This window comes from Megalops cyprinoides, chromosome 19 (genome assembly GCF_013368585.1).
Source record: "Megalops cyprinoides isolate fMegCyp1 chromosome 19, fMegCyp1.pri, whole genome shotgun sequence".
Classification (NCBI taxonomy): Eukaryota; Metazoa; Chordata; class Actinopteri; order Elopiformes; family Megalopidae; genus Megalops; species Megalops cyprinoides.
This window is the reverse complement of record NC_050601.1, coordinates 19,078,237-19,221,771: the sequence shown is the minus strand read 5'-3', so window position 1 is coordinate 19,221,771 and position 143,535 is coordinate 19,078,237. Positions and strand designations below refer to the sequence as shown.

The 143,535-nt window shown below is 46.3% G+C and overlaps 4 protein-coding genes across 5 annotated transcripts; 2 read left to right on the top strand and 2 right to left on the bottom strand.

Annotated features, from left to right (window-relative positions):
• Positions 1-23,170: 23,170 nt before the first annotated feature.
• On the bottom strand, positions 23,171-26,098 carry LOC118795131 (cyclin-dependent kinase 5 activator 1-like). The gene is made up of 2 exons (XM_036553498.1): positions 25,897-26,098; positions 23,171-24,308 (listed from the first exon to the last, which is right to left on the bottom strand). Exon 2 carries the CDS (start codon positions 24,080-24,082, stop codon positions 23,171-23,173), a length of 912 nt encoding a protein of 303 aa, XP_036409391.1. The 5' UTR covers positions 24,083-24,308; positions 25,897-26,098.
• A 6,955-nt stretch (positions 26,099-33,053) lies between these two features.
• LOC118794618 (26S proteasome non-ATPase regulatory subunit 11A) lies at positions 33,054-46,002 on the top strand. The gene is made up of 13 exons (XM_036552873.1): positions 33,054-33,172; positions 35,314-35,415; positions 35,879-36,075; positions 36,992-37,049; positions 38,931-39,125; positions 39,767-39,911; positions 40,976-41,036; positions 41,573-41,635; positions 41,835-41,960; positions 42,075-42,110; positions 42,252-42,303; positions 42,575-42,717; positions 43,816-46,002. The coding sequence occupies exons 1-12, from the start codon at positions 33,082-33,084 to the stop codon at positions 42,715-42,717; spliced, it is 1,269 nt and encodes a 422-aa protein (XP_036408766.1). The 5' UTR covers positions 33,054-33,081; the 3' UTR covers positions 43,816-46,002.
• A 4,767-nt stretch (positions 46,003-50,769) lies between these two features.
• LOC118794730 (vesicle-fusing ATPase-like) lies at positions 50,770-111,754 on the top strand. Of its 2 annotated transcripts, XM_036552991.1 has the most exons (22): positions 50,792-50,843; positions 68,114-68,131; positions 71,928-72,013; positions 75,561-75,660; positions 76,759-76,798; positions 85,475-85,641; positions 86,456-86,563; positions 87,295-87,370; positions 88,048-88,203; positions 89,909-90,108; positions 91,969-92,134; positions 92,492-92,566; positions 92,813-93,000; positions 95,721-95,816; positions 96,340-96,496; positions 97,146-97,279; positions 98,412-98,478; positions 100,832-100,911; positions 104,854-104,988; positions 105,187-105,300; positions 108,758-108,813; positions 110,872-111,754. In XM_036552991.1, exons 1-22 carry the CDS (start codon positions 50,832-50,834, stop codon positions 110,891-110,893), a joined length of 2,253 nt encoding a protein of 750 aa, XP_036408884.1. In that variant the 5' UTR covers positions 50,792-50,831; the 3' UTR covers positions 110,894-111,754. The 2 variants fall into 2 exon arrangements, with proteins under 2 accessions (XP_036408885.1, XP_036408884.1); XM_036552992.1 differs by lacking the exon at positions 68,114-68,131 and having other exon boundaries at positions 50,770-50,843.
• A 3,953-nt stretch (positions 111,755-115,707) lies between these two features.
• wnt3 (wingless-type MMTV integration site family, member 3) lies at positions 115,708-136,310 on the bottom strand. The gene is made up of 4 exons (XM_036552688.1): positions 136,227-136,310; positions 121,264-121,505; positions 117,956-118,221; positions 115,708-116,257 (listed from the first exon to the last, which is right to left on the bottom strand). Exons 1-4 carry the CDS (start codon positions 136,304-136,306, stop codon positions 115,778-115,780), a joined length of 1,068 nt encoding a protein of 355 aa, XP_036408581.1. The 5' UTR covers positions 136,307-136,310; the 3' UTR covers positions 115,708-115,777.
• Between the last annotated feature and the right edge of the window lie 7,225 nt (positions 136,311-143,535).

The window sequence follows — 143,535 nt, the reverse complement described above, 5'->3', positions numbered from 1 at the left end:
GGGGTGTCAGGCTGTCACCATGGCCACTCATCTCCAGGACCCAAGAGAAGATTTTAACTTTCTTAAGCAGGCTGTGGTCGCCAATTATTTATTGACTCTTTAATCGTTATTCTCTGTTTCTTTTTTCTGTTTGCCCTCTTTTCTCTTCCCTACCCCCTCACTTCTCTCTGTTTATCTCTCTCTCTCTCTCTCTCCCTCTGATGTTCAGTTCTGAATTCTTAAGAGATAACTCTGAACTTCTGCCCCTCTCCACCCCGCCCTCTGCCCCATTTCCACTCCTTCCGTCTTCACAGTCCCTACCCCATGGATTTCACCTTCCAATCAAATGCGCCACCTGTACTCTATTTCCTGTTGTCTGCCTCAGAGGGAGGCTGACCTTCAGCGATGTACTGCTTGCCTTGGTTTCTCTGGCAATTAACTGATGTGGGTCATACCAGCATCAGAGATGGACATGAGTACCCCTCCACACACACACACGCACACACACAGACACAAACACACACACACACACACAGACACAGAATTACATGCACGCACACACACACACACACACACACACACACTTTCTGGCCCCACTTCCTCCCACTTTTTCCCTCCCTCCTCTTCCTGCCATCAAATGCATTTTATTGTACTTTATTATGCATCCTGTCAAGTAAAAGAGTGAACGGATTTCTGCTTACTGTACTCCCAATTCCCCTGCTCAGTCCCTTGGCCATAATGTGCTATGGGAATTATACCCCTACCTTACAACTTGCACACGATGCTTTCAGAGTGCTACAGAAACACTGCAGCAGTGTTAGAGGAACCTTATGGGTCAACTGCACTGCTGCCCCTCACTAAAGTGACAGCCTGCAAACTGCGCCAGTGAGCCGGCGTGGCCGTTAATGGGCGTGCAAGTGCCTGCCGGAGAGGTCATACATCTGTATGAGCTAAAAGCATTGGCCGTCACGGAGCCTCTGTGAAAGAAGAAAAAGGTGTGGAAAAGGCAAATATGAAGTCTGTCTTCTGCTGGGATTCATTAGGCTGGTTCTATTCTGTGTTTCCTCTGAGGGGAAGAGTGGGCTATTCTAGTCCTGCTGCCTCTAATGAGAGGAAGAGGATCTAATGTTGGAGCTCAGGGGAGGGTGGGATTGTTTCGTAGTAATTGGATGTGGTACGTGCTTCATTCCTTTTCCTTTTCTCGACTTCTCTCTCTCTCTCTCTCTCTCTCTCTCTCCCTCTCTCTCTCTCTCTTCCTCCCACTTTCTTTTCTCTTTCTCTCTCTCTCAGTTTTTTTCCATTTGTGTCAAATGAATCAGTGAAATTCCTTTGTACTCATGTTGGCTCAGCAACCTGTAACAGTGATCCTGTGATTTGCATTTTGGCTGGTTTGTATTGTGCAGTGCTCCTACACAGCAGTCTGCTTAGTGCTGCTGCCCTGGTCCAGTTAAAGCCACCATCCTTTTGCTCACACATACAGAGGAGGGAACCCATGCAGGAAGGCTCTCCCACGTGGCTCTGAAACGGGATCAGCCTCAATGTCAGTAGACAGCGCTGGTTACCAGCACTTCTCTCCAATGAGAAAGCAGCCCCTGAACACAATTTGAGTGAAGACGTCTGCAGGTTTACAAGCCGATCTCAGACAATACAGACGGAAAAGCAGAGTGCAGCAGGCGTCCCTGGACAGGGCAGGCAGAAGATCCCAGATGTAATTGATGACAAGTGATTTATAGTCTTTACAACCCTCCTCAGGCTGGTCTCTCTCCATCCAGGGCAGTGGCAGGGCCACTGGCCGGCCATGTTTTTTCTCCCCCGTACACAAGGTGGCGCTGGAGGTGGTCGCGGGGGGCAGTGAGGGTCTTTCTCTTCTCCAACGCTCACCCCTTCCCTTCACCGGCGCAGCCAGCCCCTACACACCATCCACAGCTTTCCTTAAAGCCCCACTTTAGAATGTGGAGATTAGGCCTGTCATCTCTGCTGGGGTTTGAGCAGTGCTCAGCGCGCGCGGCTGCCGTGAGGGCAGCCAAGTGGCGCATGAGACGTAAATTCGACTCAGTCTCGCACAGTTCTATTCAACCACTGCTGCACTGCGAAATTTGTTCTCCTCTTATTTTTACCCATGGCAGACATCGAATTTCTTCGCAAAAGGACGCCTTTTGGAATTTCACGATCTGCTAATAATGTCTAGTATGGGTCTCAGTGAGCCTTTTGTGCTTTTCAACCTAAAAAAGACTAAATTCTGGCATAATACTCTGGGGCCAGATTTCAAGGCTTAAACCCATCAGCTTGACTGCAATGTCTATATTAGTTTGCTAGGCAAATCTGTCTATGTTTGAAAAAAAGCTTAACCCAAATGCAGCTGCAATTGTTGCAGATATTTGCAGTGACCTTCCTTACATTGATGCACCAGCAGGAATTCCTAGTATTTAAAAACTCGTATGCTATCTCTACTGCCAGTGAATCAGTGCCATGCCCTTTACAGCCTCTGTACAACATTTATTAATGGGATAGATCTGTGGACAAGACTCTTCTAATGTATAGTATGAAAACGTTCTCGATTTCTTTCTCTCCACTGAGCAGCAGCAGAAGTGTTAGTGTGTGATAGGGAATGACTGGCAGACTGTGTGTGCACGTGGGGCCCATGTGTTTGGGTGCTCCCATAAGGATTGGTGCAGGCAGGGGGCAACAGCTGAGCCACATATGCTAGTGAAAGGGTTTTTTTTTTTTAGTCGTAGGGCCACAGGGCAGAGACTCAGCACTGATGAACACCACAGAGCCATCCTCGTCCTCTGAGCGATGAGGATGATCAGCGGAGATGGTGTGAATAAACAGCACGGCTGATGCGACGTGTGTGTGTGTGTGTGCGTGCGTGTGCGACGCAGCGTCTCTCCACGGGCGGGTGGCTTTGTCTCCCTCTCCCAAGGTCACCCTTTGTGCTGAATCGGAATTTCAGGCTTGAAGGAGTCACGGTTCCAGACATCATTCTCGTTTTCTCCCCCTCCCTCTGCTGCTTTGCTCGCTCCCTCCCTCCCTCCCTCCCCCCCCCCTCTGTTTTTCTCCATCTCAATTCCTCTCTCTCTCTCTCTCCTAGCCCCTCCCTCTATGTCTGGTGGTCCTCTCTCCCTCCCACCCTGTTTTCCAAGCCTCCAATACCGCTTGGTCTCTCTCTCTGTCTCTCTCTCTCTATCTCTGTCTATTCTCTTCCCTCTCCCTCCCTCCCCCTCCCGCTCCACACTGGCTGCAGATGCAGTTCCCATAGCAACCAGCTGGTCCATGCTTGTGTGATATTTAGCCTGTTATTAACCTCTCTGGATAGAAGGACTAATGACAGAGAGCCTGTCATTGAAGGACAAAGAGAGCGAGAGCGTATGTGTGTGTGTTTGATAGAAAATTCATGCCCTCTGACTCCATTTATGCTCCTGTTTTTGTACAGTGAAGACATGTGAGGGTGTACACTGAGGGAATATCACTGCTTGCCAGCCCATGTAAATTGGTCGTACTGACTAGTCACCTCTAAAAATATTTTCTAACATGTGTTTTAGTGTCAAAAGGTTGTCGCAGTTGCTTGTTGAGGCAGAGCTCTTTCTCTGCGCTTTCCTTGGACGCGTTTGATCATTTTCTCCTTGGACCAGCTCTACTGTGACAATCAGCCATACATCCTTGTCGCATGGGCTCCAGGCGGATGCTCAGCGCGCGGGACCACGTGGCCACCGAGCCAGGCCCTGTCGTTTCCCCCTCCAGGGACGGAACCACTCTCTCTATCAACCGCAGGATCAAAGAAAATACCCTTGTATTTATACCTGCCGTCTCCCGGGATACCGGCGGACCATATACGCGCGATTCCAGCAGGGGGATCATAGGGAGATGCACGTGTCAGGTGTACCGCTGCTGGTTTTCTCAGCCTCCCCCACCTCGCGCCTTAATGAGCTGTCAGACACCCCCGGCTCCGCTGCCCTCTTTGCCGTTCCGTGGGCGGACCTCTGCAGCTCGGGGGGCGGGGCTGTGTGGCAGCGGGGCAGGGCGGTGGCGGGTGGTGTGATGGAGTGGGAGCGGCGTGTAGGGTGTGTGTGTGTGTGTGTGTGTGTATGTGAGAGACTAGATCTCTGCCGCTCATCCTGACCTACTTTCCTCCTCTGGCCCTGTGCTGGGTTGCGGTTGCAGCTGCAGTGGGGCTGGGCCCGTGAGGCGTTCCTCACACACACGCCTGCTTCTCCACACACCTCACCCTTCATATACCTCACCCACAGCAAACACCACACACCCCACTCTTCATATACCTCACCTCCAGTCAACTCCACACATCACCCTTCACATACCTCACCCACAGCAAACACCACACACCCCGCCCTTCATATACCTCACCCCCAGTCAACACCACTTACCCTGCCTTTCATACCTCACCCCATTTCCCCCCACATAACCCACTCGCAGTCCCATCCCCAGTCAGCTCTGTGTACTGCGCCCTTTACATACTTCATCCCCAGTCACCCTGGTCAAACCTAACCCCCTGTACCCCTCTCCCCTCCTCCTCAGCTCACAGTCCTCCTACATACTCCTTCCCTTCTCAGTTCCAGCCTGCTCAACCCAGCACCATTAACAATCAGCTTCCTGCATCATAATCAGTGTGCTGTAAACTGTAAAACAGTTAAAGCACTGCAATTCCAATTACAAGGTTGCCCTGTTTATTGATGTTCTGTAGTCATTTGAACCTGGGGGCACACTTGGTACTTTATCACCTTGACACCTTTAAATGGAATAAACTAAAGACACATTAAACTAAACTTAAAAGAAAATAGCTAACAGGATGCTCCTCTTTGTAATCCACCATCTATTCCAATTATCTTTATTGACTGTGCTCGCATGATAGGAGGGGAGCCCTTTCTTTGAATGGACTTCCGCTTAAGCCCGACAATGGAAATAGAACAAGATTTGAGAAAATAAGATTCCACTGTAAAAAGAGGAAGCTTGCTGTTCGTTCATTGTTATTATTGGCATGTAATAATGTAAAAGACCTGTTTTTTCATGAGTATTTATCCTTAACCTGTCTGTTTATCTTCTCATTCTAATGGTAGTTGGCGGTGTTCCTTTCTGGATGTAGGTGTGCTCTTTGTGCAGATTGACCACCAGCCCACTCAGCAGCACACATGTTGCCAGACATTTTGAACCTACCCACAATCCCGTGCTACGCCCTGTAGCTGTGGCATTGCAGGGGCAGTGATGACACGCTGGTCACGATGCGATTGCTATACACTGGCCCGTAGGAACTCATCTGGATGGTTGCAAGTTTGAATCCTGTCTCCACCAACGTACACCCTGTCCACACCCTTAATCCAGCTATGTAAAGGGGTGGGAGGAAAAATGATGCGTACCTCAATGGGGGCGCCGTCCAAGGCAGCTGCTGCACCACCTCCCTCCCTGGACCCCTCCAACTGAACCGAGCAGAGCCTGATGATCACTCGGCAAGGACACGACACTGCTGGCAAGCTTCCCACTCTGATACTTGGCAGCCCCTACAGCCAGGCTCTCTGCCGCTCCCATCGATCCCAGCATACCGAGCCACGGCTTTGATCAATACTTTTTTTGCTGCCGAGCTTTTTCCCCCCTTTCCCTTTTTCGAAGTGACCTACTTAATCTTCTTCTCGAAAATATAGTTCTCTTTATTTAAAAAAAAAAAAAAACAGGATGAGGCAGAAAAAGAGGCAATCCGCAATGGATTTGCCGCACTCCTGTGGCTTAGTAAATATTGGATATGAGGGCTATTTCTGTAGCGTTTGGTGAATAATAGCTCTTTTTTTGCTTTTTTTTTTATCCCGGCATTGAGCCTTTGTTGATGGCAAATTTAAAGTGGGTCCTGTTTTTTTTAGAGTGATATTTTAAACCACAGAGGGGAATCTGTTTACAAGCGCTTGTTAAGCTTTTACACTACCGAGTTAAATTTACTGAAATTGGGCGTACTATTAAATGCGACAGACCTTAACCTGGTGCTCTTGGAGGGAGAAACGTTTGCCCCTCTGCAGTGACAAAAACACAGCGTACATAAGTGTTGCTAATGAGATTCAATGTGTGGGAGGCATGATGGGGCTTATGCCCACAGTGACTTCAACAGCACTGGTGGATGGGCTTACAAGAATGGCACTGCTTTTCTCTCCGGCTGAAAATTTCTCCAGGGTGGCAGTTTTGGGGCTGGGAACAGTACTGGAGTAATCCTCAGCTAGCTGCAAAACAAAAGTCAAGAGTCAGAGGGAGATTTTCCTTAGGGAATGATGCACATGATTCTAACCTCATGTGCTCGCATGAACGAGTGAACTCTGAATGTTCCCTCAGCATCTCCTTCCAGTTGTGTATCTGAGAGTGAAATAATGAAATGCAAGCTCCCCTTTTCAATTCTCTGTTGGGGATAAAAGAGGACAGGAAAGAAAGAGCGAGAGCAAACCAGCCAAAGGAAAGACAGTGATATGAACAAGCTATTTTAGTGAAAAGGCTGCTGTGCTGAACTCAGACATGCAGCCAGGGGACACTTGGAAAGCTTGGATCTGCTGTGCACTCTCTCTGCAGATCAAATGGTTATACCTGGGAGGAGGCGGACTGCTGCAATACTGCATGATAGTGTGCCCACACCTTTCATCTCTTAAACTACAGTTAAGTGAATGAGTCCAGTCTGCTGATTTCACTGCTTTTAATATTTTTTTATGTAACAGGTGAATTCAGTTCAGATACTGCAAGGAGAACAACAAGGGCCCTTTTTATTCTTCTCTTGTTAACACGGAGGAGCCTGAAGTGAAGGATGTTGGGACACGTGTCATCTTTCACCTGCGGTTTGTTTGTTTGCTGTGTTTGACGTGTGGTTGGGGGAAGCTTTCAGTCAGACAGAGTCTCTAAAGGGCCGTACTCAATCTCCCAGCACATCTGCCCCCCATTGCACTGCCCCCACACCCTCGCCCAAACCCACTGCACCCTTTGCTTTTCTCAGAACACACTTGGAGGCGAGCAGATGACGACTAACACAGAAACTATTGATCATGATGGTCTGGACTTTTTATAGCACCCTGACTCCTGGGAGGTAGCATCTGGTGTGTTGCCCAGGGAAACGGAAGCAAGGAGCCCAGACTTGTCTGTGGAGCTGGGGAGGGAGCATTCCCTTTGTAAGATCTGTAAGATCCTCCTGTAAGACCTGACCAGCATCCTGTCGTTTCTTTGCAGCTCAGATACGGCATGGCCTTCCTAAGATTGCTGAGAAGTGAAGTGTGGGGGGAGTGTGGGGGAGGTTGAGAACATGGCTCTTATCTCATGAGGAATCGGTTTGCGCTGCTGTTGAGCTGAACATCTGCCCGGGTGCTTTCAACACTGGCTGTTGATATCTGTCATCAGTAGCGGCTACAGTCAAGTCATATGAACCTTATCACATTTTTTATTCTTCATTCATTTTTTAAACAGTGGCAGACATTCTTATTTATACCAGAAACACATCCCAAGGCTGGCAAATATGAAATCAGGCAGTATACCCTGGTTACTGTGTTTCTCGAATTATCAACACGGATGTGGAATTATTCCAAATCGACATTGCATTGATTGATCCATAACTTGGAAAGGAATCTCTAAAGTGTTGGCGATGCTTTCTGAGCGGCTGCTTCAGTATTTGCCTGTGCCCGTGCTCATTCATACACTCATTTGTAGACACAGACATTTTCACATGCATGTTCTTTCTGGACACCAGCCACACAGTTTCGCTGGACCACATTCATAGTGTCTACCTAAACAGCTGGCTGTGTTTGCCATAGATGCTGATCGCTACTATCCCGGCCCTGTTTTCCTACAACCACTCAGAGACACATGCCTAATGCACCCAGATTTCTATGAATGGCACCGAGGGGGGCGGCAGCCCTGGGTCCCCCACGAGCTGCAGCTGCTGCAATCACCAGCCACGTCCTGAGGTGGATACCAAAATAGCCGTCCTCAGACGCGCCCACAGGACCCTCAGGGAAAGGGAGCAGCTAATGACACTGCCCCGGTGGAATATTCAATCAGCAGAGGGCTCGCAGCGCACACGCATGGATCGGCTCTCTGTGCTCGTGATTCAGGACTGTGTCACCGGGCCAATATCAGCCCCACCACCGGCGGGGGAGGTGGGACCGCAGAGAGGAGGTGGCTAGCCCTGCGGGAGCCGCGCGCACCCCCCTCCCATCCTCGAGGAAAATGCGATGTAGGGCAGCGAGGGGAATGGCGAGTCACCGAGCGTGAAGGGCGCGAGAGGCGGGGCGGGGCGGGGGCCGCTGGAAAGAATCGATTTCCCTGTCCAGGGAGCGTGGCACCGTGCGCACCGGCCCGAGGGGCGGGCTGCCGCAGAGAGCCCGGCCCTGCCGAGAGGGGCGTGGAAACGAGGGAAAAAAAACACGTCACAAAAAAGACACACGCCGGGTGACTTTGACAGGAGCCAGGAAGGGGAATAAAACAAGGAGGGCATATTGAGTTATAGCAGGGGAATGAAAAGAGCTAACTCGATCAGATGCCTCGCACACAAACTGCATGGGTTATTCATATGATTGTGCCGGATCTCCTTCAAGGTGACAGAGTGACACTGTCACTACCGTTTTTTAAAGCACTGTTTTTCAAGTTGCACATGCCAATAGGTGTCTTTTTATGTCTCTGTCCTACCCTCTTTCTTGCCTTGATGTTTTAATCCGTAAGACCCACAGGAAATGAAATGGATGCCTGTATGTACAGATAGATCTGAAGAGTGGGCAATACTTAGCAGGAGAGGGGATTGTGGGTAAGATGAGGCCCTGGGTGCCTGCCTGTCATCACCCTTTCCTCTCTGTCTTGTCCCTCTGTGTTTGTTTATTTTGTATTTTTTGGGGACGGAGGAGACAGAAGAAGCGCCGTGACGAAAGGGCCGGCTCAAATCATTGCTGCCGCCTCATTGGCTGGCAGGGGCGGCTGTGACAGATGGGAGAGTTCAGGGGGTTGCCGTGGTAACCAGGAGCACCGTGGCGTGGATTTGTGTATGATACACATAGACAAGCTCACTGAGCGTGTATGTGTGTGTCTATGTGTGTGTGTCCGTGTGTGTGTAGGAAGGTTGGCCAGCTGCATTTAAAAAAATTCTTTGTTGTTGTCTCGTTTTCTCAGATTGTTTCCATAACAAGTGGTGTCAAGGTAATTACTCCCTCCTACGCTGGATGGTTCTGTCACGGGATATTAGCCTAGTTTCCCCATCCCTTTTATTCTGCCTTTACAAAGGCCTCACAGATAGTCTGGAGGGGCCCTTTTTCAACAATCACAACAGCAATAAAAAACTTTCTCTGTCAGTCATGCTGTGAGCTAAATGCAGAATTGAACAACAGTACAGCAGTCAGTGGCGCAGAGTTATCGCAGTCTTAAGCAAGCACTCCCATTAATTTTATTCAGCAGGATCCCACATGCATACACAATTTTGCCATTGCCTTTTCAATGGACTTTTAGCTGAAAGAGACATCTCTCTTTCACTCTTTCTCTCACTCACCTGCTTCTTTACCTTGCATTTGGGATCCCTGGTCAGTCCTTCTGTCCAGGCCAACAAATTCAATGCATTCCAGGACAGCATGCTTTCTTGTGGTTGCTGTGGCTTTCCTGCACCAAGGTGGTCCAACCCAAGACTGGAAGCTTGATGCTGCGTTGATTTACCTGATTTTTTAAAATCAAAGTGCCCCAGGTTGGCCTGCACAAGAGAACAAAACAGGGATCTGACAACAGAGACCGCTGTTTGATGAAACTCAGGGACCAAAACACTTGGATGGAATACAGAGTTCTGGGGTTTGATTAAAGAAAACGAGTGTGTCGCGAAAACACTCATTAAGCTCAGAAAAGCGTGTGAGGATAGAGGCAAGCCTAATCCAGGGAAGGTTAACCTTTTTCCTAAAATATGAACACAGACCGCAATCTACATATGATAAACTGCATCACAGTCACTGAAATCAAATTAGCGATTATAACCCTTTCATTTGTTTGTCAGTTAATCAAAAGGCAGGTTTATGGTACGTTAAGGCAATACACATCTGTGTGTTGTCTGCATAGGAGAGGTTTATTACAGTACATTACATTACATTCATTTAGCAGACTCTCTTATCCAGAGTGACCTCCAGCACAAAAGAACCTACAGAACATTACAAGTTACGAAATAAACACCTACCCAACTACAAACCATCTGACAGTGTGCACCTTCTGGAGTTGTAGGGCAACTGTGGAAACAAAGTGATGGTGACAAAATGACAAGTGAGAGAACAGTGGAATGACTTTGCCACAGCCAGAGAGGAGATGTGTCAGCTCAGATGAGATCCTGGCCGAACAAGACTCAAGGAGGGGGCCTATAGATGAACCCTGGCTGACTCACATGAGCAGATGAACTGGGTATTTTTATCTGGCAATGGTGAGCAGGCGCAAGTAGGAGATGACGCTTTTATAAGACGTGTGGACATACAGTGACTAACTGGTACAGCACAGTACAGTACATAACAGTTACCTACAAATGGTCTCATTTACTACTACTTACGTACTTCTTAATCCCCCCCTTATTGTTATGAAATTAATCATGACACCCACAGGACCAACAGGAAACTAGTTAATTAATATTTTGTTACTAGATAAAATTGTTATGTAGATACTTTGGTAGCCACTCACTATTTGATGACACCACTCTGCGAATAAACTAGAAAGATGAAGGTGTCTGCAAAGCTAGCTTGCGAAGGTAGTTTAAGAGACAGGAGCTGTGGAGTCCCTAACAGGGGCCCTGCAAATACTACGTCATGGGTGGAAACTAGAGTGTTAAAAAAGCCTCTCTTCCATGCTGAAAGGGGAGAAACAGAACATTGAGTCAAAGCGTCTATCTCTAAATCTCACAACCAAAGTCCATACTTGCATACATTGTACAGCATACAAACTTTGACACGGCTTGAGGTGACTTCTATCTTGTTATTACTAAATGTATTCCAGTGTAGGTGATTGTAATCACTGAAAAAATATCCTTCAACGTAGCTATCTATAATTACAGCAGTGACTGTGTGATTAAAATAGTTCAGGCAAAAATTAGGACCTTTGCTGTCTCTTTCTCTTGCTCCAGTTAGTGCACAGGGGTCATGCTTTGCCGAGATTCCTGCGAGGGAGAGCTGCCTGTCTAAGTTCAAGTCAATGTCATTGTCTTCCACACAGGCGGGCTGACACACCACCTCTTTCTCTGCAGACGCGTGCACTGCACCTAAAGAATAAACGCTTTTACAGCAATGACAAAATATTGTAATGTAAAAGAGTTTATAAACTTTAAAGAACGACAGGGTGGGAATGGATACCCGGTCTTCCCCAGAGCTCCCCAAGCGGGCACCACATGGTGTGCAGATACAGCAGCCTTCTCCCTGGAGAGCCCCAATTAAGTGACTGGTGACACGGCTGGGGTCCATTAATTAGGCATCCAGTATTACAGCGCGAGGGGCTGGCATGTTCGGTAATCTGTACACACACGAAAAACCTGCCATCTGGCTTCCTTTTTTTTTTTCTTGCACAACAACAACAACAAGTTCCCTAACCGGTGCACTTGATTAATGCCTCTGTTTTACAACAGGGCACTTAAGCGCTAAATGGCACCGGATCTCTCCGAAGGCCCGCATCCAGCAGTGTGTTTGTGGGTCAGCGCTGCCCCCGAGGCGACGCAGCAGCCGTGACATTTCTGTTCACGGCTGAGCAACCCCCCCCCCCCCACCACCCTCCCCACAAACTGCTGACCCCAGCATGGGAGCGGCACGGCCCGAGAACATCGCCGCAACGTAACGGGAACGTTAGGCCCTGCTAGAATGCAATGAGGCGGTGGTGAGCGCTGTTTGTGTGTTAACCAATGGTGCCGTTATGGATCGCTGTCAGATACTATGCCAGTGCTATGATGGAGGGTGATGCTGATTTTAGGATGTTTTGAGCACCGTTGGAATGCTGAAACAGTTGCAGCTGCATGTTCACCTCGGCTTTGTTTTTCAGCTTTTCCCCCTGATGTGTTACCTGCTATTACACGCTGTGCCCCTTTGCTCTCGAGTCAAACACTTTAATACACTTTACACCTCTTGCACTGACGGCCCCGGTAAGTCACTTTGGATAAGAGCTTCTGCAAAATAAAAATAAATAAATAATAAATAATAAATGCTACTTCCATCTCTCTTCCTCTCTCTCTCTCTCAGTCACTCTCTCTCTCTCTCTCTCTCCTCTCTGTCGCTCTCTTGCTCTCACACTTTGCAGTGAGGCACAGAACACTTTGGGTCAAGGTTGTCAGCCTCGTCCGATGCAGCATGCATTGTCATCGTGAAGCCAAAGATAGGCCAATCACGGCCAAACCTCACCAAAAACCACTTGGGCTAGATATTGGCAGCGCCTGGCTGCTATGGAGGGGTGGAGTCTGGATGTCTGTTGCCAGGGCAATGAAGGCAGAACACCTCTACGTGACTGACAGGATCTGGCATTGGGTATGGCAAAGGGCAGCTAAAAGTCAGTCCCTCATATTACGATGAAAAACGAGGCAGGGTGACATGGGAAGAGATGAACAAAAATCTCAACATAGGCCGTGTCATCTGTAGCAATATCCAGAGACTAAGTGTAATGCATACGTAATGTAAACGCGCTCACAGAACCGCAGTGGTGCCCTCTCATTGCCAGGCTCTGGTAAGCGTGGAAGTATGATCGTGCAGAATTGCCCGAGCTTGTGAAATGGAGGCGGCGCCTCGCGGGAGATGGCGAGGAGCGATCGGCTCCACGGCAGCACGCGCGGAGTTAATAAGGATGAATTGTGCCCCTCGTGTCATCCAAATTTAGAAACGTTGCTTAATTCTACGCTCGTCCCAGATCAAAGGGAAACAGCCGCGCCGCGTTAATGGAAAATGGGACAGGCAATTATTCAGTAAAATTTGAATCTCGGGGACTTATTATTACATGATCTGCTGCTGTCTGGGGCTGTGGTGCGACTGAGAGCGCAGAGGATTAAGCTTTGTAAGTGAAGAGTGTTAGAATACAGCGTGCGGATCTTGCGAGGACCGTTTTCTTTTAATTCGGTTGCCCTTGTTTATAGGTTAAATTGGACTAAAGTTTTCTCAGCATACCTTTTTGGTGGGAATCAATATAAACAAATCTCAAGAGTGGTCAATATTTTTGATGAGACTCCGTAACCCTTAAACCAGTTTTACAATAAAAAAGATAGGAGATGCCACACTAATGCCATTGTCATGGTTAATAGAGGTTAATAGATATGGAGTAAAATTGTGTGTGTGCGTGTGTGTGTGTGTGTGTGTGTGTGTGTGTGTGTGTGTGTGTGTGTGTGAGCATGTGTTTGTGTGTGTCTTATTTATCTTCCTCTCTGTGGTACTCATGAACTTGTGCATCCCATGTGTTTCATCCACTGCTCTTTGTCTTTACCAGAAGTACCCCAAATCACCTCTCCATTATGACTTCTGACAGACATAGTGCTTTAAAGATCAAGGATAAACTCAGTATTTTCTGACACCAACAAACTGCTTCTAACAAGAATATGTGGTATTAAAGTTAGATATGTAAAGTTTAATGGCAGAAAATACAGCTTCTCTATTAGACCCTCTCCCCCTGCGAGGGTGGAAGTGGATTATAGTATACATGTGAGCAGGAGGCAATGGAGTCTGGCACCTATCTGTGTCTGCCTCTGAACATAATGGCCTTCTCCGGGCTCCACTGATTGATTCTAATTAGCAGCCTTCATTCGTAATGTCAGCAGTACTTGAGCACCACATCCAGTCCTTCAGCAGACAAAGGGCGGCCGCGTGAGAGGGTGTTTAGCGCCCATTAGAGCACTCTAGCCTCCCCCCCGGCTTCCGCTCCATGGGGCCAGGTCAGCACGTGGTGTTTGAAGGACTGCCGAGCCAGGCATCGCTTGGGAGACCGGGCGCCGGCAGAAAGCCCACGAGACCCCTTCCGCACGTCGGGCGGGGACACCGGTCGATGGTCGCGCGGTGGCGGTGGAAACCGTCGGGCGCGTGGACGCTGTTGGCTGTGGGCCAACGCCAGCCTCACAACTTCCCGAGGATTGAATTCACATAGCGTGATCGATAAACATTATGTTTAATTTGTATGAATTTATACTTAATTGGCAGGAAGCTATCTGACTGGAGCATGCACAAATATGTAAACAGGTCATGATAAAGCTGACTTCCTGGACCAAAGATATTTTCTCTGCCAGTCTTCTAAATTTAAAGCGATGTATTGAGTGCTTGTATAGGCAGCAGTTTCAACATTACTGAAATTGTGATATATGTAATGTGGCATTTGCTTCTATATCACAAACCATGAAACCCCTCACATAGTGTCATTGTTATGATAAAATATTCTGCTTTATGGCAAGTACAAGAATATCCCCTTGAGAAAAAAGAAATTATAGAACACTCTGCCTAGCCCCAGTCATTGAATTAGAATTCTAGAATGGGAGATCAGAGACAGATATAAAACAATGAAGTGAAATACTCTTCTCCCTCTTTCCTTCTTAAACATTGATCTGTCAAACATATTATATTATAATGACAGTACCACCGCATTTGCTATATAATGTAAAAGAATCCAAGAGAACCCTGATGCTCCAAAACTCATTAGGACCTTTGCTGTAATGTTTAATTCCCTCTGCAAATCTTAAAATCTAATACTGGACACCTCATTTTACCTGGCATAAAATGAAAGATGGATTTGTTAGATAAATATACCACTGTGGCAAATAGAAAACTGAACATTTCGAAGAGGAAAAATGTTTTTTTTTTTTTTTGCTATTTAAATCAAATAATGGAAGTGTCGAATTTCAGCCGGCTCTGGAATGAATTGCCTTGCATGGATGACCCTGAAGACACGTATCTGTGCCAAAGAGGATGCCGAGGCTCCTGGGAAATCTCCTTCCATTTACCAGTATGGGGCAGGGAAAGCACTTTTGGGTTGGCTAGTTATTTTAATAGCCTTCCTGGTGGAGGATTATGTGAAATATGTCTGCACTGCCTCTACAACCATGCAAATGGGTGAGCGTATTGCTTTTCCATCAAGCCAATTACCCCATACACATTTGTGAGGTGAATACTGAACGCTCCGCCATGAAACAGCTGACAGGCATACATGCAAAGCAGAAATAATCAGCATATGGATCTAACATGTTTCCTACAGCTCCTTTTCAGGGGGGCTGGGGCAGGTTACCTCCTGTGGCTTCCTTGTGGCCTCTCAAAAGTCACAACGGGACCTGGGATCACCTGCAAAACAGCACCTTTTTAGCCACCAGCCCTGTGTTAGCATTTGTTCGCTGTCTCATTGTGGGGTAATTTAAAGGTAATGCCTTGAGCTGGAGAGGACATCCTCGATGCCAGTATGTTGATACCTGAGCAGACGCTTCCCGTTTTCCTCCTTAATCGAGCGTTGCTTTCCAGGCCATTGGATTTCATGCACATTACGCCCGTAAGCCGCAATAGGCGTTTCAGTTGGTCTGAAAGCGAGATGTGATTGGCCTCTCAAGCCGGGCTGATGACTGTGGTGATGTCGTCTTGAGCTGAAACGAGTGGAAAAGCAGCTAAAGCCACTTCTCTATCAGTACAACATGATTACCATACCACTCTAAGACGGGGCTGGCGTGAATCTCCACCGGGGAGCCCATATGTTGAATAAATATGTTGCATTCTGGGGGGTTGCAGAAACCTTTATTAGCACTTAATCCCAAATTGAGCCCAGTCAGCACATGACGTCATCACAATGTAGCAGCAACGCTGTGAGAACATTGCATCATAACTGTGCTCAAGGTTGACAAAAACGGCCAAAATAAGCCAAATCTCCAAGCAGATCAGAGAGACAGATATTAGCTAATATTTCAGCTTTTCTTCAAAAAAAAAAAGTCCTGATGAAGCACCAGACGGATCATCAAGAGCTGATCCCAGATTTTTCTTATCTTGCATCATATTTTTGCAGTCTCCCTCCAGTCCTTCAAGTCCTGCAACTCTGTCTGCTTTTGAAATGTCTGTTCTGTTCAATCAGTTCTGCACTGCTGTAAGTGAGCTTGCATGTGTCCCCGGAATTAGCTCAATCTGACAGAGACAGCATCATTCAGCTTTGAGAAGGAGCTCCCGGAGTGAACGGCTTAATTTGCATAGATCCAATTGAGGAGGAGAATGTCCCAAGTCAAGTGGTTTCAAAACAGTCATAACCGTAACTGGTCCCTGGTCAGGCTGATGGATATTTCACGTCCCTGATCTTGCCGCTGTCTTCATAGCTTACAGGAGATTTTGTCTTCATATTCAAGGTGCTTGTCACAAGCACCCCCTTGGTAGACAGCAAGGTACAAAGCAAGGTTCGACCAATTGTGAATGATGGGTTTGGGGAACGAAGCCTTCTGCTCCCCAACATGTTTGTGACTCGTACCCAGCTCAAAATTAATATTCCTGTGCTGTTTGATGACATGAGTTTGCAACCTGTTAGCTGGGCATTTCGTCATTTCAATGATCTCACCCTCCACACCAGCTTGAGCTAACATTCCTCCTGTGGCTCTGCAGCTTTTTCCAGCATGGTGATTGCACTGTAACAATATCAAGGCTTCCTCGCGAAAATGTACTGCCCAGGCTTTGGATTTCCTTGCTTGACAGGTTATTCTCCTTGCATGCCTGTCTGTAGGGAGGGATACCATTGTCCGCAGACAAAGCCGAGCCCTTTCTCCCTCTCCTCTCTGAGGATCGCCTGGCCCTCCGCCCGGCCCGGCAAACCGTGCTGTCCAGCAAACAGGGCATCGGTCCCAGGACCCCAGGCCCCGAGAGGGTAGAAACAACTGACATCTGAAGAGAGAGAAGCAGATGATGGGCCTGCACAAATCTCAGATCTGCTATCTAATGGTAGCACTGACAGGCTTGGTCTCTAGATATGGCCCCAGATCATTACTGTAACACAAACATGGGGTAGACAGTGGCTTAGGAGTATGGCCGTTCACCTTTTCCGTCATTCATTTCTTTGCAGCACTGAATTTTATCAATAGCATTTTATTTATGATTTTGACCTGGTTTGATCCAGGCTAAATATGCTGTCCTTCTATGTAATGTCATTTCAGTGACTGATTTCTGAGGGGGGGGGGGAGTGGGTTGTTCGCTTTACAGCATCCCTTTATTAATACAGGTTGAAACGTTCTATTTCACAGCTCTCGCTCCTAACAGCTCCCGGTATAACAGGTTGATAAATGACCGAGGCGGTGCTTGCATTGATCACAGCTTAATGAAATCGGAGGTAAAGTTCACACGTGCCCTGCTGTGAGCGAAAGCAACCGCGGTATTAGATTTTCGTCTGCGTCGATATCGAAGGGAGGGCCGGGCCCATTTCCTAACGAGGAAGCCGGGGAAGGAAGGAGGCGTTCGGAATCCCATTCTCATCGATCTGTAACCCGGGCAGCGGGCCGCCCCTCACGGCTGCCCCTTGATTCCAGCTCTGCGGGGCGAATCTGAGAAGCTCTCCTCTGCCTCCTAATTGCTTCACTTCCTGCCTAATTCCTCGTCCGCCGGCCTTGGAAATGGATGGCGGTGCTCTGAGGAGGAGCAGAAGCTGCTTGTTTTGGAGCAGAGAGGCTGACAGGCCCTGGGTGTTGTTAAACAACGGCTGTCGATCCGCGCAGATTTCACAGCGCCGCGGTTTGAAATGTTTTCGTTTATTTAAGAAGAAAAACAGAACGATCGCACGCAGATGGGCAGGCGGGTGGATGGAGGGATAGACTGGCAGACAGACAGATCCATGATAAGACATTAATACAGATGCTTTTTGATGCTCTCAAAAGTCACATTCCTGTATATTCCTGTTCTTTGCTTCATTCAGTCCCCCTGACACTGAATCTTTTTACTATTGCTGCTTTGTTACTAAAGGTCTGTGTTAATTGGACTGAGCTCCATCCTTTTGGTGCATCTTGCATTTTAATGTCCTTGTTGCTATTTTTGATTTTGCAGGACGGACGTAAAAGAAGCAAATCCACTCAGCCGCTGCAGCTGGACCCCACCCCCGGCATCCTGCCCGATGACGTTTGGCCTTAAACTGTTTAATCCTCTAAGTCTGGATGACGACAGCATTTTACCCCTGGAAAACACTGGACTTTCCCTCTTCCTAGTTAGAACGATATTTTTTCTCTATTTTCAGACTCAAAGTCCTCCAAAAAGAGAGATCTCCAATGTTTGTACGGTTCGACCAATAACAGCCGGACAAATGAAAACAGGCGCTCAACTGAGGTGCCTTCAGCTACAGGAAATTCATGAATAATTACAGCCTACCTTCGGCTTATTTTTGGTCCTGTTCACTTGCTATAAATGTTTGCCAACAGAGGTGCGCAGCTTTAAAAGGTTGAGTGAGGTGCGCGCCGGCGTAGCTAGACTGTGAGGAGATTTTTTTGACAAGTGCTGTCAGCCGCTGTTGTTTCAAGCCAGCCCAGCCTGTGCCGACCATTTGTCCGGCTGAGCGACCTCTGGAGCCACTGTGGCCGGAATCCTCTCATGGATTACGCATGCTCTGCCGAGAAAGCTGAATTGGGTCTACAGGTAGATGTTGCTGCATCGCTGTATTTAAAACCATGCAGTGAACACAGTGTCATTGGAAGAGTATTTATGATGCTGTGTACCATCCATGTTAGTAGGGTATGCATCACGCATCCAATCCTTTCTCAATTCTGTGACTCTGCTTGTCACAGCACAGAAGCTGTTAACAGCTCTGACAGCTAAATGTTCCTCATATATATACGTCATACCTGATACTTCAAACAGAGACTTTTGAATGTGAAAAAACCCCAACCATTGTTGCCTGATTTTTGGTTTTGAAGATCTTCAGACCATCCTCAAAACATTGCTTTTGTCATAGGAATAGTTATCAACCTATCAATTCAGAAATGCTAAGATTTGCTAGCAGGAATTATGTATTCATATCACAGATAAATTATGGATAAGGTCCCAGCATAGGCCATCACTCCATATCACTCACTATTCGGGCATTTTGTCCACCATTTACCATTGATTATTTTTCAACTAAGCAATCTGTGGGTGTTGCCAAAATGTCAGAGAACAGCAGTTGAGTTTAGGGAAAGCAAATCAATTATACTTAGAAAGGGATGTTGCTGTTGAGCATACACAGGACCAGCGAAATGATGGCTGCATTTGTCGATAGTTGCTTTCAGCAAGGATGGTCACAAGGTCAGCTGTCATTGTCCCTAGATTTGGGGACAGAGCCGCTGTGTATGCAACAGCAACAACACCCAACCTCTTTGTTGATAGGTACAACCGCACATTGTACGAATGTGATCAGAGGAAGTAAATTATTGCCTTCAAGACTGCAGTTCAATTTCATTATTAGAGCAGAGGCGATGATTCATGACTTTGAACGACTGGCAATGTATTACACGGCTTTGCTTACTGCTATTGGCCTTGTAAGGCATCAAACTCCTCAATGGTATAAAGACAGAAAAAGACTCACAAGCAGAAACTGGAGACATAGAGACAGACACTCTTTTGTGCGTCATGAACAATCAGTGCAATTTATTTTCCATCACAGTACAAAAATAAATAAAAATAAGCAGAAACAAACAAACCGGAAAAAAAGTTGAATTACAGCAATTGTTTTTTTTTTTTTTTACACAGACACCTTCCACCAATCAGACTCCACCCCCCCAAACTCCTCCCACCCCACCTCAACATTCTATCCAAAAATCCCCAAAAAGATAACACACACATTCCTTTGTACAGACAAACAGTCGCTTTCTCTCTCACACACATGCAGTCAAGGAGAGCGCCTCTCCTTTTGAAGTTGTAGTAACACTGTTTCTCTTTTTTTTTTGTTCAACAAAGATGTATACAACAGGATACACAAAAGAAGAGAAAAATTTGCAATTTTATATTTTTTTTCCTTTTCTATGCATTTTGAAAGCATTTTTTGAAACCACTTAGTGTTGCAGGTGAAAAAAATGGCACATTATAATGAATCTGGGTAATTACACCTTAAGGATGGGGGAGAGCCCAAGACCCCCCTCCCCCTCATTACCCTAAGACCTCCGCGCTCTGCATTCCCTGTGGAACATGTATCTTAGCATGGTGCATTTCCACACTGCACTACCCAACAGAAAATCTGTCATCTGTAGCATTTAGTGTCCGTCTCCACATGTCGTAGCGCAGGGTCACTTGTATACTACCCTGGCAGCACACAGTTCTACTGTATACAGCACGATTCTAACGTTTAAGCTTTCTTGTCCTTATTTTACAGTACGAGCCAGTGTCAAACAATAAAAGTATAAAAGCACAGACAATGCATCAAAAGTTTTTTTTTTTGCATGGTACAGCAGAGAAAAAATCTAATAAAGTGTGCATGTATTTGTAGCTGTTTTTCATTCCTGGAAAGAAAACTGAAAGACAAGTGTCTCAGATAAGCATGCAGAACTGATCACAATTGATAATTTATTTTGTTTAAGTCAAAATATCACTTTTTGTAAACAGAATTTGTCTTTTGTTTCCCTATGTGATTTACTCATATTTCTGAACTCCTCTGGTGTTTTGTCAAAGGGCGTGTGCAGGTGTGGACATAAGGTCTACATTTAGGCCTGGTTACTTTTTCACTGATTTTCAGTCTGGATAGGAAGAGAGTTTCACTAGGTTGTACTCTACAGAGAGGTGAGCCCCACATTCTACCATGTTCTCCCGTGATGTGATTGTATTTGCTTGAGCTGCTGCTATGCTCCTCCAATTGTCAGACCTGATTCAAATGGATTTGGACCTTGCTTATGTGTCAAAACTGTCCCCTATCTCCTAACATCCTTGAATACAATGTTTCCAAAGGGTCATAGAACTATCTGTCTAATAAATTTAGCTTTTGTTGGCAATGACTTAAGATTGTTTGCAGGAAGGCTATGTACCAGAGTGAAAATAAATGGCTTCCTGCTCGGTGCAGCTTTTGAGGCCTGTCTGATATGCTGACTGCTTTTCTTGACAAATGTCTATTGGTGAAATGCACAGTAGCAGTTTTCTTTTGATTGGCCCCCACAGGGTTCCCTGTATACTGTTCTCATAACACACGAGTTGTTGGTTTTCCTCTGAATTTTCATCTAAACGTTGCCCAGATATATTGCATCAGCCACTATCCTCATTCCTGTCAAACACCAGCTTCAACCAAAACCTCAGCATTTAAATCTGGTTCATCAGGCTTTGACAAGTTCCGATGTGTACTGTCTAATAAAATATCCCACTGTTCTATCATATCAAGTCTCGGGCTAAAAGGGACTTTACTAATAATATCAATTTGTTTGAGACCGATGGGATTTTTGTCAAAGTGGGTCACTTCTCAGCAAGCAATGTGGAAACCTCTGTTCAAACTAGATTGTGAGGAGAAAAAAAAAAAAATCCGCAAGATCATCAAGCATAACTCAAACACACTGTGACATTTTGTGCAGAGTGACAGTGTTCTCTCAACACTGAGGCGTTGGCGTACCGATGAAGAGAAGCATGCGAGGTGACCGTCACCCTCCAAGACATCCACAGTGACTGCAAATGGCACACATGCAGTAGCATATTATTCTAAAAAGACGTCAATAAAAGAGTCCATCAATAAATAAATAAATAGACCTCTATGGGCATAGACCTGTTAAGGGTACTGAAAGTCCTTTTTTACAGTTCCAGCTGAAAGCAAAGCAGGTCACCCTGAACACTTGGGAGGGAAGGAAGGAACGGAGCCCCCCCCCCCCAACTCCCTTTGTCTTGACACTTCAGAATCCCTTCGGATCCAGGTAGCTTGAAGGAGACTAACACGTGTCGGTTGCTAGTCCTCTTCCACGTCAGTGGTAGTGTCTTGCATTTACATACACAGGACTAGCCGCGAGTGACAGTCAAGCCGGACCAATGCGTGGCACTGCAGTGGCAAAGAAAACACCCCATCCTCTCATCAAGGATACCAGAGGGGCCTTGCCAGCACAGTGGCTGACCAGGCCCGGTCACAGGCATGTACACCACAGCCCAAAACTGTCAGTCAGTTTGGCCAGAGAGATGGCAGCATCGCCTGTCTTTTAAGCAGAGGTCGTAGACCTTCTGTCGTGGATGTCGACTGCATTTCTCTTTTATTTTTCTTCCCCTTAGTCTTCTTTCTTTTTCTATTTATATACATGTAATAAGCAGAAAATACACTCTAGTCTGGCATTTCTCTCCAACTCAAAACCTCTCATTCCACATTCAGATTCGTCCACCCATCCCGAAAATAGGATTTGCCTTGTTTCGATATGAGTTTGAAATAGTTTTTGTGGTGCCATCTTTTTGCTGCTTTGATTTTTGTTTACCCCTGATGACATCATGTGGCGTCACACCAAGGTGAGGTCTCTGAGGTAATAAACAGGACGGATCGACCCCCATGTCAGCGTTTCTCAGTCCTACTCCTGGAGGCCCACTGTCCTGCATATCTTCTATCTATCCTTGCTCCAAACACACCTGATTAGTGTGATTAACGTGCTCTTGATTAAATCAGGTGTGCTCAGCTAATCAAAAGTGTCACTGGTGAGTTCAGTCAGGTAGGTAGAGCAAGGATAGATAGAAGATATGCAGGACAGCGGGCCCCCAGGACCAGGACTGAGAATCAGTGCCCTATGTTACTCAGCAGTGATTCTCAGATTCACAGATCATCATGTAATCGTTCTAGCATTCTATGCTGAGCCATTTTTCTTACGTTTATATCGTATTGGGGTGATTTACAGCAACAAAGAAATGTCTTATATCTGTCTAGACTTCAGCCATTATAGCTTCTGATATGTAAAACGGGAACAGTGCTAATGCACAGACCACCCAACTATCACACCTCCTCACATTAATTTAACCATTCCTGAAATTTGCTTTTACATCTACAGAAAAAATGTGACAATTGGAATAAAACTTCTAGTTCGCCAAGTCAGTTGGATTGTTTGATGGAGATAAATAATATAGCGATTATTGCCAAATCATTTCCGGGAATTTGGAGCCCCGGGAAGACTTGGTGAATATCATTCCGTGCAAAACTCGTGGTTTAAACCTTGTGTCCATTCTGAGACCAGTAACACGGCCCTCATCTTAGTGCAGCAGGTCAGATCTGATCCCATACGAAGAGAAATGCCGGACGAGAGTGCACCGCTGCTCCCCTTTTGCCCCCTGCTTCCCCACCCTGCCCCACCCCGCCCCACCCCCCCAGGCCCTCACCGGTCCAGCCCGATGAGCAGCCGACTCCTCTCCTCCTCCTTCTGGCTCTCGTTCTTGAGGTCGGCGAAGACCTGGGTGAAGTAATGCGGGTCGGAGTTGATCTGCAGCATCTTGGCGCTCATCAGGTTGATGATGGACAGGCAGCGGTCCCAGAAGGCCTCCTTGGAGCTCTCCACCAGGAAGGGCTTGAGCGGGTAGGAGATCTCGTTGCCCATGTAGGAGTAGGACAGGTAGAGGCAGGTGAGCAGGGCCGCCTGCAGCTCGTGCTCGGTGGCCACCTCAGAGGAGACCACGTCCCGGCACAGCATGTAGACGAAGACCACGTTGGCCGGGGTGATGAAGCCCTGGTCCTGCCAGCCCTGGAGGAGCAGGGAGCGGTCCACGCTGCGGAGCCACAGGACCGGGTCGGTGGGCGACAGGTGCTTGAGCCGGTAGCAGCGGCGGCACAGGAACTCGCCAAGGCAGCGCAGGAGCTCGCTGGTGGAGGCCTGCACAATGACACGCTTGGGCGTGCCGGCGGCGCCGTTGGAGCTGCCCAGGGGCGCCTTCTTGACGGACGAGGCCACATTGCCGGAGGTCTTGGAGCCAGGGAGGGCGGCGGCGGGGTCCTGGGCGAAGGTGGAGAGGTTGGCGCAGGACTGCGACTTCTTCAGGTTCTCGTTGTTGAGGTGGGTGACATTGCTCTGGTAGGCGCAGTTGGGCTGCACCTTCTTGGAGCCTTTTTTCTTGGCTGAGACGGCCACAATGCGCTTCCATGGCAGCACGTTGATCAGCGGGTGGCGCTTCAGGTTCTTGTCCTTGGCGTTCTTGCTGTTCTGCACGGCCGTGTAGTGGCCCACGGTGGCCGGCCCATCGTCAAACAGGGCGGCCTTCCGGTAGCTGGGGGAGATTGACAGCACGGTGCCCATGGTGCCCGGAGGAGGGGGGGGGGGTTCTAGCCTTGACGGGTCAGGGAGGCCACAAGGGAGTACCTGGGGCGAGGTGAGAGTCTACCTCACTGCGTCAGAGCTGGGAGAACCTGGCTACAACGGCCTGCCGTTCTCCTGCATGTGAACCTGGGTTGATTGCCTGGTGAGTAAACTGTGAAAGACTTGATGTCTTTTTTTCGTCCTGGACCAACTGGGGAAACTCCACCTATAGGGAAGAAAAATGAGGCATCATTACCAACCTGAAGACAATGGGAAGTACCTTCTTGTCAAATGCAGCTTTCCCCTGATATCCCAACATCCCCGATGTTTTTCCAACACTGTAACAATCTTGAGGATTACATTTCAAATGAAAATAACAGTGAATACATTATTGGAGCAAGATATCATTTTAAAACACACACATACAGCTACATACACCTACATATATTAAATCTAATGTAATTTGTAACTGTAATGTAAAGTAATAAATATATAGATTAAGAATGTATGTTATGTAAAAGCGGATGCGTGTCACGGTATTATTATTTTGTTTCATTCCAACAATGCTATCATTTAATTAATAAAGACTACCCAAAATTTATATAAATGACATCGAATTGCGGGCCAATTGTATATTTCTTCAACCTCTACGGACTATATCATTTGTCATGAGCCTTGTTTAGCATATCTCTACGACATAATGGAGACGGCGGCCAAGGAAAGAGTTTTTATAGTGTCGCACAAACAGGCTGTCTGCAAATGTCTTTCTTTCTTAAAACAAATATAGTACTTCGTGGACAGCGGTCGTATCAATTCGTTCCTACATTCACAATAAATGGTTTATGAAACGTGGGAGAAGAAGGAAGACTATACAAATACTATAATAAATTTCGAAATAACATCGCAGATATGTAACATCTGCTTTATTAAATGTTAAATGTTTTCTTGTCAGTTATTTTGGAGATTGGCGACTTAGACATTTAACACGGACGGCGATACGGAAATTGAGGATGCATTTACTGAGATATGTTGCATGATATATATTCACCTCGGCCTTTCCTTAACCATCCAGCATCTGTAATGAATATTTACAGACCTCGGCCATTCTAAATCATCCGCTTAAACCTCAGCTACGATATTTTAACCGTACCAAAAATCTCCAACGGAATTTAGGGGAATGGATACATTTCCCAGATTTTAAAAACGTTTCTGCAAAAAAACAAAACAAAACAAACAAAAAAACTGTTGAGTTTAGGCTAAATTTAAGAACCGCATTTAAGCGCAGTAAAGAAATAAGCGTAGGCATCCATCTTAGCTATAAAATGGAAGCCAAAAACGTAAACAGTAGCCTATGACTTAAGGTCGCCTTCGTTTTACCGTCATGTATATCGTACAGATCCCCCCTTTCTAAGAATATGCAAAATCAAAGTCAGTTCATTATTGAAGAACGAATACACCATATTTGTATTACTTCAACATATATGATAAAATAAAGTAAAGATACAGGCGATGACACACAAAAGACGCTAACGGCACATTAAGGAGGATATAATAACCTTATTTATAGCTCAGACTGCATGCTTGACACACTTGATATCCTCGGCATCAAAAACCTATATGGAATAACTCCAAAAAGCAACATAGTCCAGAGAAATATGGATTTTAGGGGAAAAAACTAAACATGAAAGAAATAAAAGGAGAACATAGAGATAAAAGCAATATGCAGCTATTCAGTCCGTTGTACATAGGTAAAGACCTACGTAAAACCAGGACGCAAAGAAAACACATGCAAAAATAGAATAGAATATACTCACTTGATTCCACGGGGACGAGATTTAAAATCTCATCCAAAATGTATCCCAAAAACCCCTTTTTCTTGAACTTTGAAATCCAGTTGCGTTGATTCTGAAGCTGTTGCCGCGATCACAGGCGAATAGATTAGCTAGCTAGCTACTGTCCAAGGTCCTGGAATCAAACGTCTCAGATACTACCTTTAACTGATATTGTTGTCTCTAAGAATATCATATGCTCATCATTTGTCCACTGTAAATATATTTCTTTCCTTTTTACAGTAGTTTATCTTGAGTAAAACGCGTTCACTTTCCATTGAAATTCTATATCTAGACGTCTATAAGAAAACATAGCCCTATTATTTTGACCCAGGATAAAACGGTTTTCCCTTCAAAGGATAAAAGCGAACTATTGAGACAGCTGTTCTTGTGACTGTCTATAGCCTCCTTTGATGAACATCAAACTGAATGTATCTCAACCATCTCACGGAGAGGAGCTTAAAAAACAGAAAAAAAAAACAAAAAGAGCACAATCAAAAAATTCCAAAAGAAAGGGGAAACAGTCCTTAAACAAGCAAGCAAAAAACTCCACGCCTCGATGCAGGCATCTGCAAGTCCGGCAATAACAGACAGACTGGGAGAGAGGATATGATGCTGCGCTATTGGCCACGGGAGACACAGCTCTGTCAAGGGCTGGATCGCTGTTTGGCGATTGTGAAGCGCTCGGCAGTGGTCGGGCGCCGCTGTGCGCTCTGTCCGTGGTGCTGTATCCGACACTCCATTCCACAACCGACAACAACAATCACATAGCCATAAAAGGGGCCGGACTATCTCTGCCGCCCCGCCCTCGTCGCAGCCAGGCGGCGTATAACGTCTTTTTTTTCTGTAATTCGTGAACAAAACAGTGAAACAGCATGTTGTTATTGAATGGCTAGGTTAAACATCTCGTGGTTGTTTTGTTTGGTCTCCATGACGCGTAAACATGTCCAGATCATAAGGTATCTCTGCAAATCTTTATGCAATGTTTATTTTTTATTGAATTAGGGATGATCATATACCCTGCTGACAATAAAGGTGTAGAACGAGATGATAACGATATACAGTGCCCTGCATGTTTATTTATACTCCAGACAAAATTGGAACAAAAATATGAAATGATAAAACACATTTTTTCTGCTTCCATTTAAAAATGTAGAATGTTATTCTTTAATATTTTAGCATTCCACAGAAAAGAGGCATATTGTTCACAAGGAGCTCTGCTTCATAAAATGCAAGAGCCAGATTTATATTTGGTTATGAACTGAAATGACAATCTTTGGCATTACTCCTTACCCCTGTTTTTATCTTTCCTCCAGACACTCTAGCACTCTAGGACCTTGATATCTTTTTGTTTCAATTTCTGAATGATTATCTTGAGTCTTGATTGAACCACAGAATTGTCTTGAGATTGACTTGGCCAGTTGAGGACATTTTGTGATCACGTAGCCATTTCTTTATAGGCTAGTTTTAGGTGGATGATTAGGATCACTTTCATGATGGAACATCCATTGTCTGCCAATATTGAGCTTCTCAGCAAGGGGAACCAGGATTTCGGTTAAAATGCCCTCGTACATATTTTTATTCATGTCTCCCTCTGTCTTAAGGGCATTTTTACAAAAGCTGTATCTTTGATCCGGCTTTGATCCTGCTACGTTTAATCACATTACAACGCTATAGCCATCAGGTTTTGGTTTAGTTTCCATAAAATGCTTACAATCATTTTTCAAATAAGGAAAAATGGCCAACATGACTTTGTAAGATGACAAACATATGGGTCACTTTGAGTGAGTGGAATATGATGAACCACATTTAAACCATGTTTCGTATGTGATTTCCACTTCCACTGCAGACTGAAACAGGGTGGTACTTAGTTTGAACCGAAACTACCAGTTATGTATTTGTTGCTTAAAAGGTCTGTGCCTTTTTAAATTATGTGTGATGAGCAGCATTACATTCTGTGTAGCTTGAAGTGGTGCAAGGCCAAGAGAGGGCTCACACTCAGTGCATCTGGTCCTCCTAGAACAAACACTGAGCTTTTTCTTTTAACAGTACGTGAGATCATTTCTAAATCAATATGTTTAAAAAAAAGAAAGAAATTCGTGTCTCCCCGCTGAAAACGATGCGTGGTAAGTGTCCTAGTGAAAAATAGCTATCATGCATTAAGTAAATGCTTCAGGATGGTGGTAAATGACAGCTACCTCTTTCATTGCCGAGCACTTTGAGGTCAGTGAGTGAAAATTGTTTTGACATTGCCCAATCATGTTATCAACAGAAAAGGTGTAAAAAGCAATAGTGATAGTGATACTATACACTTTGATGTCCTGATCACCCTTCACAAAGCATAGCCTCTTAAACAAAAGATGTTGACAGGACAAAAATGTGAATTTTCTGACAATTGCCCACAATAAAAAGAATAATGCCACTGAACTCAGTGCTGCTTAGGTTTTTTGATTACATCTTTAAATAGTGTGAGAGCCAAAATGCTCATTTAATCAGTATCAGTCTCCCACTGGGAAAATTACAGGGGTACCTAGTCAAGGGTTTTAAAGGACCAGGACTAGCTTTTCTTTTAGCATCAGTGGGTGGGTCTTCTCAAGTGGTGCTCGTACTCAGACCAGATCTGGGCAGTAAGTGGTTTAAAGCACAATCAGAGTGGCAGAGTTCATTCTGATGTTAAATTTGCACAGCATGAGAGTGTGATCCATTCCCCATGGAAGAGAGATTGGTTTGTAAACACTTGAAAGACAGATAAACAGAGGTCACCTCGCTTATTTAAAACAGTGCAGTGCACTGGTTTTCAAAAATATTTTTTTCTAGCTATCATATATTAAAAGCAGTCTTTAGAATGAATTTAGTAAACATTCATGAGTGTGGTGCACCTTGGTGACAAGTTTCAGATTTTTTTTTTGTTTTTTTAACTTTGGCTCACTATTTTTAGCCATTGTGCATATTAAATAAGTTTGTAGTTTCTGTGGATGCGATAGATTTTATTTTTTGTTTAGAAATAATATGTGAACAGTGTTTAAATAAATTGATAAATTGTGATATTTGTTCTATTTTATTTATTTATTTGTTTGTTGATTTATTAGGTAGATGGGGGATTTCTGGGTATCTGAAATAATGATTTCAACATAACTTCATCAGTATTGCCATTTGTTCTATAGATTATTGCTTTTCTCATATATAACGACCATCTTTTTCAAATATTGTTGGTGAATAGCCATTTTGATAAACTGAATTGCTATGATATTAATATAGCAATATTTGAATGTTTGAATATTGAGTTATTAATTGGTTATTAAAGCATTCTAAAATAAAGTCCCCGCACCAAAAAAAAAAATCACCTGACAAAATGATTAATTTGGCATGATATTAAAAGAAGTGAAACAATGTAGATATCACATTCAGATCCCCCTGGAACACTCCAGATGATGTCATCTTTTGTTGGCAGGCCTATCACATATGATCTTGAAATAGTGGCCTTAATTTATAAAGTGTCCATTGGACCTGGAGCAAATCATTATTCCATGGCTTCTTCTGAGCTCTTGGAATAGTGTACCAGTACACATTCGCTTCGAACGGTCCCCTCCCCCTCCCCTCCCCTCCACCACAACGACCCTCCTTATATCGGAGAGGGACGTTAACATGATGCTTAAGTGTCAGAACCCCTTCAAAGCAGGTGGCCCGGACTCTGTCTCCCCCTCCACACTGAAGCATTGTGCTGACCAGCTGTCTCTGGTGCTCACAGGCAACACCTCACTGGAGACATGCCATGTGCCAGCCTGCTTGAAAACTTCTACCATCATTCCCATCTCCAAGAAGCCTAGGATCACAGGACTGAATGACTACAGACCTGTCGCCATGACCTCTGTAGTAATGAAGTCATTTGAGCACCTTGTACTGTCCCATCTCAAATATATCACTGACCCTCTCCTGGACCCAATGCAGTTCGCCTACAGAGCCAACAGGTCTGCAGTCGATGCTGACAACATGGCCCTTCAGTTCATCCTCCAGCACCTGGATTCTCCTGGATCCTACACCAGGATCCTGTTTGTAGATTTCAGTTCTGCACTCAATACGATCATCCCAGCTCTGCTCCAGGACAACCTCTCCCAGCTGGGCGTGCCAAACTCCATCTGCAGGTGGATCACTGACTTTCTGTCTAACAGGAAGCAGCACGTAAAGCTGGGGAAGCACGTGCACGACCCACTGATCATAATCACTGGTTCCCCTCAATCCCATCCTGTCCCCCCTACTCTTCTCCCTGTACACTAACAGCTGCACCTCCAGTCACGATTCTGTCAAGCTCCTGAAGTTTGCAGATGACACCACCCTCATTGGACTCATCTCTGGTGGGGATGAGTCCATCTACAGGTGGGAAATTGATCAGCTGGTGACCTGGTGTAGCCAGAACAATCTGGAGCTCAACGCTCCAAAGACAGTAGAGATGGTAGTGGACTTCAGGCGTTACCCAGCTCCACCCCCACCCCCCCATCACTTTGCATGACTCCCCAGTCAACACTGTGGAGTCCTTCCGCTTCCTGGGCATCACATTTCCCAGGACCTCAAGTGGGAGCTGAACATCCAGCTGTATAAATCCAGCTGTATAAATGGATAACATTGTAAAGAACTGCAACCTATGTAAGTCGCTTTGGATAAAAGCGTCTGCCAAATGAATAAATGTAAATGTAAACATCAGCTCCCTCATCAAAAAAGCCCAACAGAGGATGTACTTCCTACGGCAGCTGAAGATGTTCAACATGCTAAGGACAATGATGGTGCACTTCTACACTGCCATCGTCGAGTCCATCCTCACCTGCTCCATCACCGTCTAGTACACTGCTGCCACTGCCAGGGACAAGGGCAGACTGCAGCGTATCATCCGCTCTGCAGAGAAGGTGATTGGCTGTAATCTGCCATCCCTCCAGGATCTACATGCTTCCAGGGCCCTGAGGCGGGCAGTAAAGATTGTGGCTGACCCCTCCCATCCCGGACACGGACTGTTCAAAACACTACCCTCCAGCAAGAGAATGAGGTCTATCAAGACCAGAACCACACATCACAAATACAGATTTCTTCCCTTGAGCAGTTGAACTCATCAACAAGCCCCCTGACCCCCGCTGACACAGACTCTGCCCCTAACCCCTCCTTCCCCCCACTGACTCTGGACACATACAAACCCATCTTTGCACATCTGTTACACTATGTATGCATTATTTAAAATGTTCAGTCATCTATTCTACTTTACACATCTTATATTTTATATTTCAATACACAGTATATTTTCCTGCTCTCTTAATATATTTTATATTATATTCATAGTACTGCTGTACGTAGTATAGCGTTTGCACTGTTTTTTTATCTTTGTCTGTTTTTCAGTACTTGTTGCTTTTATTACTCATTGCACTTAGTCTTGTATTTGTATGGAACACCATTATACCAAAAAAAATTCCTTGTAGGGGCAACCTTCTTGGCGATAAGCTAAATTCTGATTCTGATTCTGTGCTGTGGGTTTCTGATGTATGAGCAATTATAATGCAGTATTGCTCTGCATAAGAAAAGAGTAACAGTGAGCCATGACTGATATTAGAAGACAGTATTTGACAGGGATTGTATGACTGAAACTTCTTGGTAACTGCATTATGTAACTTTAACATGTTAGAAATAAAAATGTCCAATGATCTAAAGTTTCCATGTCTCTGTACATTCCTACTGGGTTGATAAATTCAGCTAACATGACAAAGCCAGCTAGATGACATGCCCATGTAGCAAGCAATTTGAGGAAGCTTTGAAATGACCTTACCACTGACCTCTTTCAGATATTCAGGTAACATAAATGATGTAGCAGTGAAGCTGGAGATGGGTGCAGCTCCCAAACAGTGGAATTGTCTGAATTGTTGGTATTCTTAAATGTAATCCTTGCAAACCTCACTGTGTGATATACTCACAGTATACATACTGAGCAAAAAGTTTTATGAATAACTGGTGCAGTTTTACAGTTTCACCTTTCTTTGTGTAATACCTTGTTGAACTTCTTTCAAAGACTGTCAAGACTAAATGAAAGACTTTGTGAAAGACTAAAGGAAGTTACAGAGCTGCAGCAGGAAGCTTACTGACAACCAGTGCTACTTAACTCTGGTCCTGGTGCATAGCCCTGTCAGGCTTTTACGTTCTTTCCTCTGGGCCTGTATAGAAAATGAATTAGTTCATACATTTGTTCAACACAAATGTATTAACACTTAACATTGTATCCTCTTGGGTAATGCTGTTCAGATATTTTACAATAGAAGGCTAAGCACACACATTGATTGATTGTTGTAGCAAGGAAGTCTTTATTAAATTAGACTGTATATGATCAAATTATCAGATTGAGAGAGGCAGGTTGGAAATTTACCTTGGATACCCAACTGATACCTACTCTTTGCTCATTGTTCATGCTGAAACAAGACTTCTCATTGAAGAGATGGCATCTCATTCAGCACAATGTCCCCATTATGGTCCTCAGGGTAGGGGACCTTGTCATTTGGTTCATATTACCAGAGAGTGACTCAAATGGACAGGTCAGGCCCAGCTCAGATGCATCTTGCAATTTACTCCAAAAGATTACATTAATGATTATTGTAAAATGATTAAGGACATAAGCTGTCAATCTTAATATGCATATGATGTTACCAATGTTACCTTGCTAATAATTTTATCTCTATGTATAGTATTTTCTTAGGTAAAATATTCTCATATGCTTTTATTCTATTACCCTGAACCAACATGCTCTTAATCTACTGTCCTAAGATATAGCAGTACCCTACTTGTGTGTGAATACTATGTGTCTGCTAAAAAAGGTGGTTAGTTATGGCCTAAAATGTTGTTGCTAGGACTTTGGTTATGTCACCAGTGTTTACACAGATAAGAGAATGAAAGGATGGCTTTTGTGGCAAGCCAGAAAGTGGAGCAAGGCTTTTTTAAAATTTAGACCCAGGCCTTGAGTTGAACTGATCTTTTGGAGTCGTAGCGGAGTTCATCCAGAAGATGCGGGAACATTGCCATACATACGTAACACAACCTACTACTGCCAAAAAATGTGACTCAATGTCCCAGCATGCCGTGCGGATGGTATTTCCTGTGCTGCTGTCGGGATTGCTATGTGAGCCTGGCAGTCTGTGAATAGGTAAGATGGCGGCCGCGGCGGTGGTCGAGTTCCAGAGAGCGCAGTCTCTCCTCAGCACGGACCGTAACGCGTCCATCGACATTTTACATTCAATAGGTAAGTGTCTCGGGCACGGGCTGCTATCGGGTCAGTGTGTTCTGTAACCCGGGTGAGGTGGCCTCTGCTGGGGGCCGGGTTGGACACTCCGGTGTGGGGCAGTTTGTCAGCATGAGCCGGTTCGGTTGCTGCTGACTCACTGTGAGCGACGTGAAGTAGGCCGAATATAGGGGACCTTGGACAATAAAGTTACATTTGTCTTAGTATAACGCATTTTTCACAATAAAACCTCATACTGAATCGTGAAACTGCACTGTTATATGCACGTTTTAAGACGTAATATACAGGTGGATGTTCAGTAATTCTGTATAGCTAACAAACTAGTAGCAAGAGCCTTTTGGGGTTGAGCGTGAGGTACCGTTAACATGACGGGCAGCACTGCAGAATGATGTTTGGTATAGTAACTCGGTAATTTGTCATTCGTAACGTATCCTAGCGAAGGTGATGTTAGCCAGCAAACTACCAAATTGTAGTTGTACGCTAACATTAGATAGCTAGACTAAATATCCACACATTACCTACCTCATACGAAAAAAACTTTAGCCAGCTAGCTGTGATGGCTGTGTCATATGCATAGATGGCTGGTTACCCAAGTGTATGCCATTGCCCTTTAAGTAGCTAGACTAGGTAAGTTTCAGATGGCTATATCTGTTTTAATATTGCTAATATAAAAGCCTAGCTGGTGATTATATGTAGATAGCTAGTTAGCCAAGTTTCCTTTAAAGGTAGGGGTGTCCCTGCTCGACCTGAACGGTTGCACAGCCTTCGCTCGATAGCTGTCATCTGCAGCTTGAGTAAGTAAATTGCTAACAAGTTACCCCTTTTTCACAGGACTACTGAAATTATAGTGGGGTATCAAGGCAGTTAGTCACTTTATGTAGTAACTGGCTAATACTCCAGTCACATCTTGCATCTAAAAACACATTGCTAACTAGCTAGCTCGATTATTCAGTGAAATTCCTGTGTCAGGTAGCTTGGGGGCTTGCTAGCTTTTGAGGGGGCGACTTGTTGCTGTTTGGTATTAATGCTAAAAAAAATGCTAGTCAGGCAGTGTTGAATTGACAGCGTTTTGAAGTGTCACAGTTAGTTAGCCATGTACTGGTGTGTTCAGAGAGGTGAGATCGCAAGGTTTTTTTCCAAAGTAACGTTGTCCGTTATATTAGGGTAACAAAGCCATCTAGCTTCTGACTAATAAAAAGGCATCATACCAAAACACTGGAGAAAAATAGGAATCATTCCACTATGATTGAAAGTGTGAGTCATGCACTTGCCAGTGCACTTGGGGTGGGGGTGGAGGAGGTGGAAAGGGGGGGGGGGTACATGGGCAGCACCAAATCAAAGATGTGTTTACCGGTATTGATGCAAGCTGTGTGTGCAGTGCTGCTTTCTAATTTTGGTGTCTTGTGTTGAAACTGACGGATGATGCGCGAAAGGTTTAGAATTTCTGTTTTGATAGGCCAGCACCCCATTCAGTCTGACTAGCGTGGACTTGTAGGTATGACTGGGCAGGTTTAGGTGCTGTTGACAAGCTCAGCATGGCTCAACATTGGCTCAACATGCATGGCTTCAGCCATTTCAGATGTTCTTATGGATACACTGCTGTTACATTTGGGAGTTGTGTTTCTAGGAAACACATTCGCACATGACACAAGTACTTTGTGAACTAACGTGACTGACACAAGGTAATAAGTGGTGTTTACTTTACCTCATTTGATAATGAGCAGAAAGTCAGATGTAGTTATGGACCAATGTGGCAGGGTTCTTGGACCTTTCGGTTTTACCAAAGACAGGTGTTGGCAACCATGAAAGTCTGCTCTTTAGGGTGCATGTTAAATACTTTCTGTTGAAATGGTTGTTCACTTTCTATTAAAAAAATCCTTGTATGTGGTGGAATTCTATCCTTCAGTTTAGAATAAATACACACAGGGCAATAAAGTGTAATGACAGCAGGTATGTTCAGCTTTCATTTGTCTGTAAATTGATGTTAGAGTAAAACTATGTATGGAAGTTTTTATGCTAGACTCCTTGTAGTGCCATTTTCACGTGTGAGTGTGTGTGTGTGTGTGTGTGTGTCTGTGTCTGGGGTAAGGTGGAGGGATTGTCCCAGCGTTAATCTTGAAATGGGCCACTTTTGTCCACAGTGAAGCGGGATGTCCAAGAGAGTGATGAAGAGGCAGTGCGTGTCAAAGAGCAGAGCATCCTGGAGCTGGGGGGTCTGCTCGCCAAGACGGGGCAGGCCGCGGGTAAGCCCCCGCAGCCCGTGACTCCCCGCAGTATGGGCAGTGTTCAAGGGGAAAGCAAGGTCCATGTGACTACATGAAAGAGGATTTCAGCTTTTTACCAGCCCGTGAAACACAGTGTCCGCATATCAACGCTGATCATTTTCTACAAGTCACACTGTGTCCACAGAGCGGCTGTCTATTTTTAATTAAGTGAACATCTGTGATCCGTAAATGTTGGTCAGATGACATGTTCTAGGAAGGAAGTTTTACATGACCTTCATTTAGCAGATGCTCTTATCCAGAGCAACTTCCAGCACAGAAGAACAGAAGTGTATCTGTTCAAGTTGAATGAGCAACAGTTTTAACAGTGGCACTGTTCGTCATTAGCACGTGGAGGAGACTCAGTGTGTGTTGGAGAGGAGAGGGTTAAGAAAGGATGTGCGCCAAAACGCATTTGATAACATTGCTGTGGACTCTCCTTCAGAGCTCGGGGGCCTGCTGAAATACGTGCGGCCGTTCCTGAACTCCATCAGCAAGGCCAAGGCAGCGCGCCTGGTACGCTCGCTGCTGGACCTCTTCCTGGACATGGAGGCAGCCACGGGCCAGGAAGTGGAGCTGTGCCTGGAGTGCATCGAGTGGGCCAAGTCCGAGAAGAGAACCTTCCTGCGCCAGGCCTTGGAGGTAACTGGGTCCCACACACTGGCACACCCCCCTCTTCCTGACTTAGTAGGGCAGCTCTGTGTGTAGGGCATGGTTGCTGTGTGTCTTGTGTTAGATGCTGCCCAGTAGTGGTTTTGTTGGGGAGAGCTGGAGGATCGGTCTCTTCTCTTTTAGATGCTGGCTCTCCGAGCTGGTTGTTTGTCTGACTTTTGTTCAGAGTTTTAAAATATTTGTTGTGGATAAGTCTTCTTAAAAAAAAAAAATTCTGTGTGAAGTTTGTGCCAGTAGTTTGGTTGCTGAAGAGGGAATTTTCCTTGCAGCAGGTACAAGGAACACTAACAACTCAATTAACCACACAGGTCTGAATTCTTACAGTGATTGCCTATTCTTTATTAACTTTAAGTACTATGTTTACAGAATAAAAAACTCATTTTTCAAATTTGAGTGGTGTGCAACAATTGATTTAAAGGAGAGGTACACTCAAAATCTGTAATTTGACTGACAGTATTGTGGGACAACTTATTGTTGATGACTGTGAGACTGGTCTATTCCTCTGCACAGCTTATCAGAATGTGGGGGCCTGTGTGCCTTTCATGTGGTGTGTATGTGACTTGTAATATGAGCAATGCAAGCATATTTCATTATATACCATAGCCAGACAAAACGTGTACTGTTCCTTCTTGTGACCATTTTGATACTGTGACAAAGAGTTAGTCATAATATTGATTGAAGTATTAAAGGCAATAATTAAACTGTTTTACTGTATAGTGTGAATCATACACAAAAGAATCGAAAGGTTTATTTCCATCCCTGAGTGCTCTGGTGGAACCTTTCAATGTAATAAAATAAGATTTCTCAGTCCAGCACAGTCAGCATTATGGGACAGTAGCCTAAGTGTTGAAATGGTGCTGACATATTTCTCCATTTTTTTTCCCAGGCACGCTTGGTCTCTCTCTACTTTGATACCAAGAGGTACCAGGAGGCATTGCTTCTTGGTGAGTCACAGCCTTTTCTGTGCACAGACCAGCTGAAACTGTTCTTTGTGATTCTGTTGAGGACTAACGGGGGAAAACATCTGAAATGCCTGATTTTTTTTTTCCCGAGCTTAAATGGATTTGCAGAGAGTCTATAGAGCAGCTGGGCTGATGAGCGACGAGTCCATGTCCACCTTGACCCAAAGCTGCTAGGACTGAGGGCCAGAGGTGCCAGAACTCCTTTAACTGACAAACCCATATGTAACCACCCACCCCCTTTCCTAAAGGACCCGGCTTAGTTAGCTTTTACTGAGGAAAGATTTGTCATGTTTAGTAATGAATCTAATTTGTTTGTTCGGGAGTTATTTATTGGTCGTGTGAAAGCATTTTTTAAATAAATGAAATAAAAAAAAAAAAAAACAATAATTACTAACTCTAGCTCACTGGCTTTCTCTCCATATTATCTATGCCAAACTCTCTGCTTGCAGTTTGGCAGCATCTTTAGTTACATTTGTCAGGGCATGTTGGGAGTTGTAGTGCAAAGAGTCATTGTAAGCAGGTATTCTTACATTTAACTGTGGGTGGCACTGCAAGCGAATGCGTCAAAATGTCAGTACGATGAGAGCGAAATGTCTGAATATATTTGGCGGGTATTTCATGGAAGTAACTGAATAGTAAAATTCAGACAACGTAGTTAAGTCTGTGTAGGCTTGGTTCAATTATTTGTTCTGCTGTCAGAATTACTGCAAATTCAGTTAATTGCATGCCATCAAAAACCTTGCAAATAGGTTCACATACCTGGCAACAATCATTTGCTATCTTGGGCTATCACTTCATTTTAATTATAATGTAGTAATTTTGCGCTGCTCTCCAGTAATCCAGCAATGTAGATTGTGATTTTCATAAGTTATTTGTTAAAATTATTGGCAGTAGCAACACGTCGAGAATACCTCACATTGTCTTGGCCAATGACTGGTGCAAAATGAGCCTTATAAATTTAAGTCTCCTGTACCATCTGCATGCATTTACATTCTGCCTCATTCTGCTTCGATTATATCCTGGCTACAATAGGAGAAGAAATTATACAGATGGTAGAATGTGTATGAATAGCAGAGAATGGAAATGCCTCAAGCCACATTATTAGTTGTTTTATGGTGAGGTAGTCAGTTGATTGAGTTTTGTTTTTGAGCAGGTTTTTTGGCACCTCAGGATGCTAGCTCTTGAAAGAGAGCAACATTGTATGGGTTATTTTGCTGTGTTGCCTTGCTGGTGGAGCCAAATACAGTGGGTATATACTAGTTACAAGAGAGGTGCAATGTAAATCTATGTGATTACCTCAGACATCTTAAATACATGCTTTTAATGTTCACCACCAGTGTGGAACAGGTGTAACACAGAGGCCATTTGCTTGAGAATCTGGGGTTAACATTCACCTTCTTTTTTATTAACCAAGCGCAGCATAAAAACGCTTCCCCCCTAACCTGTTCATGAAGCAGATAAGAAAATGTCTTACAGATTTATTACATAAACAGCAGCATAGTTTTGGAAAAATATGATAAACCTGGTAGGCTTGGCAGTCACAAGTGACACTTGCCTCTGGGGAAAAATAACTCCTCTTGGAGTAAGTGGGCAAGCAGTATTTCCGAGGGTGTGAACTTAGGAATGGCGTGCCCCAACATCTTTTATCCTGAGGTGGAAAGTTTAAATCTCCAAATTGTTGGACTCCATTCAAAGCTGAATTAATGCAGTGAGCGCCGTGAAAGTAGAAGCTTCAAGAAGCTTTGCTTTGCCTTTCGCTCATCCAAGCGAGCAATTATCCTGATGATCGCTGTGGCGATTCCAGCAGTTATGTAACGGTGTAACTCACCCCCCCCCCCCCCACCCCCCCGCGGGAACGCACAGGCTCTCAGCTGCTGCAGGAGCTGAAGAAGATGGATGACAAGGCGCTGCTGGTGGAGGTGCAGCTGCTGGAGAGCAAGACCTACCACGCGCTCAGCAACCTGCCCAAGGCCCGCGCCGCCCTCACGTCCGCCAGGACCACGGCCAACGCCATCTACTGCCCGCCCAAGCTGCAGGCCGCCCTGGACATGCAGTCAGGTGAGTCCCCAGGCTGCGGCCCGTCCTGCCAGGCCGTCGCGATGAAGCGCATTTCGGAGCGAGTACCTGCATGCACAGGCAGCGTGTAGCCCTTTCGCACCTCGAAGAAAGGGAGCTGAAGGGCGTAGTGGCCTTTGATGCCCTCACAGCACTTCCACCTGTCCCCTCACATGTAAAATTGGAGTACATTGGGCCTGTTAGCTTGTTCTCATGCAGAAAATAATGGGCTTTTGAAGTAAAACGCTTGGCTAAGGCGTAAGCTAATGTTTGTTGAAGGTGTTTTTTGCTGTTGCATATTTTGCCATTGGCACAAAAAGGCCATGAAATTCCACTTTCCTCTGTGCATACATACAATATTCCACTTTTTGTGCATGGCTCTGTCACGGAGTTCAAATTTTGTTGTTTAATATTGCCGTCAGTGCTGGACGTGTTCTGCAGTGGTGAGCGTGGAACAGGAAGGCACTGACAAGGCTGCGAACCCAAGCGGTCAGACCAAGTGTGCTGTTGAGCAGATGCATTTGACCATACAGCAGTCAAAGAAGCCTGTGCGAAGATTTCACGCCCTGCGAAATGAAAAGGGGCAGTCTTTGCCCCTCGCTCAGATGCCCTCCCATAACGCCCAGCGCGGTTCTGCTCGGCAGGTATCATCCACGCGGCTGAGGAGAAGGACTGGAAGACGGCCTACTCTTACTTCTACGAGGCGTTTGAGGGTTACGACTCCATCGACAGCCCCCGGGCCATCACAGCACTCAAGTACATGCTTCTGTGCAAGATCATGCTCAACTCGTAAGTAATGCAGGAAGGCTCTGTGCTCCCTATCTACAAATGTAGCCCTGGGAAGTACTGAAGAAAAAAAAAAACTGGATAGTTCCTTCCATATTTCGCTGGTTATGTAATAGCGTTTATCATTTTATGGCAATTCCACGCTAGGAAATGGGGGTTGGAAAATTTATGGGTCAATTTCAGGGTCACGCTCTCAACGTTGGGCCTTCCGCGCTTATATCGCTGGACGTGTCTGATTTATTATTCTAATATCAGGCGTGCACACTTCAGGGCAGGGGTTGTGAAAGGCAGGAAAGGGTAAAATTTAGCTCTTGTGATTGGACCATGGCTCACAAAGGTAAGCGTATCGCAAGTAAATGACACCTCGAGGCTGGACTGCGAACATCTAATTAGTGTCGTCATAGGCCAAATTGAAATACGCTGACCTTTTAGAGACTGAGAAGTATCAATATAGCCGCCTATACTGTCTGCTGTGGAGGCTAATGTACGCCTGGTTTTTGAATTTTGGACCTGAGGTCCAAGGGGTTTTGCGTAAAAGGCCTGACAGCTTTAGTTATAGTTTTCATTGAGTAAAAAATGCAATAATGACACATCCACAGTAGTCAAGGCGAGGGCCACACTGTGTCTGAGCTAAAGAAGTGCATGTGGCGCAGCAGTGTGGCACTGACATCTGCTTTAATCTTAATCTTTGCTATTCATCTGTAAATCTTCAGTATTACCTTAGCAGTTACCCCCGTCCTCTCACAATTTGACAATTTGAGTGCCGCTTTTTATTTGTGAGCCGAGGTAGCGAATAAGTAAACACAACACTTTCTCAATTTTCAGGCAAGCGGTCAAACCTGCTGTGTGTGCAGCTGAATTATGATTGATTTATTTTGTCCACCACTGCTCTATCCAGATACTTCATTTAGAGCACCGGTGATGGTACCTGGTGGAGCTTTGTGTGTCATTTTCTTTGCACCCCTATTATATGCTGTAACCAGCGGAATCCCTGTGTTCGGCCTCCTGTTTACGAGGCTTTCACTGCACTGACTGTCGCTGTTCTGTGCTGCTCCTCTTCCCTGCAGGCCAGAAGATGTGCAGGCACTGATAAGTGGGAAACTGGCTCTGCGGTACGCAGGGCGGCAGGTACGTGTGCTGCTGACTGTGGACTGGGCCTCCCCTGTGGGGATTCCTGAGGACCCTGTCAATCCCCCTCCCCTCCCGCTCTAGCTGTGACTGACCAGAATAATGTGGCAATGTCGCGGCCAATAGTAGTTCAAACCACTCACGTCAAACCCACCCCCCCCAGCCAATGAGGTTAATTCTGTCCTATTACATCAACCAGTGAGGTGAGGGAAAGTGAATGAAACAGCTGGGTAGAATTGGGGCTTCTCTTGCTGACACTGAGCTATTGAGCACTCTAGTTCCAGAAAGCATTATTAACAGCTGTAATGACAGTGGAACTAAGGAGATTATGGGTATATGTGTGAATGAAGTTGAAGACTTTTTTTTTTCCTCCACTCAGTGAGAGGTTTAATGTCTGTGGGTGGCTGCTTGTTTGTGAAAGGCTCACAAACAAAACATGATGCTCAGGGCACAATCCTGTCTGATGGCACTTATTTTGTGTCAGCACTAGGGGGTGCTGTGGTGTGGGTCTGTGACTCCTCTCCCTCTCTCTACAGACAGATGCACTGAAATGTGTTGCGCAGGCCAGTAAGAACCGGTCGCTGGCAGACTTCGAAAAGGTGAGAGTCGCATACACATCCCGACACCTCAGGCTTGCAGGTGCCGTGGAAGGAGCCGCGGAGCTGTCCATGCGCGATTGGCTGTTCTCGTAGCGGTACAGGACGGTGTGCTCAGCGGGCCGTATGGCTGCGTGCCTGAGGCCCGGGGCTGATGGGGGGGGCTTCTCTCACCCTTCTCCCCCCTCACGCTGCTTCACAGGCACTGACGGAATACAAAGGGGAGCTGAGGGACGACCCCATCATCAGCACCCACCTGGCCAAGCTCTACGACAACCTGCTGGAGCAGAACCTCATCCGCGTCATCGAGCCCTTCTCCCGGGTGCAGGTGGGTGGGGCCCTGTCCTCCCGTTTGCCCCCTGCTTCATTCTGAGTCGTCCTGCAGCTGTCGGAACGCTTGATTTCCCGCCGCTAACATCTGCCGTTTTTCTGTTTCACCCAGATAGAACACATATCGACGCTCATCAAGCTCTCGAAGGTGCGGTCTTGATTCCTGTTTCGATATGGACTGTTACAGCTTTGGGACACTGGGTTTTGTATCGCTTGTATCTTTGAAAATAAAATTGCAGGCGTGGCCTGATTTGCGTCATGACCTGACCGTGTGTTTGTTCTTTCTTAGGGAGATGTTGAGAGGAAACTGTCACAGATGATTCTGGACAAGAAATTCCATGGTAAATGAGATTCTTGTTTGCTTTTTTCAGGTGGCTTAGTTGTTTGTCTGTTATTAAGCGCTGACTTTCTGTTTTCACTCTCCCAACCCTTCCAGCAGCACAAAATTGCCAATCCACACTTTTAATCCCAAATGACCTTTCTTGTCGTCCCAGTCTGTTTCTGTTAGATATTTGGTGTCGTACGGTGGTCTAGACACACTGTCATTGAATTGAAGTGTCACCTCTTCTTGAGGGACTGCTACCCATGAGTGTGGCTCCTCCTCCCCTTTAGGAATACTGGACCAGGGTGAAGGTGTCCTGATCATTTTCGATGAGCCCCCAGTAGATAAGACGTACGAAGCAGCTCTTGAAACCATCCAGAACATGAGCAAAGTCGTGGATTCGCTCTACAACAAAGCAAAGAAGCTAACATAGGTGAGCTCTCTGCCTGCTGCACTTTCCCATTGTCCCCTGTATCCGAGTTGGTGGTCAGCTCAACTTGTCGGTTACTTTGACCCTTAGTATCGGGTCATGAATCACAGAATGCAGCCAATGCTGCATGCATATTCTTTATTCAAATTGCAAATGGTGCATATTTGATCTATACTCATGATTATATTTTAGTATTCTTAGTACTTTAGTACTTTAACTCTTAAAAGTTCATTTTTCAAAATGTTCAGTTTTTATCAACTGATAAAACTCCCTTTGAAATCAGATGTTGAATGATATTATAAAGAAACCTAAATTTATACAAATGTATATTTTAAGACTGTATGCTAGTTAAGGTTAAGTTAAGGTTAAAAAGCAAGGCAGTTTTTTTTTTTCCTTCATTTTACAAGCCAAGGAGTCTAATCAGATATCATCAAAGCACCGTCCAAAGAGTACCGACCGTTTATTCACTTTGAATGGAAAGGTGGCTTTGTGTGTTTTTTGATATGCAGTTTCGTGTTCTTGATGTGCTCCCTTTTAGATGGCAACATGTAAGAGCATGGATGTAAAACATGTCACATTAAAAAAGTGAGGTTAAATGGCTGTCACTTATTAGGCTGGAAATTTTTAAGTAAAGAGTCAGGTTTTGTTTGTCATAAATTCATTAAGTGTAATTGGCTATAGTGATTGTAACTAGTGGGCCAGCTATTCTAAAAGGTGCTATAAAAATTCTGATTGTTTCATCAGCCAGAGGCATTGGTCCATGCAAATGTGTGATATATTAGAAATGCCTCTTGTGTTGAGCTCATACAGTAAAGTCAAAATCAAAACACAGCGCAGTATGTTGTATTGCCCGAATTCAGCATCTGGAACTTACTGTCAGTATTACAGAAAATGTCATACAGCTATTTTAGCTATCCCCTTATATATCTACTGCACTTTTATTCCTTTGTAGTTTGATATGCATCAGTATTACATTTTTGTTCTCTGGCTCTGCAGTGTGTAGTTTCTTCAGTAGCTGCAATGGTGTCCCAGTTTGTGAACGTTGGTGTTTGGGGTGTGACGTGTGTGAGGCCAGACTGACCCTTTGTGTATCTTCCACAGAGCTGAAGACCTGCGGCACAGTGGAGAATGTGTGTAACCGGCGTGTGGAACAGTTGGGGGAAGGGGAGGGGGGACCAAAAACAAAGAAGAAGAAAAAATGCGACAAAAAAACCCATAAACTGCGACGGGATTCCTCGGTCCCCTTCTGCTTTCACCTGGAAAGTTTTTAACGTCTCCCTCAATGGACGAAACTTCATTACATTATCATCACTTTTTTTTGGTTCGTTTTTTCTTGTTTTCTTTACAGGTTTCTGTGTAACACTCAGCGGCCTCAGCTGGCCATCAGGGAATATTGTAAAATAACATAAACATATACATTATAAATATATATATAAATATATAAATCTCTCGCAGAATAAAATAGGTAGGCTTACACTGCCCAAGAGTACCTTTTGCCAGCCCTTGGTGCAACATTGCCTGTTTGCCCTGAAAATTCAACTTACCAGAGGAACATGGGTTGTTCCGGAAGATTCCTCAACTGAGAGTACCTCCTCCCTCTCCTCCATACATTTTTTTTTTCCTTACCTCCAGCCGAAGCTTACTGACTTCTCTGTCTTCAGGGTTGATGGCAAAGATCAGAAAGTATTAAGGGAAAACCCCAGTAGGTCAGTGTGGTCACCTGACATGCACACTGTTCCTTCCTGTCCTGTCATTTTTTTGTTTGTACATACCATTGCCATGCATTTGTCTACCCCTCGTGTGTCCTCTTTTTTTATAATGATAAAAAGAATAAAGTCACGGAAAGCCCTGTAGAAATGAGTGCTTTTGTAAAGGACACAAAACTCAAATGGAATTGGAGTCGTTTTTTTTCACCCCCAGAACAATCAATAAAAGGTCTTCATATTCCATGCCGAGGGCCCTTGACGATCCTGTTCTTGTCTTGAAGGGAATGGAAAGGCTATATTTTGGGGATGCAGGAATGGGGGTTAGAGCTTCAACATCTTGGTTACCTTTCTTATACCTCTGTGGGCTTTCATTCTGTTCCCAAAATTCAGTGTCATGCTTCAAATTCGCTTTTATGATTTGTCCTCCTTAAAAGGAGCCATTTTGAAATATAACATATTTTTTTATAATGAACATTGCTCTTGGTCAAAACAATTGCATTTCAGTGGCACCTCTTAGGTTTCCTTAAGAAGGTGATGGTGGATGTCGGACCTGTGTCCTTTAGGTGTAAACAGCTGCATTTCTTACAGTTGGCAAGGATGTATGCTGTCAGAGAGGCGGCACCCTGTCCAGCAAGTTCGTGGGACAATCACGGCAAATGTGAGGCAGGAGTAGTTGTGGGTTGGGGGTATTCAAGGGAAGAGAATTGTTCAGGCTAGGGGCAGGCTAGATTCTGGTGGACCTAGATTGCCTCAAGTTTGAGTTAGAGATACTTTGCCCAAGATCACAATACACATCTTGAAAAAATTGGAATTTTTCCAGCTGTTACAAAATTGGAGTGGTCATTAAAGATGTGACAATGTCTCCTGGAGTAACAACTCGATGCACTGTGCATGTGTTTGAGGTTGGAGCTTTAGCTTCCAAGGGATTCTTAATTATAAAAAACATGTGGTCTCCTATATCTGTCACAAATGGAGTTCACCATGGTGGAGACAAGACAGTATGATTGGTTGCATGCAGGCTTAGGTATGGATCTTTGTTCTGGAAGGATATTGCTTTGGTTTTATTCTCAATAGACCGATGTATATGTAAACTGTGATCTACCATGGCCTGGAAAAACATATATCTAGAAAATTCCTTGCTTTCTGTGCGTTTCACTAGAAGGTATAGATTAGTGGAGTGATTTGTTACTTTTAATAGATTACACGGTTGAATTTTGCCTGGTTCATCCACGTTGCCTTTTTTTCTTCAAACCTTATTTTAATAACCCTGATTCTCCAACTAGAAACTTTTGAGTTTATTGACAGTCATGGTGTTTCACTGTAAAGGTATGACACATATGAAATACTATAAGTTCTGGAAGCCATCCCCCTTATGAAGCTATGTGCCTCTGAATTATGTTATATCACAGCAATATAAGTGTATGTTGATAAGAACTACAGCCACTCAACTAGTTTTTAACTGATCAACCTTAAAGAAGAAGCAACTGTTGCACAGTGGAGTTTCTGAATGTTTTCAATATGAAGACTATTGCATATAAATGATGTCCTCGATGGATTTTTTTTTTTTACTAAGGCAAAGGTTTTTATTTTTAAACAAACTAGTATTTATGGCTTGCCACAGGTTTTTTGGCATCTTTACACAACATTGTGTCTAGTGAAGCATTTAATCTTTTGCGCAGCTTTTTCTAATAACTGATCCACTCAATTTCCACAGGTCCATCTCAGGGTTATGTGGAGACATTTGCGATCAAATGGCTGGGTGATTCATTTTTTTTTCCTTCTTGACTTGCTTTTCTGAAATGGACAACCCTTTGCTTCTTGAAGGCCATAGCATTAGTCAGGGCAAATCATGATCATATTTATAATACTTTGTTCTCAGCAAATTCACCTGGCTAAATGATGTCTGTGTAAAAAACATGTAGTAATATTTTCAGACATAGGGTTGTTACTAGCACATGGAAACCATCTATTGATCAAAGTCTATTTTATTTCAGAGGTGTGTTGTTAATCATATTGTGGAGTGCAGCAGTCACCTGCTTGTTCATCTTTTTGGCCAGACTCTTGTGAAAATGGGTGTCCATCCACTTGTTGGAAGCAGTTTGGCTATTTTGTGATACTTTGCCTTGAGCTTTAGATGTACTAGAACGTGAAATGGGGTAAACACAGTACAGGTACAGTACACGGTGTCACGCTTTCCTCCAGCCTGGGTGATGAACTTTTGGGCAGTGTAAGCCTCTAAGGTGTATCTGGTTTCTACTGTCGCCTTTCTTTTGTACGCCGCTTCCTCCGTCTTTGCAGGGTAACTGTCGTTTCAAATGTGGCCAGATGATTTCCCATGGCATTGGTTAATCTGGCCATTGAGACCTCTTGGTTTGTGTCTCTCCTACCCTCTCGGAATTCACTTCAGGATTCCTCAGTACAAGGTTTGTATTATAGCCCCCAATTAAACCCCAACACAGCTTCCCAACCCCCACCAAACCAAAAAAAGGAAAAAAGGAAGAAAAAAAAGATGCTTGTTTTGGGTTTCTACGTCAACAATATCAAATGTACAAACGGTTCTTGCTGACCAACAATTACCGAGTATATCTGATGTTCAGATAAGTTCGAATAAAAAAAAATGAATTTTTTTTTCCAAAAGTCTCTGGCTTTTTTTCTTAGAGAAAACTGTTGGCTGTTAAGTGTTCTTGGAATCAAATTTTGTTTGAATAAATTTGTATTTAAAAATTACTGAGCGACTTTTAATTGAAAACAGCCTTGTCTCGGTTAGAATATTGTAGGTGGTATGGGGATGAATGGGTACTCTGTGGAGTGTTTAGATCTTTCCTCCGTTGCTAACAGAAGATGAACAAATGTTAAGTGTTTCTTACCATAACCATATGGTAAAGTTATACCTCTTACCATAACCATAACCTTTTTGCCATAACAACTGAATCAAAAGCGGTGAACACTTTCATGAATCATATGGGTCGATCACTTATTAGAATTTTTATAATTGCTGAATGAAAGGAAATTTTTTCCACTTATGACACGATTCAAAACCTTTGTTTTATTACTCTGTAACGTTGAAGTGGAAAAGATAACCCATTTTTGTTCTGAGTTTCCTGAATTTTGATTTTTCCCATCATGCTGTGCGTGCAGTCTATTTTGGGGCCTTTCAAGTTTCAGCCAGTTGAAGCTGTCAGTATTACAGATCCCACTCATTTCACATTGCTTGCTTGCTGTGAGTCGGCTTATGGAGCAAAGGGCAACATACAGTACAGACAAGATTACCTGAGGGTAAAGTGCTAGAAATAGAATGAATTGATGATGAAATAGTTCCTTCAAAACCTGAGGCAAACATCTGGGTTTCTGTGTTTCTCTTTAATGTGCATTTATCACAGTTAAGGGGCCAGCATTCATCACACAGCGATCAACCATGTTTGATTAAAATGAATACAGTGAATAGGGACCAACTGCCCCACCACAGTCCTCCATCCTAAAAACCAATGCGCGTATTGATTTTATTAAGTGCTCAATTGAAATCAGGACATTTATGGAGTATGCTAATATAATTACATAAGCAAATCGAATTACATGCACTGTTTGTAATGCACATTTATGGACCTGATTAAAAGGTCAAGGGTTTTGAAATTTGCCAGAATGATATTCATTTGGCACTGATGTGCTCTGCGACTTGGGAAACCTGAATGCAATTCCACATTTTGACCACACGGTGGTACTCCCATCCACTGTGTACCATTTCACACTCAAAACTGGAGCTATCAGTTGCAGGTACTACTCTAGCAGAATATGAGGTATAGTTGTTAAGATGTCTGTATTTTGGTTGGTTTAAATTGGTTTCCCATTCAAAATATGCTGTATTATGTATGTTTTCATACGCAACATAAATATTTCTTGAACTTACCCATGAACAGAACGCAGTAATGGTACACTTACAGAGGGACAGTCTGGGTGGCAAACAATAGGCTTGCAACAGGAGAAGGTGAGTTAACATGTAAAACAAACAAAATAACTGCATGTATGTGTACTATACCACAGTAAGATGTAAGGTACAAATGATGGAATCTAACCAAGTTTTTGGCACAAGTACCTCTCAGAGTTGGAACCCACTGGTTTGGATGCCAGAACAGAATGTGTACTTGTACAAGCATACTCTTGGGAAAGTGGCAAGGATGCCCCACCGTGTAGCACCCTCAGATGTGTAACCCAGGCCTGTGCAGCCAGTCTGTGGACACAGGCAGTACCCTCATGTTCAACTCCCTGCTCTTCAAAGGGATGACAACGGGGGTGACAGGACAAGGTGGGAAGGCATAAAACTGTACTAGAATTTATTGGAGTATTCAGGCATCCAACCCCCCTCCATCATTACATCAATGAGATCTCTCAGCTCATTGGATGATCCCATGGAGATGGAGAGCACGCAAAGAAACAGCATGGGTATGTGCCCAATGTACATGTTTCTAGTTGTCATGCTTTACATGAAAGGAGACTGATCTCAAAGCATCTCGGTGGTTGATATGCGGTAACAACATGCCTCCCTCAGATTTCTGGGAGGAAATGCTTCAAAGATGGAAAGACTGCTTCTTCCATCTCTGGGGGTAAATGTGATGCCAACAGGGAGGACCTCCCCTCCTAGACAGTGCCTAAACCCAGTGCCTCTGTCAGCAAGGTGTCTGTAGTCATAATCACTCTTAAACTGGCCCCTGGCAACAAGAAGTCAAAAATAATGTGCTCTGACTTGGATAAGGTCTCGCAGGGCACAGCCTTCTACACCGCAAACCGGCATTGCATTGGGTGCACAACAGTCCCAATAGGGCAGCCTGGGTGACCACTGCAGCCTCTGATGCCACATCACTGTCACCTGCACCATCAAGATGAAGAAACAGGACCAAGTCAAGATAATCTGTCTGTCCCATAGGGTACAGGTGACTCTTCCTCTCGTTCAACATCAGACCCAGCTTTGTGAGGCATGTCGATACCATCTTTGGCATTGTTGGCTTGTGCGTCCCCCTAAGCACATAGCGAATTGGCCAGTCATGATGTCATTCACCTAGAAACCTGGAACCTAGAGGAATTACCAAGGCCACACCACCATGTAGTCCTGCTGGGAAAGAGTGAAATGAGAGAGCGACACAGACACAGCTGATTGGCTGAGAGCGTGGATCGGCATGAACTGGCAGAGCGCTTGAGGGACTGGGGTCTGACTCCACAAGACAGTGTTATTCCACACAGATTTAGTCTCAAATGGTGCCTAAGTGGTGCACGGCAAACTCGGGAGGTAGGGGATGGGGAATGAAGCAACTCTCACTTGTGAGGATCCTGTTGGTCTGGCATCTCAACATGGAGTACTGCAGGGACACAAGGGGTGCAGAAGCCTGCAGCAGCACTGAGTAGGACGGGCTCCACCTCCCCTAACTGTGCGGTCCTCATGAGTGAAGGGTCTGCTGTGAATTCTGATTTTTTTCACAAACAGAAACAAGGTGATGGGCAAGCTGACACAAGCTAAAACATGGCCAAGAAGACAGACGTTAACAAGCAGCAGCGCACCTCCTAATGACCAGGGCCCTGACTGCCCTCATTTTTTTCAGGCTAAGTTAGCTAGCTGAAAAGCTCAGATAGCAAAGCATTGGGTATGTTTCAGAATGCCCATAAGATCCACGTCAGAGCAGCCAGGTATCTGCCAAACAAAGCTAATTGCAGACACAAACAGGTGGCTGCTTTGACACTTCAGCGATAAAACCGGTCAAAATGCAGAGCAGATTACATCAGTGGTACCAAAAAGCAACGTGGATTTAAGTCATGATGGTCACACTACGGTGCATCCTGACAATTTCTTTTTAACCTGCTGGAGAGTACAGAGGGTTAATGAAAGATCTCACCCTGTCTGGCGGGAGTGAAAAATAGGATGAAAAGATGACATTTGGAGGAAATCTCGTGATCAAATCATCCATGGGTGCTGCCCTGCGTCATGTAATGGTTAATTTGCTATAATTATAACAATAACAAAATATGAATAAAAAGAACATTATGGTTACTATTTTTAAATACTACGTTGTCTCATAGGAAACGCATCCTCAAAGCGAAGCTGACACATCGTGTGGCACGCCGACTGAAATGAAATTATAATAATAAAAACATATTTTATTATGTCTATTATAATAAATGCGCTAGAGCACGGTCCAGACATTTTATACAACGCATACTAAACGCAGTTGACTTTGTTTGGCTCAGGTGCGTTAAATCCAGCCTCTCTGCCAATTAAAATCGAGTGCGTTAAATAAAAAAACTGACGCGGTGTGGCGTGCTGTGTGTGTGCGCATGCGCAGCTCCAGTGTGGTGCTGGTGCTGTCAGTGCGGCTGTGTTTGACTTTTCATTCTGAGCTGCATCTCTGAGCAACAGCAAACAGGAAGATGGCGGCCCGGGTGAGTTATTTGATAATTCATAAACAGAAGGGCAAAAAAAATGACTTTTCACTAGTAGCAATAACAGGAGGTCCCTGTCAGAAACGTAGCTAGCTAACGTTTGCCAGATATTTCAATAGGGTGTAAGAGTTCCGAGGGTATCCCGATACACTAGCTAGCTGGCTAGCCAGTGCAACACCGCGATAGCTAGCTGCAGCCCATTCAAACATCTGTGATGCCCTGGGCACCGGAGGAGATGCTCGCTGGCCTGACAGTCAGATTTTACCAATCTGTGGGTAACCCGGCTTCACTTCAGCATAGCCGTTAAATGAGTCGTACTGAAAGTCGAGCGAATACCGTGCTTTTCCGACCCTTGCCACAGACCTCTGTGCACGTATCTTGTCATTTGCCTTTTTCAGCTGACACTGACAGTCTGTGACATTTACGTGAATCAGCAAGCTTAGCCCGTCAGGTTATAACTAGCCAGGACTAGCCAGCAAGCAATAATATGGCAAGGTAGCTATGCAGTCCTCTGCATATAACACAGCGCCAGTAGCTTGTTAGCTGGCTAAAGATAACACAATGGTTATCTAGAGTAGCTAGCTGGCTGACTGAATCTGACCTGAATTAGGCTGCAGGGTATCTTGCGGATAAAAAAAAAACGAAGGGATGAATATTTAACTGACCTTGTCCTTTAAGCCTATGAGTTGCACATAACAATAAAAGAGAGGGATAGTTCCATCGGGGATATCACCAGATAGCCACTGTCAACTTTCCCTTCAAATGCATCACGTAATGCAGTTTTCAGTTTTTTATATGAAAACTGCTATTTCAGGAAATAAAATGGCACAAATTGCCAACGTTTCAGCATTTACCCTTCGAGTCAGCGAAGCCCACTGCATCAAAACGACACGGCGCAGCAAGGCGCTCAAGAAAGTAACTGCCTGCTAGGCTAGCTACACTTTTAACCTTGGAACGGCGCAAGTACTGCGGAGATAAGCTCATCGCAATGAAACGACGCTAACACTGCCTGCCTAAGCTCAGTAATGTCCCGTCAACGGGAGTAACACATAGCGTCGATCCCAAGTACACCAAATCAGCCACAACCAACGCCGTTAACTTCCAGTAGTTTCAGCACCAGTAAAAACGACATCCTTCACAACAGCGCGCTTGTCAAAATTTGCAAAAAAAAGGTGAAGGTCACCGCTGGACATCAACTGAAAAGCACCTACTGTCAAGGGATTATGGGGTTTACGATATATACGTTGTAGCAGGCCAGTTAGCTAGTAGCTGGTTGTTTGTGTTTTGTAGCTTGACATTAACTGGTTTGGGCGGCTTGATTAGATCGTGTACTTAATAAAGCCAACGATTTTGTGAAACGTAGCAAATAATCCTAGGAACCCAACAGCCGTGAGCGGTATTGAACCCTAGTTCTATGTCCGAAGAGAGCAGAAACCACACCGTGCTGGAGATGGTACCTTATGTCTCTGACGCGCATACTCAGCGGCGCAGCTGAGGAGAGGGCATGTCTGTCACATACCCAGCAGGGAGACTCCGTGAGGAGGAGAGGTCTGTGTTGCCACTGTGTCCTGACGCTCAGAGTTAGGAGAACGTCATGTGTTAGAGCAAGGCTGTCCCTGCATATTGTACTACCTTATTTCAGTAGCAAATGCTACTGCACCTGTGATATCCTCCAATTTATCTACAGTATTAAAAATGAATTTACTTAGACTTCTTCAAGCTCATCTGGAATGAAGACTTTCAGACAGCATACAGGGTGGATAGTCTTATGCAAGTTTCTATTCTGATAGCCTATCCTGTGAAACAGTATTTTGTAGCATGGTAATTGATTAAGTTCTGGCAAAACTTGGGTATTTGGAGATGGCACAGGTGACACATTGGATCAAGTTAGCTTTTTTCACATTTTTTTTGGTTAAGCAGATCTTGGTTGAGTTTGGCAGCGGGTGGGGGGTGCTGAATTTTTTTCATTAACACCTGGTTCACACCTGGGTATTCTGTGAACCTGACATGTTAGAAATATATGAAATAGCCTACCTTTTTGGGCATTGCAAGCCTTCTGAAAACAGTGCGTGTTGCCTTTCTCCACTTGCAGAAAGCCTGCTATACAGCAGAAAATTGCTACTGTGTGTCTGAATTTATATTTTTTCTGGGTAGCTGTTGTCTTCCATGGCAGATAGATTAAATCTACTCCCAATGTAGCTGTTTCAGTTACTCTTCAGTTTCTGAAGGGGCTGAATAAATGTGATAAGCACCATGTTAATGCACATTATGATTCAAGTGTGTATGTTTTGTTTCGTTCATTCTTCCAGTGAATTCTCCCACCATCCCCTGTGGTTACTGACTTGTCTCTAGTGACACTGTCAGTAGCCAAAGATCAGGACCTGCAAACAGTAGCTTGTCTTCTGTACACCTGGAGCACGTTGAGATTCCTGCATGCTGCTTTAGTGACTGGAGAATGAATACTGTGAAGACAATAGTTTCTTTGCGGCTGAAGTTAGATTCGAAGCCATTATTTATGTGACAATGTAAAGGAAGCCTGTGTATGGTTCTCTTTCCCAGGAAAGTGCAGCTGAGTGCCTTTTGAGAAGATGACTGTTGAGTTCATCACGAGAGTACATGGGTGATAATAATTACTGTAAACAGGGCTGTCAGGCATCATGTTGCTGTTGATGTGTGCACACAGAAGGGTATGCACAGAGACACACAGATGTATGCGCACACACCGAGATACATGAATGCATGCACACACAAACACTGTAGACAAGGGTCTCTACTTCCGTTATAAATCCTGGTAAACTGTTACAAGCATTAATAACCCTTTGAGTGGAAAAAGATGTCCTAGCATCATTTTCAAACTTACCTTTAGGCCTAATTCCATCTTTGTTCTCTTTTACGGTTTGAACTCATGAAATAGATACTTCTGTGGTTCCATTAAAATTTGGAGTTTTCTTGTGCTCCGGTTAAGTGTCTTAATTTTTCATACTTTATTTTCATAAATTTCAGTAAATAACCACCTGTGTTGCCCCTCCCTCGCTTTTTCAATAGCTTCTCTGTTGTTCTCATTGTACAGTGCCCAGAGCTGGACATAGTGCTCTCATGTGTTCTGAAAAAGGAATTGAAAAACATGTATATTATCTTCTTTGATTTGTATTCAATACATTCTTTCTGTATAACCACACCCCCCAAGCCAAGTCCCTAGTCTAATTAATCCTCAACTACACAGCATACTCTGTCCTAATGCACCTATGCCACCCTGGTCCAGTATATCCTGCAATGTTTGAGCGGGTGCTGTAAAAAGCCAGCAAATCACTACACAGGCATTATAATGTTAACATTGAGAAATGTATGCTATTTGCAGCCCTGAAAATGTATAATTTGCACCCAGGTTTTGTGTAATGACTATAATAACAGAAGATATCCTGTTCTTGTACAGCAGCACAGTATTTCCATGGGAATGTTAGTGGTTCACTGTTTTTTTATCTTTGTATACTACTGCCCAGACCGTTAGCTGAAAATGCAGCAAGCACTGAAATATGGCTAGAAAATAAATATGTTAATTGCTCATTTATTAAGCCTTCACATTATTTATGTGATGAACTTGGCTTTAATGGCGCAGTCTCTTTGAAATTTAATTTATGCCTGACAACAAAGGCAGCAGATTCTGTGCTGTGCGGAGGTTCACGCTTCCTCCTAATTATAGTACGTTATGGCACCCAGGATTATTCCTGTTTGTGATGAAGAGCCTGAAGTTTGCCTTTAATTGAAATGCGAAGTGTAGAAACGATAAAATTTGCTTCGCTCGTCTAATACACTGGACTCCCTGCTGCACACTGGCTCACCCCACTGTGGTAATCCATTTTAGAAACAAGTGGCAAAGCACAGACCTCTTAACCAACGATGGTAGGGCCACAACCGTGCAATCCATGTATCCCTTTGCATTGCACTGGATTATGTCATTCCATCACTGATTAATCAACCATTTTATATGTTAATAAGTTATTCAGCATTCATTGTTTAGTGTATTTAGTAGTAATCATTATTTGCTTATTTGAGCTCGTGAAGGAGCAGTCCTTCACCTCACCCCAACAGGTTAAATGTAAATGTTTATTGTTTAATTGTTAAATTGAGGATCCTCATTTTCTACTTTCCATCTTGTAAAATAAGCGCTTTGATCAATCAATTACAATTGAAACAGGTTTAATGTTTGTCTTAGTTGATTATTTAATAATTGTTTAATTGTTTTGTTAATTGTCTTGTCTTTCTGAGAACCAGTTAACTGGTCACACCTGCACTAATTAGGCTTGTTATATACAGGTGTGTGGCCAGGTTCAGTTGGTGGGAAGCCATTTTGTGTGCTGGTAGCTGTAGACTGGTTCTCCTGTGTTTGTGAGTGGGTTTTTAAATAGATTATTGTTTTGATAAGTTTTTACTCCTTCTGCTAATTTATGTGCAGAGCATCGGCCAGCTCTGTCACAGAGCTCCTCTTTTTTAATCTAGCTAACAAAGTGTATTGCTGTGTGTATAGCAATGTATATAGTTATATTGCTATATCAAGTACAGAGGAAAAGGGTAGCATAAACTGTACATCTTTACAGCTTTTTCAGATATTGTGTGCATACTCTCTGCAAGCTGTGCAAGGACTTCATAAGGTTCACAGTATTTCATAGTAGCTCCTAGTTAATATAGTGACTCTAAATTATCCATGGAAATTAACAAAAGGAATGTCAACAGGTTACAACCGCAGTGTCTAAAATTTTAACGCTGATCATTGCCAGTGCCTGGGAAATGTCTGGCTGCTTGTTAGATACAGATAAGCATGGTGGAATTCTGGACCACTCACCTTTCATTTCCCCCTATAGCTGCGTAGGGAATAACCAGACACTGAAACTATCAGTGGGACAGCGGAGGAGTACCACATTATTAAATTATCGTAAATAATCGTATTGTGGCTCATGTTAGAAAGGGATTTATTCCAGTAGAGTGCTTGGCCTGTGTTGTGCAGGTGTCTTTCTGTGGTTTGTACAGCTAAAACATTTTTTTAGGATTTGGATTTTAAAGGGAAACTTGGGTATTTCCTACCCAATTTCAAAACTCACTTTTTGGTATTCAATTGTGTATGTGAGAGATGGTTATGGTGTTGCTGTAGCCTTACTTATTATGTGTTAATAATTTAAAAAAGAATAATTATGAGAGGACATTGAAAGTCCTTGGTTTGGTAAAGCAAGAGACAGTTTGCAATTTACTGAAACATTCACATGTGCATCACATAGAATTCTTCATTGTGTGACCACATTATGACTAATGCTGTTCAAATTAAAAGGTATTTCTGTCTAAGCCTGGACAGCTCACTAAATTGGAGGTAATCCTAAGTGTTGTGGCATGAGAATGTTTCAGATATGAGCTATTGTTCTAGCCAGTGTTAAGCAGTTTCTTATTCATCAGAGCCCTGAATTCATATCAAATTAGCAGAGTTAAAAGAGCTGCTTTTTCTGACTTTCTTTGAGATGAATTTTATGGCATAACAAACCTTAGTTATTCAGCGGACTAGCGTGGGGAAGAAATTCTAATGAGCTTGATCCATGTTCTCTCTGCTGGGTATTAGCAGTGTGGTAGGTAACAAGGATGTTGCTGATTTAACGCAAATGGTGAACTGGCGTAGTGTAGGCGATTCCGGGGGTAAATGGCTGTGGTGTTGTAAGGGGATGCCTATAGGGCGTGGGCATGTGTGTGTATGTGTCTGTGTGTGGTCGTGTTCGCTTGCATGTATGCAGGTCTGCTTATAGTGTGTGAATGTGTGCACTCAAATGGTGAGAGTAATGGAATCATTAAAATGAAAAATCTGTTGCTAAATGTCATTCTTTCCATTGGCTGGTGCCCTTGTTTGTCTCCTGACCTGTTTGTTATGCCTCCTGCAATGCAGACTCTCCCCCAGATGTAAACCACCAGCGCTGTTGCATTTAGATTGTAGTCTGATGACCCAGTGCAGTGATCAGACAAACCTGTTTTTCGTGGTGTTATGACAGCACTGTTTTACCAAGCCTGCATGGCAAACACTGTAAGCTGTTATTTCTTCTCTCCCTCTGGCAAAGGCTTTAGTGATCGATATCAGTGCTGGAGCTGATGCAAGGTGTTAAATGTAAAGCTGATCATTCAGCTCAGTTGTGCCAATAGCTCAGAAATGCAAGACTGATGTTACATTATGCATACAGAATCATGCTCTGGGCCCTAGCTTCAAGCCTAAATTAGACTGAAACCCAACAATCGATCTGTTACCATAGACCCTGGGGGCATTATTCAGTTCCGGGAAGGCCTCATGTGCATGCTGTCTTCTGACCAGACTTCAAGGACTGATATCTGTGTACATTTACATCGGAGCATTTCCTAGTATAAAATATTTCTTGTGTCCAACAATGAAGTCCAAAGATAGAATTACTGTAGTTTAGTAATTTAGGGCCACGCTTAAAGCCAAAATTACCAGAAACATAGACTTACACCCCAATTGTAGACCTTCCTAATCCAATAACTACATGCCTGCTCTGATGGAGTTGGCAGCCACACCTTTACAGTGTGGTCGTGATTCAAAATGACCGTGGTGAAGCACCACAAAGGGTCAACAGGTGTGCCTGTACTACATATGTGCTAATCTTGGCGACCCTTGTGCGGTATGTAAGAATGTTGCAGCCATATTTTTCTGCAGCACGGATGGAATGGTGGCATGACATAGTCTGGATGATTAAAAAGAAGCATTTGTTATTTCAAAAGGATATTAAGAGATTGCAGCAGTGGTGTCATGCTTTGTCACAGCGCAGCGCACAATGGCCCATCATTGGACCAGATTGTAACTCTCTGAGTGGCAAGTACGCTGCAACTGTGTCTGTGACCATGTCAGAGCCCGGAGCTCATTCATTAAACCTGCACTGTGAAGGTGTCGTGGCTGTTGCAACCAGGCAAGAATGTGATTGATGTATTGAAACTGCGGATTCGCGTGATTTGCTGTTCAGCCCCTGCCGGTTAATGTAAAGCAACACGAGGAAATGCATTGGAAGAATTTTTGCTCACGTTGGCAATTTTGCCATACATTGGAGAGCAAAGAGGCCACCACTTTTAAGATTGAAACCGATTCTCCTCTTTCTGCCAGCAGTTTCAAGAAGGTGGTCAATAATACAGTGGGCCTGAACCTAGTCTCTGGTCTATCTGACCCTGTCTAATCTCTTTAAGAGCCTTCCTGCCAGAACCCCAGGGAGGAGAGCAGCTAATGCAGATTAGGTGTGCAGTTGTGTAACCCTCCACCGCCACAGAGAAGAAAGGGTTAAAACAACCAACCCCCCTGTAATGATTACTGTGATGATGTAAGAATGGAGGAGGGGCCAGAGTCTGGGCAATGACAGTCAGGACACATCAGCCACCTCCTCCCCCCCGCTCGCTCGCTCACTCTCTCTCTCTCTCTCTCTCTCTCTCTCATCGGATTGTAGAGATGGGCTGAGCAGTCTCTCTTCCTGCTGCCGTGAATAATCCCTCCATGCATTATTCAACACGCCTTTTCCCGGGTAGCCCACTGAGAGTGTTCTGAAGGCTACCGCTCAGATCCCGACGAGGGGAGGATTCACCTGCCACAGTGGGCTGCTGCAGTCTGTCGGTGGAAGTGCAGGACTCTCTCTTTCCGTGTCTCCCCGATCGCTCACGACTCCCCCGCATCGGCCTCATGCTGGCCGTCCTGATACGTCCTGGAAAGAAGGCGTGGCCCACCCTGCCTCGCCCCGTCCCGTCCTGCCCGATGTCCGCGAAGCGGCCGGTATCGGAAGTCAAGCGAGCGTAAAAACGCCCGTCGGGAGCGTTTCTCCCCTATTCATTTCCGTCTCTCCCCGCGGGACGTCATTATGTAGAGCACCAGCTCTCTGCCTGCCCGGGCGCCGACGGAGAAACGCAATCTGAGCAAAGCTCGCCCTAATTAACTGTGCCATCTCTCTGCGCCTTCCCCCGAACCCACAGGCCCGTTCATCGGCTCTCAACGAGCGCCGGATCATGCGCGACGGCGCGTGCTTATTAAAAGAAACCGCTTAATTATTTGAGTCATTTGATTAAAACGTTGACCCTTGTCACAGATGCAGAAGAATAAATAGGTATTCTCTGCGCAAGGAGGCAAAGGGGTCCCAAGGTGCTCGAGCTTGTCAGTAGTTCCGTCGCATTGCAGGTTAACAGGACAGCACTGTCTTCCATTGCCTTACTCAAGTGTTCTCAGTACAGTTAGGCTTGTGAGGAGCATTTTAAAAGAGTACCGACCCATTGTGTATGAATGGCAGGCAGCTCTGGCCTCACTCGTGGCCACATAGCAGCCTCCCGTAAGAGCGTTCAAGCCACTACACCATAACTCCCTGCTTTACAGCCCTGGGGTTTTTAATCATTCTGTAAGTGACAGGAAGGGGTTGCGCCCTGAGCTGACTCATTATTCCCTGTCATACAGCCGTTATGAGTTTTTATTAAGGTCTACGATGTGCCAGTCCCACCTATTATTAGAGAATCCCTTGGAGAGGCATTGAGGTCTCTGAGATCTTACTCCCTAATAAGCTCCCTAATAGGCTGCCACAGAGCACTATAGATCACCGCAAGGCAATTTCCGTGCCTTTCTAGCCATTTTACCAACTAAGTCAGTGGTCTAGGTAATCACGCTGATAGGCTCTTGTCATTTGTTGCCAATGAATGGTGCAGTCCAAAGAAGGCCCCGTATTAGAAATCTAACCTCCAGTAATTCCATGCTAGTCTGTTCAAGTGTCCTGCATTGATCGGAGAGATGCCAGTCAATTTAGTGCAAGCAGACCTGCCATTGCAGTTCTGGAACATGTTATTCTGTCTCAGTGTTTGTGTTGATGATGATTATGCGTGCATCCACGCGCTGTGAAGCAAGGGTCGACCTGCACCATGCTATTACTGGCGGTGAAAATTTTAATATTCTTCCCTGCACTTCAAACGGCGACAGCTCCCACCATAATTTCACGTTTCTTTTCCTTCATGCTTGCAACATGAAAGGAGACTCTCCGCCTCTCTCACCTCTTTCATGGTGTGCTCTGTGGTTGTTTGTGTGTTTTTCTGTGCGCTGCGTGTGCGTGTCAGCTCGGCGTTGTTGCACGCGGCCGTCGGTAAGCCTGCACGCTGCGTGTTTCATGTGCGTGTCTGTTCCGTCTGCCTGCGTTTTACACACGCGCGTCTCTGTGTGTCGGAGCGAGCCTCGCTGAGCCTCGGCCTGATCGCGTGTCTCGTCCCTGCATCTGTAATCTCTGCCCTCAGTGCTGTCTCTGTCCGCCGCCTTCATCTGTATGAGCCCTGAGCGCGGGACTATATTTAGAAGCATCTCTGCTGGCGCCGGTACACTGAGAGGGATTGGATTTGCATCTTTATTTTTCCACCGGAAATCCTAAATATAATGCATCTGAGAGATTGACACACAACCTGCTAGAGTGGACATTACTCCCTTTGTGTAACAGTAGCCTGTATTATTTTTTTAGCTAATTTTTTGGTAGCACCTTACAGTGTTGCATGTGTGCTAGTGTAGTTACACAACTAATTAAGTAAAAAGAGTGTAACCGTGTGCCATTAACTACACTCTAATAACTATATAAAGGGTTCAACAAGTCAGTTACATGCTGTAAATAATTGTGTAACAAGGTTGTAACTGCATGCCATTACACAGTAACTACATTGTAATGCTTATTTGTGGTTTAACCTAATGTGTAGTGTAACCAGATATTTTAAGGACCCATCCTCAAATGATACCCTGTGTCGTCAATTCACTTACAAGGAGCCATCTTTTTGTGAGCTCTGTTTGTACGTATTTGCTGTGTACAAACGTGTGTGTGTGTGTGTGTGTGTGTGTGTGTGTGTATTAGCCTCAGGAGAAGGAGACATGATGCAGAGCTTCATTTCACTGCGGGGGTGGCAAGGTCTGACCTTACAATAACAGACATGGGCTGCTCTCAGCGCAGCACAACACCAAATTAAAGCAAGGAAGTAGCTCCAATTTGGCTGTGCAGTGTCTGAAGTGTTTTTTATTTGATGTACAGTTCAAAATGCAGTGGTTCAGAGTGTTTAGTTTTCATGACACGTGAAGCCTATCTCATATGCATTTTGTGCTATCCGTTTTCTCTCGGCCATGCCTTTTTTCTTCTTTCTTTTTACACCGCAACCCCTCAGCCTACAATGATCTCTACATACTAGAGCTACATACAGCACTGTTGGCACCAAAGGTTAAAACATAAATGGGACATTTTGCGGTCATCTCTGTGGCCTGTTTCAATAAGGGGAGATATGACAGGATAAAGGAAACTACACAAGTGTGTTAATTATTTTTATTATTTTTGCACCGTAGAATGGCACACTGGATGCCTTATTGGTGCGTTCCTATCGCCACATTTGCCAGAGGTACACACCGTTCAGTAGATTGAGTTTTGACCAACACTGACTTTACGCTACAGTGACACCATATTAATTTCAGCACTGTGCCATCTATGGACTGTAATGCTGGGATCGTCCAGAGGTGGCGTAACTGAAGCCTACATAGTGTCGGCATGGCAGATTTACTTAATAGTGTGTTACTCTGCAAATCAGACGTTTAAGAGGAGTCACCACAAATAACCAACAATCACAGCTTCATGCCAATTACAAATGTATACCATTGGTTTTAGTTCAGTTATGTTATAAGCTGGCTAACAGCGTGAAGAGCATGAATGATACATTAGATTTTGTTCTGTGTAATTTAGAACCCTGTTGATTAGATTTGATTTGAGAAGTACCTGTGGCACATATTATTAAAAATACTGATAATACTGAAACATTGATCCCTGAAACAATTGTAACACTGGTCCTGACCAGAGTGGAATGTCTACTCAGAATGGTCAGAATACATTTCTGAACACCATCTGAAGTTTGCTTTGCTCTGAGACCCTCGGTCTTGCCTATTTCAACAGAATGCGATGCGTTCTCGACGTGGAAATGTCAGAGCTTTCTGCTAGAGCGAGAATAGCACCGCACTCACCAGAGACTGAGCTTTGATGCTGTGCATGCAGCTGTGCCCGGATTTCAGTCCAAATGAAAATCCCGCCAGCTGCACATCACAGACATTCATCCTTAACGTGAAACGCGATCACAGAGAGTGGTTTTTACGTGCCTTCCCTCTCAGAGAGGCACCAGATTAAACTGGTCTACCGGAATTATCGTGGATGAACTCCCAGACGTGAGAGTGGCCTTGCTCCCCTTTTCGGCAGTATATTTTCCCTGTGATTAGCCTTTTGTTGGTGTTGCGCATGCCCTGCGGGATTTCTCTGCAGCTAATGAGAACGGACTGGGAAAATCGTTGTGGCAAGCCTATCGTTCTGTTTCAGGCCAGCACATGAGAAGTGTGTTCATGTGAAAGTGCCTTTTGGCCGATGACATAGTTGGTTAATTGATGACTCCAACAATTGATTGTTGTGCCTAGTAGATCTTTGGAGTGCCATGTACAGCAGGCTGCCCAATCGGGCAGCTTAACTCGAGGCCTGCGCGCTAGTAGCTGATAACAGCAGGCTGGCTACAGAGAGTCCTCTGTAGCCCTGCAACGCCGCCGCCATGGCAACGGGAGGCTGCCGGTGCCAGTACCTGCAGTGCGGCGGAACGCTCAGGTCTCCTGTCTCTCCGAAAGACCCAATCAGATGCCTGCGTGTGTTTCGACGGGGCTGCAGGTGCTGGAGGCCAGCTGAGACGCAGTGGCTGCTTGTGTTGTGGTCAGAGCATTTAGCTCTGAACGTGGTCTCAGGTGGGGACGTTGTGGAGGTGTCCATGAGCAGGGTACTTTCTACCCTCACCGTGTGCACTCCTGCATGCGTGCACTCCTGCATGCGTAAAATTGCGGGTGTTGCAAATTGCTCATCATAATGCTCACATCTGCTGAGAAAATGAATTATGTGATGAAATGTGATGACTGACTTGGGTTGAAACCTGTTCACTTCTAATTCAAAAATTCTGCCATCATTGTCGGCCAAGGATACTTTCTCTCTGTGCTATGCTACAGAATAGTCCAGTCGTAGTGTGGCTTGCCTGCCTCTACGTCTGAAGCCCCATCCACAACAGGTCTTCTGACCTTTCGCCTTGTCACTTAAAACAAGACAGATCAATGGGTATTTTAGGGACAAATCAGGTAAGCTGTCATATAGCATTGACCTCATATTTTCAAGTGCAGCTGGTTGAAGTAGCGTAGTCATACCACTTGTCACTCACTGCGTTTCCATCAAGTCAATTCTTGAATTTCAATGGTTTGCTCTTGAATCACAGGGTACTGCTAGCATTAAATCACTCTCTCTCCCTAGAGTGTGAATGAGAGCCTTAGGGAGATGTCAGGAGATTTATGTCCTCTTTTCACATAGCGAGTGCTGTGGGATTTGATTGACACTCCGCCAGGTTTTAAGTGCAGCCCTGAGTTCATGTCCCAAAGTTGTGGTAGCCCCTCCCAGGGTGCCTGTTTCTGAAGCTGGGGAGAAGTTAACTGTTTATTTTTGAATTTGCAATGCCAGCCCATGCATTACGCTACTATTCTAAGCCAAAGACGTATAAGTAGCAGCCTTTTGTTTCAAAACGGAGTCTTTGACTGTAGGTACCACAGAAATTGACTTGTATTACTCTAACAAGACAGAAAATGGAACTGGTGCATCCAGAAATGTGAAAAAACATGTTCATTATGGCGACTGTATAACACTATATTATATCCCATCATGCTTGAAAGATGGTGAGGAAAATAAAATATGACGACTTTGTTTAGTGATATGACTATAACCAGAGAAATGGAAAACCCACCTTTGAAATATCCTGATTGGCCTTTTCACACCCATAATAATAATGGACATACATAGAGATCCTAAGCTTTGGCATTTAAACTAATGTTATTTGCTATCATTGGTTAGCCCATATGTAGAATAATGTTGTGTTCAGGCTGTATAATTAAGTCCTTTCCTCAACACTGACCTCTCAGTATGGTCCATGTGTTCAAGATGCCTGCTGTCTGCAAAGATGCGGTATCTCAGAAGCAAGTCAAGGTTACAAAGCTGGCAAACACCCTGATGAAATAAAAGAAAAGCGTCGTCTTGCAAAAGACGAGACCAGGACAAAAAGAAGTGATTGAGCAGGCACCCGGAGGCTGGAACATGATGTTCTCTCTCTCTGTTGGAAAAAAACTAACACTAACGCAAATCAAACAGCCCAACTGAACGCAGATGTCCTCTCAGAGTTCCTGCAATGTTGTCCTGATGTCGGCTGACCTCCCAGTGTGAAGATGCCTGTCAGTTCTTCAGCACTGTGGCCCTGTGTTGGGGGATGGGAGCAGCGGGTCTCCGCGATTGGGCAGAATTTCCCATTATTTTATTCTTGTTGGCAGGTGACATAATTATGATAAACCACTCACTTTGGTCTTAATCCTGAGCACCTGTAATTTCTTCCATCTTCCTCTCCTTCCCTACTTATGTGGAGGCTCTGAAACCCTATTCTTTATGGACAAAAAGAGGCTTTGTGAATTACTTAACCTACCATGTTCTCTGAGCGTTTGATGGATTTGAACTAGTCACAATTCTTTGTGTCCGTCTCAAAATACTGGGATTTGTTCGGATCAGCTCAGTCCATTATATGCCATTAGGAAAAAAAACCAACCCAATCTGTGCTTCATGAGACCTCGCTAACCATCACTGCTGTTCACCACAGGATGATTGTGAAGGTCTTTACTGTTTACCTCTGAAGGGCTAGCATGTGGGTTTAGTTGCGTCACTCTGTTTAAGGGCCTGGTCACGCACACGTTTTCCAGCACTGCTTACCTTTGGTACTGCTGGTGGGAGAAAGAAAATGCCTGAGTTTGTGAGGACGGTGCTCGCAGGCCGCCAGCTTACCAGGCGGCTGGTGAAGATGCGGCTGTGGGAGCAGCTGCTCACCTCCTCCAGCTGCCGTGAGGACGTCGGCGGCTGAGAGTGTTGAATCACCAGCAGACCGGGCTGTCACGGAAGAGTGAAGCGCTCCCGGGGGGGTAGCTGCCTGCTTCACATTGATTGAATTGCAAAGGACAAAATCCAAGCGCGCTGCAGTCGGTTGCAACGAAGGGGGCGAGGGTGATTTTATTACGTATCCAAACCAATGGGAGGCGCACTGAAAAGCAGCATCTGCTAATAGATTTCAGGTTAGGTACTAGGCTAGGGTTACAAACTGACTCCTAATTGGTGTTTTATCGGGTTGTTTCTGATCAGCACGGAACTAAATGTTATGAACTTAGCATGCATTTCCTGACTGCAGAGGGCTTTGGTTTGTGCCTTATGGTTACCTCCTATAGACCAGTGTAGAGAGGCTTACTCTGGCAGTGTAGGGGCGGCAGTGTAGCATAGTGGTTAAGGAACAGGACTCGTGACCGAAAGGTTGCGGGTTCGATGCCTTGTTGGGGCACTGCTGTTGTACCCTTGGGCAAGGTACTTAACCCACAGTTGCCTCAGTGCCTCAGCTGTATAAATGGATAACATTGTAAAAAAAGAAAAGAATAACCTATGTAAGTCGCTCTGGGTAAGAGCGTCTGCTAAATGATGTAATGTACTCCAGAGTTCCTCATCAGTCAATGAACAGCATAAGAGAGGTTTCAAGGCTGGATGTTCTTCACACACAGTATAGGCTGACACAGGATCTCCAACCGAGGCTCAGCTGAAGCCAAGAGCACAGATGGGCCGTTTCACCTCAGTCCTGATACCAGCAGGTAGCGGCTAAGTCACTGTCCTGCCCTCACACAGCTTGTCCTGGCCCTCTCTAGCCCATGTGCTCACAATCCCGGACAGGCTAGTGGCAGATGGGGTTCAGGCAGCTCCCCAGGGTTCCTCCATGCCACACTGCATAATGTGGAGCCCAGGTCCGTGAATGACCTCTAGGCAGAAACCTGGCATCCTCCAGTGGGGTCCACAGTGGGGTGATGGAGATCTTCCCAAATACCAGTTAAGGTGTTCGACCGGCTATGAGGTCATATCCATCAGAATGTCTCCTTTGAAGGCTTTTACCCACCAGATCATCCCAGTGGTTCGTAAAGCTACAGGGCTCTCTAATTTATTCGTTTCTTTGACTTGGGATTTCTAACCCAGGTCGGTGGTTCCCCCACATCACACATTTATTGTCCTCTTACCACTTGTCTTCAGTACCCAGAATCTTGTTTATTCACATCCATAAATCACTGCAGGATTTTCTTGTTAGATGATTCACCAGAATTTGTATTCAACATGAGATGCTGGCTGTTACAGATTAGCAGTGGCACCTTGTTTTAAAAGCACTATTTGAATATAAGTGCATGAAACGGTTTGTAGTCAGTGTTAGCTAGTGTTGTAGTCTAGATATTGTAACCTATGGGAAGGCCGATGGTCACGTTTATACATCTGATTAGATGTTGGAGAGGGTAACCCTTTTTTGTTGTGTTGAAGCTGTCTTTTTTGAAACAGTGTTCTTTGTGCTGTGGAGAGTAATACAGGGATGACCAGTGTGCTGCAGAAACATGTTAAACTCATGCTCTCATTTCTTCATTAAAAATCCCACCAAATCCCACACATCTTCATAAACCTTCAGAAACACACCCCCATTAACCTTAACTCCTGGTCATAAGCAAGTTATCTGTCTTGGCTTTAACTGGCAGGAAAATGTTTGATACCACACCAATAATTAGTTGTCAACAAGTCAAGTTTTCAGTGAATGAGTGGGTGAGGTTAACAGAGAGAATATTAGGCAACAGTTAGCAGCAGGTAGTAATCTATAGGTTTTCTGAGGCAAATGTACAAACACTACATCAGAAGCAAATGATTAACATTACTTCAAAAAGCAGTTAGATTTTAGTGATATTTAGGTTTTTTAAACATTCTTTTATCATCTTGAGAGTAGGGACACTTTTGATTTATACTTTAAAACCTTTAGCCACCCACAGACAAATAATTATAAATGACTTAGAGTGTTGTCCATTCAAAATTGAAACTGCTAACTATTTGTCTTTGTCTTTTTTGAAGATGGTGTCAATTTTGTGTAGGGAGTACACATAATTGGAGAACAGTCCTTCAGCTGATTACATTTAAATGTAAAACCATATATATAAATTAGTTATAAAATGATCTTGGGAAAAGAATCAGAATAGCAGGACAGAAAAATATATTTTGTGTGAAATTACTTCTTGAAGATAAACTAAATTTTTATTATTGCATATGCAGACCTCATTAATTAGTCAAATAAAGGCATGTAGACTGAAACAAAAAAGAGCAAAGCATTCCAAAAGTATGCAAAGAAAACATGAACTCAGCCTTTATAGCTAATAGCAGTGACCATTAAAAAAGGGAGAGAGCAGCAAGCAATACATCAAAGCTCCTTGAAAACCCTTGAAAATAATTATAGTCTGGAAAGTTGTTGGAAAGTGGTAGAAAGTCAAGTATGCCACTGTCCCCGAGCAGTCATGGAAAATAGCCAAAAGAACAGAATTACATTTCTTCTTATCTGTTACCTTTTACAGCAAGCAAAATATATCCATCTTTCCTTTTCACTCGCCAGCTTTATGTAATACACTACGAAGTCTAGAAATGTCAGTGTCATTGCGAACAAATTTGCAAGCTCTCTGGGTTGTACATTAAGCCCAGTGCCAAAAGTCATTGGTATTCACTGCCAAGAGTGTCTGTACAGTGAGACACAAAGTGTTTGGAAAGTAACATGTCTCGAAAGGTATTTCTCCTTGCCACCCATCTACAGAGTAGTCCAATGTCATTGGACTTTTGCAGCAATAATGGCAATGAAAATCATTATCTCTAAAATGTCATTTGAACAGTCTTGGAAAATTCATATATGATAAGTATGTAAGTGGGATATATATGGTAACCATGATAGATTTGCACTTTTTTCAAATTTCCAGTCAATTTCCAGAAGTGTAATGCTAACCGATGCAGGAATGTAGATGTGCATGACATGTTATTTTGAAAGGAAAAATTGAAATTTGATGATGGAGGTGCCGTTGAGACTTCAGCATTGCAATCTCTGAGAGTTAATTGATAGTGAAGAAGACAACGGCAAGTGACCCAATCCACCCACCCCTCCCTCCCATCCAGTGACTTTGGAAATTGGGTAGTAAGATTTGAACATTCAAGTGTTGCGCCCGCCTGTGCATGCATCTACGGCCTGCTTGAGCTTCATGACCGTGGTCCTGGCTTTCTCAACTCTCTCTCTCTGATGTCCTCTTCCCCTCCCTCCCTGCTTGCTTACGCTGGCTCCCCCAGGTCGTAATATTTTACAAGGTATGTATACTTTCCTGGCAAAGAGCAAAGTACTTGTGTTCGTAGCTCCCGAGGAACCCGCTCGCCTGATTAGCTTATTTAATCGGACTGTGGGTTTTCTTCAACCGGCTGAACTGCTTCTTCAACGCCCTGAGCCAATGGTCTTCCTCGCGTTTCCCAGAAATGCATTGTGGTCGATTGTCAATGCTGCAACGCCAAAAAAAAAGTGCCTTTGAGGTCAAAAGCAATGAGACGGCTTCCATTACCCTCATTGAAATGTCCTGATGGTAGACTCACGGTCAAACGCAGCTGCCAGTCTTTGGGACTGTGGGCAGTGTAAGCGATGGCCATCTTAACTTGTATAGTAAGAGGTTATTGCGGTTGGCATTGGCATCGGGCTGGGAGCCAGGTTTCAGTGCTCATCTCCCCTCTCTCACACACACCTGACTGGCTGGCTGGCCACTTGCTTGAAGGCTGTGGAAACTGCACTGGTGAATTAGGCTGCACACCTGCTAGGCGGCTCACATTTGCACCCAAACATTGATGTTAAAGCCTCCCCCCCCTCCCACCAGACCAAACAAACAAGCTGACATTGAACATCTGATATTGAGAAGGGTTGCAGTTGGGCTGGAGCCAATGTGGTATGAATGAAGTAAGCTGATCCAGAGATCAGAGCACATCCAGTCATTTGTTTCTGTAACACTGGCCACATTGCTGTAGCTCCAGTGTACCCTCTCTTTCCAAAACCTAGATTTCTGGTACATCTGCACTTTCGAGGTTGTGGGGGGAGTATTTTGAGGAATTAAGACTATAAATATGTAGAGATCTGGATTTCTGGGACAGTATCTGGTGGAGAAGACAGGTGATGAGAAAACCATACAAGAGATGGAATTGAATTCATGCTCACGATTTTAAGAAAATGGGATTTTGGTTGAATTGGACTGATTATAACAGCCACCGTGTTCCCTGTGCATTCGCACTGAAAAACCTTCACCATGACAACCTGACTGTAACAACACAGCTGCCTTTGGCGGGTGCTGTGTAGGTGGAGCAGATTGGCAGTGGGAGGTTTTTTATGTTCATCTTATTATTAAGTGCTCACTTCAGAGATGTGAAAGGTGAAGTAAATGGCTTTAGCTGATTATAATACCTGGCATGCCGAGTGGGACGAAAGGCAAGGTTGCGTAATGGTTATGTGAATGAATTCCGGGCTGCTTTGAAAAGCCGTGAATGCGTCATCCTTGTGCCCAGCGCAGTGCCTTAGAGCGTGACTTTGTGGCTCTGACATTTTCCTGCTTTAGTCTGCATTAGATTTGTGGTTGCTGCCAGTACTACTGGGTTACATTCACACATTTTTGCACATTTTTGCACACCTGTCCTGTCTAGTCTTGTCTATGCAGACAAACCCAATCAATCACACAATGGATCACGGCGGAGTCCATTAATTGGCTCCTGTTTTGCTTTGTGGAGGGCATCCCCGTCTTTCTAAGTGTCAGGTAATCCGATCTCTGATAGTGGAGTGAACATCCCACCGCTCACACCACAGTACCTTCCACATGATGGGGAGTGTATACAGTGCTTCCCTCCCACGCAGAGACATGCTCCAGCGGCCGCTCTAATTAGATGCTGCCAGCCCGGTGACCCTGCGCACCCCCGCAGCACTCTGGGCCAGTGACTCACCAATCCGTGTCCTTTCAGCAGGCAGGAGTTCCCTCAAATGACGAGCTGCACCCTGTTTTTTTTTTTTTTTTTTTACTGCTGTCAGTTATCCGACAGGAGCAGCAGACGGGGAGGGGGACATGAGCTAAATATGAGGACTTCAGCTGTGAGCGCTTTCTCTCTCACAGTACAGTGCCAGAGATGCTACAGTGTCAATGGGGACTCCTGCTGGCCAGGCAGCTGCTGATATGTCCCGTAGTGTTCATGAGGGAGGGATACAGAGTGTACTGTCCCTGAGGGTAATCCACTGCACCTAAGGAGGTTTAAATGTGGGGCATTTCTTGTTTTCAGTGGATATGTAGACAACCACTGTCTACTTGCATATTTATTTTATGACTTTTCCTGCATCATTCCTGACCACATGCTGTGAGTCCAGTTTTTCCAGTCTGTTTTTGGGAGATATTTTCTCTTCCTCCATACTGCAGGGTGGACTGATGCAAGGTCACATCTCTTGTCCTTCCAGCTGTTTTTTTTTTTTTGGCTTTTGCTTTCTTTTCACCCTGTGCGTTTTGGGAGTGGTTTTCTTTTAGCTGTTGTTTTAGCCTCGTGGATACAATAACATGCAGCACAGGTCACTGCGCAGAGGGGCTGCACCACTGCGTGCCGGCTGGTTTTTACGCAGGCCTCTTAATCTCAGCGAGCAGCTTGCCTGTCCTCAATGCCTCCAAATGAAAAGATACTTAAGAGTCCCACAGGAGGAATGAATGGCGGTGAATGCTGTAATGTGAGAGGGTATCTGTGCTGAGCAGGGCAGGGCTTTTTGTGCGTGACCCCTGCTTTTGGCAGACCAAACACGGCCAGGCCGCTCTGCTGCATTAGCTCGCAGCGTACTGCCGGCTTGTCGTTGGCTGGTGTCATGTTTGCGCTCGTTGCCCTGTCCCCTTTCAGGAAGTGCAGTGCAGTTGTGGTGCCACGCTGTGTGAAAAATGAACCTCTCAGCTGAGAATGGCAGGTGCTTCCCCCAGCCCATGACTCTCACTGGGACTGAGATGGCTGAACCTGCATATGGGGCTCGTAGCAGTAATCAAAGTGTATTGTCACAATCGCAACTGGCGTTTTATTCACAACTGCCAGCTGCTCCCTGTGAATGTCCAAGTGAACCTCTGTGTTCAGGCATCAGTGGTGCTATGAGCGTGGTCCTTAGCTGTGCTGCCGTAGGAGCGGTGTACATGTACATCAGAGCACGTGGATGAGCCCGGCTTGCCAACAATGCAAATGCGCTCCAATTCAGTGCTGGGTGGCGGCTGCAGAGCTGGTCGCCTGCTACCGTGGCACGGCCGGGGTTTGAGCAAACTACACCTCCCATCGTGTCCCATTCGTTGTCGCGACCACTCCCGATGGTCTGGAGGGTGTGTGCGTTGTGGCAGCAGAGGAGATTGGCGGAGCTGCTTTGGTGGGGAGGGGGTTGCAGAACTCAGGTACAGCCTGCAGTCTGTCTCTCCTGACTGGAATACCAATCCGGCTCCAGCTGCCAGAAGCTTCGCGCTCCACCATCTGTTCCCCCTCGCACCGTGTCAGTGCGGAGACGGCGGCGGGCAGAGGGCAGAGGCAACCCAACCCCGCCCCTGCCGAAAAAAAAAACAAAAAAACACATTACACTTTCAGTGAGATACCCGACCCTCTCGCACCTGGCTGATCTGGTGAGTGCCGCCTGCTGCTGCGTTTGACGGCAGCGCCGGGTGTGGCCGCTGTCAGGCTGGGCAGGGGGAGGTGTGAGTGCAGCAGTCTGCCGGACACAGTGCGCTCTTCACCCATATGTGATGACACACGGTGCCCTCCATGACTGCACTGCATGGTAGGCTGCCTGTGTTCCATGTTAATGTGCCTCTAGAAAAGAAAAGAAAACATTCTCCTGTTGAGAAACGCTGCACAAAGACCGCTTGAGACTTCACAGCCTTGAGATGTTGAGTGTAGTGTGAGCCACTGTGGAATTACACATAATTGCTAGTGGAGAGAAGTGGATTGTATTATTGTATTAGAACACATGTGGCAAGGCAGAGATGTCAGGCTTTGATTACTCCTCTAACCCTCTCTACTCTAACCCCCTCTCTCCGTCTCTCTCTCTCTCTCTCTCTCTCTCTTCCTCTGTCTCCTGCAGACTATGCAAGCGGCGCGATGCCCGACAGATGAGCTGTCGCTGACTAACTGTGCGGTGGTGAGCGAGAAGGATCTGCAGTCCGGACAGTGAGTATCAAGCGAGAGCGCAGAGTGTGGGCGGGAGAACCTGTGACCCATGGGCCACATGCAGCCCTGCGTCCAAGCTGTGCTCCTCAGCATTTACATTACATTCACATTACATTCACATTCATTCATTTGACAGAGTACAGCACAAGCAAAAAACCATAAGGAGTCAAGAACATTAGAAGTCCTGAATGGCCAGGTTTCAGTGTTGGCCAGACAAGATACCAGCTAGCTGGTAGACCTAATGAGTGCGTTAAGCCATTAGATTACATTGTTTTTTTAGTGTAGTAGGAAACAGTTTTGAGACATGAGAAATTCCTTTAGGGGGCAGTGTTCAGGTGCTCAGGTGAACTCGGATGTTATATTTTAGTATTATATTTTACATACATACACGTAAATTTGCGTGTACAGTGTAATTAACACTGCCACCATAGCTGTGGAGCTTACAGCAGGAGGTTCCATAGAGCAGCCGCTGTAAGTAAGGGCTGTTCAGCGGTGTGGCCGGCCGTGCCCTCCATCCCATACTTCTCCAGCAGGACACCCTGCCCGACTCACGGGATATGCCATCAGTGTCCTTCGCTGCTGTAATCTTGTTATATGTACCCGGGTCTATCTTCATTGTGGCTTTCGCCACAGGTATCAGCACAGGTTATTGCCACCATGTGCTGCCTGTGGTTTTTCAGAGCTTAGCCTGATACAGCTTGGCGCACACCTACGTCACCCGAGGGAGCAGAGCGTTTTGTCGCAGTGCCACACCCCCGATCTGTCTTTGTACTGCTGTGTGTGTGTCTGCGGGTCGTTTCCCTCTGCGGACCCAACCCACAGCCCTGCTGTACATGGGTGGACATGCTGCCCACAGAGCCACTGAGGCAGTTATTTCATGGCATTCCCCCAGTACCATCCTGTCTGCTTCTCTAGAGCTGCCTGTCTTTGGTGTGCTTCTGATGGCGTGCCTGGAGTCTGGGAGTGACACAGTGGGCTTCTGGAGTAGTGAGAGGGGGAAGGAAATGTATCTCTCTGTGCTCTGGTGACCCCACCCCCAGCCCTGCCCTCAAGTCCAGAGGCAGGCTGTGCTGTGTGTCATTGGATGTCCGGCTAAGTCCAGACATTGACTCAGACTGACACCTCTGCTGCAGTGGCCCCTAATACAGCATTACTCATCTGTATATGTAAGAGTGTGTGTGTGTTTTGTTGCCACAGATTTGGTGACCTTACTAAAAACGAATCTACTGTATAAGTCTCAATCCAATCCTCAATAAATGCCTCCAATGGCCTCACTGAGGTGATCGATTTTCTATCTGAGAAGTTAAATGCTGTGCCTAAATCTGTGGGGTAAATAGATACAAGGAGAATGTGTCTCTGCTTGATCTTAAACCCAGATATTTAAGGCTTTAAACCATCGATGGGACGTTGCTTTTAGTATTCTCTTCAAGACCTGCAATGCACAGGGGCAACTGCCTGCCCTCAGAGACAAGATAAGGCTGAAGTGTGTCCTGCATGGCTTAAGAAGGCGGGGGAGCTTACGTCTTTGTTTTGATCTGGCGGTCGTTGTGTTGTCAACCTCGCCACCAACAGCAAGGCTCCGAAGCTGCACAGTCCTTTAGTCCTAAACTCACTTTTTCACACTGTGGCAAATGATGATGTCCGGTGGCCTTGAAAACAAGATAGGGGTGAATGGTGCTCGTGTTTTTTTTTTTGGCGCAGCACCAATAACAGGCTATTTCAGGAGCAGGTCTTTTGTGTTTCCTGGTGGGACAGTGGCTCGTGGCTGTGCCCTCTGAGAACATGAGTAATCTGTGATTAGCTGTCAGAGAATCCTCTTTGTTGTACTGCAGGGAGGGCACTTGTGACCTGTAGGTTGTTTGGTCTGTGTTTATGCTAGCAGACTGACTATGAGTTGTGCTCAATTTGCATTTTCAGTGCAAAATGACTAGGAAAGATTCAGAGCGCAGTGGTCAATCACCTTCACCTTTAAACCGATCATTCTTCAGCAGGTCTTTATTTTGTAGTTATTTAATTTCAATATTTATATTTCGTGATAGTAACTGTTTGCATAGTCGTTTTTAAAATAAATCTGCAATTGATGTGTACTACTGTGCTGCTGTGATCTTTGCGTAGGGCATATAATTGCCATATAAACAGCATGACTTAGCAAATGATTGACATTTATGTGCTTTGATTGCTGTGCTGACCTACTTTTCTTTACGTAATAGTAATCACATTGCTAATCTTCGGTCATGACGATGAGCCATTGTGGAAATTGGGTTTTACTGGCCGCTAACAGGTTCTCAAAAAGACCAGGATGTAAAATCGCCAGCTGCAGTTGGTCACGAACCTTACTTCCGTAGTCAGCCTGCAGAAACACAGCCATGTGGCCTTTCCACTCTCTCCCCTCGACTTGTGATAACGCCCCCCCCCCCCCCCCCCCCCCCACCTCCCTGATGTTGTAGAAATGGTTAACGATCCATTTGCTGCTGCGTTACTCGTGTTTGGAGCACAGAGCGGCTCAGCAGGGATGCGGAGCAGGCTTAATGGATCTGATGGCTGGATCCTGGAAGTGGCTAATCTCGCTCTGCTTGGGCCTGTTTGAAAGCCGAGGCGGTAAGCGTCCATTAGAGCATTAGCATCATCTCAGGGGGAGGAGACTCAACCATGGTGTGGTTGTGATTCCCTGTTGAAGAGCCATATTTACTCCTGGAGGTCCGGATGCTCTACGCAGAGTATCTCATAAGGATCTGTTATGAATCACAATAATTGACTCATCTCAGCAGAGTGAAAGTACCCATCAAAATGCATGTGTGAGTGTGCTTTCTGAAATCTCATCAGATGAGAGGAGGAAGGAAATGGATCTCAGTGGTATTAAATGCAGTCTTTGTGTATATGTGCACTAACCAACAAACAATCTGAGACACCAGCATTATTCATCCACCAGCTTCATTGGATTTTATCCTCATATCAAATATTCTACATAAAAACAAGGAAACAACTACAGAGTATGATCTATTCCTAACACAGGATTATTGGCCTGAACAACCACATTTGGATATTGGTTTGGATTAAAATTATTCATCCAACATTTAAAGAGATGCTAATTTGCCAAAGTAGAAGCTGACAGCAGTAGAGTTTACCAAAGCATTCATCAGGAGCTGTCCTTGGAAGTAAAACAGAGTCCAAAATGTAAGCCTTTATCTGTTTAAAACTGTTGTTCTAAAACCATATGTAGTATTATAAACCCTTATTTACTTTCCAAAATTGAGAAAAATTACTCATCACTGAAGGTTTTTTTTGAAGCATGTACAGTATGTGATATAACAAAATAGCATACTAACTAACCAATGGCAGCCAGCTGACTGTACCATTAAGCGTCTGGAAAAAAAAGATTTCCCTTTGTTTGACCTAGCCAGCAAACATAATCCCCTTTGCTGCTACGTCTGCCATCGCAAATGACATGTTTTCACCCGGGCATTTCAGATTTTCCACTTTCGAGCACTTGCCTGTGGAGTAACATGAACCCTTTGTTCACATGCCCTGTTTCTGCTCCTCCCCGCAGACATGTGACCGTGAAGACCACGCCCACCCACAAGTTTGTCTTCACCGTCAAAAGCCACCACTCGGTGGTGCCGGGGACCATCGCCTTCAGCTTGCCGCAGGTACGGAGCGAGCGCCGATCCTGCCGAATGAACACCCCTCTGCTCTCACACTGGCTGGAACGGGGTTCCGCAAGCACCGCTCCGAAATGAGCGCGGCATATTCAGTCTCAGTACCTTTAGGCGCTGGTAGCACAGCAGAACAGATCAGTCTGAGGAATGAAGGAGCTCCCCAAAAGATGTGAAGGTGGATGTTGTGGTAAATCCATGAAGACACGAGCATCCATGTGGGTGTGCTGATGAAACACAGCTTGTGCTCACACTTAGATCTGTCATTTACAGTAAAAAGCAGTATTGGTATGACCACCGGTAATCAGAAGATGGGCATTTTAGATGTATTTTGTTGACAAGGAAACAGCAGAGGGTTGCTGAAGTGTGCATGTGTAAAGGAGGTGCACTCCTGAAGTAGCTGCTGCCTAGTACAATATATCAAAGTTGATTGTCTTCTTTAACTTGATAGGAATTCTTTTTACCATTCTAGCTAACACCAACATTTTTCTTCAACCCCCCCCCACCACCACCACCAGATCTGGATCAAACAGGCCTCCTGTAATTACTCATTTAGCACTTGTGCTCAAAGAACTTGTCACATCTGTAATGAATTCTGAACGTGTTCTCACCGCACTCCAATTAAACACTTACATTCAGCGGTGGCATTATAGCTACCTAAAGACCTCTCCAGAAGATGCAGGAGATTTCTTCTGATGAAGACTGCCAAGTGTTAACCAAGTTACATGGTGTTATAACTGTTCAAGGTGTGTGTGCTCAAGGTGTGTGTGGGTTCGACCAGTATATACAGATGGGGATTATTACCAGAGGAACGGCTCAGTGGTTGTATTTGCACTGAGTGTGAGTCAAACCTAGATATCCATGTCCAGGCTTTCTCCCCTAAGATGAGTTTCTCGCTTGCACAATGCTTGGTACATTTCATTCTTTAGTAAATGAACGTCAGCCTCAGTGCTGCCCTGCCTAATTAGCACTGTGACCGTTAGCATTGCCCCCTGGACCTCAGCTCTTCTCCCTGTTCTGCAGTCGACGGGACGGGGGGTGGGCCGAGCCGCTCAGTTCACACTCTCACATGTTCCATCCCCTCTCTTTCAGAGGAAATGGGCCGGGCTCTCCATTGGACAGGAAGTGGAAGGTAAGGCGATCGACCCTGTTGTCATAGGAAAATGAAAGCACTGAAAGCTGTGCGCATGCTTGTTTTGTTTTTCCATGCTGGTGTCTCTTGATCTTCACTGTTGCTGGGTCGATGAGTGCTGGTGTCTCAGCTGTTCCCCTCGACCTAGGAATCCCTCTCTGCCCCCTTGTGGGCTGCGCTTATTGGTTTTGCTCTTCTGACGCTCCGCCGACTGCTCTGTTTGCACGCTGCGCCAGCCTTTGGCTCGAGCGCATCGATTTGACTTTCCCTGCGTTGAAAAGGTGCCTGCGTCACCCTCGGAGCTAATAAAGGTGGGCTGTGTTCAAACAGCCTCTTTTGTTCCACCTGACGGGCTTTTTCCCTGCGCCGTACCACCCATAGAACGAGACTGAGAGGTGAAAATGAGTTTCTCCGTGGGGCTGCTCCTTTCTGTTAATCCCAAAGGATCAGGCTGTCTCTGGGCTGCCGGTCTTCCCACAGCGGCGGCACTGACATGCCTGTGGCCTGATTCCACAGGCACTGCATCATATTACAGAGGATTAGGTATCACAGACCTGCAGGAGGTCAGAGGTTGGACGGCTGTATCAATATTCAAATCCAGTTGTCCAAATCAGATACAGATGTCCCAAGAGTTGTTATACTAGAGCACCAGTATCTTGACCTTAGGCTTATTTGGGTTAGGGTTAAGGTTAGATGTTGCACATAGATTTGTAGTATATGTCACCCAAGGGTACAATGACAATGCCCCAGCAGGGAATTGAACCAGAAAACTTTCAGTTACAAGCCCTGCTCCTTACCACTATGCAACACTACTGCTCTGTATTTATACTGAAAGTATTAAAAATTATATTAGAAGTGGACATAGTAATAAGTTACATCTGGAAGAGCACCGACTGTCATATGTCTTGGAAGCTGTAAGTACCCGTTGAGACAGCAGCGATTTATCGGTTGTCGCTCCCACAGGCTTATCCTAGGGATAATTGTCATTGTTGCGGTAACATAACGTCTGCGGAGCAGCTGTTAATCACTGGCTGTGTTCTGCAGGGCGAGTGCTCAATAGCGGCACAGAAACGCGTTCTCCTGCAGGTAATAAATTCTTTCTCGGTAATCAATGGCAAGCTCTATCCATCACGTGCCTCTCCACCTAAGCCAGTATGGTGGGGCTCGTTTTGGAAGGCCCCCTTACTGATAGTGCAGACCCCTGGATGACCCTCAGAGGCCTCTCAGCCACAGTGATGAGAACGAGGCCTTGCAGTAACACGAACCGTCCTGCACCACGTGTGACTGGCCCAGCCCTGGTCATGCTGTACTTCAGTTGGAGGCAGCTGAGCTGTTGACCGTCACACCTCTAAATACAATAACTCGGTGGTGCAGTACGACAGTGTAGTGGCAAGGGATGTGAGCTCGTTCCTACAAGGCTGCAGCTTTGAACCTGAAGTGGGCCATGGCTGCTGCAGTCTTCTGGTACTTCCTCTCATCATCATTAAACAATGTAATATATATGCTCAAGTAGATGACAACCAATTTTCAATGTAGCTGTTTAGGATTAAATGTAAATTTTCTTGAGAATATCCATCACTGAGTTTAAGATTAGTCTGGGAGCAGCGCTGTCAGGTCAGGGTGGGTAGTGTAGAAAGAGGACACTGATCCCAGATCAGCGCATTGCTGCGCTATTTTTCTGCTGTGCCTCGACAGCACCGAGAGAGGGAGTCTGAGGTGCCGTTTTCAGCTGTCTGGGCGGATCTTGTGATACGCGTGCCTGCAGCTTGAGCGCAGCAGCAGGGCTAACCGGAATCCCTGTGCATGCTGTAGCCTTGTGCTGCCTGGCCCATACTGTCACCACGGTACAGTGTAAAACAGCTCATGACTGAATGATGGATGGGGGCGCTGGAGTCGTAATACGAAGGTGGCAGATTTAAATCACAGCCGGGGCGAGGTTGCGGTTCCCTCGATCAAGAGCCTTTGCGGTTACGTCGTCAGAAATAACCCAGCCGGAAACTGAAGTGTGACGGTGCAGCACTGGTCGCCCTGAGCAAGAGAGACCGCGAAACCAATCGATACCCACGCGCTGATACCACTGCCCATGCGTTAAAGCTTGTAGAGTTAAAAGAGGAACACATTGTATCCCCTTGTAGAGCACACCGGCCACATTATCCATTATCAATGTCTTCTTCGCGCAGATCATGGATTAATCCCCTCTGTTTTCCCTAGAGCCGGGGCTTGGTGTGGGTCTCTGTCCCTCTGGAGGATGGAATGAGTCAAGTGACGCTGATAAAGGCTGTGATGTCATGGGCATAAATTATCACACTGCATTACATTATTGGCATTTATTGGCATTTAGCAGATGCTGTTGTCCAGAGTGACTTACGTATGTTACCCATTTATACAGCTGGATATTTACTGAGGCGATTGTGGGTTAATTACCTTGCCCAAGGGTACCACAGCAGTGCCCCAGCAGGGAAATTATTGTCATGTACAAATTAGTGTCTATATATTTGCCCAGTTTATGGTTTTGAGGCATTGTAATGCACTGTCTTAATCTTGTTTTTTTCCATCCTGGACACAGTAGCTATTACAATGTCTTTTATTCCACTTAAGCATTTTGTATTAATTGGTCTCTCTCAAGGTTTGTGTTTAGGGATAAAATGCCTCAGCTTCTTCTTGATATCCTCTAACTCAAAGCCTCCTTGTAGAGCAGGCAGCCACACTCAATTAAGTCATTGGTTTAGCTGAGGTACGCAACAACAGCACACAGGGAAATCCTCTGAGGCAGACACTGCAAATACACAAGCTAAATATACACGTTTCCGGCGGCCTTTTGCGCAGGCCTCAGAGCAACGCTTGTTTTGAGCGCAGCTCTATAAGGCGATGCTGTTGCGAAGGGGATGGAGTTTGACGGTGCCGAGCCTTACGCAGTGAGGCGGTGAGACAGAGAGCGGGCAGAGGGAGAGAGAGCCGGTGCGCTACAGAGCAGAGTCTGCTGTTTTCACACGTCCGTCAGCCTCCCGCCAGGCGCGACGGAGGTGTAGGAACGAGGAGATCCTGGCAGGGCAGATGGGACGGGACGGGGAGGGCGGGGTGCGAGGGGGGGAGATGGGTGCATGCCCCCTCGGCGTCCCCAGCACGGCCTTCTCACCCTGTTACTGTTGCCTCGGCAGCGGCTGCGTCCGCAGGAGGGAGGTCAGATGAAGCAGAAACCTCATTCAGCCTCATTCTAGGACAGAGCCTTTCAGAGCCTCTCCGCTCTGTGCATTTTCTGTTTTTTTCCGCTGTGCTCTGCAGACTGTTCTCAGAACTGCAGCATTCAGAGAACTGTAAACGCTGACCTGAGTGACTTCAAATCTAAGGAGACTTCAACCCTCAAGACTTTCAATTCCTCTTTTCACTAAAAGGGATGCTAGAGAATAGTTAGCGTGTGTTTTTCTATCACTGGAATCACTAACGGAGCTGCTGAATGGCCCGGTCCTGTTTCTATTGTCACACCTACCTTAAAGATTGGATGTGACCTTGCTGGCATAAATAACAGTCATCCGCTGTCCTGCATTCTGTTCAAATTGAATAGCGCTCCTTGCTATGACTGTGGCAGGGGCGATTCTAGGATCAGACCTTTAGGGGGGCTCAGCCCCTAATGAGAATGTGACATGCATACAGTGCCTTGCAAAAGTGTTCAACCCCCCTGCTAAATCACTCATTTCACTGGATAACAATTAATACATTAATATTTTTCTATATATGACATTTTAATTTACAACAACAAATACTTTTAATGAATTACTAGTAAGTAACAGTGTTTTTAGAGGTGCTGAGATGAAATTTTGGTGTGCTTGAGCACCCCTAAAAAGAGTCTAAAATCGCCAATGGACTGTGGGCTCAGATCATGTGAGATTGACAGTATGTGTCATCTCTGTTTCCTCATATGTTCCCTACTGGTATCTCAACTCAAACAAATGACAGTAACATGACAGTTAAAAAATGTCTGTTACCTTTTTATCTCCATTCCCCCTGACCTTAGCAGCAGGGAGAAAGAAAAAGTGGGTTATAAACCTCTACCTACACTGGAATAAATAGAACTGTACAGTTTCAAGAACTGTCTCCACCTAACTAGCTATTTCACCACAAAGTGATACTAGGTACTCATTTTTATATGTGTATTAGGCTGAATGGCCTCATCTTTAAATGCAGACGTGTGACATAATTGTGGTATTTCACCAAATGCGCATAAAAGGTTATAAATGACCTGATTAGTTGGCAATGACAGCCTGTGGGGGATTTTAAGGGACTGAAATTCCTTTTGTTATTGTATCATATTGGCAAGCTATCAGCTTTCATGCGAGACATATACACACCGCAGTCTCTTTCACTCATAACCTTACCGCAGATTCCTATTGTATTGCCAAACCTGTCACAGTTTGCGATGATGTGTTCCCACCTCTGATCAGCCCAATAAATATATTTTTTTTTCCTAAGAAAATTTCAGCAAGAGTGCCAAAACTGATTCGTGTGATGGTTGAACAGTAATATCATGCTCTTGGACAGGTGTGTTTGAATGGTTAAATCTTCAGGAGAAGATTTGTTTGAATGTCAATCCTTCATCTTCATACAGACTAATGGCTGGGAAGACACAACATAGGGTTTATAAGGAGAAGGTTCATTGGCAGTTAATTTAGACTGTTGAATGAAATTATGTTTATCAGTATCATTACTGTGAGAAAAGGAGCTACAAAGGCAACAGTGGAGTTAATAGTAATGGTAGTAATGCGCTATGCATTGTCAGTTAACACAACATAAATCTGCATAACATGTTGGACAAATATGCACCTGTAGGTATAAAATATAATTTGATTTTATTATGGAAAGTCTCTCCGTGTGTAAAAATGTGTTGAATTAAAGTCACAGTTGGCTATTTTGTTAATTAGATGGCTTTTTTAAACAACCATTACAGTCGCTAATTGGGAAGAAAAAGGTAGATGTAGCCTGACTTGACAGAATGTGTCCTGTTGGCTAAAGGTGTCATGTATCTGTTTTTATTCATTGCCACATGGAACCATTTGGAGTATGGAATCAAGTGGCTGATTTTAATATATTTGTATGTTATATTTTTTCATTTATAAAAGCTTCTACATAATACAAAATACAGAAAGTATTAAATATCAACAAACATAAGTCTACACACAGAGTAAAATGATAAACCATAACATTTTTTTAGTTAAATGCGAACAACCCCGACAAATAAAAACAGTTTGCATGCATTCATATCAGATCCGAAACTAAAAATGAATAAATGCATAAATAAATGAAAATAAAGAGCAGCTAGAAACTGCCAGTGCCCTCAAAGGGGTGAGACATCACAAGTGATTACACATGAACGAGATGAAACACATCAACATGCGGTAATAGCTTTCAGAAGAAAATAGCACTGTCGCTGTGGCTACACATCAAAGTTTTAAAACCCCTTCTGTTGAACCCTGTCTTTTTAGCATATAAATAAACACTGACAAAAGCTGCAGTTTATGGTTCCCACTTCGTGCACTGCACAGACTCTACAGCTTATACAAGGAGATCAACAAATTACTTGCAAAGTTGCAAACCAAGTGCTATTAGATTCACACCTGTACCGCATACTCTTATTCATTTCTTAGCAAGACAAAATGCAAAACTCCAGTATGGCACCCAAACCATGAGACACAGTATGCATAACTGCATGCACAGGTGTGTGTACGCAGGCTTGTATAGGCCACCCACGTTTCAACTGAAATCTGATTGCCTCGTTGGCATGTTGCTTTATTTATCCAAGTTATTGTGAGAAATTCTAAAGAACAGACCTGAAAACACACGTGAACTTATATTCCAGTGAGACGACTGGTTTGAGAGCTACCATGCGAATGTTTTAAAGTAATACAAAATGGTCGCTAGATCAAGAATCCCAGGGACACATTTAAGAGGTTTCTGTGGTCCCTGTGATGCCAAAAGGAGTGGGAGGGAAGTACAGAAGGCTGCTCCCACATTTTTTGGCTGCTGTCAGTCTGTTCTGCTGTGTGTCACAGCCTGGAGGCTTTGTGACCTGTGACAGCATCAGCCTCGCAGACAGGCACCTGCACGGCTGGGGCTGACGGCTCATCAGCCGGTAACGTCCGCGTAGAGCGGGAGAGGCCACGAGGCTGCCCGCGTGCCGTTGGCTTTGCTGTACCTGCTTGTTTAATTGCGCTGCCATTAAACTCAGATGTGTCTTGTTTTCGCTATTCGTGTTGCGTGGCGAAGTTGTTTGTTTCGTGATTGAGCCGGGGAGAACAGACGGCCATGGGCCAAATCGACGTTCGGGAAGTTCTGGGTTCCTTTCCAGTCACCGCCTGGCATGGTGACCACGCCTGCCGCCCTGCCGCAGTCCTGTGCAGGCAGAAGAGCTACGTATTAAAGCACATTCACGGGGGGTAAAATCTTTACTTTTCATATATACACATAATTTGAGGAAAAAAAAAACTGCAATGTGATTGCATATTGAAGCAGTCATGTTATTCAGTGCACAAACTATATTTCATTAAGTTTTATGGAGGATTGTCTCCGTATTAAATCAGTAAAAGTTGTATCCAAAAAGAAGGAAAGGGGGGGGGGAGCAAACCCAGCACTGGTCCCTTCTCTCCAAATGATGACAGCTGATTGAAATAAAATACAAGTGAGTGCCATCTGGACGTTTGGATTGTTCCCCTCTGAGTGTGAATTTAATTTTCTCAAGTTTTGAAAAGCGCGTTGTATCGCTAAGCCAGGGGAAGGGAGGGAGTGGGGGGTCTTCAGGATAATAGGATCCTTCTGTATGCCGTGATTGCAGCCAATGTAGTGACAGTTTGGCTGGCGGGAGAGAGACCTTCAATTGGCACCCAAAAATAACCCTAACTGCACACGGTGTGGAGTACCTCAGAGAGTGTTTAGGACATGGGGGTACAGACTAGGCCACCACCATGTACAGGTAAATTCAGTTGGGGTGGGACAGCACCAGACACACCAGTGGGCTGTGGAAGATATTGGGGAGTTATATTTGTTAGGTTTGCTCATATATATTCTGTTTATAATTGTGAACCTGATTTCTGAAAAGCAGTGTACAGGAAAGTGGTGACCTAACATGGTGCTAGGAATCATTCCTTTAGTCATTAGTCAGTGTAGTGCTGTGTTCTCTCTCCTAGCCTCATCTAAATGTATCAGAAGAAGGGATCTCTAGAAACAGTGCACGATTTCCAAAGTCAGGAAGGAACAAAGGAAACAGCTGCCTTTGTTTTTTGTGAAAAATGTCTGAAAGATGGTTTTGAGGCAGATGAAGATTGGCAGGTAAATTGTCCAGCCTTCTACACTTCTACCCCTCCTCCTCCAAAAGCTAGGGATCTGGCGTGATTTGGTTTGGAAGAAATCAATGACAGTTACATATGCATCCGTGAGGAGAAAAGGCGAATTCAAAAGATTGAATTGAGGTTTGAAATGTGGACCAAACCGAACACAGATTTCTTAGGTGGAAAGTCCTGTGGTGATGAGGTGAACTGTGACACAGACAGGCGCAGCAAACAAGTAGACAGTGCGGCTAATTGATAGCAGTTAGCGTCTGGGGAATGAAGCCAGTGAATGGGGAGTGATGTGTTCTGGACGTCAGCCACACAGTAATAGCACGTTAACTGAAGGGGAGCCAGGCCTCCCTGCTGCTTCACTGACTACAGCAAGGGGTTATGGATCCTCAGCGACTCGGCAACCCCTCACCAAATGAAGGATATTACCATCCTGCCGCTTTGTAAAAAGACCTCCACACTTGGTCTGGCGCCGGAACAGATGCATGAATGTGGGTGAAATACTGAGTTTTAGACTCTGCACCTTTATCGCTCATGAGATAAATAAACTGTTTAATTTTTAATATGTTTAGGGTAGCATCATTTGCCTAATGGAGAAAGAGGAGGGACAGAGTAACATAAATGTTAGGTATTTAAAACCTGTGTGAGCTGAGAGAATGGCAGTGCTCGCAGTAGGCATCACCGAGCTGGCTCAGTCAGTGGGAAGCTTTCCCTTTTCTCACTTTTAAGCGTGTAGCCCAAGAGCATTTCCCAGGACGTCTTTGGTGTCAGGGGCACAGACCTCGGGGTTTGTAACATTGGGTAAGAGGTTATTGGGGTACAGAGGCATCCAGTACTCTACCCCTCAGCACAGCACACTGTGGTGTGGTAGTGCAGACCTCAGGTCTGTAAGCGGAGTTCAAACAGGAGAGGGGCTGCCCCTGTCTGCATGGCCTGCTTCATTCCTCAGCTGATCAGATGCGGATCGGTCTGTTCGGAGTGAATTGATTCAGAGGGCAGCAGGTGACCTGCAGTGCCGACTGAGACCAGTCCTATCCACTCCTGTCTTTTTATTACCTCCCGTTACATAATGGAGATGTGCTTCTCTAAAAATAACCCGCTTCCACCTTTGCTTTTACTCTTAAAAATGCATGAATACCTATGAAATAAACAGTGACGACTGCATGTGAAATAAACTTTGTTTTTGAGAGGACACTGTATTTGTATCATATCCTGTAATGCTTTTGTATGTAACGTGGTTGCACCGGTCATAATCCAACTTTATACATGGGTGACGTATCAGATTCGGTGGCGTTTTCCTGCGGTAGTTGCAGCGGTCCCTTACTGTTGCCGTTCCCCCCCCTCCGCGCAGTGTCCAACTACAACTTCGACAAGTCCAAGCAGTGCGTGGGTGCCATGACCGTGGAGATCGACTTCCTGCAGAAGAAGAGCACAGACAGCAGCCCCTACGACTCAGACAAGATGGCCAGCGAGTTCATCCAGCAGTTCAACAACCAGAGCTTCACCGTGGGCCAGCAGGTACAGGAACCTTACAGCGGGGCGGATGGGATCCATACGAGGCTTGTCCGAAGTCTCAGGTTCACACCTCGAACCCGCATCATCTTCCCTTCACGCCCCATCAAGCGTAACGGCCCTCTACGCTGCCACGGTGTAGCACTTCCAGTGCATCGCCTCCTTGACTAAGATGCAGAACTGCGTAATTGGAGCCTGCTTGATGTTTATTGCTTCAGATTGGCTCATCTGCTGTGAACTAAAGTAAATGAACTCTGCTTCGAGTAAATGAATGCATGCCACAAGCAAAGATGCATTATCGACCCACGGCTGCTGTTCAGTGCGTGTAGAAGGAAAAGGCCTCAGTCCTAGCTTGCATCGCGCTTAGTCAGTGAAAGTGACCCGTGGCACAGGAATGGTGTCTCACTATCTGTCTCTCCTTCCCTGTGCCCCCCTCTATTATTCTTTCTTTTCTTGTTTCTCTGTCTCTTTTATCCTCCCTCTCTCCATGTCTCTTTCTGTCTTTTTTCTCATACTCCATCTTCTTCTTTTTCTATCTCTCCCTCCCCCTGTATGTCATCTCTTTCACTCCCTGCCTCTTTTCCTCTCACCCCTCCCTTTGTCATCTCTCTTTCTCTCCTTCCCTCCTCTTTTCTCTTTTCCTTCCTCTCACTCATCTCTCTCCCTGTCTCTCTTTTTCTCTCACTCCCTCCTCCTCTGTGTCCATCTGTCTTTCTCCCCTTCTCTCTTCCTTTTTCGCACTATTCCTCCCTCTCTGTCGTCTGTCTTTCTCCCCCCCCCCCTCCCTCCTGGGTTGACCCCTCTGCCACCTCCCCTTCAGCTGGTCTTCAGTTTCTGTGACAAGCTCTTCGGCCTGATGGTAAAGGACATCGAGGCCATGGACCCGAGCATCCTGAAGGGGGAGCCAGCGTCCGGCAAGAAGCAGAAGGTACAAAGGAGCGGAGCAGACCAATCAGTGACGCCCAAACGGGCTCTGTTCCAAAGCAGTCACATGACTCTCCCTTCTGCCCGGAGTGGTGTGGGGTTCTCCACCAGCAGCACAGCTCCTGGTTAACTAGTGTCGCTAGTTCCGGGAGGCATTTCCCAGGTCCAATGCAAGAGACACGGGTGCAGCCGTTTCCCTGCCATTGCTAACTTCAGCGTTGATTGGCTAAATGGGTGCGGCTGCTCTGTTTCCCATCATGCACCATCAGATGCAGATTTGTTCCCACTATGCTGATTCACCAGCCAGACAGCACGTTGTCATCAGTCACTCCACCTCAACATCAATGTAAGCTACATAACTACGGTGTAAGCAGGTGCACGTGGCCAATGTGTTTAAAAAAAGCTGTAGTGAGAGGACATGCTTTTCAGATTTAAAGATGATGTGGATGACAGATGTACAGACAGTCTGATTATGTATTGATCTGTAGAGCGTTACTGCCATTTTATTTGGCTTGTGTTAACATACACTGATATATATCATGTGGTTGTCTGATTGGGGATACTAGAAGGGAATAGCTGCCTGATCATAAAATCTTAACAAAAAATTTAACTTGGTTCTAGGATCACACTTGTAGAATTGCACGTAACCAGGGTCCTATTCATTCTGTTCAGCACACTGTGTCCCCCTCATCCCCTGCACACACTGCAGCCCTCACTTTCTCTCCCTCCCTGCAGATTGAGATTGGTCTCCTGGTGGGAAACAGCCAGGTGATTTTCGAGAAAGCGGAGAGCTCCTCTCTCACCCTGGTCGGTAAGTTCCAGAAGCAGCCTAATTTCACACGTAACTTAAACACACCGTGAAACTTAGGGGCTTTTTGATTTCCGTTTTGGTTGGCAGGGCCGCTACGTTTCAGCAAGGTTTGTATCACGGTGTTGTGGAAGATGTTGTAATCCGCGCTTAGCAGGCATTCAAACAGTGAGAGCGTGTTTTTATGAAGAATAAAAGCAACATCAACACTGTAAACCCAGCAGGCAATACAGGCTGCTCATTTGACCACTTTTGAGAGCTCTCTACAAAGGGGTGCATTTGTGTGGTGCTGAATCAGTCCAAAAGGTGGCAGCACTGACACATCTTAGTTTTCGGCTGAGTTGTCCTGGGTACATTGGACAACCCACCTGGGATTTTGACATCATAGTAACGTTATCGTCGACAGACAGCATATTTAATTATGAAACAAATCCAAAAAAAAAAATCTTTATGTGGGGTATCAGTTTCAGTTCCAAATAAAAAAAAACGTCTTCTTTGTTTTGCAATAACTCTCCACTTAATTAGTCATTTGGTATTGATAATAAATTTAACTCGCATTTGCAATGGCACACATGTTCCTATTAAATTTGATAGCCTGCTGCAGTGCTGTGTGCAAATCTTTTTGTCTCTTTCCTTCACCCTTTTCTCTCCGCCTTCACCACACACGCGTTCTCCTCCAGGGAAGGCCAAGACCAAGGAGGCGCGCCAGACCATCATCAACCCTGACTGGAACTTTGAGCGCATGGGCATCGGTGGCCTGGACAAGGAGTTCTCTGATATCTTCCGCAGGGCCTTCGCTTCCCGAGTCTTCCCTCCCGACATCGTGGAGCAGATGGGTGAGCCCCCGCCCCCACTCTCCACGGCCACAACCCAGCTTGCAGTGGGACTGTCAGAACTGTCTGTTCTATGAGGTCATATGCAGAAGGTTTAACTGGGCCATGGTAGCAAGAAATGTGTAAAAATAAGGAGACCACAGCTTCGCTGAAGGCCCTGTAATTTGTTACCTCCAGTAATGCCTTTACGTTGGGTTGTGGGCTGACTCTACCTTTTTCAAAAAATCCTCAAGCTGGTCTCCATGGGCATTGGTCTCTTGGATGGGTTATGCATGTCATATTGACGTTTAGGGAATTCCAAAACTGTTTGATACTAAAAGGAAGAGGTGCTTTGGTGAGTGTACTGCATAGCATCTTCTCTTGTAGGAGGGTTTCACTGGTCTGTGTGATTCTTACACCAGACCCTGGGTTTGTAACCGCTGAGCAACACTTCATCTGTATCACTGTGCAGTACAGCAGTATAGTACTGTATCAGTGTAGACTGCAGTGTGTACTCTGTGTCCTTTCTAATCAGCACTTATTGTCATTTAGTGTGAAACGAAAACACTGGAATCAATGTATTGACAAGGGTTTAGAAATTTCAAACCGTGAGAAATGGTCAGAAGCTTCAATTGAAATTTTACATCATCTGTGGAAAAGATGGCATGGGAGACTGTGTGTCAGTCTGAATTTCACAATCATCAACAGTTACAATAATGCAGACTTCTTTAATCTTGATCATGCGTGTATGTGTGCACAGCTGTGTCACTGTACCAGCTAACTCCTCGTTTTTCATTTTCTTCAGAGTTCTGTTAAAATGCATTGGCCTTTACCTGTGTCGAAACGCTAAGACAGCTGTTTACAAAGGAGCAGTTTTATCTCGGTACATGAGTTCAAGGGAGCTGAGCTCTGTTTCGATTGGCTCATTAAGCTGGCCGCGGTGAGGGAGCCACAGGCTGTCACCTGTGGGCGTAGATCAGATAGGCTGTCCCCGGCCGGCGTGAAAGGTTGACTGTGATGGCACGGTGTGTGACGCAGATCCTCCACCTGTGCGAGTGGGTGGCTCTAACACACACACACACACACACACTCACACACACCCCCACACACACACCCCCACACACAGCCTCCCGATGGGCACGGCGTGGGAGATGACCTTTAGGAATGGTGATTTAGCTTGTGCTCGCCCCCTGGCCCCGGCAGCTGGCTGCAGTAATGAGATGGCGGACTCTGATAGCGTAAAGGTGAGAGCCTAATTGCGGTGCGTCCGAGGGCACAGGTGTTGAGAGAAGCAAGGTGGTGGTTTGGGGGGGTGGAGGGAGTTGCTGGAGCACAATCCATAAGGCTAAGATATCGGATCAACATCTACTCAACTTCTTGAAGTTTTCTGGCCTCCCAAAGGTCAGCAAGCAGCCTCTTAATTTCTAGACCGGGCCCACCACTGTTTCACTGCAGTTCCTCATGTTCTCACTGCTGATTTCAGTATTCACATTACTCTCTTTCAAATGAGCTGCGCTGGCGGCAAATATCCATTCGTCAGGGGAGTCACAGTTCCGAGCTGCTGGCTGAGCATAATTAGCTGTTGTAAGTTGTGTGAGAATGTTCTAGAGCTGATCCTGGGGGACACAGATTGTTTTGAATATCAAACCCTGCTGTCAGAGTACGGCCCCCCCATCTACGTGTAGTGAAACTGTCCCCTCTCTTCCTCCTCCTCCTCCTCCCTCCCCAGGCTGTAAGCACGTCAAAGGCATCCTGCTCTTCGGCCCCCCGGGCTGCGGTAAAACCCTCATGGCCCGTCAGATTGGGAAGATGCTGAATGCCCGCGAGCCCAAGATCGTCAACGGGCCCGAGATCCTCAACAAGTACGTGGGCGAGTCGGAGGCCAACATCCGCAAGCTGTTCGCCGAGGCCGAAGAGGAGCAGAAGAGGGTGAGACTCTCTGTCTCTTTCTCTCTCTCTCCCTCTCTCTCTTTTTCTCTCTCTCATTCTCTGTGTCTCTCTCTGTCACACACACACGAAACCACGTGAAACTACATGAAACCGCATGAAACCGCATGCAGGCAGTCTCACCCACACGCCCACCCCTTGACTAGCCCAAGGGCACGGGGGAAGGAATGACATCAACTGGATGAAAATTCATTTTCCCATGAATCCCACTTAATTAAAGGGGAGCAGAGGTGAGCATTACGGCCTCCTGTCTGTTTGCAGCGGTTGGCTGTGCCGTCATCTGCCCTAGAGAGTCACTGCAGTCTGTCCCTAAGGCCAGCAGGTAAGGGAGTCACGGCTCTCTGCTCTTGCGTCTAGGACTCGTCCCTCCTCGCCTGTGGCGTCCCGTGTCCGTACGCGGCGTGCCAACACGGGGCGGGGCGGGGCGCTCCGATCCCCGCGGACGCTACAGCGACGGCCTCACTCCTCACCTCTAATGAGCGCGTCCTTATCTCCGGCTCTCTGGACAGCGGGGCGCAACGGATTCCACCACCCCCCCCTCCACCCAGCTCCTGACTAATCACGTCCCCTCACCTGCTTTAAATGTTAGGCCCTGGTGCTGGCAGCTGGGGGAGATAGGGTGAAGGTCGCCATTGTGCGCCGGCTGCCGTGTTTTGTTAGCGCCGCCGCCACTGCTGCCGCTCCCACAGGGGTGGGGGGCACTGGATGACTCTCCGGTCGCCGAAAGGCTGTTTGTTACTTCGCCCTCGCCCCAGAGAATCCGTGTCATTGTACAGCGACATGCGCTTGTCTCCTTGCCCCCGCCGGCAGCCGAACGAGTGAGGCCGCGCTTGTGTAATCACCTCACAGGTTGCGAAACGGGTAGAGAAAAATGCCTCAAAATGTTTTGAGGCGCACGTATCTAAAATTGGTCACTGCCCAGATGGAGGAATGGCTATACAGGCTTAGGCATAATTCGGATGGGCTCTGAAGAACGGAGATGATCAATCATTGAGGTTAGAGTGGTTTCTTGCTTAAAGCAAACAGGAAGGTATTCACTCCAGCCCTGTGTAAAGGTGTGATAATGCAGAATGCAATTGCTCCTGAACTCCTATAGCACATGATCTTATGACAAGGCTTTCCAGCCATGTGAGAGTCTGTTGTTTTGACTCTATACTTATGTTTACAAGTAAAAGACATGCACCCACATGTACGCATCTACGTATACATACGCACACACCCCACAGTCACAGACTCTTATTTGTAATTGTGGTTTGCTAATAGTGATTTATGGTTTGGTTAATGGAGTCATTCCATAGAAAATTGTGTAAGAATGTCTAATTTTTAACCCTCCTCTGACCTCTAAATTTATATATGAGCGTGTGTGGAATATATTGCAGGTAAGGATTTTACTACAACAGAATGTATGTCTAAGTACATATCACCCAAGGGTAAGGCTGCAGTGTCTGATCCTGATTTTCTGCCCACAAGCTGCTCATGTGTCCAGAGCTGCTTCAGAGTGGCACGGTTTCCTTGAACAACAGCATGAAAGCACTCAACACAAATAAACAGAATGTTATTATAACGGCAAAAGGATTTTGTCAGATTTGTAATTGAACATCCCACCTATCATCCTCAGGGTTTTTTTGCGCGGTTATGTTTCATATATTCTGTATGATCTTTAAGGAGCCCTATTTATTCTCAGCCACTGCTTGTTTCATCGCTTAACTGAAACACCGATTTATTTGAGGCCCACTTCAAACCCCGTGTGAAGACCTTTTGTCTTGCCGGTTCCAAACCGCACGGCCTTTTCCACGGCCGCCTGGACTCCTAGCCCTGTCCTCTCTGCCCGTCTCTCCTCAGCTGGGAGCCAACAGCGGCCTGCACATCATCATCTTCGACGAGCTGGACGCCATCTGCAAGCAGCGCGGCAGCGCAGCCAGCAGCACCGGCGTCCACGACACGGTGGTCAACCAGCTGCTGTCCAAGATCGACGGCGTGGAGCAGCTCAACAACATCCTGGTCATAGGTACGGGCCTGGCTCTGCAGCTCCGCGCTGACCCTGGATCAGTTTCGGTCTTTTCTGCAATGTGTTTGCCTCATATAATTAAGGTCTGTTTGCCTGGTCCTAGAATCAAAATCACTGTAAGCTATGTTGGCATCATTGGGTGTAACAAGTACTGTACTAGCATTTACATAAAACAAACCATAACCAACAAAATGTGCTCTAGCGACTTGTAATTATTCTGTTTTGTCAACCCCAGAGTTGTTTGTATATAATCACACACATCACAGACTTACACATGCAGGTTTCATCAAAAAAAGTAACATACCATACTCTCTGTCACTGTCTCACTCTGTCTCTGTCTTCCTTTCTCTCTCTCAGGAATGACCAACAGGCCTGACCTGATTGATGAGGCCCTGATGAGACCTGGCAGGTTCGAGGTGAAGATGGAGATTGGTAAGATAGGCCGGAGAATTTAAGACCTTGAGTGCCATTCAACATGGCAATGTATATAAACTCTCTGAAGACCAGACTGACCTGTCTGGCATTCCTGTTTCTGAAAGCCCTTTGAGTTTGATGTATATGTATGTGTAGGTGTGACTCATTGTTATTCTTTAATCTTGCACCGTTTCTGACAGTTTTTTGGGCGTTTTGAAGCCCCCATCCCTTCATTCTTTAATGTGTGCCCCCTCCGTGCCACAGGTCTGCCGGACGAGAAGGGCCGGATGCAGATCCTCAACATCCACACCTCCAAGATGCGCGAGTTCAAACTGCTGGCACCAGACGTGGACCTGGGAGAGCTGGCCACCGAGACCAAGAACTACAGCGGCGCCGAGCTGGAGGGGCTGGTCAGAGCGGCCCAGTCCACTGCCATGAACCGCCACATCAAGGTCAGCCTCGGCCCTGCTCACTGAGAGAGGCTCGTCAATCCCACGCCCTGTACAGCCAGGCCCGGCTCACTCTTACTCTACATGTGGCTTTCAGCCTTAGTTGGAATCTGACCTGATTTGAGATGAGATGCTTCATGAGAGAAGCTGTCAGATCAAGGCCTGTAAAAAACGATTGCTTGCTCACAGATACAGTACGTATGTCCCTTAAAGGATTTGAGCCCCCTGAATATGATTAAGGTCTTGTCTTACTTGTACCTTTGTGGTGAATAAGGGTTTACAGTATTATCATTATTAGGCTTTCCAGCGATTTCAAATCATTTGTTCTTTATTTTTCTTCTCTCTGTGTTTCCTCAAAGTCTTTACTGCAATGCCCAGTTTTTCTTAAATTTGGCAGGCTGTCACAGTGGCTACTTGGTGTGTAGTATGTTTTGTTGTCTCGGGCTATACGTCCTGCAGTATTGCCATCAAACACATTATTGTGTATGAGTGAGTTTTATCAACATTCGGTCACTGAACACAGTAATTGCCACATTTCTCATTGTCACTGTAGACCACCAGGTCAGCATCAGCAATGTCTCTGATGTGATGTGAATTTGCAGGCCTCACTAACTGCTCTGTTACTCTTTCTCGGCAGCTGAGTGCAGTGATCTGCACTGTGGGGGTCAGGGTTAATAGCTAGTGATTTAGGGGGAGGGTATTAAGTACCAGGGTCTGTGTCTGTGGGGTCCTCTGCCCAGCTGGTCCAATTTATAGTGTTAAGTGCTGATGCTGACCACGCCGCTACACCCTGCCAGTCCGTCTGTCCGCCCCCCTGTGCCAAATTGCCCCCGGGGCAAGCTGCCAGGGGGGAGATCCTTGCATAGGGACGCTCAAACCAGGCCCGAAATGTGAACCCAGAGGAATTCCACCTCCAGCAGCACTGTGCCCCTTTGGGAATGGGGCCGAATTAAGCCCAAGCTGTCAGTGCAGGAATCGAAGCTCACGACACAGGAACACATACAAAATTAGAGCAGCAGACACTTTCGGCCCCTCCCCGCCTCGGCCTGCGATATTTAATAGTGTTGAAACACACCGCCGTGAGCTGACACAGGTGTGATGGCTGAGACTCCTTTCTTCTCTCTCTCTCTCTCTCTACCTCTCTCTCTACCTCTCTCTCTCTCTACCTCACTCCCTCCTGGTCTGAGGCGCTTTTAACCCTTTCAGCCTTTTCTGAGAGGGCTGTAGAGACACCCCTATCCCTCCAGCAAGGAAAACACAGACTGTGATGAACTCTGTTCTCTGAGACTTATGCCAGAGAGCATTTTATGCATGCTGTGAATCATTACTTTTCTGTTTAGAGATGTAGAATCATGCGATTTTTCTTTTTTTTGTTATTTTTTGTGGTTTTTATCCCACTTACATTTCTGAGATTCTAAAACATGCTCATGCAGTGTACTGCTGCTGAAGCCAAATGCAAAGTGGAATCTCAGACTAGAGTTCAACAAGTTAAATTCCCTGAACTGGCTCATAGTGGATATATTTAACCCTACTTTCTACATTAAAAAAACCCCATCTTGCATTCAGTACTCGCATTGTCTGAATATTTGATTTAACTTAACCTCTGTCCTATTCACATCTGTGAAACCCATAAGATTCACTATTCTGATTTAGCGGGTAGCAGGCGTTTCTCCCCATTGAAACCGGTCACTAGTTGTGCCTGTTGGTTTGCTGCATTTGACAAAAGATGAGTGAACAAATATAAGAATTTTTGAAGGCCTTATAAATTGTGGGGTATGTGGCAGTTACAGAGGCTTACATCATTAGTCAGGTTCTTCTGCATTGAGCCTTGCAGCAAAGTCAGCTGACTGCCCTGCAATTAGGTGGCTGCAGACTCAGGACCGTGTTCGAATAGAATCTGTCAGCAGTCATTCCTGGTCCTGTGGGCCAGGCAAACCACAACTAATCCTTAAACACGATCTCATCCCTACCTACATTTTCTTATTTTATTGGAATTTGGTGATAAAGCTATACATTAAATCCATTGAAGTTACCTTTTAAGACATGGGTGAATCTGACATTACTTAAAACTTCGTAAGAAGCTATATTATATTGTTATATACTGGTTATACACTGATCATAAATTATTAATTTATTGGACATTTATCATACCATTTCAAGTCATTGTGTGTCAGCATTCAGGAGCCTTCCCTGCTCATTTTAGGATAGCGAGAATGACAAAACTGGAAAGGTAGACCATGCAGCATTTTGAAAATATACAGTTGTAATGTTGCATATCAGTGGTAAAGCTTTTATAAATATAGTGTTTATTTATTATAGAGCTAGTGCCCATTATGGATGTCAAACCACTTTACAATGAACCAGCCTTAATCCACACCAACGTGTAGCCTGAATTATGCATGGCAGCCATTTTGTATGGATGTAGAAAGGAAAGGAGCTGTTTCGCCTATTTAACAGTAGCGTGATTAGATGGCCAGGGGAATTTGGCCAAGTCACAGAGGAACCTTCCATTATGATAAGATCCATGGCATCTTTAATGACCACAATGAGTTGTCTTTGCTTTCATGTCATACAGAAGAAACTGCAAGAATGCTGTCTATAAGCTGTGTCACCCAGAGTCCCAGGTCAGTAATGCTGAAGGGGTACTGTAACCAGATCTCTCTTTTTCTCTCTTTCTCTCTCTCTCTTTCACTCTCTCTCCCCCTTCCATTCTCTGTCTGCAGGCCAGTGCAACTGTGGAAGTAGATATGGAGAAGGCTGAGAAGCTGCAGGTCTCTCGAGCAGACTTCATGGGCTCTCTTAACAACGATATCAAGCCAGTAAGTTTCCATCAGAAGGCCCCTGGGGAGTGCACTGTGACTGTGTAGATCAAGGTTGTCAATGCTGACAGCACGTCTTGGAATCTTCCAGAAATTCAGTGCTGTCTGATCCATGTAATCCATGGTTCACTCTTGACTGAAAAGTCCAGAGAGTTTTAGATTTGCCTTTCAATGTGATTGACACTTGAAACTTGGTTGTGCAAGTTCCAATCCATTGCACTGTTCTAATGAAGTCCTTAAGAACTGAGCTGGAATGAAGATTTATCATAAATATACTTGTTTCTTGTTTCATTTTTTAGATGCATACAATTGCATGACATTACATTACATTTGGTTAGCAGATGCTCTTATCCAGAGCAGATTACACAGCTTATAATTTTGAAGTGTTATCCCTTTATCGAGCTGGATATTTATTGAGTAAGTTCTGGTTAAGTACGGTGCCCAAGGATACGGCATTGCTCCTTATCACTCCTACCTCGCTGCTGCCTAACCTGTCCCTGTTGTCCTCTTTGTCCTCCCCCAGGCTTTTGGCACAAACCAGGAGGACTATGCCAGCTACATCATGAACGGCATTATCAAGTGGGGCGACCCTGTGACCCGTGTCCTGGATGATGGGGAGCTGCTGGTCCAGCAGACGAAGAACAGCGACCGCACACCCTTGGTGTCTGTACTGCTGGAGGGTGAGCCTTCCAACCTCACACACACACACACACACACACACACACAAAAACACTCATACTCTCTTTGCTTTCTTGTATATTGTCCTCATTCATACCCAGGCTTGAACAATTACCTATAGTCGTGCTGACATACATGCTTACACTCTCATTCAGTTATGTACTTATATTGTACATACACAGTCTAACACACTGAAACACAGTGCTAATTACATAGAAACTAAAACAGTAAATAAATTACATATGCACACCTTTGTGTAATGATCAAAGGCAACAAATATTGTTTTGAGTGGCATTTCCTTTGAGAATAATGTGCTGTTTGCTGTAAACATGGATCGAGGCCTAGATTCTAACCACAAAATAGTCTTCCTTCTTAACTTTTGAAGCTGTCATTAGGCAGGTGTTGCACGTTTCAGCACTTGCTCAGAGTGGGACAGACACTGAAATTTATGGAAATGTTCCATGGGTTAGATAGAATGTGTTGATTCTTAAATTTAAAACAATTTAGAGTACTTCTCCTAAACCGTCTGAATCCGTAGCTGGACCTGAACGGATGCATGATGTCACATCAGTTCTAGTTCCCTCTTGCTGCGGTCAGTGACAGTCGTTCAGCGTGTTTTATATCGTCCCTTTTCACTGCTGTCTGTCCCAGGACCCCCTCACAGTGGAAAGACTGCCCTGGCTGCCAAGATCTCAGAGGACTCCCAGTTCCCCTTCATCAAGATCTGCTCTCCGGACAAGATGATCGGCCACTCCGAGATCTCCAAGTGCCAGGCCATCAAGAAGGTGAGAGGTGGCCCGCGCTGTGCTCCCTCAGTGAAAATTAAACACGTGGCGCCTTATCCCCACTAAACCACACACAAGCATCAGGGCGGCTGACTGATTCAGGAAGCTGCCGTTTCATTAGCCTCAAAAATTGCTTTCTGCTCCGTGAAAACATTATATTCCTAGAATTAATACATTAGTACAGTTACTAAATTAGTACAACTGCTGTTGTACTTTTACATAGTGAAGCACAATATCTCAGGTCCCCCACAGCTATGCTAAATAAATAAATGAGAGCCACAGAATTAGCTCCTCCCAATTCTCACTATGCGGGGGGATTAACACAATGTAAGTAACATTGCCCCAAAAATTATCAAGATGCCGTTACAGTACCATCACAAATACTGTTTGAATCATTTCTCCATGACTGCAGGCATACCATTGCTTTGAATTTATTGTGAACTGTAAGAAGTAGCGACAGCTAGTAAAAACAGCTAATAAAATACAGTATGTGAATTGAATTTTTGACCACGTATATTGGAATGGCAATTAGTTTCTTACACTGAGTTTAGGGGGGGGGGGGGGGGGGGGTGTTAGTAGAGAGAGGGTCCTATTCTGGCAGGTTACCATTACGCACTGCTACTAATACTAAGCGCTAATAAACTGCAGGAGCCGTAGCAGTTTTGTCAGCCTTTATTTTGGGTACACACAGCTGACTGTGATCTCTTTACACTGTAAACACACATGGTCCAGAATTATGGAATTTCAGATCATCAGTCTCCCAGCAACTCATCTATTTACATTCTTGTCAGAATTCGTCACAGTAAGAATCAATCAGTCAGAACACAGTACACAGCTGTTTGAAACCCATATACCCTTGCGGGTTTTACTTTCAGTGTTTTACTTTCATCACAAGTTTGTTTTATGAATCACATTAATGGCACACAGAAAAAAGGGTTGGATGCTACAGTATTTCTAGTGCTTCTGCTAATGCTAGAATCTCCATGCTAACCCACATTGTAGGACATTCAAAGTAGGACAGTGCTCATAACGTCTCTGTCGTTCATTAAAAACCTGACAGTGACGTGTATGAACATCCCTCATTATCCTGTAATACAGTGCCATCATCATTCATTCTCTGTCATTGTTTCAGGTGTTCGACGATGCTTACAAGTCCCAGCTGAGCTGCGTGGTGGTGGATGACATTGAGCGTCTGCTGGGTAAGGCCCCGCCTCTTCCTGTTCCCCTCCTAAAAGCCTCAGAAGTGTTGACAGGCAGTGCCCTCAAGCATTGGCCCAAGTCAGTTTTAGCACAAAATGGTTGTGGTGGCGATCGGGCCAGCAGACATCGGAGCTGAACTCACACAGACCAAACACAAACACATTCATGACAATGCTACATGTATATACACTCACACACACGCACCCACATTATCTGCTAATAGAAATCGTTACTTTCACCTTTTAACAGCTTTGATACATTTAACAGAAGTTGGTAAGTTGTTATGTTGTTACTGTAACAGAGATTAATGAAACTGACACACTCTGGTATTTGCGCATGTCATTTTCCCTTGTTGAGCGTTCTGCAAATAGGTTTTGCAAATACTACAGTGTGCAGAAAGAGGGAAAAGGGAGCAGGCGAACGCCCCGCGGTAGCTGCGTGTCCTTCGCTCCGCGAGAAGGGGCACGCGGAGGTTTTGCTGCAGAGCCTATTCCAGGCCTCGGCGCTAACCCCGCTCCCAGTGCTGCAGCCAGCTGGCGGTGCGCCTCCCTAACCGCGCAGACGCCCGGACCTGTGAGCCGCCAGGTCATCCACACGCTCCCCAGAGCCCCTGTTCACACACAGTACAGCCGGCCTCTCAGCCAGAGCAGGAAACAAGATCACGCACACATGACTCATTCATAACTGGGCTGGCAGGGGTGCAGAAAAATCGTAAGGAAGAGAGAGGGCATCATGGGATATGTAGTCACAAAGAAGCAAAATTAACCAGATGCATTATGGTATTGAAGTGGGCAACATATGAAGTGGTGGTCAGAGTACTGTACTCAGGAGTGTCACAGGTTCAGATCACTGGGGTTGGACTCTTGAGTTACATTAAATACTTTACCTCAATTGATCCAACTGTAAAATGTGAAACAGTACAAAGAGATTAAGCTGCAAATTTGCAAACGTGGTAACTTGGTCCTGATTAAGGGTGTGGGCTAAGCAAATTAATAACAATAATAATAACTATAACTGAAATAGCATCAGTGGTTAGCCAGTGGGGTCAGCTAATGTATTGACCAAGTCACCGCAGTCCAGAAGAACAAGCCAGGTCTGTGATTTATCTCAACCACAGACGGGAGGCTTGTACTTGCAGCCTCCGTTTCTACTGTTGATCATTTCTGGGAAACAGTACAGTCTATGGATGGTGTTAGTCACTAAGCAAACATGCTATGTTGTCTTGGTTAGAGACTGCTTGGTACTGCATATGGCCTTTCAGTATTGCAACCAGGCCTGGGTTCATGTTAAACCCACTGATATTTTGTCCCAGGACCTCAGATGAACCTCAAGCCGCAGTTGGACATAGAGTTTATGTTTTCAAGCACTGTGGTGGAGTTAAGCCTTTACTTAAGGATCAACAATCAGGTACCCTGTAAATCTGTCTTTCCAGAAACGGACCTCAATTTTCCTAATGTTCCCCACAAAATATGCTTTTGGAATATGCACTAACTGAGGCATATCGCTGTAAACCCGACTGACACATAACATTCTAAACCTAACTAATCCACAGTATTACAAATGCAACTAATCCACAATATTCTACACTCAACTAACGCACAATATTTTCAACTAATCTACAGTGTTCTAAACCCAGCTGATACATAATGTTCTAAACTGACCTAATACTCAATGGTTTAAACCCAGCATATTCTAAAACATTCTTATAACAGTTAAGTGCTGCGTCTTGGCTTGGTTTGTAGTAGGAGATTTCCTGTCACAAGCCACATCCCCGTTGTTTTTTAGGCTCATTTAGTCAGAGCACCATAGGGAAATTCAGAAGGTGCAGAATGAGCCGTTAAGCTTGAATGCCTTATTTCCTCATTCTCTGTTTTTATATTACCTTAATTCAATGGTGTAACAGCATTTTTCCGCTAAGAGAGAGCTGAAGAAAACTGCAGAGATTTGTGGTTACCTGATTAGAATTATCTTACAATCTTTAATGTATGAGTAATTGTGACAGTATTAACAGCCAGAGTAGGAGCACAACTAGCGTTTGTAGCAGTAATAACAGCAGCAGTTTTAATAGTTGTAGTTGTAGCAATAGCAGCAGCAGCACTAGTACAGTATAGATACTAGCAGTAGCAGTAGTTGAAGAAGTAGCAATAGCAGCAGCAGCTACCGCAGCACTGCTTAACAGGTACCTGTGTCCAGTCTGACAATGCTTGGAGTTGATTACAGCAACGAATACTGTAACAAGCTAAATTCTGTCTAAACTCCTTCTAACCTTAAGTCTAACATGTCATTAAAACTGTTAAGACTGAATCCTGAGTGCCCTAAGTGACTTTCAATCCGTCTTACCCCCCCTTTCAGATTACGTCCCGATCGGGCCCCGCTTCTCCAACCTGGTCCTGCAGGCCCTGCTGGTGCTGCTGAAGAAGGCTCCCCCGCAAGTGAGTACCCGAATTTACCAGCCGCTACCCAGCTGTCACCACGCGCTCTGTCGGTGCCGCCGCGATGTCACAGACTGATGACATTACAGCCGCGGTGCAGGAGCTGCCCCCCCGTGTCACAGCGTGCGTGTGCCGGCATGGCTGCGGTGTGAGCGCGGTGGCAGGGAGTGGCAGATAGGTGGCAGCATTCTTTGGGAAAGCCTTTGATCTGCTGTAGGAGATTTATCCCGACGGGTCTTTTCAGGTGCTTGTATCAGTACGTAGTGCTGAAAGTTAGGGGCGCAGCGTAGCTGCTTTTGATGTGTGTTTCTTAGTAACGGTAATAAGTGGGCTCAGACTGTAAAAAGCGTTTAGGTGATATTGCATTGCAGGTGATAAGTTGGATAGGGAGCAGCTGAATAGAACAGGCACGTGTCTGTGAGTGCATGTGTACAGTATGTGTTTGCTTCTGTGTGGGTGTGTAGAGTATCTGTTTGTGTATGCTTGTGTGTGTACTTGTGCACATGCCTGCACAGTATTTCACTGGCAGTTAAGTGTTTATCTTTGTAAGCATGTTTACTGGTGTAAATAAGTGAGGCGGTTCTGTATGTCAATGTCGTCAGATCATTTTGTCAATGTGTTTATCTGTATAGCTGTGAGCTTGTTTCTCACTGTCTCCTTGTGCATTGTGTGTGTGTGTGTGTGTGTGTGTGTGTCTTGGCAGGACTGTAAGTCGTATTTGAGTGTATATGTGTGCCTCTATTTATCTGTCTATTTCTCAGACTGCATTAGTTCCTGTTTGTCTCTCTCAAAAGGGTGCCTGTCTGTGTGTCTGTCGGTGCGTATGAATCCATGTTCATACACTATCCTCCTCAATGTGTGGCAGTGTGTGTGTGTGTGTGTGTGTTTTTGTTTCAGTGTTCGTGAGTGAGTGTGTATTTGTGGGTGTTTCTAAGTGTGCGTTTGTGTCTCTCAGTGTCAGTGAGTGTGTTTGTGTGTGTGTATCTCAGTGTGTGTTTGTGTCTCTTAGTGTCAGTGAATGTGTTTGTGTGTGTGTATCTCAGTGTGTGTTTGTGTCTCTCAGTGTCAGTGAGTGTGTTTGTGTGTGTGTATCTCAGTGTGTGTTTGTGTCTCTTAGTGTCAGTGAGTGTGTTTGTGTGTGTGTATCTCAGTGTGTGTTTGTGTCTCTTAGTGTCAGTGAGTGTGTTTGTGTGTGTGTATCTCAGTGTGTGTTTGTGTCTCTTAGTGTCAGTGAGTGTGTTTGTGTGTGTGTATCTCAGTGTGTGTTTGTGTCTCTTAGTGTCAGTGAGTGTGTTTGTGTGTGTGTATCTCAGTGTGTGTTTGTGTCTCTTAGTGTCAGTGAGTGTGTTTGTGTGTGTGTATCTCAGTGTGTGTTTGTGTCTCTTAGTGTCAGTGAATGTGTTTGTGTGTGTGTATCTCAGTGTGTGTTTGTGTCTCTTAGTGTCAGTGAATGTGTTTGTGTGTGTGTATCTCAGTGTGTGTTTGTGTCTCTTAGTGTCAGTGAATGTGTTTGTGTGTGTGTATCTCAGTGTGTGTTTGCGTCTCAGTGTCAGTGTTGTGCCTGAGAGTGAGCGAGTGTGTGTGTGTGTCAGTGTGAGCTGTTTTGTGCCCTGAATGGGGAGCGGAGGTATTTCTGGGGGGATTGTAAAGCTGCAGGCCCAGCGGGGTGCCGGGGGGGAGAGGAGAATGGGCCCTGTGAGAGAGCCGGGGCCCTGGCAGCACCGCCGCCTGTGTGGCACCTCATCTGCATGCAGGCTCACACACCCCGCGCCGTGGGGGGGTGGGAGGGGGAGCCCACACAATAATCCCCCCAGTCTCTCCAGAGTCAGCCCCCTGGGGGCCCCCGGGGATCCGCAGCCTCCACGCTCCACCTGGGCCTCCACCCACGGGGGTGCCCCCCACCGGCCCACATAATACGCCCCTCCGGAGCGCTGCTGCAACGTCACTGCAACGCTGCGAAAACGATAGGCGGTAGCGACAGTACCACTCTTATCCTCAGAGGGAGGTGGGCATCCCACTGCCGTATGGTTTTGGGGCAACGGCTTCTCAGTGTTAAGATCCAAATTTACCTCAGAAAATTAGTGTTACAATACAATTTTTTGGGGGGAGGAGGGTTTCGCTACCAACGCTAGCGCAGTTTATCTCGCCTTACTGTTGACTTATCATGTGAAAACTGAAAAGGTCATTTTTGAGAGCCAGGAGCTCAATTCATCTAATGGTCCTGATGAAGAGAAACTCTATCAGTTAATTATATCTAACTGAGGTTAAGAATAATGCCATAAGCAGCTGGGAATCTGGAAGGGCAAATTGCAGAGATGGCAGATTTAGTAGACAGAGAGAGAGCATCTTCTTATTGAGGTGGGTTATTCATTTGGGCTGATTTTTTTAACAGTCCGAGCATAACTCAAGATTGACTGTGCTGATGAGATCCAATCAGGAGTGGTGTGTTCGTGTCGACCTAAGCACCAGGAACGTGCAGAAAATGAACTGTGTGTCCAGGGCAGTCTGGACCGACCGCAGGCGAGAAAGGGGAAAGGAGGCTGTCTGTGGTGGTCCCACTGCACCAGCCCTGTCTGTCCCGCCCTGTGCCCTCTTGCTGACAGTACTGCAGTGTCAGATATGTGTTTTTATATGCGATATCTGACGGTCCTGCCCACCCAGACGAGGGGGGGGGGGGGGGGGGGGGGGGGGGGGGGGGGGGGGGGGGGGGGGGAGTGATAGCTTTCCCGGCATCCCCGCCCAAAGGGAAGCGCCACTCCCAGGGCCTCACCGAACAGCCAGTGCCACGTTAACCCCTCGCACCCCAGGCTGCGGGGACCCGGCACCCAGTCTCACAGTGGGCTGGTGCTGTGGGCCGGAATCGCGTGGGTGCCTGTTGTCAGTGAAAATGAATCATCTGTGTGGCTTCATCTGGAAGTACTCCTGTAGTCTTTACGCCCCTGTAGAGGGGTTTTTGTTGATTTTCATCAGAGCTGTCTGTTGATGTTGTGCTGGCTGACACATTATCTGGAACCAGGCGACTGAGTCACTTTCAGTGATGATGTGGCCATTTTGTACTGAGAGATCTGTGGAGTGTTACTGAAGTAATAAGACTGAATACAGACACAAAATAATATTTCTGCTAATTGAACACAAATGATGCTCTAAAGACATAGGAAAACAATTACAAATGAACATTTTGGATGAATAATGGTGCCTTATATATATCATGTGCATATATGTGTGTGTGTGTGTGTGTGTGTATGGTAAATCAAATCTAACCCTTTCCCTAGCATTTATTTCCTATTAGAACATCCCATAATGTAGCTGCCAGCTAGCTGTCTGTGTGCTTTATTTAAAAATTATTGTGCACAATGGGTTGTATATCTTATTAATTGAGCAGCTGTGTGCTTGGTAAGCATGGTTTTATTTTCCCCATGCAAAACAACCCAGAAATGTAATTACAGGATTTGCAATAAAAGAAATTTCAGTTTGTATTCAGCGTCTGTGAAGCTCTGATTATTGGAAACGTATTTAGCAAGCTGGCAGCAGTGTCAATAATGAGTGGGAAAAATGAATTCCTGTTCTGAGCATACTGTAGGATCTAGTTTGCAGCTGACCAATTGATTTAAATGTTGACATGGCAACAAAGCAAAAGCAGGCAAAAATATGGATGCAGTGGGCAATGTCTTCCCTGAATATGAAAGAAACTGGAATAAACAAAGTCAAAAAGATTTATCAGTACTGTGCCAAATGAGATTTTGTTCTTGAATTGTGACAAAATGAGTGAATGGAGTTTATAATTGAATGAAGGAACAAAAAATCATAAAGTCCAATGAACCTGGGTGTGTAAATTGGGGGCAGTGTGTGAAGCAGGTGTGTGTGTGTGTGTATGTGCGCACGCGCATGTGTGTACGCGTGTGTGTCTGAGAGAGTGTTAACCTGCGTGCTTTCATACCACAGGGCCGTAAGCTGCTGATCATCGGCACCACCAGCCGCAAGGACGTCCTGCAAGAGATGGAGATGCTGGACGCCTTCAGCACCACCATCCACATCCCCAACATCTCCACCGGGGAGCACCTGGTGGAGGCCCTGGAGGTGAGGGAGGGGAGGGCGCGAGCGGAGGGGGGGCGGGGGTAGGGGGGGTCATTGCCGGGAGGAGAGAGGAGGGCGAGGGCATGAAAGTGCAGCCTGCAGGGTGCAGGAACCATAGGAGGACAGGAGCCGTGGTGTGCCAGCTCTCTGTGTGCTCCGCCGAGCCTGAAACCCCGGTTCCTTTCTGTGTGCTTACGACAGCTGCTGGGCAACTTCACCGACAAGGAGCGGGCCACCATCGCCCAGCAGGTCAAGGGCAAGAGGGTGTGGATCGGGATCAAGAAGCTGCTGATGCTCATCGAGATGTCCCTGCAGGTGAGCGTCCATGTCGACAGGGTGCCCCCGAAAGGTGCACCTTTGTACAGCGGGGTCTCCGGGGGACTTAGTGAGTTGACTCGAAATGAACATGCTGAAAAACACCTGGCCTGCCCATCCACTGTTTTCACGTACTAGATGCCACTCAGAGCTGCATTGTGGTCATTTATGCATTTTGATCTGTTACCAACAGCAATGTGAACGGGGCATTACTTTGTGTGCAGTGGAAAGCTGCTCCTCGTGAGTGGTAGGGAGGTACCTGGGCCAGCTCCAGACCCGTGCATTAGTTCTAGGTGCTATACAAAGGCAGCGATTGCCAGTACTGCAGTGGTGCAGTCCCGTGATTCTCAAACGGGGCTGGATACTGTGTAAATGCATTGCAGTTACCGGCAGTGCAGAGGGTAGTGCGCAGTTGTGGTTCTTAGTGTGCAATGGGACTGGATGCTGTGTTTATGAGTGTAAGCAGTGTGGGCAGTGTGTAAGCACTGTGGTTCTCAGTTTGTAAAAGGCTGGACACTGTTTAAAGGCAGTGTTTGTCAGTGGCATAGAGGGTGGTGTGTAAGTGCTGACGCTCTGAGTGTGTAACAGGGCTGGATACTGCATTTATCAGTGTAAGTAGTGTAGGTAGTGTGTAAGTGCTGACGCTCTGAGTGTGTAACGGGGCTGGATACTGTGTAATTGCAGTCCTTGTCAGTGGTGTAGAGGGTAGTGTGTAAGTGGTGTGGCTCTCTGTGTGTAAAGGGGCTGGATACTGTGTAACTGCAGTGTTTTAGTCAGTGGTGTAGAGGGTAGTGTGTAAGTGGTGTGGCTCTCTGTGTGTAACGGGGTCTGGATACTGTAACTGCAGTGCTTGTCAGCGGCGTAGAGGGTAGTGTGTAAGTGGTGTGGCTCTCTGTGTGTAACGGGGTCTGGATACTGTAACTGCAGTGTTTTAGTCAGTGGTGTAGAGGATAGTGTGTAAGTGGTGTGGCTCTCTGTGTGTAACGGGGCTGGATACTGTGTAACTGCAGTGTTTTAGTCAGTGGTGTAGAGGATAGTGTGTAAGTGGTGTGGCTCTCTGTGTGTAACGGGGTCTGGATACTGTAACTGCAGTGTTTTAGTCAGTGGTGTAGAGGATAGTGTGTAAGTGGTGTGGCTCTCTGTGTGTAACGGGGTCTGGATACTGTAACTGCAGTGTTTTAGTCAGTGGTGTAGAGGGTAGTGTGTAAGTGGTGTGGCTCTCTGTATGTAACGGGGTCTGGATACTGTAACTGCAGTGCTTGTCAGTGGTGTAGAGGGTAGTGTGTAAGTGGTGTGGCTCTCTGTATGTAACGGGGTCTGGATACTGTGTAATTGCTGTGGTATGTGCTTATGCCGCGCGCAGTGCTTCCCCCAGAGAAGTATGAGCCAGAGTCTGCTGAGACTTGCAGTGCACAGACGCTCTGCTTCGACATGACAGCACACCCCCCCCGGCAAGAGAGCATTCATTTTACACTCATTTTCTTCTTTTCCTGCTTTTTTCTTCCTCTCCTCTCCTCTCGCTCGCTCCCCTTCTTCTGCGGGAGCGTGGCGTTTTATCTCCCAGCAGCCAGCGGCTAAAAGTGAAAAATAAGTTATTGCTCGCACGTTGCCGTTAATTTTTTTCACCTCAGCTTCTCCCTGCCCGGGCGCAGACTTCCCTCGCTGTTACTCCAGCGCTCTCGCAGGCCGCGCCGTGCCTCAGCGCGCGCGCACAGGCGCCGGACCCGCAAAGATGGAGCTCATTAGCCACCGTGTCACCATTGAGCGCTCTGTCGCCGGAGCGGGGTCGCGTGCGGAGCGCCGGGGGGCGGGGGAGCCAACGGGGCCCGACGACGTGGAAGACGTACGGCGCGCTCCTGCCAAATTCCTTCTGTTTACGAGCATTTCGACACCGCGGCGAAAAGCTCCCCTCGGCGCTTATTTGCGACGGGAGGCCCTCGCAAAATAAAATCTGATTGATTGAATTTGTTTCTCTTAGCGCGGGGGGTTTTCTAACCGCAATTGACGTCAAGCTGTTAGCACCAGGCGGTGCTTTTTCGCTTTCGGCGGAACACCAGCCGAGTCAATAAGGCCCACATAGCCAGGTTCACACAGGTGACGTTTGGGAATCTGCTGTGAAGGAGTTTGTCCGAATTTAGGTCAGCGTTGAGATGTGCTTGTGTGAGGGCCTGTCTGACCTCTGCTGACATTCCCCCCAGGCAGTGCTAATGTAAGAAGCAGGCTGTTTCTCCTTGCTTGGAAAGCTGGAACTCCAGGCTTCTGAGGATCAAGGCACAGTGCTGTCACGGCAATGCCTAGGCTCAGGCTCAGTCCCAAGTGCTGTCAGGCAAACCCAGTACCTGCGGATTCACCTGTGTGTTTTACATCCCTTTTGGATGCGGCCCGCCCCTCGGATTGAGCTCCGACCGGGATGACAGTGACAAAGCTGGGCCGGCCGCTCCGCTCTGTTCTTACTGATGGATCGCAAATCAACAAATTTCCTGCGAAACGTTGGAGGCATCCACCCCCCCGGGGCACCTCTCCCCGAGCTGTCAGCACCGCGGCCCCCTCCGTGTGTCAGTCTGGCGGTGGGTTGGGGGGGGGGGGGGTCTCCAAACTCCGACCCTGTGGATTTATCACCAGCCCCTGTCAGGCAGCAATCAGCTCCTCCTTTCGCTCCCCAAGACTCCCGGGCCAAGTGCAGACACCCTGGGGCAACCCCAGCCCCCCCCCCCCCCCCCCCCATGCTGGCCCCCAAACCAGCCAAGTCGAGAGCATAATTACCCTGCTCTCTCATCCTGTCTGCAGCAGAGTCCTGATCCCTCGGTGACTGCGATTTGTTGTTGTTATTTTTTTTGAAGCACTGCTCTGGGGCTTACTCGCAAATGGGCCGGAATTGAGTTTTGAACCTGAAGGTTAAGGTTGCGGAGGTAAAAAACACGCCGGGAAAAAAATGAGGAAGAGACAGGCCAGGGTCTGTCACGGTGGCATCGGGGTCTCCTTGCTGTGCTGTGCCTTGTTAAAGTGTGAGACAGAAAAAGATGCAAAATAGTGCCCAACGTGGGGAAAGTGTTTCCACCTCACTTGGTTCCACCTCAATCCCCGCCCCCTAACACCTGCTACCTCTAGGATTGATGTTTATTTTATGCACAGTTTTGTGATGTATTTTGGATTCTGTGTTCTAGTGTACTTGGCTTCTGTTGTTTAGTCAGGTTGCACAGGTTAACTTGTGGTAGGGCTTGAATAGTGTTATATCCACACTCACTGGTCTGGGGGTGTTAGCCTGGTCTGACACTGCTACACATTTAACTCGAACGATGCCCTTATGTTCTGTTGTGCTGGAAGTCGCTCTGGATAAGAGTGTCCGCTAAATGCATGTAATATGATGTAATGTAAGTGTTTGCTCCAGAAGAGGAGAAGGGAGGTCTCTCACTCACCCATGTGTGTGTCTGTGTGTGTGTGTTGCTTGACTTTCCAGATGGACCAGGAGTACAGAGTCAGCAAGTTCCTGTCGCTGCTCAAGGACGAGGGCGCGTGAGTACCCACACACCCCTCGGGTTTGTCCCGGCAGTCGCCGCCGCCCACCACATCCTCACGCCTCCCCGACTCTCACCGGCACCTCCAAACCTGTCATCACACTCATTCTCAGCTCTCCCTTCACTCAGCCCTGCTCTCTAGGGGTAAGCATACACAGCTGTCTGTGGCTTACAGAATGGAATGGAGCATCGCTACGCGCTGCTCATTTTTATAGAGGCCGGGTTAGCCACCGCAGTGGCTAGGCAGTGTGAAGTATTAAACACAGGCCCCAAAGGTGAGCGACGATTTTAACACACTCCACGTTTGTTTCTTGTGTCCTTTAATTCTTTACTTACTTAACACAGTACACAGGTGCTGTTATCCATCAAATACAACTGGATGGTCACAGACAGATGCACACACATGCACACACACACACACAATCACTCTCTGTGGTCATGCCTCCCTGTTGATGTCCTGTGCCCCAGTGTGTTGTGTTGTTGCTTGTATGCATGGCCCATGCCACACACACCTTTCCTTTTCGGTTTGGTTTGTTTTAATTATCTTTTTTTTTTTAACCGCCAGGTTGGACGAGGCCAATCACATCCGAATTTAGCCCCCCTCCCCTCGGTGTACTGTCTAGCAGACACTATCGCTTATGGTAAGGGGCCCCTTGCTGAGGTGTTCAATCACGTAGAGTAGACACCCACACAACCGCTCCCCAGCCACCAAGCAGTGACCCAGCTTGGCGGAGAGTCCACAGATATACCCAGACTCCCTGTTCGAACATCTCCAACAGTGTGTCTGATATGTAGATAGAGCGGCAGCCTTCTTTGGCTGTGGCCGTCACACAAATCCCACGGCTGGTTCACTCACATGCAGTCCGAGGTTAGTCTGCAAAGCCCTCCGTAAAACACCAAGTGCAATCCCTTTCCCAAAACAGAGGTCAACAGGCATGTCCTAGCCCTTAAGACAAGTTCCCCTCGAGTTCATAGTGCATCATTTTCTTCCCCTGTAGCTGTATATAGCCTTAAGTGCCTGGCCCTAGCAGTCCAGCCCCACAGCAAATGCCTTGGCAACCTGTATTTTTCTCTGTTTTCCCTGATCCTCCTCATAGTTCCATGGTCATAATTCAATCATTATTATGTTCAAATGTTTGTTTGAACATGTGACTGTTTCTGTGCTGCTCCCTCTTCCACGTTTCAGTGTAATGAAAGTCGCTATTTTCTGCTCTTACTGTGATTTAAAGGCATTCTCTTAAGAATTTATGCATGTGAACGTAGCACTCCAGAGAGTAACAGCAGAAAGTAATGGGCCTTTCGTGGCTGGTGTTTTTCTTAAATACTGTCGTTTTTTGAGCTATTTTTGTTTTGGTGTGTTAATACCAAAATTTTACAATGAATACTGCATGTCTTAACTTCTAAATGCTGATAGGCCAACTGGTGTCACATGACTTAGGAGATTAAAAAAAAAAACAGGCTACTGGAGTCACTTGATCATAGGAGGTAAGAAGTGAACCCTGATTGGATCCTAAGCCAATGGAGTCACGTGATCACAGGAGATGAAAAACCCAGACTGGATTCAAGGCTGCGAAAGATCAGTGGAGTTATATGAGTATTGGAGACGAAGGGAAAACCCTGACCTAACCCATGCTCTGATTGGCTAATGAAGTCATGCTGCCACATCCCTGACACAACAGGACAATGGTACTCCACTGATTTATACTTAGCCTACCTGTGCCATAAGTGGGGGAGACTGGTTATCCTTGAGCCAGCATGGCTTCTCACCAACTTTCATGCTGTTGACGTACAGCCTTCAGAGGGCTACTGCACCTCCAGCAGAAGAAGGAGAGAGTCTAACCTGAACAGCGGCTGAATAGGGAAAGGGAAGAGGTCAGAGCTGGTGCTTTGCTTTACTACGTTGTCCCTAAGGGACAGCGGCGGAGAGCAGGCCGCAAAGGCCCCAGCCCAGACAGGGAGAGAGCGAGGGCAGGGCCAGGCCCCAAAAGCAGCGAGTCCACCCCTGAGACCCCCTGCCAGTGTCTGACCACCAACCTCCCCCCCGTCTCTCCCCCAGAGACCGCAGCTTCTACGATTAGATCCACTGCACCAGCACCCATCAGGGCAGGAGAGCGAAGAAACGAGAGAGCGAAAAGACGGAGGGGCCAGGAGAAGAACATGTCCGCTGTCCAATATTTACCATCCACCTGCCAAGACAGAGAGGGCCCCCCCTCCTTCTCCTTTAATACTCCATTCTGCATGTTTTTAATGGTAACCATAGCCCCCTTTACTGATTCCATCTTCATATCAAAAAAATACTCACATGCATTAATATCTGAGTACTTACTGTTCTGATATGTCTCGTGTATAAATGCAGTTTTGATGGTATGTACTGTGTCTTGTGCTCTGTGCTGGTAGCACTGCATCGTATGCATTTTATATAGATAAAGTATTGAAATATCAGCCTATGGATGTGCTTTTAGTGTGTGAGTATAGTGGATATACATAAGTAGAAGAAGTGCTGTATGTAGCGTGTATATGCATACCTGTTGTGTCCACTTAATTTATATATTTTTGTATATAGTATATATATATATATAAAATATATATATAAAATGCATAGGATGAATTATTGCTTTAAGGAGCGTCCCATAATGTCTTTCTTAATTTCTCCGTAATTTTCCTTATATGTTAGTGTTTTTAATTTTGTGAAGAAAAATTTGTGTTATTGTAAGTATACCTGCTGTTTGTCGAGTTGTTGTCTGAATGGAGCGTTGGACAGTTCACCACCTTTAAAACAGAAGAGGCAATCCAAAAAAAAAGAGAAAATACACGCAGATTACTGTTCAGATCTGTTTTGTGGCATTTTGTGCTTTCAGTGCAGAATATTTGTGAATCCTTGCGTGTGCGTGTGTGTGTGTCTGTGTGAGAAAAACGGAAGCGGGTCAGTGAGTGACCATATGTGCTGGAAGTGTTCATGATGCGGCTAGCAGAAAAACAAAGATGGATGAGCTCATTAGCATTGCTGCATACGCTCATGTCCTGAGTGCTACTTGTCCAGGTCCCCTGTCAGTATTACTGTTGTCTGTGCACTTGACATGCTTGTGTGGGAGTGTAGCACTACGGCAAGATGGGACAGCAGGCCCCCTGTCACATGCTTCCAAGTGCAAACACTAAGGCCTGGCCCCCAGAGGAAAACAGTGTTGCCCCAAACCCAGAGCCACGCTCAATCCAGATCACCCCGTCTCCCCAGCAGAAACGACTCAACAGTTCAGAAGAACCAGAATGAATTCCTTTAATGTTTACGTAGCACCACCTCGCTAATAAATCTGAGGCAGCTGAACAGAGAAGGGGCATGTCCCCTCGGTTAGCCTCAAGGTGGAACCTGCGCCCTTCCGTCAAGCCGCCAGCTGCTGGCACCGGGTCTGTCTGTCAAGCAGGGCGGGGTAAAAGTTTCTTTCAAACGAAAATTTTTCGCTTTGGTTTAGAACCTTATGCTCATTTGTGCAGAATACACCCTGTGAGCAGTAAAGGCTACCGAGGGGCAACGTGATCTGGCCTGCCCATGTGCAACAGTTGGCACACATCACCCCCCCCCCCCCCCCCCCCCCCCCAACTCCCTTCTTTTTCCAGGGAATTTATAAATGAGAATGCTGAGAATGAGGCACCCCCGGAGGGTGGCACAGTCCCCTCTCTTTCCCTCTCTCCCTCCTGCTGTGAGATTGTGTGACCCATGTGAATGCCACTGTTGTGTACCCGCACCGGTCCACCCCCACACCGCAACCCTTTCCCTGCCCACCCCCACCCCCGCATAAAAACGCTCGACAAAATCTGTATTAATGGTCAGATATCAATCGCTGTGTAGTTAGGGGAAAAGGGCAAGTTCTTTCTTGTACCCTTCTCCCTTGAGCGAGCGCATGTGCGTGTGAGTGTGTGGGTGTGTGTTTGTCTGTGTGTTTGTGTGTATAATTGCAACCAAAATAGTTGTTGTGGCTGTTTATACACACACAAATACACACAGTGCGGCATAATGCGGTTTAAGTTTTCCAGTCTTGGCTGAAAAATGTCAAAAGTTAAAGCCAGTCTCAACCTGATGTAAGCATTTTTTTTGTGAATGTGCTTGTTGTCCACAGCTCTTTGTTATGACTATTGAAGATGTATGGCAAGATGCAGATGTATTATTGCAATAAAAGCACAGATACACAGATCACAGTGAGCCTGGCCTTTTCTTTGTATAGTCTTACCTTATGATTTTCGGTGAGGCATGTGTGTGATTTTGAGTTTTGTCCCCCCAATCCTTGGTGCAATGTCTTGAATTGAATCTCAGACTGAAGTGAGTCGTTTTTTTTCAGTAACTCTGAGATATCTCATTTACCTGCTTTGGTTTTACTGAATGAGTCTTGTTTGTTATGCAAGAGCTCTTATTAAATTGTTATTAAGTATTAAATCAAATATAATTAAAACATTAAAATGTATTTCAGTATTGCTCTACAAGAGTCCAAAATTAATGAAACAAAAGTAGTAGTTGCTTAAAGCAGGCCTTGCTTGTAGTGTTAGCATGCAAGTTTTCCATTTTATATGCAAGTAGTTGATCACTCTAAAATGTACATAGCTACCTATGATACCTTCTCTTAAATGCACATTTTTTTAGTGTGAAAAGTGAAATCTCATGACATCTAGCATTCATACAGTATGAAGTTAGCTTGTATAGTAACTTAAGTTACAGCAGCTCCATTTTGACTTAGGCGAATCTAAACAGTAGGGACAGTTATAGTTACTATATAATTGATTTGGTTTCAACAAGGGTCTAGCTTCGCATTAAAGGAGTCCTGTGACTGAATCCTATGGTTATTAAATAAATCTTTACCGAAAAAATCCATTTTCTGTGACTGTCAAAAGAATGACTGCAGTTGAAGAAGAAAAGACAGAGACAAGAATTTATTCTTCAAATATATACTCTTAGTTCAGTCATACAGGTATATACATTATATAATAAATAATATTTATAAAAACATAGCATTTCAGATTATAAAATAAAAAGGGAAATATTAACTTTAAAAACTTTGTACAAAACTTTGGATATAGCGAAAGACAAAAAAAAAAAAAACAAAACAAAAAAAAAAAACAGCAAAACAAATAGGAGGATCTGCCAAGGGGGCCTTTAAATAGGTGATGCAGGCACAGGGCTACGCCATAGCATAAAAGCCTACTCTATGCTCGTATTCCTGGTGTTAAATATAATTAATAGGAAGCGTGCAGGGCTGTCGGAACATGTCGTTTTGGAAGCCTCGCTCGTGTGTCCCACAGCGCTGACGCCAGTCCCTCCCTCCCTCCCTCCCTCTCTCTCGGTCTGCTTCTGAAGCTGGCGTCGGTCACCGCTTGCGCGCGCTGGCCCAAATAGCTTTCCCTGCCTTTTTAAACGGCCGGAGACGGGGTGCACGGAGGCCTCCCTTTGTTCCAGCGCTACCTGTGCCGGTGGAATATAGAATGATCAGAATTTCTACGTGCTTGTGGCAGCAGGATCCGCGGCGGAGCTGTCAGACCGATAGTCCTGATACTGCTGTTTGCATCCATGTCTTCATAGTTATACCCCAAGGCGGATTTCCACTCCCGCTTACCGGTTCCCTTTTATTACTTCTAAGAGGAGCGCATAAATGAGGGTGAATTCACTGCAGAGTGAGAAACGTTATGATATGCAGCTTAATTGGGTTAAGAAAATAAGGAAGCACTAAGACTCCAGATTATTATCATTAATGTTATTATTATTATATTATAAGTGCAAGTTCCACTGGGGTGCAGAATTTGTGTTATATCTGTTCCACTGAGGCGTAGAGGACCGTATAAACAAGATGAGTGAGGGCTCTTGATGTTCTGGGTTCGTTTGCTTTCTCCCTCTTACAAACTCTTGTATATGCAGACGAGTGGCGGTTAGTTGTGAGAGACCTGTTTGCCGTGAGAGCACGTTCGCTCCTGTGTGACTTCAGCCATGCATACCTCCTGCTCCAGCCCACGGCTGACGTTTCAGAAACGCGGCGCTATAAAATCGTGCTGTAGCTTATCGTTGCAGGCGTCCAGGTCGACGGCAGCAGTTCAGTCCGAGGTACGGGATCGGGAAAGAGGCGGGATTTTACGCGATCTTGTTGGCTCAGTAGTCAAAAGAGTGTATGCCGGTCTCCGCGGCGTCAGAGGGCTGGGCTTCAGGGTGTTTCTCCACTCACCCTGTGGTAGAATGCAGGGCCGCGCTGTGTTCAGTAGTTTCAACGGCAGATTCCCGCACCGCGGTTGTGTTCGTTCGCCTGGTGTGGAATTGCCAGGCCGTTCAGCAGCTCATTAAATGTCTTCACGGGTTGGAAAGCGAGGCCGGGGGGGGGGGGGGGCGCGCGTCACAGAATTCGGTCTTTTCTGCGTTGGTGAGAAAAGAAGAGCTCCCGCATGGTGTGGTTTTTCAAACAGGTCGAGAAGCATTCAGTCCCGCAGCCTCCTATGGTGAGAATGAGATTTAAACAATGAAGAGGATCTCAAATAAATCTCATTGCTACAGGTGGAGTAACACAGGGGAGAGGGAAGCAGCTCGCTCCAAGGGGCCTGGGCCCTCTTTTATGCCTGGCAGGACTGGGGAGCCGCAGTACAGGTGTGCCTTTTCTGTGTGTGTGTGTGTGCGTGTGTATGTGTATGTGTGCCTTTTCTGTGTGTGTGTGTGCGTGTGTGTGTGTATGTGTGCCTTTTCTGTGTGTGTGTGTGTGTGTGTGTGTGTCTTTGTGTGTGTGTCTTTGTGTGTGCGTGTGTGTGTGTATGTGTGCCTTTTCTGTGTGTGTGTGTGTGTGTGTGTGTGTGTGTGTCTTTGTGTGTGCGTGTGTGTGAGTGAGTGTGTGTGTGTGTGTGTGCGTGTGTGTGTGTGTGTGTGTGTGTGTGAGTGAGTGTGTTTCTGTATGAGTTGAAGGTCTTTGCGAGTGGGCGCTGGGGTTGCCGTCCGTCCGCCCGGCTCACTTGCAGGTGTGCACGTCGTAGACGCGCACGCACTCCTGGCAGCTGACGTAGCAGCACCAGTGGAAGATGCAGTGGCACTTCTCCTTGCGCTTCTCAGTCCGCGTGTTGTGGCCCCGGCCGCAGCAGAGCAGGTCGCAGCCCTCGATGCCGTGCGACGACACGTTGCAGGTGCGGTCCCGCGTGCCGAAGGAGCCCGTCTCCGGGTTGGGCTCGCAGAAGTTGGGCGAGCTCTCGTAGTAGACCAGGTCGCGCTCGGTCGGGTGCTTGAAGAAGGCGTACTTGGCGCGCAGCGTCTCCACCCAGCCCCGGGACTCCCGGTGCTTCTCCACCACCATCTCCGAGGCGCTGTCGTACTTGTCCTTCAGGAAGTCGCCCAACGTGCGGAAGTCCGGCTGCGCCCACCAGCAGGTCTTCACTTCGCAGCTGCCCGACAGGCCGTGGCACTTGCATCGCAGGTGCATGTGGTCCAGGATGGTCTGTGGGGGGGGGGAGAAAGACTAGGTCACAACAGGACTCTGGCAACAATTATTTTATATGTTATATTATATGCGTATCACACATGCATGCATGACTGTGTTAGTCATTAGTGCTGAATACAGTCAGCCATGCACAGACTGTAAACCTCTAAACCTGTGACACTTGAATAATATAAACCCCTAATATGTGGTAGTATACAGTATATTCACAGGAAGTGTGTACAGTTTAGCATACCGAGCAGGTACAGACGGGTCATTTCGATTAGATACAAGCTGCATAATTGTTTAGCCTTTTTTTAAACTCAGTCCTTTGAGGCTAATTTGCCTGTATTACCTCATCAAGTTAATAATGCATCTGCCAGCTGTAAGCACCATTCAACGCAGGTGTTGCCTTTTTTCTTTTAATTCTGCGGAACATGAATGAGAGGGAAGTTTGCGAGGATGAATCAGGACCGTGTGACCGTGGAGGGTATCAGATCTACTGCCCGAATTCAGTTTGGGTCGGGGTTTCGACCCCCCGGGCCACAGGTGTTTCGCGGCTGCCTAGTCGCAGAGGCAGGTCCTTGCAGTTCGCCGCTAATCTGCGGTGAAGTCCCCGAGCCTTCCAGCGTGCTACTGGCACCGCACGCCTTTTTGTTTTTGATTTGCTTTCTGTAATTCCCGGGCTATTTTTAGCTGCAGAATTCCCCAGGTGCGTGCGGAAAAGCAGGTGTTTGTGGCACCTTGGGCGATGGGGGGGGAGCTGACGTCGTGTCCTGGGCATCTCCTCGGGGCCCCCTCGGGAACAGTAAGCCCTGACGTCCCGGCGGGGATGAGGATCAGTCTGTGAGGAGAGAGGGGCTGCTCCTGTGGTCTGCTCTGATCAAAGACCAGCATTGCTGCCTCACTGTCTCTCCAATTGCCCCACAGCTCTGGGAGTTCCATCCACGTAAGGCACGAGATTACCTTCCTTTTTTCCCGTCTACCACTCTCCCCCTATTGATTTTTTTTTCCTTTTTTGACTGGAGGATACTGCGTTTCATGGAAGGAGACCTCATAATTGAACAATACCATTGTCATCTCACTGCTACAGGCTCTACAGGGTGAAAGAGCCAAAATTATGCAGCTAAATCATTTTGTGTAAAAAGCTGTCTGTTGAATGTTACGGAGTGCCTAAAGAGGTATCATGCATGTTATGAAACTGGAATATGGACCACAACTTCTCTTGAAGTCGCACGGTTCAATGTAGCGAGACCATTCATCTCACTCACGTTAAAGATCAGGCATTGGATACCTTGATACTCTTCATGGTTTGAGTAAGGAAAGATGTAATTGTTACGTGTTCAACACTATCAAATTTGTGATGTCCTAACCATATCTTAGGTTTGAAACTAATGCTAGTCCTTAGGACATTTGTATGTCCAGCTTGCCTGTCAGATTTAGGTCAGCAGCTGCCCTGGGTGAGAGATCAGGGGTAGAAATGATCGTACAGTTTTTTCTGCTAGAGGGAAGACTTCTCGGGGTTATTACGCATTGATACCTTTATTCTATGTTAGGGTGACAGCATCTAGCTGCTTCAATGTTGCGTCAACATTTAGAGAATGTTTTATATGTGTGAAAACTCAAGGCCTCAGGGGACCGGAGTGGCAAAGTCGTTTGGAGAAGCGTACTGTCGGAGGTCTGTCTTCTTAACACTGTCGCGACGTGAAGCACCCGTACCGTGCGGCCGGCCTCGTTGTTGTGCCGGTTCATGGCGGAGCGGGCGTCGGGGCGATTCTCCCGGGCGTCGGCGAACTCGCGGGACACCAGCACCCCGAACTCGGCGTCCTCGCTGCAGCCGCCCCACTTCCAGCCCTCGCCGGGGGGGCCCTTGTGGTGGGAGTCACAGCCGCACATGGTGGAGGTGCCCTCAGCGCACGAGCGCGTCACGGCGAACGCCACCCCGGCCGAGGCGATGGCGTGCACGAAGGCCGACTCCCGCGTTGCTGAAGAGAAAAGTGGGCAGTCAGTCACATAGATCTTCCCCATCAGTGAAATGCAACCCATTTACTTACATACACAAGCTGTATTAGTAGCCAAGGTAACTTCAGAGCCATTCATACATTTATCATTTTTCTTGGATTAACTACTAGTAACTTCTTGAAAATCAAGTAGAGTGTTACCAAACATTCAGGTTTTAGTAATACAGATTTAAAATGGCATTAAATGTTGCATAATAATTCTCATCGCCTGTGAAAGGACTTGTTTCCTTAAGTTGTCAGTGTGGCATCAGCTGACCTGTCATGTGACTAGCCTGAGCTGAATATATTGGAGTACTCTTGATGAATGGTTCGGCATCAGCATACCACCCCGAACTTGAACACACACACATTTTTCTTGGCCTCGTGTCGATGCTGTGGCTCGCCAAATAACATCCCAAGATTCCGGGGGGACGTGCGTCGTGCCACTCGGTAAACAGGAAGGGGAGAACCCGAATACCTGTGAGAGTTTCCTCCTGCTACGGCTCTGGAATTTGCCGGTGCATGCTTCCAAGTTCATTGTGCTCTGTACTTTGGCAGTGGCAGCGCATTGCAGATTGTCTTACCCCATGCAAGCCCTAAAACATCCTCGTATTAGCCTGACAGAAGCCAGGTTCCCTGTTTCAGGAGAGCAGGATTACTTTCCAGAACCGGGAGTAGACGAGCGCTGTGGGAGAAGGTGGCCCTTTCAGCCCAGCCCCAAATTAAGAGAGGTGAGGTGGGATTGTGGCGGAGGGGGTCTCTCCACTCGCCCTCCAGCGGGGATTGGGAAACGGTAAGTGTGCGCGATCGGGAAACAAAAGGGGTCTGGTTTCATAATAAGCTGTTGCGTTCAGAGGGGGTGTAACTCCATCTCTCAGCACATGTCTCCCGAAACCCAACCCCGCGGAGTTACCTTGCTCGGTTTCACCACCGGCCCTCGGGCGAGCTCGCAGAAAAAGGAGGAGGGGAAAAAAAAACATTCCTCAAACACTTTCTCGCCGTCCCGGAGGGGAGGCAGGCGCGCATTAGGGATGACATGAGATCTTTGAAATCTCGGCGAAGAGACAGGGGCCATTGTGACAGGTCTGCAGCTGAGGCGGCGCAGGTGGAGCCGTCTTGTCATGAGGTCATCGGGAGCAGAGACCGATCTCGAGTCGCTGCGCGCTTTTGATCTGCCTCTCCTGAGTGTTTTTCGTAAGTTTGACTTTTGGCCCCGGTAAACGTGGCCTGCAATCCGTTTTTCTTTTAATGCTAATGGAACAACAAACATGCTGCTGATACTCTGGGTTAGAAGTTTCCGGGATAATGTTGCCTATAGCTTACACGCCCAGGTGCTGCATTCCTTCAAAATGGCTGTGCTTAGCGCGTCTACTGAGATTTACAGTGTCACGCCTGGTGCTGTTTCCTCATGATGGTCTCAGTATTTATCAATAAGCAAAACTCACAGTGACTGTCATATCTTTGTTTCGGGCACAACCCTTACATAGGGCGGCCTTGCGAAGCATTGGTCAACACGCTTGCATTCGAGAAGAATTTTCTAGTAAACTTGTGAGCGCAAGTTTACCTTGTGGCACGGGGGGGGAGGACAGAGCGCTGGGCAGCGAGTGGCCCTGGCTGTGGGGGTGAGCGAGAGCCTGGGCCAGCCCTGGCAAGAGCCGGTGAGGGCCGGCGAGGCCCTTTCCAGTGCAGCCTGTGTGCTGCGGGCCCCGCAGAGGACTGGCTGTCAGCCGAGGGCAGCGCTGCTCCCGCTACCTGCTGGGCCCCTGAATCCGCCTTTGTTCCCCTTGTGTCACACTGTATTACCCACACAAAGAGCCCAGCCACGCACGCTGCGGCAACCCAGCTCTGCCCGGAGCTGGCATTCCCTGACACACCCCCGCCCCCCCCTCCTCCCCCCCCCAACCACCACCAACACCAGCACCACCATCACCGCCCCACTTCCAGCAACCTCCATCACAGTACCCCCCCCCCCCCCCCTTACACCACCCCTCCCCTCTCTCTCCTTCAGCCTCGTTCCAGCGTGATGGGGAAGGTGGGGAGATTCCCTTTCAGCCCGTTTTCATGGCAGAGGCGAAAGGGCGTGTGAATGGGGCGTCCGTGGGAGCCGGGCTGTGTGAGGCGCAGAGAGATGGCTCGCGCTGGCCCTCGCGCACAGTAGGGGTTGAGCTGAGCCCCCCAGACCTTTTCTTATGCTCATAATCTCATTTGGCCTCCCTTCTCCCTTTTTTTTTCAATTTTGTTTTCGGAACAACAGCGGTTCACACTGCCCGTTTCTGCCTTGCTCTCTCCTGACACTGGGGCTAATGAATTTCCTATCAGGGGGTTTCACTCAGAGAAAAATCAGCTCTATACCATAGAAGGTCTAAAGGAGTGACTGAGCATATTAATTCAACCTCCACTGATTCAGTCGCTCTGTCTGATAAAATTTCAAATATCCTAACCAGAAACACACAGCATTCACTGTATGCTGGCCAGTGACATGGAAACAGAAACAGCAGTCTCCCCTAGCAAACCTTCCCAGAGCGCTCTTTGTGAGGTACTCCAAAATGTCGCCGCTGAGACATTGCATCCGCACCATTACTGTTAAGCATGGAAGATAATGGAACTACTTGCTGAAAGGTGCATGACAGGTCATTTTGATCTATTTAAAATGTTACACTTCTACTGTTGGAAACGCAATACCGAATGAAAAGTTGGCTATACAAGAAGCTGTGTCTGGGAAGGAGCAGAGAGAGAGGTGAGTCATCAGTCTGCCGCTACGCTAGTGTTCACCCTCTACAATTACTAAGGCAGACAAAGGAGCATGCTAATGCGCCTGTTTCTGGTAAGCAGAATCAGTCTTTGCGTGATTTTTAAGATTACTGTTAAAGGATTCACCTGTACTATGAAGAGCCTGGCAGTGTTTAGGGCAAACTCATTTCATGTCTTGGTGCTGTAGGTTAAGCGCGTATGAATCACAGTCCAAGCTGTTACACACACTGTTTGATTGGGTCGTGGGGTTCGAACAACAGGGGCTGTGTGCCTCACCCTTGTCCAGCACGGGCCCGAAGATGGCCAGGTTGTCCTCGATGGTGGTGCAGTTCCAGCGCCGGCCGCGGAACTGGTGCTGGCACTCCTGGATGCCCAGCTTGACGCCCTCAGCCACGCTGGGCATGATCTCGATGTAGTTGCGGCAGAAGCGCAGCTGCTTGGGCACCAGGCCGGGGATGGAGCCGCACAGGATGGGCTGGGAGCCCAGCGAGGAGTACTGCTGCCCCAGGGCCAGGGACCTGCAGGCAGGGACGACAAGACACCGCGCAACAGGATGAACAGGAGGCCTGTCTCCTCATCCTTCAGTCTTTTACCAGATAATCATATCCATCGCTGGCAGTTATACACATTGTGGTCTGCAACATGTTGACACAGCGTTTACCAGAGCAGTTTAGTTGCATAGACAGTGCTTGTACCCAGTCCTTGAGGATCAGATTCTAATTCTGCAATAACTATAAGAGAAGCCACATGCTACACCATGCCACATCAGAATGACCACATGTCACAGGGTTCCCCGACCCCGAAAATAAGTTCCCCGACCTTGTGTTACAAACGCTGTTTTTTCTGCTTTGTTTTAACAGTACACCATAGTACATTAAAAGTATCATCACTCCCTTCCTGCTTCTATTCTTCATCGAGCCAGCAATGGTGTAGTCCTGCAGCCCTCTCCAGCTTTGCCACCATGACATCCCACTGACGTATTGATCGGTAACCGTGGTCAGGAACAATGAGGCGGCCCGCTCCGCGCCAAACTTGACTGAGTGAAAGAAAAGCCATCTCTAGACCTTTCATCCGGAGGGAGCGAATGGCTCCACTCGTCTCCCGACCCGCGTAAAGACAATGAGTCCGCTTTGCGTCGCTGTGAGCCCCTCGAGCGGAACGGCGTGTGACAATCGGCGGAGAGATGAAGTGCTATTTTCGACCCGCTTTTTCTGACGTCTCCCTGCTCGATCGGGTTTTCAGCCGTGCCGGGGTATCAGTTGCGGTGCATGGATCAAAACCCCTATTCTTCCCCCAGCAGCCAACATCCGCCAAACAGGGATTAATCATCAAATTGATACCGTCCAAATCTGCGGCGGTTGCCAAAAAGCATTATAATTTCATTGGGGTAATTAATTTTAATGGGCTTCTTTTCTCCTTTGCTGATGAAATATAGAGACGTTTGCCACGTCTGTGTTTTAACATGTTTACATGCCCCGGAAAAAAGCACACCGCCTTCCAGTAGCTATTGCTTTTGCAATGGAATATGTGTGTATTTTTTACTGTCTGACTGATTTTGTTGGCACATAACTTGCTTTTTTGTAAACACGTACCTCATTTCAGTAGTTTTTCTCCTTAGTATAATCACTTTGCACCACATTAAGCTCTTTTAAACCCTGTGCCCTTCAGTGCTGCATAGGAACAGATCAGATTACATTGTGGGGTTACTCCCTTTGTGGGTCAATATCATAAAAGGTTTCACTATTCCTATTGTGATTCAGTGAGCAACATATTGTTGTTTGACATCCAAAGATATGTTAACAGCTTGATGATTAAATTTGTTGGAATGCAGTGTCTAATTTCATAATCTTATGTGTGTGGTTAATCTTATGTGTGTATTCATGCATACAGATGTCTGACCATTTGCATTGAATCAGATTCTGACATGTCTTTGCTTGGATAGCCTTACAGTGCTTTGGGTCTGTGGGCCACCTTACAAAAACACGGTGGGACCGGTGACCTCATCAGCAGGATCGGTGTGACGAGGCACCGTGAGGCATGCAGTCTGGTTTCCACTGTAGGCCAGGAGAGAGGAGCGGCCCAAGTAATGGTGACACATCAGGGCCGGCGTGATTACAGCTGCTCGCGGTGACATCAGCACCCGCGGGGCGCAACCTGATCACAGTGCCGGCTCCTCTGGCAGGCGACTGCAACGCCCCTGCACCCAATGCACCCCCCCCCCCCCCCCCTTGTCCCCAGCCACTCCACTCACCCACCCCCAACGCATAACACAGCAGCAAGAGTGGGAGAGGAAAAACATCCCCCAAGAAACTTTCAGAATAACTTCTCGAGATCTGCTCTCTCTTTTCCCCCCCTCCTCTCCCCTCCCCTCCCCTCCCCTCCCCCTTTCAGCTCTGCCTTTTTTTGATCTCCCGCCGAACGCGGAGATGAACATTGTTAGCGGGGCTCCTGGGTCGAAGGGATTCCTCCCTCTCGGGAAGGGGGGAGAGAGTTCACCGGGGCATGGCATCTTTGTGACGGCATAGCTAGCCCCCCCCCCCCCCCCCCCAACTCCCCCCCCACCCTGACCGGCTTTGATAACGAGGAAATTAATCAGCCGGCGGGGGCGCTGCGTGTCTCATCTCTAATTGTCTGAGATCCGACATGTCGGCGAGGCGGCGGGCGGAAGGCCTGTGCCGCCTTTGAGATGTTCCCTCTCATGTCTTCCCCTGTGCGCCGCGTGGATTCGGAACATGACTGCGGCTGACAGGTGGAGCTCCTGTGTGGGATGCTAATGGAACGAGTCTCGCCTGTCTTGTGTCGGCGAGAGTCTCTCAAAGGCAGGCGGGGGATGGGGGGGGGGCGAAAAAAGTTTTAAGCCGCCAGGGATTTATTCTTTTCATTATGCTGGCCCCCGCAAAAAAAGACACTTTTTTCCTCTTCCCTGTTCCCTTTTAATTACATAATGAACCTGCGCGGAGAGCTCAGTGAGCTCTGCGACCTCGTACTGTGCTGGCTGATGATCGCTGCTACGCCTTGCCCCACCGGTGACCCTGTGACGAGTGACCTGCATGTAAAATGCATGGGTGTGGGACAGACGCCGGCTTAAAACTTCTCACAAAGTTTCTCTTTGATTATTTCACTGGTGCAGTGCTGTGCTTCTCATTCCTGCAAGTGTTGTGTATTGCATGTACTGATCTCTGAAAATCAAATAACATGCGAGGTGTACAAACACCTCGGAAAAATAACAGGACAAAATAACGTAGCCTGTATCTTCATGTCCTCTGTATAAATGGTATCGTTTTTTGACCCTCCATATGGGTCTTCTTTAGGTAGGTACAGAAAATACAAAAAAAAATCTTTAAAGTCTGTGGTGTACAAAAACATTTGAATATATTTTTTCTGTAGTACGCGTCCCTGTTTTTACCCGACACCCTGTAGAATGTAGAATTCTTCCGTAAGCATTCCCACCAGTTCTGGTCCAGCGAAGACACTTTCCATAATCTTGCTAATTAGTTGTGTTTCAATACTTCAGTGAATAGACAGGGATGAATTTCCTTTCCCCACCACTGACTAAGTGACTAAACAGTGTAATTACGCAGTCTGAGAGCCGTGCTCTCTGCATGCCACAAACACGCATTAATCTCTCAGTCGCATTGGTGAAGCGGGTAGGTGTCAAACGCGAGACCCGCCGCACGGTAGCCCTCTGACGCAGTGACAGCCAATCAGACGGGGCGTTGGCTGCTCAGTTCCCCGGCCGTGCAGCGGTGCGCACCGATGCTCGCACGCACGCCGCCGCACCTGACGGGGCAGCTGACACGTTAGGCGTATGACTAAGTCAATTACGAAACCACACAGACTCTTGTTTGTATTACATGTCACGGCCGTGTTTGTCTTTGCCGACGTTTTACGGGGGTTTGTTTGTGTGAGGCCCGCTCCGCCTCGTGCCGAACTGCCGGCCTGGATGATAGCGTTGTCTGTCATCTGCGGTCTTGAAATGCCGGCCCTTGAGCCGAAGGGTAGCAAGCGGGCTTCCTTTGGTTTTGAGTGAGACGTGCCACCAACGTGTCACGAGGGAGCGTGAACGTGAATGCGTATTGCTGGATTCGTGAAACCGAAAAACCGCGGTGGGGCGATGGGGCTGTGCAGGCCCTGGGTGGCACCTTGGCAAGGGGCGGGGTAGATTGGGGCAGGACCGGTGGGGGAGGGGAAGCGTTCCCCCCGGCGTCGCGCCACCCTGCTCGCTCTGACGTAAGTAAACCGGCGGCTGCAAGCCGTAGACGTGCACAGGGGACACGTCCGAGTGACGCGCGCTCCGTCAACAAAACGCCCGATGGAAACGTTGGGCTCATTCACGGCAGTTCCATTCCAGGTGCAGTCCTCTTCCGTATCTTTCATCCATTGAAACGCCAGGCTAAGATGTAGAGATTATCATAACTGCTCTAATAGCCCAGAAAATTGGCTGGTATATGAAACACGATGTTCTTGTTTAGCACAGCAACGGCGAAGCAAGCAGAGATAGACTATGTCACTAAATCCTGGTGCAATTTTGTGTGCTGAAGACATGCTGTGCAATGTGGGTTGGGAACCAGAAATCTACCACTGTGGTGAGATGCTGTAAGAGAATAGAAGCTGTCGGTTTCCCCTGGAGAGAAATAGCTCTTTGGAAGTTCTCGTGCGAGCCACGCCGACGGTTGGGAGAGCAGTTCATGTTAATGTCGAAATAATTAATCCTCTCCTGTTTCACTTGATCTGTCCAAACCAACACTTAGTTCTCTGGATGTTGTAACGTCAAGGAGAACATTGAGAGCATAACATGTTGGTTAGGTTGCAACAGTGTGCATCTTGAAAAAATATCCCAGCAAGGAGAAGACCTCAGGCAGACGATGCGGCGTTGGAACTGAGGATGATTTCCACCCTGAAGTACACCAGGGAGAGGCTTTGTTCCAGTTTGCACTGTGCAGATGTTACTTGCGGCGCACTGTGCGATTTTTGGGGTCTGGCCGCCTGCGTCTTGGCTTTCCTCCCTCTCTCCTCTCGCTACTTTCCTGACGCAGGTATCCCGCTGCACTGCGTCCCGCCTCCTTGTTCTGGCCCGACCAGCCAGAGAGGGAGCGCCCCGATTTAAATGTGCCGGTTTCTTGGAGTGGAGTTCTTGCTATTTTGATCCTTTGTGTTTATTTTCACGATGTACGCCTTACAAACTTGTCCTATACCGTGTTTGACTTTGCTTTGTTTTCTGACTCCGATTGTGGATTGTGTCTCGGCTTTGGCTGTATTCGGTTAACAGCAGAACTCTCTCCCTCCTGAGAGATCCTTGAATGCTCTGGTGGCCAATACATGAGTAATGCGGTCACCAAAACATCAAAACAGCTCAGTGTTAATTTCCAATGTCATTTATGCCAAGCAAGTCTCTCATTATGTGGTTTGTCAGTCTGTGTTTGACAGGGAACTTTGCAGCCAACTCTCTCAAGCACTGATGATGTTTCGTCCCAAAAAGTGCCACCATCACTGTCCCTTTGTGATAGGATAAGTCTGCAGACCCTCACTTTAAACTCAAAGTTAAGTAGTTACACTGTCAAATGTTCATGTAAACCTGAATGTCACTCTGCTCTTCTCCTTCTTCTGATGTTTGCAGTCTCAGACATAAAGAACCCATATATTTGGTAGTTCTGCCACTTGATGGGACCCTGCAAGACTTTCTTGAGTTGAGCACTTGTGCTTGTGTCAGGCAGATAGAAGCAATATGGAGGGGAAAGACCATATCACAGATATCACAGGAACTATGAGAGCTGAAAGTTTGCTTTCTCTCAAAGTCAGGGAATTACCAAAGCAATACTTCAGGATTTGATTGGTGTTGTGTAAAAAATACTAGAGAAAGTACACAAAATTGTGCTGGATTTTGCACTGTATGGAACATTGTGTGCTATTCACAATGACATAATTGAGCCCCTTGCTCACAATTAACATTAAATAGTCAACTCTCCAGAAGTTCATGATAACAGGAAGTATACAGAACACCGTGTCACATGACATAATAAAAAATGTTTTGATCTGAGAGTTATGTTTAAAGGGGGTTCCAAAAATTCTCAGCTTTTAAACTTACCACCTCTGACCTCAGCACCTTACCAGACAGGCAATATTACAGGTAAATGTCTGCCTGCCACGTCTTTCGTATCTATATGCTGTATAGCGCCCTGCGGAAGTGAACTGAGTTTTGACTCTATACAGCTGGCATGGCATTAGGGTGTGCTTCCCTATTGCCATTGTTGACCCGAGTTCTTAACATTGTGTAATTGGATGTACTGTATTTATAATCTTATTTAGGATGATTTCACTCTACTGCCTCCAACTGTTCCTCCCATGCAACACCCCAAATTTCTAGTACACCATGTCATCTGTTGCCCTTGACACATGTCGTAGTGCCTGTTCCTTTTGATTAACCTCTATGCAAAGTCTGACATAGATACTGATACAAGCTTAACACACACACACACATACACACACACACACTCTCTCCTATGATCCCACCCTGACTAGCCCAAGCGGCGGGTCCCTCCTCCCTATCCACACAGGTGTGTGAATCTGTTGCCGTCTGTCTCCCATATACCTGGGAGAGAGAGAGATAGAGAGAGAGAGGAGCTGAGAGGGATTAGAGCGGAGGAGCGACCTGTCAGAATCCATTCCTCTTGCCGTTGCTCCCCAGGCACTGTTTAAAGCTTCACAGAGAGTAGGGTGATGGGGGTGGGTGGGGGTGCGAACAGGGCGGCTGTGTTGCTACATGTAGGCCCATTACCTCTCCCGGCATGCCACTCAGGCAGCGTGCACGGGACGCGGCTTTACCGCCCAGCACGGGCAGTGGTGCTTTCCCATCATGCAACGTGCGCCGGGGTGACAGGCCTATGGGAAGCAACGTGTGCTAAAATTGGTAACGAGGACTTCTCAATATGCCTGTACTCGTATAGGATCTGTTTGCCGTAGTGCTTATTTGGTGATTATGTAGATTTTTTAAATAAAGCAGCGTGTAAGGCATAGAACTTGCACAGTAGACCCCAAAATTGAAATATTGGAGTGGATAATTGCATAACTGTGCGTCAAATGTAAAAGTACAAGTTGTAATTGAGTCATTATACATCAATCTTTGCTGCTTCAGAAGATAAACCATCTTACTCGCGTTCAACAAAATTCAACAAAATCACCACTTATGTCACATAAGATGCAGTGCTGTTAAAAATGTATATTACAAACTAAGCCCCCACAAAATTAAGATTTCTGTTCTGTCCTATTTTGTCCTATTCTATTCTTTTTTATTCAGGACTTGTTAGGCCTGGCCAAATGTGACATCATCATATACACAGCTTGTTATGATGCATACTGGCATGTACTTCTTGTGTGCACGCTGTTGGACAGAGTCGTGGCAAAGGACTAGGCTGCAATGCATTTTGTACCAAAAACCGACGTAGTTTGATAGGTGGCCACAAAGCCACCGCAGTTTTTTTGCGACCACTGTTTTCATCCACCCACTTGCATGCTTCACGACTGCATCCAAAATGCAACACTGCCAATTTTTAATCTGAAAACACGTCAACAGAGAGCCTGGAACCTTAAAAAAAAACACCAAAAAAACAAAGAGGACGGTGAAAGTCTGCAGCATGACCCCCCTCACCCCCCACCTCCCAAGACAGGACATCTCCCTGGTGAACCTGGAATGCACTGTCCCGGCCGTTGTTGTTCTGTTTTGTTTTTAGTTCGAAGAGCCGTGAGCTGCAGTCCAATAGCTCCAGGGCGATCAGATAAGTGACAGGGCTCCTGAAAAATGTTCAGACCTGCCCCCCCCCCCCCTCACCCCACTGATGGAGGGCCCCCTCCAGTGCAAACAGGGACCTGAGGTAGGGACTATTGAGCTGGCCTGGTAGAAGCCCATCAGGGAGCAGAGCTTTGTGTGCCAGGCACGAGCTCAGGTCTTGTGCTGTTGAAGACCAAAGTGTGCTGGGGAAAACTCTAACATTCAACAGCAAAACCTGAAAGAATCACTGAAGGAGTTTCCCTCTCACGGTGGACAAGTTAAGGTGTTGGACAGCCATAGGACAATCAGGATGACCTGTATGCCTTCATGGCGACACCGTAAACTCGTCACGTTACATTGTTCAGTTTGTTTCACGTTCCTTTTACAGGGTGACGTTCTATGAAAGAAATTACCATATTGTAACAGCTGTGTTTCTTTTTCCTTGTGGCAATTGAATTGCAGAAATGCAATGCCACTGCCTTCTTGTCACCCCCAGCTTCCCACCGCAGCCACCCCGAGGGTCCCAGACACTGACAGCAGATGACATAATACAGGGCGATTCAGTGATGAGCACAGCCACACAGTCCAGCTCCCTCTCACCTGCTTTCACTGTGCGTGGATGGCCTGGGAGATAACCCGAATGAGGTCACTGACCTCCCCACACCGCTTTGCGGTCAAAGACACAGGTGTTACTGGGCTTCTAGGTCACCAGCTCCCTGTCTGTCTGGACGAATGGACTTGCGTGTCCACTTCAGAATGGATTTGTCGCAAGATGTCCCTGATTGGTTGCCCTCTAATTGCAGTGACAGGTTCAAAATGGCTCCCTCTGATGGATCAAGATGAAGGTAATGTTTCTTTACGGATGATTAGATCAGTTGGAGTGTCCATCTGAAGGACATCTGTGTGTGTGATTGTGTGTGTGTGTGTGTTTGCTTCTGTGTGGCATACCCTAACCCTAACCCTAAAGTTATCCAGCTTTCTTTAAAAAGTTGTCTTGCAGGCTGGAAGTTTTCTTTGCAGAAGAAAACCCATGCCCATCAGACATATGTTATAAGGGACAACTACAAAGGACTTTGATCCAGATGTCTGGGGTAGTTTAGTGTAGGAAGAGAGGAGGTCCATTAGAGGTTGGTACATGAATCTTCTTACTTATCATCACATTAATCTATTATTAATCATATCTTCTGTTATTATTAATCAATCTTCATATTAATCATTAAACACCTGTCAAAACTTTTGGTGACTCTAATATTTTGATACCCCCCTCTAATGTTTTGGTCACAGCCTGTAAACTTTTATATGTATGATGTGACTGTTCTTTAGCAGATTTCTACATTATTTGTATTCGGCAGAGATAATCTGAAAGGGGCTGTGCATTGTTGAGCTCAGCATGGTCTTTGGGATGTGAATGGAAACGTCAGGGAAATGTCTCTCAGCTCATTTGGGACAGGTTGGTTTTGAACAGATCAACTAGCCAGTCAGCAGTTAGCCATCAGCTACCCAACCAATCTGTTGTGGCCTTGAAGGAAGGTACTTTACTGCTAAAGATTTATCATGAATCCACCTGCGCACACTGTCGCATTGATCCAGAATATCTGAATAGCATTATGTATTTTGTTGAGGTGGTGCACCCAGGTTTCCTGCCGATTTTCCTTTCGATTGTGATGGAAACCCCACAGGTCTGCATTGCCTGCACTGCTGAAGAGCCTGTTTCCTTTGCAATCCACACCAACACCCAAAAAGCTCCTTCAATAACTATATGTATGTACGTTTAATTTCTTATAGACCATCCACAGGTTTTGCCGTGAGAATAAAGTAACATGGCTGTGTAAGAGCAGGAACAGGTAATACATTTTTTTCAGGTCAGAGTATGGCTGAAATCTTTGGGGTGGATTGAATTGCACAATTCACCACTTTGTTCAGCAGCTAGGAGCTTATTATGTTCAATATCATCCAATACGATGATATTCCTGTTGGGTTTCTGCCGTAGTGTTTGTCTGTTCAGATAGCATGGAAAGCATTTACTGAAGGCATTTCTAGGTAAGACTCCTGCCATGCTGAGATAACCACAACCTGCAGAGAAGGGCAACACCTTTCCAATGTAGGTATATGTGTGTGGGAAAGCACCACACTCCAGAAAAGTCACTAGTCCCTCCGGTCCTGAGAATACTGCGGAACTGCACAGAAAGAGAATTAGAAATTCCATTCCATAATGACCTCGCTCCAGTGCTCAAACTCCCACATATCCTCTTTGAGGTTTCGTTTCCCTTGTGGCCTCAAATGTGCTGCTCACACATAACGGATAATGAGAGGAAGCCGCAAGGAGGAATACAACTTTAACTACACACCATGTGAATTAATTTTAGGCTGCCTTTCAGATCCGTTAACCATTTCAGCACAGGTTCATCAAGCGAGTTTCAAATACAGGTTGAAATAAACGCAAGGGAGAGAGAATCACCTCAAGTAGATTTGTGTGCTACTTGCTAACGGTTTTCCAGTTTCCATTGGTGGGATTAGACCTCTCTTGGAGGCTCAGGGTTTCAGAGGAAAGAAGGACGCTAAGAACGATCAACGACCAGCGTAAAGCCTGAACCTCTTTTGTCTGAGGACTTCAAAACGTTATCTAATCTCCCCGTGTTGTCCTGCTCTTCCACCGTGTTGGATTAAACCATGAGTGTGGAGGCTCCTCAGACCTGAGCTGGGCCCTCTTTGCTTGTTGGCTCTCCCCTTTTTTTCCCCCTCTTTGCTCCGTCTGAAGTGTTTAAGAAGAATCCCCAACATCCTTGATCCGTTCGCACAGAAGTGCAAACAGCGGCTTGTCCGGCGACGAGAATCATTAAAACCATCCGATCTGGAGTAGGGGGCAGGCACCGGGGGAGGGGGGATCGGGGGATAATGGCATTCCTGAGTCCTGGAGATGAGATCCGTGTCATTATTCAGGCTCCCGGGGCTGGCCGGACCGGGGCCGGGTCCCCACTGCTCCCCCGGGCGTGATCCGATTCACTTTACAGCGTTCACAATGGGGAGGAAAGGCCCGTCAAAATTGAATGGACCCTGACGCACACACTCTTCTCACGCATGGCAGCCAATGCCCTCCCTCCTCCCTGTCACCGCTGCCCCACTCTAATTAAATTCTCCTGGCCCAGGGCAGCTCAAGGTCACAGGGACCTATCGGAAAGATGCCCCAATCGACACACAGCCGCTGAGGAGTGGTGAGCTTATTCACACGTCCTAACTCCTCAGCCTCTGCTCATTAAGGCCCTATGCGCCCACAACAGCACACAGAGATTTCACCTTCTATTCTATCTTTATATTCCCTGAATCATGGGGAGTATATAGGGAGGGTAGGAGTGAGAGAGATACACAAACACACACACACACACACACACACACACATGCACAAACAGATAGATAATCTTATTGTACTGGATAATGCCACTGGGACAGGCTTCAACTGTACATTTGTGAAGATACTGTAAAGATGGAAGAGATCCTTTCCTGATTTAAGACCAAATATCAGCAGTGGTTCTGTCTATTGTCTATTTTTATCAAAACACAAGCAGTATCTCCTTGTCCAGCCATTAAAAGGGACCGGTTTGAATAAGGTCTACTTCTGCAGTTGCTGCCTCCTCACCTCTCGTCGGGCTAACTAATTGTTTTCCTCTCTGACCTGGCTCAGGAACTTTTGAGGAGAAGATTAAGACTGCATAGTACACTTTGCTTAAAGGATCCCCAATTTCAGTTTCCAGAATGTTCAGTCAGATATCCTTTGAATCCAGCAGTCAGGTAGAGCACTGTGCTTTATTGTGGGCACAAGCAGCTCACTGCATTTCAGCTGTGTCATCCCTCTACACCATCTTGCAGCGCCGCCTCTTCTGCCCCCGCGGTACCTGACTGCAGTTGAGCTGATTTGGAAGTGGTTCGCAAGTGGCTTTGCCTGTGAGACAGTGGGATCAGAAGAGGTTTCACAGCACGGTGCTGTGAGGAGCCCACAGACCGCTGCTGTTCCATGCCCTGTGTTTGTGGTGACACTGAAAGACTGCCCGATTGCTGCTCAGTGTCAACCGCCTCAATTTGCTCCCTCTCTCGCACTGAACAATCCCATGCCTTACAAACAGGTTGCTGTCAACTGTGCATGTCAGCGAAGCTCCCCAATAAATAAAAGTGTCAAGTGCGAGGGGAAAAAATGCTTAAAAACGACTGATACATAGGTATGCAGTTATGGCTGTAAGGACCAGGTTAGGACTGGGAGAAGGAACAACATAAGGGCTTTTCCATAATTTTATCATTGTATAAGAATGGTATACGAATATGTCTGGGCATTCAGATATTATTAATTAATAAGACATAGTTGAAGATGATATATATATGCACTGAAATATTTGAATTGGATCACAAGTTGGACCTGCTGAGGAAAGAGTTACTGGCTTTCAGTGGAAGCAGCAGTGTGGAATCACCCCATACGGTTGTGTCTTTGGCATTGCTAATTTCCTGTGAATAATTCATGATTAATAAATGTGTTTATGGATTTAGCTTTTCCTCAGCGATCATCAGATTGATTGGACGAGGCAGTGTCACAGGGTTGGGGGACGTCCCCTTATTCAGCCCGATTTCACAATCCTTGAAACCGTTCTTGTCCCTCTCCAGACGGGAAGACTCAGTGGAGTACTTACTAGCAGTGGTAGGGGGTTCTGGACAGTGTGTGTGGGGCTAGCAAAATTCGATTGGCTGCCAGCTGTAACCCAGCTCCAGCGTCACTTGGAAGCCTATCCACAGACAAGGAGCCGGAGCTACCATGTGGAGAACCGTGTTCTCACCCTGTGTAACAAGCTTCCAGTGGGTAAAAAGTTTTTTTCCCTTCTTTTTTTTATTAAGCTAGGCTGACGTAATGTGAAAGGCGTACAACAACAGGGCTTTATTCAGACCGCCACGCACAGGCAGGTGAGAAGGAGAAACACCCCATCCCTGCCAGCCGTGCCAGGTACAGAGAAGATCCCCCCTGGCCACGCCTTCTGTGCTCACGCTCACCTGGAAGACGCAAGGTCGCCACAGAGACCTGCCGGAGTTTCGGCCAACTGTGATCCATTCCCCTCAGCCAGGTGGTGACGATGTCATCGGTGGCATTATCGGACCAGCGCATTCGCTCACAGATCTTCTTCTATCACCCTTAGCTGCCATTCTGAGCACTTTAACAGCTGATCCTCTCAAGACACCCTTCCTCCTGCCAGCCCAGTACCTGTGGGGAGGTCTTTCCTCACTCACCCCTCCAGTCATTCAAAATTATACAGTCTCCTGTTTTCAAAATCCCTTTCTCGTTGTTACAACGACTTCTTACATTCTCTTCATCACTTGCTTGAGAATTTACGAATACCCCCCGACCACCACCACTACCACACTCACACAAATACACTCTCTCTCTCTCTCTCTCTCTCTCTCTCTTTCTCTCTCTCACACACACATACACACACACACACACAAACAGCTCAGGGAGGTGCTTCTATTTGTGGCTGGGATCCTTAATCGTCTACCTGACACGCTCCTGCTTCTGTCTCCTGGGAGTTCTACCTGTCACGCCGGGAGCTGGCAACGATAGCTGGCATCTCTCACACGGCGACGTGAACCCGCACCTGAAGTTTCGGCACCCGACTTTTTCTTTATCGTTACTTTAACTGCGAATTCATTGCCTATTTACCTATTGAGGGAAGATGCTTATTGAAAAGAAGGATTTGGGGGGGGGGGGGGTTCAGTGGGTGCTCGGTGACAGTCACGCCCGTGTCACGAGAGATCCCCTCTCTAGGGCAGGTCGGGGCGATCCAGACAGAACATACTGTGCTCTTTGTCAGCTGTGTCTGGTGGCACTGTGCACCCGTCCTGCCATTGACACTTCAGCCCTGTGGCCTGTGTTGTTTGGCAGCTCCAACGCTGTAAATGAAACCAGAACAGGCTGGGAGTTTGGACGGAAGGGGACCGCATGCGAGCTATGTCACCGTCTCGCCAAGGAGCAACAAGCCAGATCTGTATATCCTTTTGTCACCCGTAATTAACACAAGGGCTGGTTCATGACTCCTTGCGTTCAGTTTCTAGACTGCGGTACTAACGAGCTCTGGGTTGAGAGCCAGAGAAAGCCAGCGGAGGGAAAATGCTGTGTCCTGCAAGCTGGGGAAAGGGGTCCGAACTGCCTACGCGGACGCATACGAATGCAGTGATTGGCAAAATGAGACCGATCCTTGGCTGTGTCAGTCTGAGAAAACATACTCGCACGGTAGCCGGTAACCATCTGTAAGAGCCCTAACTGAGATACTAGAAACCTTTGGAACTTTCCAGTCAACGCTTGCATCCTTTTGTAACTATCTAAATTGAATCTAGTCCATAAGAAAAACTGACAATAATTTAACACACAAAACACAAAGATCTGACCGAAAACTGCGTGCATAGAATGGCAAAATAATGAAGCATTACCAGCGTGTCTAACTGCCACATTTTAAAGGTGCCATACTTTGTTGCTTATTTTGACAGAGGGGTTAACTTGAGCGTGGAAGTGTGGTACAAAAGCGTTCTAGAACGTTCAAAAAGGCGGTACGGGAAAAAACCGGTATATTCCGTGCTAATGCCCCCCGCACCCTGAAATCAAGTCGACAATGAAGGGGGAGACGCAGTCGCATCCAGGGGGTGCCTCAGCCCCGAGAACAAAATATGGACGCACAACTGCACCGCAGCCTGCAGAGAGAGAGAGACGTTGGCTTTTAAAATGGGGGAAGTATACAACATCTCACCAGCCTCGAAAAAACAAGCTCCTGATTTCAGCCAGATTGGTGCTGCTTAATGAAAGAAATAAATCAACGGGACGCTCCGAAGAGCCTCAGGTTGAACGTGAACGGCACCAGGGCTGGAAAAAATGCAAACGGCAAAGCCTCAGGTTTTCAGCTTTTAGTTTTTTCGTGGGCTCTGCAGTCATTTTCTTCGCAAGGCAAAGATACACACAATGTCTTGAGACCAGTGGGGGATAATCGTACTAATTCCTCAATTAACACTCCGCAGTCGGGACAAGGCTATGAGCTTTCTGAGGGGTGTACCAGCAGACAATGCCCCAGATCAGGCTACCTCTGGACTCATATCTTCCCTGTCTGTTCCAAAATCATAAATGTGCATCAGCTAAGTCAAAGACATCCAAAAACACTTCCATTAAAAAAAGGGAAATCTGCTTGGTTTACACCACAATTTTTCTAAAACAAGATAGATGAGCCCAAAGAGGTCTGGGAAAATAGCAGGGAGGCTTTTCTGTGACTTAAGAGATCTATTGAGGTTAGGGTTCCTTGGACGGTTCAAGAGAACTTTCTTTTCCACACAGTGAACTTCACAGTTTACAGCATTTCGCCCTCTTCAAATGATAAACAAATATAAAATAATCCCACAGCTGTTTTGCTTTTTTGTTTTTATGCTGATACTATAATTGCACAGCTAAGAGTCTACTTACCACCAGATGGGATAGCCTCCAAGGACCCTTGAACTGGACAACCATAAGCACATCATATATCCAAACAGGTACAAATCCATGAGGTATGTCTTGTATTGACAGATACGTAAAATGATCAGGTATATTCAATTTCCAGTGAGACCCAAAAAAAAAGAAATTCCAAAAAATGAAAACAGAAAAAGAAAAAGTTGATTGGGGGATGGAGGGGGGAAATATCAAGGATAAAACTTTGTCTCTTCTTTCTCCTCTCCTTCTTCTCCTTGTTTGAGGCGGGACAGAAAAATAGATGTGTGTCTGTCTCCCGGCAGTCAGGAGTGTGAGTGTCTCTGACACACACACGCACACACTCTCGCACTCTTTCTCTCTCTCTCTCACACACACGCGCGCTCCTGCCTGTCCTCTCCCTCCCTCCCTCTCTGTGAGCTTCTTCCCTAAGGTAGCTCCTTCTTTTCTGTCACCCCCCCCCCCCCCCCCCCCCCCCAACACACACACACACACACACACACACACACCCATCCCGGATGGCACATTGAGAGGGCTGATATTAAAGAAAAAAAAGAAGAGGAACAACGTTTAGAGATGTCAGCCGCCGAGCCAATCACAGAGGATGGCCTAGGGTTATGAAAAAAAAATTATTATTCGTTCCCTGCTGTCAATCACAAACCACCCCCTGGTAATGTGGAAAAGAAAGAGAGAATGGGAGGGAGGGAGAGAGGGAGAGAGAGAGGGGGAGAGCTTATTTGTCTCTTTATGATATTTCCAGTCATGAGGGGGTTAGATAATGTGATTTTTAGGTCTGCCTCTCGGTGGAACACTGTGGGGGGGGGGAGGGGTAGAGCGTAAGGCGGACCCGGCACTGACTCCATTTTTTTTGATGTGCCCTATCTAATTGATCTGTGGATATTGGGGATGTACTTCCCCCATTCCTGGCTGAACTCTGCTCCCCCCCCCACATGCGCACACACACACACACACACACACACACACAGGCAGGGCAGTTAGGATGGGGCGTTTGGGGTTTGAGGGGGGTTGGGGGTTGTCTATCCCATTGCAACAGCAAGACACAAAAGCAACAATAAAGCCATAAAAAGGCCGATGGACAGGCTCGGCAGCCGGTGTGGCACATCCAGGCAGCCCGTAGGCAACACATTTTCCGCTGTAAATACTGACGTCCCTCAGGGAAGCCGATGGGCAGGGAGGCAGAGAGGGAAGGGCGGGGAATGGGGGGCGGAGCTAAAAAACCTCAACTGAGAGTGGTATGGGTGGGTATCTCGAAAGCACCTGTCTGATCCACCTCCGCAAATCTCATACCCAGGACACACATCTGACCTTTTCCTGGCGGTGGGTCAGACAGTACAAAGCCACACGCAGAACTCAAGGGGTCGACATGAGTTTAAAACACTTTGCTGTGTTACAGGTGAGTTGGACTTTATCCTGAAATCTGTATTTCCGTCAGCACTGCAAGTCGCCCTGGAGACGTGTGGCTACTAAACAAGTGTATAATAATATGTTTGTTTTATGACGTGAGGCGATAAAAAGACTGCAGATGGTGCTTTGGGGTGTGAGGAATCCTCCAAAATCAGTTCTCCAGCATTAGAAACACGTGCAAAGAGATGTGCTGTTCGTTCCATGAGTCGTAAGGGTCACTCCTGACTAGTTGGCAGCTTCCATTTCCTGTGGCCACTGGGGTTGGCGAACATTCTCACTAGCCCTCTACCTGTTTTCCCACACCTGCTATCATATCAAAATGCAACTCTCCCCCCACTGAACCGCCAGCGAGTCACGCATGCGAAGGCATTTGTCCACATAATTCGAATAGTTGCATGCAAAGCAGAATTCCAGGAGAATCCGCTAATTGTGTCCGCAGTAAAAGTGTCACCATCTGTCACCATTCGCTGGGGAGCGGTTGGGGCTGCCCCTGCGCGTTTTATAGCCAAGCATCTGGAGGGGGAAAGGGGGGGATTTGCCTAGTGTGCATGGGGGGTTGAATTTGGGAGGCAGGGGCTGAGTAGGTGGGGGTTACAGGGTGTGGGTCCACCCTCTACTGATCCTACATAGCAGTAAGGCTTTATTGATCTGCTTGTACTCAAAATATTCCAACTGGAAACAATGATTGTTTTGTGATTGGTATGAGAGGGTGATCCAATACAAATTAAGCCAAATAAAACTGGAATCAAAAATGCACAGATACCATTACTGAGATTTACCATGTAAATTCCACAGTTATGTGTGTATTTCCTGTAAGTTGAGTTCATGTGGTAACAGGCCCACATTCGGACTTGCAAAGCCCTAGGTTTGCTCTCGATGGTTATGATACACTCTGACCTATTATGCTGGCCAGATTTTCTGCCGCCACACCGTAGTTTTGGTTCATTGACAACCAGAGCTGGGTCAGTGTGAAAAAAGGAAAGCCTAGTCTGACCCAGGGGTCCCGAAGGCTTGCTTCCCTGCCTGTGAACAGTACTCATCCGTCCAGGGCTCTGACATCCTGGAGCCTGGACCAGGCCACTTTAAACTGGACTTTTGCGCCACTCTCAGCAACCTAGAGTCAACAGTGTTTCAACAAATAAGGTAAGTATGTATCTTACATTGTCAGTTCCTCAATGGCATATTATTCTCAGGTGATGCAGTGTCCTTTGTGAGAGGAGATGGATGTGGTCTGGTTTGGAGTGGGTGACAGGAGAGCAGATATTTGAAGGCATTGGGCTGTCAAGAATGTTGTAGTGCATTTTTGTATAACAGTGTTGCAGTACACCCGGTGCATTGTAGTAACAGGGAGTACACGTGTAAGGCACTTTTTTCACAAGAGGGATCACAGACAATGTCAAAATCAGCTACTCTTGTCAGCTTTGCACAAGACTAAGTCTTACCACTGACCAGAGATCAGGTCAGCTCACTTTTTTTTTTTCTCAAAAAGATGTTGAGGTGCCTAATACATGTGTAGCAGAGGTCATGTTACACCACAAAGCTCTAAATAGTGTGTGGTGTCAGATGAAATGTGGTTAACTTTTTCCCTTGTCCTCTCCCTCACATTTCACTGAGATGTCCTGGCTTGTGTTCCACACCACCTTGCTACCTTAGGCATCATCTGCATTTCCTCCTTCCCTCCACAACTTTTTTCCTCACAGGTGAGTCTAGGAAAGTTGATGCCATTTTGAAGTTGATTCGCTGTTTTGAACAACCTTTCTGGAAAGGCAATCAGTGCTGTTCCCAGTCAAATAATGAACACTGTTCATTTAACATAATAACTAGTTAGAAGCTGACATTTATTTTAAGCTGCAAGAGTAGACTAGCATTTGAAAATAAAATCCGGGGCAAGCGTTTGGCTGGACATCATAAGGACCACACAGTCTGACGCAGTTCATTTACAAATGGTCTGTACAGCACGTCCACCGGCGTGCTGTCCTTTGCAATCAGAGGACATTCGTCGGTACCCTTTAAAGCGCGCGACGTCTCCAAACCAGCGCTGTGGGAGACATCAGCCGTCGAGGGGCCTCATCCGAAGCGTTCATGACAAGGCGGGTCTGTTTCCCATCAGAGGTGCTGTCGCGCGCGTTGGCCCGCCACTCCAGTGTGTGCCGAGATCAGGCGGATTGGACTCAACACATTTTTAAGGAGGGTGACAGATCGCTCATCACGCAGGGGGAAGAATGCGCGGGGGAAATTAACGACGGGGGGGGGGGGGGGGTTTGATTTACGAGCGGAGGAAGGATCTGTCTGCAGCCCGCTGCCTGTGGCCCGCCGCCCATGCCGCGGCAACGCCGGGGCTTGGCAGGTGGCCTCACCTGGCCACCGTTCATGTGCACTTGCGTACTGGTGACTCACAGCTGCGCTTGACATTTCTGCGCTCTTAGGGTCGCATTTTGAGAATATTATGTGATAATTAGGATCCAAGATGTACTGTTTATCCACCTGGGTGACGGCTGGAGCAGTTCAGTGGTGAGGATTTTAACTGCATTGTCCTGGAGCACTGCCCTGTGGTCAAGTTTAATGTCCTAACCCCAAGTTCCTTTCCAAAATATTAAACATAATACTAAATATAATACATTAATCATCATATAAATGTGTTGTATCACATTATTTTGCATACAACGTACTGTTCAGACACAGAAGACATTCTCTGCATAGTTTTACTCTGCACATGTCTGTGCATCAGGTTTTCTGGAGGTGAACAGCAGAGGAGGAAAAAACGAGCTAAATTTTTACGCACGCACTAAATTTTTGAAGCTTGTTATTCAGATCCAATATCGAGACATGATGTGATTAATGAAGCTAAAGTTTTTATTGCAGTTTATATGACAGGGAATACACACACACACACACACACACACACACACACACACACACATATACACACACATTTAATTTTTTAACACTCCCATATCTGCTTGCTAACCATGTATTGTTGAATATTCACTGATGAGATTCATTTCCCACTGAGAATTATCTTTGATATTCTCTGTAACAGTTGTAAATCTGAAATAAAGGAAATTTGGCCATTTCTAATTTTCTATATTAAAAAAAATTGCAGCACATTAAATAGCTGACATGTTACATGGTCTTATATAAATATCTGTCTCAATCTCCTTTCTTCTAGGTGTTGCATTTTTTTCACCCCAGCGATCTCAATACAGCGGTCCCAATCTCCTGCCCCCAGAGTCATCACACATAAAGAAACCATTAGATGGCTGTATGGATCCAATTGCACAAGTATGTAATATGACATACTTTTATGTCACTTTAATGAAATGTGTAACACAAGAGTCTCAGAGTGTCAACTGCCTGGTAAGGAGACACCCAGGAATGTGAGCAGGACTCTCAGGTTGAGCTTGTGTGTCGCAGGAAGGGTTTTGCTGGAATGGCCTTTGGATGGTGGGATCATCGGGGCTATCGCTGTCCCCGACACACTCCCGCAAAACATGGGTGTGGCCTCCGGCGTCGTCGCTTCCCGTGTCCTGTTGACACGGCCTTGGGGGTCACATGTCTCATTTTCAAATGGTGTAGAGGACAGAGTGGTCTGTGAGATCAGGAGGTGTAGCGGTGCACTGTGTGGGAATATTTTGGAGCAGAGGGAAAGGGAAAGTGCGAACGGAATGCTAAGGTCATGCACGGGCATTCGCAGGGGTTAACGGGATGCGGATTTTGTGCTGCTATCAGTCAATCAATCAATTAATCAATCAGTCTGTCAGATTGTACTCACTGTAACTCTCTTCACAGTACACAGTGTACCGTCACAATACACTTCACAGAGTGTGTCGCAAAGTAATAATGTAAGTTACAACAGCTGTAACATGTAATGCACAAAAAGGATGAGCAGTAACACAATCATAACTGAACATATTAGTATACAGTAAGGGGCAATGAGATTCAGGCTGGTGAGAAGTCCTGATGCAACAATTATATATACTAAGATATTATATGTAAGATTTTCTCTTGGGAAGTTGAAATAACACACACACACACACACACACACACACACACACACACACACACACACCCACACACCCAGCTCCTGCAGTGTAAATGGTCTAATTGAATAGTGAAATGCAGCGAATGTACCCTCTGTCTTTTCAGAACATCAGTTGAATGAATCAGTGAATTTTTTAAAGAGAATCAGTGAGTTTCTTAAAAAGAAACTGTCTTAGCAGATGCATACAAATCACAGTATGATTTGGGAGTTGTTAGACATTACCTTCACCAGTTACCACAAACATGTCCATTACCTTTTTCCCACCAACACGTGAGAGAGCAGCTCATCTCTATCAGCACAGCAGCTCCCTCTTTCCTCCTCTCTGCTCTTTACTCCTCAGCTGACTCTGTTTGACGATGTCGGGAGAGCAAGGTATTGAGAACCCTGAGCTCTGCAGTGGCCCTGGCACTGCACTACATATAAAAATGTATACGTAATATCTACACATGTATACTAAATCAGTTGCTCTTAATAACAGAAGGTGAGGAAAACAGCCACTGACTCGCATATAACTGTCCACATAACACTGTCACTGTAATATGCCTGTCCTCCGCAGGAATTCAGTGGAATGTTGCCTTGCTTTGGGCTGGAATCAATTGGGTCTCTGCACTGGTTGACACCTGAGCTGCCTTGCATAGAGTAAAGCAAGAGTTGAGGTGAATATGTGATTTCAACAGCATCTGGCAATGAGAAACATGGGGAAAAGAGCAGACAGAGGAGCCATTAGTTAGTGCTCATGTTGAAAATGGTTGATAGTACAGGTGTGCTCATTTCAGAGTATTACATTGCAGTTCACAAGCAGGTGGCATGTAGGAATCTGGGCAGCCGCTATAGGAGTATAGCTACAGATTTATACAGTGTGCACTACAATGTGTGTGTGTGTGAGAGAGAGAGACTGAGAGAGAGAGAGAGAGAGTGTGTGCATTTGTGGGTGTTTGTGAGCAGGAGGCATACACCGGGACCCCTGCCGTGCCTGTTTCTACGGCGACCCGAAGGGGGCTCTAACCAGGCAGGCTCTTTCTCAGGCCTCTCTCTCAGCGTCGGGAACGGGGCCAGCCACAAAGGAGGGACATGTGTTCAATCCCTCTCCGCCTCCCGCCCCCTCCCACTCAATCTGCCAGGCCCAAGACAGACAGCCAATAAAACCCGGATTAGGAGGGCGTCTACACATTGCACTGTAGCAGAAAAGTTTCGATCCCCCCCCCCTCACCACCCCCCCACCACCCTCCACTCACACACACTTCTTTTCTTTCCTTCCCCTTTATTCAGTCCTTCATCTTCTTCCTCTGCCTCATCTCCTCCAAACTCTTGGTGTTTAAACACTTCGCACAAAGGGGACTTAAGGAATTACACATTTGACTGGGGAAATTCAGCAAGTGCTCAAATCCCCTAACTCCCTCCCCCGGCCTCTGCCCTCTCCAGCCCCAGGGTGCTCTTTTCTAGCCTTGCAGGGATGATGGGAAGCCTTCCTCAGCATGTGGATGCGGATCCGGTCGTCTCACACACACACCTTGCTAACACATTACACTCTTTTTTGCTTTACATTGGTGCACATGTGCGCTTGAATATCATGGATGGTGGCACAGAAGCCGCCATCACATGTCCTAACTTGAGCTCTGCCCACATTATACAGCCAAGTTCAAAACCTGGTTTTCCTGGAGAGCACCTCCACAGTAGCCATGGGAGTGCTTTGCTAGCAGAGTGTTCTGTGACACATCCTTTGGGACCAACTCCTGAATGCTTACACTGAGCGATCCTCAGAATTGTGAACCATAGTCTATATGCAGCAGCTGACTATGCTCACTTTTTACAGTCGATATTCTCTGCACTCTTTATACT

What these genes read in the sequence shown, in the direction of transcription:
- LOC118795131 (XM_036553498.1), bottom strand. Translation starts at nt 24,082, where the DNA reads ATGGGCACCGTGCTGTCAATCTCCCCCAGCTACCGGAAGGCCGCCCTG.
- LOC118794618 (XM_036552873.1), top strand. Translation starts at nt 33,082, where the DNA reads ATGGCGGCCGCGGCGGTGGTCGAGTTCCAGAGAGCGCAGTCTCTCCTC. An exon ending in CAAGACGGGGCAGGCCGCGG is followed by an intron (nt 35,416 to 35,878) that starts GTAAGCCCCCGC and finishes ACTCTCCTTCAG; the next exon opens with AGCTCGGGGGCCTGCTGAAA. An exon ending in CCAGGAGGCATTGCTTCTTG is followed by an intron (nt 37,050 to 38,930) that starts GTGAGTCACAGC and finishes GGGAACGCACAG; the next exon opens with GCTCTCAGCTGCTGCAGGAG.
- LOC118794730 (XM_036552991.1), top strand. An exon ending in GCTTCACCGTGGGCCAGCAG is followed by an intron (nt 85,642 to 86,455) that starts GTACAGGAACCT and finishes CCTCCCCTTCAG; the next exon opens with CTGGTCTTCAGTTTCTGTGA. An exon ending in CAACAACATCCTGGTCATAG is followed by an intron (nt 92,135 to 92,491) that starts GTACGGGCCTGG and finishes TCTCTCTCTCAG; the next exon opens with GAATGACCAACAGGCCTGAC.
- wnt3 (XM_036552688.1), bottom strand. Translation starts at nt 136,306, where the DNA reads ATGGATTTGTACCTGTTTGGATATATGATGTGCTTATGGTTGTCCAGT. An exon ending in GGAGGCTATCCCATCTGGTG is followed by an intron (nt 121,506 to 136,226) that starts GTAAGTAGACTC and finishes CCCTGCCTGCAG; the next exon opens with GTCCCTGGCCCTGGGGCAGC. An exon ending in CGGGCCCGTGCTGGACAAGG is followed by an intron (nt 118,222 to 121,263) that starts GTGAGGCACACA and finishes TTTTCTCTTCAG; the next exon opens with CAACGCGGGAGTCGGCCTTC.